At 50.2% G+C, this 114,575-nt stretch overlaps 3 protein-coding genes across 4 annotated transcripts; 1 reads left to right on the forward strand and 2 right to left on the reverse strand.

Annotated features, from left to right (window-relative positions):
• Nucleotides 1-29,314: 29,314 nt before the first annotated feature.
• Nucleotides 29,315-44,132, forward strand: LOC133355984 (2,4-dienoyl-CoA reductase [(3E)-enoyl-CoA-producing], mitochondrial-like). The gene is given in 11 exon segments (XM_061573454.1): nucleotides 29,315-29,455; nucleotides 33,655-33,857; nucleotides 34,815-34,872; nucleotides 35,563-35,649; nucleotides 36,702-36,815; nucleotides 36,817-36,850; nucleotides 37,818-37,917; nucleotides 39,017-39,089; nucleotides 40,098-40,244; nucleotides 42,673-42,735; nucleotides 43,689-44,132. Coding segments are annotated over 11 exon segments (1,017 nt in total). The 5' UTR covers nucleotides 29,315-29,377; the 3' UTR covers nucleotides 43,749-44,132.
• A 12,755-nt stretch (nucleotides 44,133-56,887) lies between these two features.
• On the reverse strand, nucleotides 56,888-77,705 carry LOC133355983 ((Lyso)-N-acylphosphatidylethanolamine lipase-like). Its single transcript, XM_061573453.1, is given in 9 exon segments — nucleotides 56,888-57,064; nucleotides 57,883-58,069; nucleotides 60,891-61,002; nucleotides 61,662-61,816; nucleotides 63,430-63,493; nucleotides 63,496-63,603; nucleotides 65,662-65,880; nucleotides 68,501-68,586; nucleotides 77,650-77,705. Coding segments are annotated over 9 exon segments (1,053 nt in total). The 5' UTR covers nucleotides 77,682-77,705; the 3' UTR covers nucleotides 56,888-56,974.
• Nucleotides 77,706-103,775: 26,070 nt separating this feature from the next.
• On the reverse strand, nucleotides 103,776-109,447 carry LOC133355990 (interleukin-17C-like). Of its 2 annotated transcripts, XM_061573460.1 has the most exons (3): nucleotides 109,329-109,447; nucleotides 107,090-107,404; nucleotides 103,776-106,021 (listed from the first exon to the last, which is right to left on the reverse strand). In XM_061573460.1, exons 1-3 carry the CDS (start codon nucleotides 109,350-109,352, stop codon nucleotides 105,770-105,772), a joined length of 591 nt encoding a protein of 196 aa, XP_061429444.1. In that variant the 5' UTR covers nucleotides 109,353-109,447; the 3' UTR covers nucleotides 103,776-105,769. The 2 variants fall into 2 exon arrangements, 1 of the variants encoding a protein (XP_061429444.1); XR_009756807.1 differs by lacking the exons at nucleotides 103,776-106,021; nucleotides 109,329-109,447 and adding an exon at nucleotides 108,932-109,117 and having other exon boundaries at nucleotides 107,265-107,404.
• Nucleotides 109,448-114,575: the final 5,128 nt, after the last annotated feature.

Consider the following 114,575-nt stretch of genomic DNA (forward strand, 5'->3'; position numbering starts at 1 on the left):
CTGCACACTGATGCAGCTTCACAAACCGGTTCTCATAAAAGTCTAAAATAACAAAAAATATAAATCTGTTTTGTCAGTCTTTAATCGACCCTGTCGCTAAGTTTGAGTCTACTGAGGTAAATATTGATCGGTGGTTTGTTTTGGGTTCGAGGCAGGCAATTTTTTTTATCGATCGTCCTCAGGACTGGGTTGCCGCCAAAACGCAGGCCAAGCGGCAACAAGTCGCCACTGTGTCCAGGGCCTACGGAAAACTTAAAGGGCCTTCGAAAAAAATGTTGGCCGTGCTTTAAGGTGCTGTTTGGATGATTTTTTTTAAGCAAGATACTTTCTTGAATAAATATATATAGCAAGTGTAGTGGGTTCCACGGAGACTGGAGACGCCGTCTTAGATGCAACACGGTTTATTTATAAACTTTAATAACAAGACTCCCCTTAACTCCCACTATCTATGGCTAGCGTGGCCTCACACTGGGTTAACCGGGCCCTGAGCCCTCCGGCTATCTGTGCCCGAACTGACCCGACCCAGCCAAGGTACGGGTCTTGACCACTGGTCTGCGCTCGGCCCCGGCCCTTACAAGGACGTCGGGTCCCAGGGTCCGAGCTAGGCTGGTCTTTCTTCGTCTTCAGAACACTGCCCAGAGCTGTGCTTGAGGTGCCCCTTTTATCCACCTCCCGGGGACTCCCCGCCCCCGGTACCGCCCCCTCTCCGGAACCTTCCAGGGGACTCTGGAAGAACCCCCCAACCCCTCACCTGGGGTCTGGGTGGGGGGGAGAACCCGGCCCCTCAATGGTCTGGCTCTCCCTGACCTTCCCCAGCTCAGGGTGGCACCCCCTATGGGCGTGTGCCCGTAACTGCAGGTAAGTGTATATACGGACGGTATACGATGTGCATTTCCGACGCTATACAAGTGTAATGCGAGCGTAAACGGGCTCGTGAGATGTGACGTAACAGGTGGGAGGAGTTAGGGTTACGTGGGGAGAGGGAGAGCTTTTAAGGACAGGAACCGGAAGGGCTGGAGGAGAGTGTGGGAATAAAGACAGGAGGAGGCCACGCAGGGCAGGAGGAGGAAAGTGGCGTGATCGCCACAGGTCGGGACCGTTGGCCAGCGGTGTCCGGGTACGGAGGAGACGGAGAGCCAGCAGCGGAGCTGCATAGTGAGCAGCCGTGGGGCTGCAGGTCGGAGGCAGAGAGGCTGAGTAAGGAGCCAGCAGCGGGGCTGCATAGTGAGCAGCAACAAGTCTGCAGGAGCGACGGCAGCAGTGGGCCTGCCGAGCGGGAGACGGAGGAGACTCTGAGCGAGACGCCGTGCGGGCAAAGTTGTACGAACCAATAAAGGACAACGGAGACAGACCCAGTGCAAGAGTCCTTTATTACACTGGTGTCAGAAGTGAAACGGCATGTCAAAACAGCTCAGAAGAAACAATATCCCCGCACCATCGTCTGCTACATCTTCCGACGATGACGACCTTCCTCAGGCAGTGGCGCTGCCAACGATGGAGGGAGAAATCGACGCGGGAACGAGTGACGGCCCGGGGGTGCAAGAGATCGCCACTTCGGTGGATCCGCCTGCGCCGGGGGATGCTGACCAGCGATGGAGACAGATGGCGGCCCAGCTGGAGACTTTGAAGACCGTCTTGGCACAACTGTGCGACCTCGTCACGCCGGCGACGGGTTCGGGGAGGCCCGGGGGTGAACAACAGACCAGGGCCTTGCCTGCGCTGCCAGCGCCCTCAGCCATGCGGCACGAGGACGCCATCTTGGGCGTGGCGGGAGAAGAACCGCGGGAAGCCGCCATCTTGCGCCCTCCGTGGCGGGAAGCCGCCATCTTTGACACGTTGCGGTGCGACGCCATCTTGAACATGCCACGCGACGCGCCGTCTGCGGAGGACAGCGGAGCGAGGACCCGCAGCCGTCACTTGACAACAGTTAAAGAATTTTCAATTGGAGGCGACTGGAGTGCGTTCGCCTGCCGATTTTTGGCGGCGGTACTCTCCACCAGATGGACTGACGCAGAGGCCCTGGAAGTTCTGCCAACTCTTCTCGACGATGAGTCGGTCAGATTTTTCCGTTCCATCAAGGCCGAGAAGAAGAAGACACTGAGAGGGGTTTTTGACGAGATGGCGGATGCGTACGAGCCACCGGATGACGCTCACCGACGATTCGTTCAGCGCCAGCGGGCACCCGAAGAGTCGCCGGTGGCATACAGGGGTGCTGTCCTGGAATTGGCCATGGCCGCATACCCTGAGACGGAGCCTGACCTATTGGAACCCCTTATTTTGGGCAAAATGCTTGAGCTGTCGAGAGATTTGGGGATCCCTATGCCGGTGTGCGGCCATGAGAAGTTGACGTCACGGGCTGCTGCGAAGTGTTTGGATGCCCAGTTTAATCTGCGCCGTTGGAAGCAGGTGACAGCGTGGACGGGGGGGCCCATCGTGGAAGGGGGTGCCGTGGGTTGGGATCCCAAGAAGGCGGTGTACGTTCCTGACGGGGGGGGTGCCCGCAGGAATTGACGGCCGCCTCTGCACAGTGGCCTGCCCGCGGAGGGCCGGGGCCGCGATCTGCGCCGCCGACGCGGGAGCGTCGGGATGGGGGGAGTGCTGTGCGTCATAATGACGTCGAGTGTTTTCGCTGCGGTCGCAAAGGCCACTTCGCCAGGGATTGCTGGGCCCGTATCCCGGGGCCGCCTCAGCAGGAGGCCTCGACCACAGACGTGCCGCGGAAGGACCCTCCTGGACAGGCAAGTCAGTGCGCACCAGACACCCGGCAAGGCTTGGCACCTCATTCATCACCGTTGCCGCTCGATCCGGGTGTCATTAACAACGGGAGGCCGCCGGCTGGCCTATGTCGCTCGGTAACACAGTGGCGTAAATTGGCACGGCGGGTTGTTGCGGCCGCTACTGGTTCGTCCACTGTGCCGAGTTCTATACAAGGGGTCGACGTGCGCATTTTAGTGGACTCCGGTGCGTCCGCGACGATTATATCGGATGTCATTTTCCATCTGTTGGGCATCCCGCCGGATGCAGTGCGCCCGGTTTACGATTCCTGTGTAGCAGCGAACGGGGGAAATATGGGCATTGTGGGCCAGGTGGACGCCAATAAATATCAATCGGGGGGGGTGTCGGCCTCGGGAACTGTGTTGATTTCGAGGTCCCTTGCGGTTCCGTGTTTGTTGGGAACTGATTTTCTGGCCAAAATGCCCATTCTAATAAGAGTTAATCAAAATTGCATTGAATTACCGGGGGGTCGAAAAATTTCATTTTTGCCGTCGCCCTGAGGGCGACCCGCTCCGGTCTGCCAGGTGCAGGCGCTGTCCGAAGTATCTGTTGACATTCCACCTGGTTCACAGATGCTTATCCCCTTGCGATATCGGAAACCGGTGCCTGGTCGGGAAGGAGCGCCTAGGGTTTTGTTATCGCCGTCCGCAACCATAACGGGCGGATCGGTGCTGGTCGGGGTGCAAACTATTATCCGGCCGGACCAGCAGCCGTTTTTGCAAGTGCTCAATGGGAGTACGGAGAATGTTTGCATGCCGGCCGGAACGGTCGTGGCCCATGCCACAACAGCGTTCACGGCCCAGGACGATCTGGGCCGCCTTGATGTGGTTGGCGGAGTTTCGGGCCCTACGGGCCAAGATGAGCGCTGGGTCGCCGAATTGTGCGAGGAAAATACATCCCTGACCGGGGAATAGCGATCCGCGCTTCGCGCGCTATTGTTGAGTTATTCCGATGTGTTTAGCTCCGACTATTTGGACTTGGGACGCACCTCCCTGCTTTCCCATCATATTGGCACGGGGGACGCTGCTCCGATTCGCTTGAACTCGCATCGGATGAGCCCGGCGGAGCGAGACCATGTTCGTGGAGCAGTGGATGACATGCTGGCTGCGGACATAATATCTCCATCTAACAGCCCATGGGGCGCACCTGTAGTCTTGGTCAAAAAGTAAGACGGCAAATTGCGATTTTGCGTCGATTTTCGCAAATTAAACAAAGTGTCCGTGGCGGATGCGTACACCCTGCCGCGTATGGATGATTCCCTCGATGCCTTGTCGGGGGCGAAGTTCTTTTTGACGCTGGATCTCTCTTCGGGATTCTGGCAGCTTCCCCTCGATGAGTCCTCGCGGGAAAAGACTGCTTTCAGTACGCCGCAGGGCCTATTTCAATTTAATTGTCTTCAGATGGGGTTGAATGCTGCCCCCGCCACATTTCAGAGGTTGATGGAGCTGGTATTAACGGGGTTGCAGTGGGAGACATGTCTGATATATTTAGACGATATCATCGTCTTTAGCCGCACATTTGACAAACATCTACAGAGACTGGAGGCGGTGTTCGCCAGGATGCGCTCCGCCAATCTGAAATTTAAACCTAAGAAATGTCACCTATTGCAACAGTCCATGCGCTATTTTGGACATATAGTCAGTGCCGACCGGGTTGCCACGGATCCGGAGAAGATGGCGTGCGTCCGCAACTGGCCAACCCCGGCCACGGTGGGAGATGTGCGTCGCTTCTTGGGGTTTGCCTCATATTACCGTAGGTTCGTTCCCAATTTTGCTACGATCGCTAGGCCTCTGCACCTCCTTATGGGTAAAGGACGGAAATTCAGTTGGGGATCGCCAGAGGAGGCGGCATTTAAGGGCCTGCGCGATCGTTTGGCGACGGCGCCAACATTGGACTATCCCGATTTTGATCACCCTTTCATTCTGGACACGGACGCGAGTGACACGGGCATTGGGGCCATTCTGTCGCAGTCCAAAGGCGGTGTGGAACGCGTGGTGGCGTACGGTAGCCGCGTCTTGTCCCCCGCAGAAACCCGCTACTGCGTCACTCGCCGCGAACTTTTGGCCATTGTCTATTTTCTCCGCCAATTTCGGCCGTATCTCTACAGCCGTTCGTTTATTGTGCGCACGGATCATGCGGCTTTACAATATGCTCTGAGGGTAGACCAACCATCTGGCCAGCTGGCACGATGGTTGGACACTCTGCAGGAGTTTTCCTTCCAAATTCAGCATCGGAAGGGGGCACGTCACGCGAATGCGGACGCGCTCTCCAGGTTACCGCAAGGATCCCCTTGTGCTTGCGCGTCGGGTACGCATAGGTGTACGCCGACCCAGCAGCCCCCTCGGCCTATTGCGTTAGCGGTCGAGGTGCCTGAGGCTCCAGTGTGCCCGGACCGGCCGATGGGGTTCTGAACCTTCCACGAGCAGTGTGGATTCGTGAACAAATGCTTGACGACTCGTTGGGGACCCTGCGGAGTCGGGCTGCAAAGGGAGGGGGGGGGACTGGTTTCCGGAGGGACGCCGGGGGCCGCTCTCCGCGACGGACTGCTGATGTGGAGGGAGGGGTTACATGATCGCTGGCGTCTGGTTGTACTGTCGTCGTTACGGTACGAATTGATTAGGACTCTGCATTGCGACACGCTATTACACCTGGGGGTGCAGAAAACCTTGTTGACGTTGCAGCGAGACTACTTCTGGCACAGCATGACGACGGATGTCGTCAGGCACGTTCGCGTGTGTCCCGAGTGTGCCCAGCGGAAGCTGCCTAAACACCCATATGTGCCGCCGATACAGTCTATACAGGTGTCTCGAGTTAACGAGTTGGTGGCGTTGGATATTTTGGGACCCTTCCCGCCATCTGCTAAGGGTAATAAATACTTGCTAGTTGGGGTGGAGTATCTCTCCCGCTGGCCGATGGCCTGGCCCTTGCCCGACCAGTCGGCGGCGTCCATTACGGACGCCTTTGTATTTGGATATGTCATGGACAAAGGGGCGCCGGAGAGGTTGCTCACTGATCAGGGCCAGAATTTTTCTTCTAAATTGTTGGGGGAGGTGTGCGCTGCTCTGGGGACCAAAAAGATCCGGACATCCCCCTACCACCCGCAGACGGATGGCATGGTGGAACGACTAAATCGGACGCTGTCAGCCATGCTGTGTCACACGGTTAATGAGAAGCAAGCTGACTGGGATTTGCACATCCCTGCGGTACTCTCGGCATACCGGATGACGCCTCACGCGTCCACAGGATATTCTCCATTTTTTCTCATGTACGGTCGCGAAAACGTGCCGCCAATGGATGTGCAGTTGGGAACGGGAGTGAGAGGGCCTACTAAGCCTCTCCCCGACTACATTCAGGACGCCGTTCGCCGCGTCGCTGAGGCGCGGGAGGGGGCCCGAGTGGCTACTGCCAAAACCCAGGCCCAAAACGAACGTTGCACTCGACGCTCGAAGGGGAAATGCCCCTGGAAGGTGGGGGACATGGCTTGGCTGCATTGCCCGCAGGTGCGAGCAGGAACCTCCCCTAAATTGCATAAACCATGGCAGGGGCCTGTTAGGCTCATTGAGGTTCCTAACCCGCAGTCCGCGCGCGTTTGGTTCGGTTCTCGGCGCTGGTACGTCCATACGTCTCGGTTGAAACCATACGTGGCCCCTCGGATGGATGCGTCATCTCCTGATGTTGCCTTGCCGGTGTCTGTTGCTGCCGACGCACCCTTGCCTGTGCCTGTTGACCCTGTAAGAGCGCCTGTCGTGCCTTCTACAGACAAACCGGCCGTGACACTGCAGGAGGCAGCGGACTCTGCTCTGGGTGGGCCTACCACGGCTGCGGGGACACCTGAGCCCGCCGCCCCTCCAACCCCACCACAGACATGGTTGCGGGACACCCCGGACTCTGGTCCTTCGGGGGAACGGGACCTTGGCGTTGGCGGGCCTCCAATAGCGACAGGCGACTTTGATCCTGTCGCTCCTAAAACCCCGTCGCGTTCTTGGTCTGCAGGGGGGCCGCCGCTCGTCCGGGACAGGCCGGCGACCCGCACGCGTTCGAAATCTCTTTCTTTTCATTGATTGTTGTTCTCGTTCTTGTTGTTATTGTTATTATCGTTGTATTCTTCGTTGTCCGGTCACGGCTGATGGTTGGTGGTCGCTCGCATTACTTGTTCTGTTTCAGCCGAGGACGCCTGGAATTTTCTCTACGGGGGAGTGTGGTGTAATGCGAGCGTAAACGGGCTCGCGGGATGTGATGTAACAGGTGGGAGGAGTTAGGGTCACGTGGGGAGAGGGAGAGCTTTTAAGGACAGGAACCGGAAGGGCTGGAGGAGAGTGTGGGAATAAAGACACGAGGAGGCCACGCAGGGCAGGAGGAGAAAAGTGGCGTGATCGCCACAGGTCGGGACTCGGCACCGTTGGCCAGCGGTGTCCGGGCACGGAGGAGACGGAGAGCCAGCAGCGGAGCTGCATAGTGAGCAGCCGTGGGGCTGCAGGTCGGAGGCAGAGAGGCTGAGTAACGAGCCAGCAGCGGGGCTGCATAGTGAGCAGCAACAAGTCTGCAGGAGCGACGGCAGCAGTGGGGTTGCCGAGCGGGAGACAGAGGAGACTCTGAGCGAGACGCCGTGCGGGCAAAGTTCTACGAACCAATAAAGGACAACGGAGACAGACCCAGTGCAAGAGTCCTTAATTACACAAGGATAAGCACAGTGTATGTATATACAAAGAGGCAGAGTCATGTCAATGTTTTTTTTGTTCATAAGATGAGCGAAATTAACACCGGAGATGAACTTTTCGAGATTCTTTCATTGAAAAATTATCATTAATATCTTCAAAAAAATTCGCACAATCTCATTCTCAATAGAGAGCGGTGCAAGGGAATGCAAAAGACGTTGTTGTTGTGCCACGCGTGAACCAAGCGAGTGGCATTGACGGTAGTCGTGACATGGGCAGCGGTAGCAGCTGTCGAAAGTTATCACTGAAGGCCTACGAAATAAAAGTGCCCAGGGCCTACAAGAACCTTAATCCGGCCCTGGCTATACGACAACAGACTGTGAAGCTTCGTGTTCAGCCGCTCATAACACATTCCTGCGGATGGAGCTGGTAGGAACGTTGGGTTGCACGGTCAATGGCCAGGGTCAACGGCGACGTGGTGTATTCCGTAAATATGCCCGACTGTGAGGGCGGGCACAAGCCGGCGTGAGTAGATTAAACGTTGAGTTTTATAGGGGCACCACGGGGTGACCAGCCGCTCCCCACCCAGCCCCACCCCTCCCACCCCCCACCCAGCCCCTCCCCACCCTCCACACCCAGCCCTTCCCCACCCTCCCATCCCCACCCAGCCCCACCCTCCCCACCCAGCCCCTCGCCACTGTGATGCCGCCGCCACGAAGCCGTTCGGCAGGCGCCCCATCCCCCTCACCTCACATGAACACACCCGCACGCATTTCCCCCCCCCCTCATAGAGCTCCGAGGGGAAGTCACCTGGCCGACCGGTTTTTATCCAAGAAACCCTTATCGGGATTAACTCTCATGGTTTCCGGCGATCAGGGAATTGGATGACCTCCCCCGTGCTACGTTGCGCCGCGGCGCTGCGACCGGCCTTAATATGGTGTGGTCGCAGGCGTGGCGCATTCGGCCACCGCGGTTGAGGCGCATTTCCCCCCACACACACCCCCACGGGTCAACGGGGCAAGCAGGGGAGGGAGGGGACAGCATGAATAGCGGGACCGCAGGGGCTCTTGCGCATAGTCATGGAGGGTTGGGATCATTACGCTTGAGCGCGCAGGCCCCATTGTTAGGAAGGGTAAGGGATTAATTAGGATTTACGCCGCGCACGCCGCTCACTGATTAGCATATCAAAAGTGCCCGGAACCGCCGTGCGCGTGCTCGAGGTGCGCGAGCCCATTGTTCAGCGCAGCATCCTTTTGAGGTAGGGAGGATAAATAGGGGGCGCAAAGGGGAAATCACTCTCTTCTCTCCAGCGCCAGGCGACAGGACGCTCTCTAGTCCAGCGACCCGAACGTCCGTGAGACGCATCGAGGCACGCTGCAAGTACGGGATCAACGAACCGCCGTGGGCATCTAACAGGGAGTAAGAAGCGCGTGATCCGTGGGAGAGACAACGCAGCGTTTGTAGGTGAACGAGCTATGCCTCTCACACGAGCTCGCGGAGGGACGGACCAGGGAGGGGAGCCATCGGGCGATGAGCCCAGCGACGGCAGCAGCTACTCGCAGAGCAGCGAGGGGTCGGCGCACAGCGGAGCCCCTGCCATACGCCCGGAGCACGGAGGGACTTCGGGGGCCAGCGACCCCGACAATTTGGTGTCAGAAGTCGTACGAACCCTCACATCTTCACGGGAAGGTGGCGCGTTACTCCACGCAAAGGTAAGGCATGTGTTCACCGGCCAGGGGACCCCTACATGGAAAGCGTTTTCCCGCAATATCATATGGGCTAAAGAGATTATTGGCTGGTCGGACGCGCAGGTGGTACGACAGCTTACGTTGAACTTAGATGGGCGGGCAGCCGACTTTGTAGAGGCACTACCCGAAAGCGCGCAAACCCAACTAGAAGAACTAATGTGTAGATTAGACCTGCGTTTCGGCACGCCCAACGCGATATGGGCAAAGACCGCCTTAGAGGCGTGCCGACGCCAACCTGGCGAAGACTTCCGAGACTATGCCGAGGACGTGCGATCACTTACCCGGATCGCCCGTCCAGAGTTCGTGAAGGAGGTCATTGACGCGCTAGCTGCAGACAAGCTACTCAGGTACCTAGCTCGCACCGCGTGGTGGCAGCCCAAAAAGAGTAGTGCAGGCCTCACTTTCGATACCCTAGTCGAGCAAGCACTGGAGTGTGAGGAGCTCTCCAGCGAACGAGCGCAGCTCCGAGGGTCGGGACAGGAGTGCACCGTGGCGAGCCTGATCCCTGACGAGGAGGAGGATGAGGAGGGGCCCGCCAGCCCCATAGGGAGAAGGGCAAGAGAGCCCCAGAGACCCCGCGAGACGACCCCGGGGTGGGTAGCTGGGTTACAGACCGGCATGGGAGATATTGCTGGCCGGGTAGACCGAATGGACGGTAAGGTAACCCAAGTACGCGAGGAAACGAATAAAAATATGACCAAACTGCAATCCTCCGTTGAGACCATCCGATCCAAAATGGGGGATCTACGCGCCACGGTGGGAGGGTTATCTGGAAGGGTAGCCCGACTAGAGGCGGAGGGTGGACAGCGGCGTAATGGGGGGGGAGGGAGTGGGCAGGGGGCCCACTACGGAGCCGCCCCCCCTCCTCGGGCATGTTATATGTGCGATCGCCGAGGGCATTTAGTGAGAGACTGTCCTGAAATCACCCGAGCTAGGCAGATGCGGGGGTTAAACTCCAACGCCCCCTAGAGAGCGGACCAACTAGGGGTGCAATCGACGCGTGGTCCCGATACAAATAGACGATAATGAGAATAATGGCGAGCGAGTGATCTCCACACAGTTTCCAGCAACAACGCCCACAGAAACGGTGACTCCTGGCGACTGGCTACGGGAGCTGGTGGCGGGGATCACGGGGGCCACGTCGCTGGTGGAAGGGGAGGTAAACAGAGTGCGTACCCGAATCCTGCTGGACACGGGGGCGGTGGCCTCGCTCGTGAGCGCAGCGCACTGCAGCGCGATCGGGGTCGACGTGCGTCACCTGCAGGCCCCGGACCGCGCGCTGCACACAGTGAGCAGAGCCGGAATGGGGTTGCTGGGGAGAGCCACCCTAGAGGTCCGCATAAGCAGCCAGGTGTGCACCCAGAAGTTCTACGTGTCGAGTGCGTTGTGTCACGAGTGTATTGCAGGTACCGACCTCTTAGAAAAGCTGGGACTCAACGTGCAACCCCGCCAGCGATGCGCCACCATGGAGAGCAACGGCGAGCGGATACCGTTCCTGGGACGAGAACCGACGCGCCCCCGCTTCACACCTGTGGCCGCTATCCTGGCGACAGCAGTCACCATCGGGCCGCTCACCGAGATGCTGGTGCCGGTGGCAACATCCCCCACCGACCCCGCGCTCCGACCATCAGGGGAGGTAATGCTAACTCCTCACCCGGAGTTGGCAAAACGGTATGGGATCGTGGGATCCGCCACGTTGGTAAACGCAGATGGGGACCGATTGTTTATGCGGATGTTTAACCCCCACAGTACCCCAGCGATACTGCGACGGCGCACCCCGATAGCCACCGTACACCCCCTGCACGCACGCCACTCTAACGACTCGGTGTTCGCACTCTGGGCTGAGGACACCGGTCGTCCTGAGGGTGACCAGGACCTGGCCTGGCGAGTCGGCCCGACTCCCCGAGCCGAGGTCGCTCCCCTGCTCGACGCGTTACATGTACCATGGGCGGATTTACCTAGGGGAGAGGCCGATCGGCTGCGCGAGTTACTGCGGGAGTATGCCGACGTGTTCAGCGAACACGACTCGGACGTGGGTCGGACCGACCTTGTTAAGCACCAAATTGACACCGGTGCAGCCCGACCCATCAAACTCCCTGCGTACCGAGTGGGCGCACCCGAACGCACCCAGATCAAAGAGGCGGTTGGGGACATGCTTCGCGATAACATAATTCAGCCCTCGGCGAGCCCCTGGTCAGCCCCGGTGGTACTAGTAATGAAAAAGGATGGGTCAACCCGGTTCTGCGTCGATTACCGTAAATTGAACGCAGTCACGCTCGGCGACGCCTTCCCCATACCCCGCATCGACGACACTTTTGACAGCCTCGCCGGAGCGCGATATTTTTCCACCCTCGATCTCGCGTCCGGGTACTGGCAGGTGGAGATGGCTGAGGAGGATCGGCCGAAAACCGCATTCACCACCCCGATGGGGCTATTCGAGTTTCGAGTACTCCCGTTCGGACTCACCAATGCGCCCGCGACGTTCCAGCGGCTGATGGAGTTGGTGATGCGGGGCTTGCAATGGGAACAGTGCCTGATTTACCTGGATGACGTGATAGTGTTCAGCAGATCTTTGTCTGAGCATTGGTCCAGGCTTCGAGAGGTGTTCCAGCGACTGCGAGCGGCTCATCTCAAGCTCAAGCCACGTAAGTGTTACATCGCACAGCGCGAGGTGGGGTACCTCGGGCATCGCGTCAGCGAGGCAGGCGTGCGCACCGATCCGGAGAAGGTACGCGCCGTAGTGGAGTGGCCATGGCCAAGGAATCTGACGGAGATCAGATCATTTTTGGGGCTCGCCACCTATTATCGTCGATTTGTACAGGAATTCAGCGAGATTGCACGCCCTCTCACCCAACTCACCTCCCCTAAGCACCCCTACCAGTGGACGGGGGCCTGCCAGACGGCCTTCACCACTCTCAAAGATCACCTCACCCACGCCCCCACCCTCGCTTTCCCCGATTTTACCACCGATTTTATTTTGGACACCGACGCCTGCAGCAGCGGGCTGGGCGCGGTGTTGTCACAGGTACAGGATGGGATGGAACGAGTCATCGCGTACGCCATCCGGACCTTGAGTGGGGCCGAGCTGAACTATTGCGTGACCCGCCAAGAGTTGTACGCCGTGATTTTCGCATGCAAACAGTTCAGGCCGTATTTGTACGGCAGGAGATGTCGCGTACACACTGATCATTATGCTCTGCAGTTCCTTCTTACATTCAAGGAGCCGCGGGGGCAGATGGCCCGGTGGTTGGCGCAGTTGCAGGAGTACAACCTGCAAATCGAGTATCGGGCTGGCCGGACGCATGCAAACGCGGACGCCTTGTCGAGGCGGCCCACGGTGTACGCCGAGACAAGGGCGGAGGAGGCCTGCCCGTGTTTCACGAGGGGACGCTGCCGGCAGGCAACGGACCTCCGAGCGGCCGCGGCCACTGACCCCCCCCCCAGCGAGAGAGAGTGCAGTGTGCGCCACAGAGACCCTCACAGGTGGCACCGGGGATCCCGTCGACCGCCCGGCAAGCCCGGGACCCGCGGCTCGGGACCCGATCGGACGGATCCAGGAGGACGTCGGCTGCGCCTTCCCGGGCCTGAACGACGAGCAGCTGAGACAGACCCAGCAGCGAGATCCCGATCTGGCGGCAGTGGAGGCGGCACTGCGGGAGGAAAAGAGCGCTCTACCAGGACCCTGGAGCGGTTTGTATGCCCGGTTGTGTGTGCAGAACGGAGTGGTACGGGAGTTAACCGAGGCCGGCCAGCCGGGGTGCATCTGTGTTCCTGCCCAGGTGCGACCCCAGCTGCTACGGCTGGTGCATGACCACCCACTCGGGGGCCACGATGGGGAACGACGCACGCGAGAGACCCTGCGTCGCCAGTATCTCTGGCCCAAATTGGCACAAGACGTGGCGGCCTGGGTACAGGGTTGCCGCGCCTGTCAGCAGTGCGGGCCGAAACCGGCACGATACCAGGTACCCCTAAGGCCGTTCCGCGTCAGCCGCACAAATCAGCTGGTCGGGATCGATCTACAGGGGCCATTCCCACGATCCCATCGAGGCAACCGGTATATTCTAGTCGCAGTAGAGTATTTCACCCGCTACCCCGTGGCAGTGGCCATCCCTGATAAAACGGCCTTGGTGGTGGCCCGGGCATTCGTGGAACATTACGTACTCAAGCACGGGATCCCAGAACGAGTCCTCACCGACCAGGGTAGCGAGTTCGAGGCCGAGCTGTTCCAGGCACTGTGCCGAGAATTCGGAATCCAGAAGGACCGAACCACAGCGTACCACCCCCAGGCGAATGGTATGGTAGAACGCATGAATCAGACCCTAGCAGGGAAACTCAAACGTATGGCGGCTGCAAATCAACGGGATTGGGACGAACACCTCCCCTACGCCCTTTTCGCCTACGCCACCACCGTACACACGTCGACGGGACAAACCCCGTTTTTAATGATGTTCTGCCGTGAGTCTCGTTTACCCGCAGATCTGCTATTCGGCGTCCCTTCCCCCCAGCCGGAGGAGGGAAGCCGCCCCGTGGAACACCTGTTGGAGACCCTGCGAGAAGCCCGAGGCCGACAATACCCGCAAGGGGAAGCCGCGCATCGGCGACAGGAACAGGGCACCCGACCCCGCATGGAACCCCCCTTATTCCTGACAGGCGCTAAGGTGTGGCTACACACTCCTCGCGTCGGGGCCGGGCAGGTGGGGAAACTGACGACCTACTGGCGGGGACCCTGGACCGTGGTGCGGCAGATATCCCCCTGGACGGTGGTCAATGTCCGCCGCTTAAAACCGTGGAAAGCGGCCCCGGCGAGAGAGAACCCCGTCACCCGAAGGCCCTGAAATCCCGGAGTACCCGCACCCCTCGTGTTGGGGGGCCTCGCACACTACATGGGCCCCGCCGGGCCGCCGAGATGCCCCGATCCAGTCCGGAGACGGCGCGGACGACGGGCCCTAGACCCTTCCGCTGCTGAGTTTGTGCCCCAGCCCACAGGTGCCGGAGGACGGGGAGAGCCGCTGGAGTGGAGGAGGAGGCCGCCGCAGGAGCTGCAGAGGACGGAACCACCCGCCCCGAGGCCAGCCACCAGGTCCGGACGGATCCCCCGGACCCCACAGCGTTTCCTCGTGGGCGCGGCCCAAGCGAGGTGCTCCAGTCAACCCGGGACGGGGACTGGCACCTCGGGGGGCTATGTGATGCCGCCGCCACGAAGCCGTTCGGCAGGCGCCCCATCCCCGACCTCGCCACCACCAAGCAACGGAGCCAACCCCTTGTCCCCCTCACCTCACCTCACATGAACACGCCCGCACGCATTTCCCCCCCCCCATAGAGCTCCGAGGGGAAGTCACCTGGCCGACCGGTTTTTATCCGAGAAACCCTTATCGGGATTAACTCTCATGGTTTCCGGCGATCAGGGAATTGGATGACCTCCCCCGTGCTACGTTGCGCCGCGGCGCTGCAACCGGCCTTAATATGGTGTGGTCGCGGCGTGGGGCATTCGGCCACCGCGGTTGAGGCGCATTTCCCCCCACACACACCCCCACGGGTCGACGGGGCAAGCAGGGGAGGGAGGGGACAGCATGAATAGTGGGACCGCAGGGGCTCTTGCGCATAGTCATGGAGGGTTGGGATCATTACGCTTGAGCGCGCAGGCCCCATTGTTAGGAAGGGTAAGGGATTAATTAGGATTTACGCCGCGCACGCCGCTCACTGATTAGCATATCAAAAGCGCCCGGAACCGCCGTGCGCGTGCTCGAGGTGCGCGAGCCCATTGTTCAGCGCAGCATCCTTTTGAGGTAGGGAGGATAAATAGGGGGCGCAAAGGGGAAATCACTCTCTTCTCTCCAGCGCCAGGCGACAGGACGCTCTCCAGTCCAGCGACCCGAACGTCCGTGAGACGCATCGAGGCATGCTGCGAGTACGGGATCAACGAACCGCCGTGGGCATCTAACAGGGAGTAAGAAGCGCGTGATCCGTGGGAGAAACAACGCAGCGTTTGTAGGTGAACGAGCTATGCCTCTCACACGAGCTCGCGGAGGGACGGACCAGGGAGGGGAGCCGTCGGGCGATGAGCCCTGCGACGGCAGCAGCTACTCGCAGAGCAGCGAGGGGTCGGCGCACAGCGGAGCCCCTGCCATACGCCCGGAGCACGAAGGGACTTCGGGGGCCAGCGACCCCGACACCACCGTCCCCTCCGCACCCAGCCCCTCCCTCCCCACCCAGCCCCTCCCTGCACGACGGACAGACGGACACAATAATCCCCTGTGGGCTGGTGTAACCAGGAGGTTCTTACCAGTATAAACGTTCGTCTTCCAACTGCTTTAACATCACGAGAACTGATTTTGAAGCACCACCACCTCCACTCCGCAAGTTTCAGACCGCGGTTGCAAATCGCAAGAAACTAAATAATTTCGGAAATTTTGTTTGTACCGGTGTACTGCTGCTAATACTTTCACGTGCTGCACACAGACGCACGTGCTGGCTCACAGACAGAAGCAAACCACGGAGCAAGGGGCCGTCCATAAATGACGTCACGCACCTGGGGGGGGTGGTGTCAGACATTTGTGACGATGTGTGACGAGGGGGGGTGAGAAATGTGACGTCACATCAAAATGCGCAACTTTAAAACTTTGAATAAATATAGACAGCAAGTTCTACTTAATTAAATAGACTTCTTGATAAATGTTTTCTACTACAACATCAGAGTGCAGCGCCACATTAAATACGCACTACAATGACAATAGTTTTAAGCGATTTGAAGCATGTATTATTTAGGGGGGGGCAGAGCTTTGTGACGTCATATTTGAGGGGGGGTCTGACTTTTTGTGACGCCGTGTGACGAGGGGGGGGGGGGGTAAAAAAATCGCCCAAAATCGCGTGACGTCATTTATGGACGTCCCCTAAAACGTTTCACAAAAATGTCAAACAATCATTAATGCACACGAATAACACACCTTGAGATAATGACCCACAAAGATCCCCCGTAAAGCCCAAAACAGACTACAAGCACCTACTTACAAACACATCACTACCACACAACCACCATTCGCTTCACAGACGCGCGCACACACATAAAACCATGATCCCCCCATATACCCTTAACAGATTGTAGCTGAAAGTGCTTTTAGCGAGCACCAATATAGGCCAGCACGGCACACAAGGGGGTGGGTAGCCAACACCATGCCTGGCCGCCTTTGTCTTCCCAGTGGTGATGTTTGCACACCGCACTTGGTACTCATTTGAGGCTGAGTCGAACTAGGGGAGGCCCAGGAACGGTTCGGATAAGCGTCACCGGTGATGGTCGTGAGCAGGAATCGAACTCGGGTGGCCACTTTCGTAGCACAGCTTAGAGCTAACCGCTACACTTCCACACCTCGCTCTTAACAACAACCGCCATTCGCCACTAAGTGGCGGTGACATCACCACGGCGCTTGTGCCAGGCTATGTGCACGTTAAGGCCACGTGAAGTGTCGAATGCCCGTCAGCAGGAGGTCACGGTGCCCCCTACTGTGCCAACTCGCTTTGTTTTAGCTGCCAGGCGCTCTGCTCGTAGTTGTCGCTCCTCTGCCCTCTGGTGTTGCTGGCGGGCGACTTCCTCCAACTGACCAGTCGTGTCCTTCACGAGCCTCCTCCACAGCCCGGTTTTAACACAGCTGGTACCAGTAATTGGCAAGTCCACTCAGCTCAACGTCCTCCTGTACCACATCACTCCATCTCTGCTCTAGCCCGTGCTGCACCCATTTCGCCCCCTCTATCCGGTCAAACAAAAGCTCAATTCTAGACACCCATCCATCAGATTCACCATGGAAGTGGAGAAAGACGGTAAACTACCATTCTTGGATATTCTGTTTGAGAGGAGGCCTGACGGATCCTTGGGACATTCTGTCTACAGGAAAGCCACCCACACAGATTCCTACTTGAAACCGGATTGCCACCACCACCCATCTCAAAAGAATTCTCTCATCAAAACGCTATACCACAGAGCCCATGGCATTTCTGACCAACACCACCTGACCGGTGAATTAAGACATGTACATCGGGCCCTCAGGATGAACGGATACTCTGACCGTACTATCCGCCAAGCTGTCTCTCCCACCACACAGAAACAGCCACATGAAACTCCGACCAAAACTATCACGTTACCATACATAGCAGGCGTGACCAAAAAGATCTCCAAAATTCTAAACAAACATACGATCCAAGTCCGATTCAGTACAGTGCATAAAATCCGTGATCTGATTCCATCTGTGAAGGATGTCGTTCCTGACTTACAGTATCCTGGAATCTACAAATTGAGTTGCATTTGTGGCGATTGCTACATTGGAGAAACGAAACGTCATGTTTCTGATCGTGTCCACGAGCACAAGTCAGATCTGAAACACGACAGAACTGATTCTTCGGCCGTTGCCGATCATTGCTACAACTCGGTGGGCTCTCATGAAATTGTCTTTTCCGAGACCAAGGTTCTCTGCAAACCTCCTGGCTACCATCAAAGGTTTGTACACGAAGCCATACAAATATACAAACACAGACATAATTTCAACCGTGATGATGGGTACAAACTTAGTAATCATTGGAAAGATGTTATCAACCACGCAAAAAAGACTTAATTACACTTTTTTGGACCATCTTATCTGACAGGCACTATTGTACTTCACTTTACCGAGTGTTAACATCCCCAGTGTTTAACAGTACTCTCTTCATTGTTCAGCCAGCATTGGTATAAACATGGACATTTTCGTTCTTTTTCTATCATGTGTATCAGGCCCCCCCTCCCCCTCTCTGTCCAATGCGTTGGCGTGTACAGCAGCAACCGCGTCCAAGCCGTCGTCCATCCTTTTGGCCCCGCCCCCCTCCTCCTCCCGATGCGTTGTACGTGGCACTCCGTACCGTCTTTGAGCCCCGCCCCCCTCCCTCCCGATACGTTCCATTCATTGGCTACCACATTCTGATGAACTCCCCCCCCCTCTCCTCCCCCCTCAACTTGCTTTTAAGGGATTACATCTTGAATCATTGCCTCACTTGATGCAGCTAATCCGGCTGTGATGGTCCCACCTGATGACGGAGACTTGTGTTGCCTCCGAAACGTCGTGATTTTTATTTTATGTTATTTTCATTAATTTTGATGCTTTACCTACGTGACTTTACCGAAAAAACCTAAGAATATGAATCCTTGCAGTCACGAAAGCTTCAAATCTAGAACAAACAAAAGCTGTTTAGGCATGCTGTGGCTGGGTATGCGGGCTACATGACCCAACCAACGTAGCCTTGTCTGCCGGAGGAGTTCACCGATGGGACTTTGTCCATATCTTTCAATGATTTGTGAGCTCACACAATCCAACCTGGTTAAACCCAGGATGGATCGTTGGCAGGCGAGCTTAAATTATTCTAACCGGTGAAATGTTCCATTATTGGGGTCCGCGTTTCGCAAGCGTAGAGAAGGGAGGGCATGACCGTGTCCCAGAAGACCCGAAGCTTCGTGTGGAGCGACAAACCAGGTAGCTTCCACACAGCGTTACACAGCTGATTAAAGGATAATGCCACTTGACTGATTCGGAGTGACACCTCAGCTGTCAAACCGGCCAGTCATGAGCACACTACCCAGGTATGGGAAACTCTCCACTCTCTCCACAACTGCCCCATCACCGATTGGCAGTTGTGGTGGTAGACTGTCTGATGGTACAACATACCCAGGAAGGTGCTTAGTTTTTGAGGGGCTAAGGCCCGACCTCTTAGTGGCGCACTCCAGGTACAGCAGCAGCACCTCCAACTCCTCCTCTGAATGAGCAGCAATCACGAAACATCAGCATAAATAACATGGTTGACCAATAGGGAGCCATCCCTTGACCGCACCCGGGCATTGATCATCCTCCCATTGTATCTGTACCAGATGGAAATTCCTCTAGTACAGCCATCGAAGGCTTCACAAACTACGTGGTCGAATAGATATTAAATAATATAGGAGCCAGAGGACATCCCTGTCGCACCCCAAGGTGAACCAGGGAATGGCTCCGACTCCTGGCCACGTAGTTTAACCCGGGCCTGCTCACCATCATGAAGGGCCTTAATGATTGTGAGCAGAGAGTGAAAGACTCCGAAAGCACGAAGAACAACCCAAAGCCAAGGCCTACTGATGGTATCATAGGCCTTGACCAGGTCAATAAAACACAGATGTAGGTCTTGTTGGAATTCCCTATACCTCTGCTGTAGCAGACAGACAGAAAATATGGCATATGTGCAGGACCGCCCTTTCTTGAAACCACATTGGGGCTCTGCAAGCGTCTCCTCAGCGTGCCTGGAAAGCCGATGTTGAATAATCTTTGCCAGGACCTTTACCGGCACACTGAGGAGGGAGATGCCCCTGTAGTTGTTACAGTCTGTGTGGTCCCCCTTCCACTCCTGTGGAACCCGTCCAGTGGTCCAGACTGTTATTATGATGTCATGTAGGACAGTCTGTGCACAAACGCCACCCTCCCTCAACATTTCGCTTGGGAAATAATTTTTGCCCACTGTTTTTCCTGTTCTCAGATTCTGGATCGACTTCAGTACTTCCTCAACAGATGGCAGCTCAGCCAGCCACTCACAGGGGGTGCATACTTCTTCGAATATGAGGCACCGCAGCCTCAGCAGGGTCATCCCCACTTTTCCCCATGATGTTGTCCATGCTGAGAAATTTCCCCTCCCCCAAGACCTCACAGAAATTCTCAGAAAATCTGCAAACTTGTTCCTGAGGGTCGGAGATTGGATCACCATTCTTTCCCGTAATGATGGTGATAGGTGTGGCCTGCAATTTACTTTCTTGATGGAGTTAAAGAGTGATTTGTGATAGTGGGCCACTGAGGCAGATTCCATCTCCTCAGCAACCCGCGACTGCCATCCATCCTTCTAGCGCCTCATGGCTCTCCGAACTTCCAAGCGAAGGCTGCGGTAAGCCTCATTCTCTGACGTGGGATGCTGTAGATGGTGAGAGTGGGCCTGTCGCTTTTTCTCAGCCAGCCTGAACACCTCCTCTGTCAGCCAGGGGGAGGTTTGGACCGTGTACCCAAAGCAGCCATTGCAGCTGCATGAGCCACAGTCCTAAACCTCACCCATTTCTCTTCGGCATCAGGAGGAGTGGGGGATGATGCCAATCCCAGCTGCAAGCGATGATGAAATTCTCGCTTACAACTTTCATCAGCTAGCTGAGACCAGGCCACTGTGGGTTTAAATGGGTCCTGGGTGTACATCCACCACCGGAGTGAAAGAATGGCAGGCGCATCTTACAGATGACAAGTCCATGGTCAGTGAGCAGATCTCCACGGTAGGTCCTGGTGTCAAGGACATGGGCCCGCATCCGCTGTTCCGTCACTATATAGTCCAGTAGATGTTCTTGCTTGGACCTGGCATGCATCCATGATGTTATGTGCATGGATGCGCCGATGCCGAAACAGCATGTTGGTAATTACAAGGCCATGGGCTGCACAAGAGTCTAGCAGCCTCCTACCGTTGTTATTGAGCTGACTTCCAATCACTCCAGACCAGGTGCCAGCATCATGACTAACTCAGGTATTAAAGTCACCCAAAAGGATGACTCTATCCCAAGGGGCCACTTTAGCTAACACCTGTGACATGAGGTCATAGAAAGCATCTGACTCATCGGCCTTGTCTGCATCCCTCCACTGACGTTCATCTTTGGTGGGGGCATAAGTAACCCCGGCTAACACTCCTCACCTCTGGTTGATGGGAAGGTGAGCCCAAATTAGCCAGTTTCCCACACCTCAGCCCTCATTCTTTTGTTCAGAAGAAGAGCCACTCCCTGTTGTTTGTCAGTCTCCTGCCCGAGTCGAGGACTGTCCACCCCTCATGGTGGCAGGAGCCAGAGCCAGTACCAGTCCAGCTCCCAACAGAGGAGTGCAGCCTCTCCTCTGCAGTAAGCGTTCGAACATTTCAGGTGGCCACCCGCAGTGGCTTTTTGCTGTTTCTGGAGGAATCCCGAGGGTAGGGATTTAATCTCCTGGCTCCGCTAAATGGGGTTTGATCAGGAAACGTCATGGATGCCTGTCCTCCCGGGGCCTCCAGCACAAGCTAAGGTGGATAGGTAGAGGGGTTACCAGCCCCTCCCACCTGTTCAGAGCCCCCTTTGGCCACTGTGGTGGTTACAAACGCCATGAGGGGAATGGCCAATCGAAATTGGCCCTCCCCCCATGGCACTGCTTACGACAGAGTTATCGTCCGGTACCAGCGAGGATGTAGGGGGTTGTTTTGCCCGCTCTCACTCACTTTAACACACACACACTCCCAGCGCGAGACTGATTCATTACATCTCGCAGAGGATCGCACCGCTGAACAAAATAGTTCCACGGTTTAGTTTGAAAGTGCGAGTTTGCATTTTAAGTCAATGTAAAAAATGTAAGCTGGTTCGTAAGTCGGCGACTCCCTGTATACAAATATTAACGCATACCTGTCAACCCACACGGTTTAGCCGTATTGTTTCACTACGGCCAAAACATTGTGTTTTTCCCTTGTGATGGGACTTTGTAGGATGAACGTTGAGATTGATAAGGGCACGGGGTGACCAATAAGGTCTGAATTGGGCTGTAATAAGGTAGGCAGGACTGATAAGGGGCCGTCCATAAATGACGTCACACACCTGGGGGGGGGGGGGGTCAGACATTTGTGATGATGTGTGACGGGGGGAAGATTTCAGAAATGTGACGTCACGTAAAAATGTGCAACTTTAAATCAATATGGACAACACGTTCTACTTAATTAAATAGACTTCTTGATGTTTTCTCCTACAACATCAGAGTGCAGCGCCACTTTAAATACGCACTACAATGACAATAGTTTAAAGCAATTTGAAGCATGTTTTATTCTGGGGGGGGGGGGGCAGAGCTTTGTGACGTCATATTTGAGGGGGGTCTGACTTTTTGTGACGCCGTGTGACGAGGGGGGGGGGTCAAAAATCGTCCAAAATCGCGTGACGTCATTTATGGACGGCCCCTCAGGGGTTGACAGCTATGATACACTATAACAAAAACAAACGCATCGCTGTCGGGGGGGGATACATAAGAAACGACGTTTCGGGCAATGGCCCTTCTTCACAGCGCGTGTCCATAACAACGCCGTCGTCTGGCTCACGACCCCCCGCCCACGCACGAGGCGATCGCGCCCATTGGGTGGCCACGCGCGTGGGCGGAGTCTCCGTGCAGGTCGCGGCGCCGCGTTAAATAAAAGCCCCTGTGACAGCAATAGCAGCAATATCATCATCAGCAGTAGCAGCAACATCAGCAGTAGCAACATTCAGCAGTAGCAGCAGCAACATCAGCAGTAGCAACATTCAGCAGCAACATCAGCAGTAGCAGCAGCAACATCAGTGTAACGGGTTCCGGAGACACTTGTAGAGGTAACTTCTTTATTACAATACAACACTCCAACAGTACTCCAACAGTCCAACACTCCAACTCTCCAACACTCCTGATACTCTGTTACAGCCTAGGTACACAGCCTAGGTACACAGCCTAGATACTCTACTCTGGCTACGCTCTGGAACTCGCCCTCACAAGGTCGTAGAGTCGGGAGTTCCAGAGTCCCACCACTGGCTCTCACAGCGTCCCAGGGTCCTCCGATGGCTGGTCTTGGGTCTTGGGTCTTGAGCTACGACTGGCCCTGATCGTCCAGGGAGCTCCACTTTTATGCCCAGTCCCCAAAGAGGGGTGGGGCCGTGTGCGCCCCCAGATATCCCACAGAGCACACACAGCCCCCCCCTTTGGTGGCGCCAAGGGGATTAAGCGCCTGGGAACTCAACGCCTGACGCCAAGAGGCTTAAGCGTCTGGCCCACCCAGGGTCCCAGAGCCCCCAGCAGCCCCTCCCTTCTTATGTCACTACATTACCCCCCTCTATGTAGCCTCCAGCCAACCCGGCTGTCAGAAAAAATATAATTGTCCAATAAATTATTTGTTAACCATCAGAATGAGTGTGTGACAAATCAAGAAAAAAAATTAGAAGAAAGCGCCTCTCCCCCTCCTGTGGTCACGCGTATATAAAAAAAAAACTCCAGGCCACCGATGCAGAACAACACTGTATAAACACATATATGCAGGATGAACGCACGCCCCAATTGCCTACTATACATGATGGCAAGGTGAGTGGCGTCGCGTTGGGATGAGAGTTCGTGGGCGGGGGTCATGAAAATCGTTTGAGTTTTGAGCGAGTCCGAGTGGCAGGTCCATCGGTCGCGACGGAGGCGGGAGGGGACCGACGACCCGCTATTGCGCTTGTGTCCTGGGTCGCTGATCCCGCGGGCAAGCTTGTTCCCGCTGGGTCGGCCGTGGCGGGTTTCATTCCCAAGGCACCTGAGGGCGGGACAGCGGGACCTGCCCAAGAGTTAGAAGCAGCATCATCGCGGCGCGGCTCGTCAGACATGTCGCGCTCTCGGCCCAGGAGAAGTGAAGGAGGTGTGTAGGGTTGAATGTAAGGTTTTAGACGTGACGGGTGCACGAACCAACGTCGCTTGCCATGCTGGATCCTGACACACTGCGGGCGGAGAACGCGAATAATAACAACCGGGCCTCTCCAAGGCTTAAGCAGTTTTGAGGAAGTAGCCAATGGTACCTGCGGGCAGTGGAGCCAGGCGCGGTCCCCTTCTACCCAAACGTGGCGGGATGTGCGGAGATTCCGCAACCGCTCGTTGGCCAGCTGATGGGCTTCTGAGTTATTTTGAGCAGCCTCCCGGGCATCCACGAGACGACGCACATTAGCACGGATGTGGTCGGCAATCTTAGCCTTATGTGCGGGCTGTTTAATGTGCAATTGTACGTCGATTGGGGGGCAAACCTCCCTACCATACATAAGATAGAATGGCGAGTACCCCGTGGCAGCATGGGGCGCCATTCTATAGGCGGCCAAGACACCAGGTATGTGGAGATCCCAATCAGTCTGTGACTCAGACACCTGGTGGCTTAGCATGGAGGTAAGTGTCCTATGTAATCGCTCGACCATACCGTCAGTCTGGGGGTGATATGGCGAGGTGCGAATTTTGTGTGTCCCTAGCAGGTTGCACACATCCCGCAACAGGGTGGAAGAGAAATTTTTCCCTTGGTCGGTCAGCAGGCGTTCAAGAGCACCTTTATCCAGGACGTAGCCCTGGAAAAAGGCCTCCGTAATGGCTGCTGCAGACTGGTTGGGGAGTGGCCAGGCCATGGCCCATCGGGTAAAATATTCGACCCCAACCAAAAGGTACTTACTACCCCGAGGAGTAGCGGGAAACGGACCCAAAATATCCAATGCGACGATCTCATTGACCCGGAAAACCTTAATGGATTGGAGCGGCGGGCAGGAAGGCCTAGCAGGTGGTTTCCACCGTGCACATTCTGTGCAACCTTGCACAAGGTCAGCCACATCATTTGCCATGCCCGGCCAGAAAAATTCCACTTGGATTTTAGCTAGTGTTTTCTGAACACCCAAATGCAAGAGGCGACTGTGGATTTCCCACACAAGTCGCCCACGTAGGGAGGTGGGCACCACCAACGTGTGGGATTGGGACCCCCCATCCCAATGCATGAGGACGCCTTCCCGGATGACATATGATACGGGGCCCCCCTGCCCCCTGTGACCCTCGGCATCCCTAGCGCGGCGTCTCAATTTGAGGAGGGAGACGTCTTCCATCTGAAGACATCCCCAGTCGTCCAACCCGAGGCCCAGCAATGCGTCCTGCAGAACTTGTGTGGAGGGAGCCCCGTGGTCCCCGACCCCATCCCCGGCCGCGGCCACAAGGGATGGGGGCGGTACCCCGTCAGGCTGCCTACAATGCCCCGCACCCAAAAAACAAGCACAGCGCCCATTGTTCGGCAGTCATGACAACCCGTCGGCGTTCCCGTGTTGAATCCCCTTGCGGTAAATGACAGTGAACGCAAAGTCCTGCAGGATCTCGAGCCAACGCGAGAGCTGTCCAGATGGTTGGTCCACTCGCAAGGCGTATTGTAGCGCCGCGTGGTCGGAGCGTACTGTGAAATGCCTGCCATACACGTATGGTCTGTATTGCTTTATGAAAAAAACGATAGCAAGCAATTCGCGGCGCGTCGCGCAGTAACGTTGCTCCGCGGGCGACAGCACCCTGCTGCCATAGGCGACGACGCGCTCCACTCCATTGACAATTTGCGACAGCACCCCTCCAATTCCGGTGTTGCTGGCGTCTGTATCCAGAATGAATGGAGTGGTAAAATCTGGATAAGACAGGGTAGGAGCATCGACCAGTGCTTTTCGGACGGCATTGAACGATGCCTGTTCTAACTCTCCCCAACGGAATTTTACCCCTTTGGCCGTTAATGCGTGGAGGGGCTTCGCGATGGATGCGAATCCCGCAACAAATCGTCGATAATATGAGGCGAAGCCGATAAAACTCCGCACCTCCCCAACAGAGGTAGGAGTTGGCCATGAGCGCACGCAATTTGTCTTTTCGGGGTCCGTGGCAATTCCCGAGCGGCTGACAATATGGCCCAAGTAACGAACCGAATCCCTCATGAGGTGGCACTTTTGCGGTTAGAATTTGAGGTTAGCCGCTCGCATTTTAAGGAAAACTGCCTTCAATCGCGTGAGGTGTTCATCAAAAGTTTTGCTGAACACGATTACATCGTCGAGGTAGATTAGGCAAGAATCCTACTGGAGCCCAGCGAGGACCAGCTCCATCAGGCGCTGGAACGTCGCCGGGGCCGAGTGAAGACCCATGGGAAGTCTGTTGAATTGGAACAATCCCTGCGGCGTGCGAAAGGCCGTCTTTGGTTTGGATGCGTCATCAAGGGGTAGCTGCCAAAACCCCGAGAGGAGATCCAAGGTGGAGAAGTAGTGCGCACCTGCTAAGGCATCGAGCGACTCGTCCATCCTGGGAAGCGGGTAGGCGTCGGCCACAGAAATCTTATTAAGTTTCCTGAAGTCAACACAAAAGCGGAGGCTTCCGTTGTGCTTCTTAACAAGAACGATCGGTGCCCCCCATGGGCTATTTGATGGCGCAATGACATCGGCCGCCAACATATCGTTGACGGCCACCCGTACATGTTCCTTTTCGGCCGGGCTCAACCGGAATGGGTTTTGACGAATTGGAGCGGCATCACCCGTGTCGATGTGGTGGCTTAGCAATTTAGTGCAGCCAATGTCGAATTTGCTTTGACTGAAAACGTCGGCGAAATCGCTCAGCAGCGTGCGTAATTTAGCATGCTGTAATGGTGACAAATCGGCAGAAGTGGAGCAATGCGGGTCGAGCCATCCTGCGTCAGAACCTGGCTTGGCAATGGAAGAGGACTCGCCCCCTACGTGACCCACGATCACATCTTCTGACGGGGCTGGCGTCGCGTGAGCAAGCACCATTCCCTGACAGATAACGGCTGTTTCCAATCCCGCGTTAAGGACCTGGATAAAGGGGTCATGGTCGCTTCGCACGAGCGTTTGTGCACACACGAGGTCCGACACCCGCTCAGCTGAACGCGAAGGCCCGATCACAGCACCCCCCATGAACGCGTCGTAGTCAAGGGGTTTACGAAACCGGAGGGGAACTAACATCTGAGAGCTGGGAGGAATGTGAATTGTGCAGGCCGCCAATGCCTGCACCGTCGTAGATGCGGAGTGCAACCGAGTGGGTGTAGGCAGGAAGGCCATGCGTCGGCCGGAGGGGAGCTCAATACTCCCTTTGTTAATGAGAATTTTAATGGGCATCTTCCCCAAGAAATCTGTTCCGAGGAGGCACGGAACGGCGAGGGTTGATGAGACCAAAATGGGGCCAACTAATTGGACGTCAGCAATGCGGATCTGAGCATTGATCCGTCCGGTGATGCCCAATGAACCCCCATTTGCGGCATAGCATGGCACATCAACTGGCTGCAAGGGACGGCATGTATCGGGCAGAATGTTATAAATTATGTCTGAAATGATGGTCGCCGACGCACCCGTATCAATCAACATACGAACATCAACGCCCTCGATGGAACCCACTACGGCAGAGGACCCTGCTGCCGCGGCAACGACCCTATGGGCCAACTCGGACCATTGACCTGGTCCGAGCGCCCGGTTGTTCAATGATGGGCCTGAATCCCCCTCCTCCGAAGCATGACCCCCCTGTGTGGTGTGAGGGTGCGTGCTTGTTGTAAGTGGGGGCCGAGAGTGCGAGGTGTCGTGACTCGCCTGGGTATGCCGAGGATACGGTGGTGGGCGAGGCGCCGGAGGTCCTGAAATCCGGCGTCGGGGGACCCGGCAGCCGGACGCCACATGGCCCCGAAGGCCACAGTTGTGGCAGATGATGGACGCCCCATTCTGTCGCGAGGTTGGCCGGTCCCGCTGGTGGTGATCTCGCTGGGATCACCAGTTGGACGAACCGCGACTTTCTGTTGCTGCGAAGGCCTGATGAGGCCCCGAATGCACGTCATAGGCTTGTGCATCAGGTGGGCCTGCACAGGCGGCGATGGTCGTGTCCTCATCGCAATGTAGGTGTGCTTGGATGCACCTGGCAGCACGTAGCGACGTGAAGTCGTCGTCGGCTGTCGGCATGGCAACTCGAAGCTGGTGGGCCAAGCTCATGAGCTTCTGCAGCACGAGTGACTCCACAGCATCTTCATCCATGCGAGGGTAGGCAACCCGCTCCATGGCCAGCAGCGCGCTGCGGTACCCCATCGCCGACTCGGAGGCGTGCTTCGGATGGGGGTCCATAAATCAGCCGCATCTGATGAAGGGCATCCGTGAGCGTGGCACGTTTCGCTCGTGGCACCGCAAGAAGTGCTGCGAGGGCGTCGTCGTCGAGCATGGCCGGGAGGCCCTGGAGCGCTTCATACTCCGACCAGCCGGACGTCTCTATAAGAGAGACGAACCGGCGTTCGAACGCTGCCCACTCACCCCCCTCTGAAGAAAATGCCTTGAGTTCCGGCAGGCATTGCTGGACGTGAGCCCAGCGCTCGTTGCCTGGCAACCCGGCTGAAGCTGGCTTCGCGTTCGCAGCGCTGTCACTCGGCGGTGAGGGACGCAGCGCTGATGACGTGGCGTTGCTAGGTTGCAGACAGCTGTCACCCGGAGGTGAGGGACGCAGCGCTGATGATGCGGCGTTGCTAGGTTGCAGACAGCTGTCACCCGGTGGTGAGGGACGCAGCGCTGATGACGCGGCATCGTTTGCTTGGCCGACGCTGGGCCCGGAAGTGACGTCGCTCCCAGCGGTCATTGCTCCCCCGGCAGAAGTGACGACACACCCGGATGTATTTGCGGCGGGAACGGCTACCATCTTTGTGTTGGAGCCGGCGGAATGGCGCGGCCGCTGCGCCGCCTCTCTCCCTCCTGTCTCCGCCTGTGAGCGACGCATGTCGTCCAGGATGGAGACGGTGGCGTGGAGCAGTTCGGTGAGGCGAAGCAGCGTTTCCTCCATTGCTGCTCCCGACGCTGGAGGAAGATTGGCAGGTGTGGTGGACGACTGCTCAGCCGGCGGTGCGGCGTCGTTGTCGGCCCGAGTTGGCTGCCCCGTCGCCGCTTGCTCCTCAACATTGCCGTCAGGACTGAAGGTATGTGGCTTACTTCTTGTCTCCATTTCCACTTCTGACGCCAAATGTAACGGGTTCCGGAGACACTTGTAGAGGTAACTTCTTTATTACAATACAACACTCCAACAGTACTCCAACAGTCCAACACTCCAACTCTCCAACACTCCTGATACTCTGTTACAGCCTAGGTACACAGCCTAGGTACACAGCCTAGATACTCTACTCTGGCTACGCTCTGGAACTCGCCCTCACAAGGTCGTAGAGTCGGGAGTTCCAGAGTCCCACCACTGGCTCTCACAGCGTCCCAGGGTCCTCCGATGGCTGGTCTTGGGTCTTGGGTCTTGAGTTACGACTGGCCCTGATCGTCCAGGGAGCTCTGCTTTTATGCCCAGTCCCCAAAGAGGGGTGGGGCCGTGTGCGCCCCCAGATATCTCACAGAGCACACACAGCCCCCCCCCCCCCTTTGGCGGCGCCAAAGGGATTAAGCGCCTGGGAACTCAACGCCTGACGCCAAGAGGCTTAAGCGTCTGGCCCACCCAGGGTCCCAGAGCCCCCAGCAGCCCCTCCCTTCTTATGTCACTACATCAGCAACAACAGCGGCAACATCATCAGTAGCAGCAGCAACAACAACATCAGCAGCAGCAACAACAACAACATCAGCAGCAGCAACAACAACAACATCAGCGGCAGCAAGGAGTCCGCTCGTCGCCCTCGCCCGCCATGGCTTCTTCCCCCCTCCTGCTGCTGCTGCGGGCCTCGCTCGCCAGGCGAGGCGCGCCTCTGTTGTCAAGGCAACAGGTACAAGGCCCAACCCGACGTCTCCCGCCGTCGCTCGCAACTCTGAGCCTCCGGCAGCAACTCTCGACACTCGACACTTTGAACAAACGGCGACGTGTCCCACCACCACCATCACCACTCCCAAGCGTTCAGGCGGTACGGTGAGTGGTCGAGTCGTGGCCGCGGGCTTCGTGTCTCCGCCGTCGTGACCTCTTACCCACTTTACCCTCCCCCCACGTGTTTGTGCCACGGCGGCGGTGGTGGCATAAATGGAAGCGTCAATTTTGTGCAAATGTGTGGCGTGGGTTTTATACAATTTTATTCTAGGGCCGCGGTGTTGCAGGCGAAAATTTTTATATTGATTTAAAGCTTTCGTGACTGCAGGGATTCATATTCTTGGTTCTTTCGGTAAAGTCACGTAGAAGGGAAATAATAAAATAATAGTGTTTTATTTTATTATTTTATCATTTCCCTTCTACATGACTTTACCGAAAGAACCAAGATTAGGTGAAACGTTGTTGCTGTTTGTTTGACCCGAAGCGAGGGCCCCCCCGGTAAGAGGGCTGACCCACTGCTCACAAACTCTATAGAGCAGTGTTTGTTAACCTTCACTGCCTGCAGCCTTGCACCCCTTGGGTTGTCAATCGGTAAAGCATGTATCATGTTAATGCGTACATGGGGTTTGATGAAACAAAGTAGTTGTACTTACGTTCCTCATTTGTGTTTTAGATTATTTACCTTCTAAAAAAAAATCTGCCCAAGGGCATCTCGCACTCCCAAAGGGGTGCGTGCTACCCCAGGTAAACAACCACAGTCCTAGAGGATCAGCAAGGGTGGACCGATCCCTGCCACGGGAATGCGGAATATCCACCCCTGAATGAGGGCTGCCAGTGGAGATGAACACCTTCCCAAGTTTGAGCCGAGACATTGCGATTTCATTTGCCCCAATGTTTTTGTTTGAGAAATTGTAAAGTGAACGTTCATTTTTTTCGATTTAAAGCTTTCGTGACTGCAGGGATTCATCTTGGTTTTTTCGGTAAAGTCACGTAGAAGGGAAGTAATAAAATAATAAAAATAAAACATAATAAAATAATTGTCACGACGTTTCGGCTACAACGCAAGCAGTCGTCTTCAGGTGAAGAATGAGACACTGCCAAGCTAGGAGCTTATATATAAGCTGAGTTGGAGGTGGAAGAAGAGCGCCTTAACAAAAGAATGTGCATATCAAGAGGAATTTAGCATATTCATGGGCAATGCGTAGGAGGTGGGCGGGGGGGGTTTCAAAGTCATATTATGCCCATGCATTATGCAGGATCAGCAGCACCAAAGGGAGGGGGCAGGGGGTAGCATTAACAAAGGGAGGGAATGTTAATAGTATGTAGAAGCAATGAAACATGTGAATGGGAGAACGGTGGCAGGAGACCCGCAGCGGAGCAAATAATGCATTCCCTGTGGAGAACACAAGATACACAGTTAATGCCAGTGAGTGGACTGCGGTCTGAAAGTCACCGTTAACGTGAACAACAATCAGTTAAGATCCGAAATGGTTTATTACGTCCTTCCAATGATTGCTAAGCCAGAATCCATCTTCTCGGTTGAAATTGTCTCTGTGTTTGTATATGTGGATTGCCTCATGAACGAATCTCTCATGGTAGCCAGATGGCTTGCAGAGAACCTCTGTCTTGGAGAAGTCAATGTCATGTGAGCCCACTGAATTGTAACAGTGATCTGCCACGGCTGAGGTGTTTGTCCTACCGTGTTTCAGGTCTGCTTTATGTTCACGGATGCGGTCCGAGACATGTCGTTTGGTTTCTCCAATGTAACTGCTACCACAGAGGCAACTTAGTTTGTAGACGCCAGGGTACTGTATGTCTGGAACCACGTCTTTTACAGACACATGACATTGACTTCTCCAAGACAGAGGTTCTCTGAAAGCCATCTGGCTACCATGAGAGATTCGTTCATGAGGCGATCCACATATACAAACACAGAGACAATTTCAACCGAGAAGATAGATTCTGGCTCAGCAATCATTGGAAGGACGTAAAAAACCATTTCGGATCTTAACTGATTGTTGTTCACGTTTACAGTGACTTTCAGACCGCAGTCCACTCACTGGCATTAACTGTGTATCTTGTGTTCTCCACAGGGAATGCATTATTTGCTCCGCTGCGGGTCTCCTGCCACCGTTCTCCCATTCACATGTTTCATTGCTTCTACATACTATTAACATTCCCTCCCTTTGTTAATGCTACCCCCTGCCCCCTCCCTGATGAACGTTCATTGTTGTGTCCCCAACAACATCCGTTCGTTGCAATGAGAACAAATTCACTTTATGGCGGGACCCTGGGGTTCCGAATAAACGGAAGTCTAAATCGTAATTAATTTATTTTTAGCGACTCCGTCCCTCCGCGCACATAAACGCCTCGACCCGCCTGGCGCGGATCATTCTGTTGTCATGTCGTGTCCAAGCGCAGCAGCGAGGATGAATGCGCAGAAGAGCTGAACAAGCGAATGCACTCCATGCTCGGGTACGGGCAGGATAATAAGTCTTGTTCAAAGCTGCTCAAACTGCCTACATGAGTTGAAAGGGTAAAAACCTATTACTATATTTTGCCATTGGTAAAGGAGGTCTCATAGTGTAAATGCTTACCCCGACCTCTCAATACTGACAGTGCACTGTCTTTGATTTATACGCCCTTTGGCGTCATCTGGTTCAACACCAATGGAAACTAGGCTCGAAGAAAAGCTGTCTCGGGTGTGGACCAATCAACTTCAAGGACAGTGCATATCATGATCATCATCAGAGTTGTTTCTTTTTGTTTGCATTTTGACTGCTTTTGTTGTGGTTATTGCAAACATGATGCCTTGTATAAAGGTGTCAGTTTTTGTACCGATTGAAAGGGTAAAAACCTATTACTACTGCCTACATGACTTGAGTCCTTTATTTGTCACCACGGTATGCATAATACGGTAAAACTGCTCTCTTATCTTCATTATTATTTGTAACCTACCAATGTCTGCAGCCAGGATCAATCGATGACGATCCTATTACCTGCAGAACAGATGAGATGCGTTGCACCGTTAATTCCACCTGTTTGATAATACTTCTCTTGTCCGTATACATCTGTGCAGATTTATTTTGCGGTTAAGCCATAGTCCCCACATACCGCTGGTATCAATGTGGATAAGAGGAGCGGTGACCCACTACTCTGTAGAGTAACATTAGTATAAACGCTTGTTACAATATGAACAGCGCATTGAAAACGCGTACTATTGTATGTATTGTTTACAAAGTGTGTTCACGAATCCACACTTGAGAAACACGATGATTGACAGAGGGGTGTATAAAAAATTTCGATAGTGTATTTAAATAGAGGTACTGCAGGTAAGTAGTTTCAGTTTTAAAGGCATAGTTTAACAATCCAACACTTCTCACCATCCTTCAAACCCATTGGTGAAAAAGAGCAAAGTTTTTGTGTACATTATAATATAATGTTTATACGAGAGCCGGGGGCTTATGGGACCCCGGGTTCCTGCCATAATGTTCAAATGGTGAGTTGATACATTGACATTTCACCGACTTTGAAACGGAGGCTTGTTCACGCTGACCTTGATACCTAACAACCTGTTATAGGAAGAAAAAAAACAGTTACCACGATTGCAGGTATAAATGATGCCCTTCAAGTGGGTTTTGTCTTATAATGTTTGGACTTTTGAGAGGAAACAGGGTACAAGGGGCAGCTGCTCCCCCCACCCTCCTCCAAAACAAATCTTTGAGAGTCATTTGCAATTTGCTGAGCCAAGTGGAACCAGAAGCATCTTTTATTTTATTTTAAACCTACGTGACTTTACCGAAATAACCAAAGAGTGGATTCCTGCAGTCACGAAAGCTTCAAATCAAGACAGAACCGTACCATAAAACAACTCTGGCCTCACAAGGCATCTGACTCTGGGCCTAGCAGGGCCAAGAGCAGGGTCAATCATGTTTGCCAAACCAGTACACTTACGTGTGACATCAGGGGCGGCATGTGTTCCGAAATATATAACGAGTAATCTGATGCCTCCATGAGCCACGCATGGCAAAGCCGGCTCGGCACAGCCCCGGCTCGTCTCGCTTGTACAGCGAAAAAGGACATATGAGCGACCGCGCGCGGGCCGTTGCTGCCATCACGCGGCTTGTTGGCAAAGCCTCAGCGATCCCCCCATTGTGTCCTTAGGGCTTGGGCGAGCAGCGGAGACGCGCGAGCGATGACAAGTCGAGGCCTCACGCCTCTCACTTCCCGGCACAGGCAGCGCCCATGCTGCCCCCTGGAACCTTCGCCGGCAAAGTAGCGTTTGTGACGGGTGGTGGCACGGGGCTGGGCCGGGGCATGGTGTCCATGCTGTCTGCCCTTGGAGCTCAGTGCGTCATCGCCAGCAGGTGGCCGCCTTCACCACCGTCCGTCTGTCCTTGAATACGCATCTGACTAACGCTGCCCTTTCTTGCGGAAATTTGAGTCGTAGTCTTGAGTGAAAGTGGCTCACTGCTCACATGAGCATTGAGCAACAATCATCTTCTTCGTAGCTCTTGAACCGGTGGTGGAATGTCTGCATGGCTAGAGCCATCCTCTCCGTCGGGTGACTGTTGACTTCCCATTCGATCGTTCTTATTTTATCTACTCTAAATGGATGGTGAGCCAAGTCAGAATCAGAATATTTATTTCGACTAGAAGAATCCAATGAGCTATCAAGCTCTCTTCCACAGATATCCAGTCGGGGCGAGTCAGAAAGTAACAACAACAAACAATACAAAAACAGATGGCAGTGCAAAGTATAGGAAAGCTAAGCAAGTCACAAAGTTTATAAGTACAATTTAAAGCTTTCGTGACTGCAGGGATTCATCTTCTTGGTTCTTTCGGTAAAGTCACGTAGAAGGGAAATAATAAAGTAATAAAAATAACACATTATCAAATAATACAATTCTCACGACGTTTCGCCCACAACGCAAGCAGCCGTCCTCGGGTGAAGAACAGGTCTTTCCGACAGACAGTCTTTCCGACAGACCTGTTCTTCACCTGAGGACGGCTGCTTGCGTTATGGCCGAAACGTCGTGAGAATTGTATTATTTTATTGTGTTTTATTATTTTATTATCTCCCTTCTACGTGACTTTACCGAAAGAACCAATAAGATGTATAAGTACAATTGCATAAGTACATACATTCCTGCCGATGTTTCAACACCAAATGCAATCTTGCAAACCTTGACTAGGATTTGAACTCACGTCTCTTCCATTTTTTACTTAAACACTCTTGACTGCAGCGTCGCTCGGATGTGATGGATAACCTACTTGCTGTACTATACGGCCCCCTAGAGTGCTGCTTTGTTTATTGTACCCAGGAAACTGGACGTTCTGCAGCAGACAGCAGCAGAGATCACGGCCGAGACGGGAAACAAGGTGCTCGACAAATGAGTCCTCTATACACCACAGGATGCCTCTTTGCTTTACAATGACATGTGATGGGTGATCAGCCATCCTTGAGAATGAGATGTGTGTGTCTACCGGACTTGTGATATTAGTGCTATTGTAATATATTACAATAATGTACATTCTGTAATGACAGTTTTATTTTAAAATGCATTTAGAGTAGACATTTCCACATAATAAGCCACTTTGTTAAGCTATAATTTGTGGCCAGGTTGCTTCTGAAAAAACATCTTTATAGCTCAGTGAGACTTAGTAAAATAAAAAGTTTATTTTATTATCACCACTTTGCTGAATGTCTCCAACTATGCGTTTTTTGGTCTGTTATTATTGCGTTTGTGGTGGTTACAATTCAAGATTGTGGTGCTCATCGTTGTGCGCTGGTGGTCGCGCTATCTGTGCTTGTGGGGGTGCTGGTGCTGATCGTACTCGTGATTATGGTAATGTGGTGGTGCTGCAAGTGGTAGTGCTAGTCGTGCTGGTTCTGGTGATGGCGCTGGTACTCGGTGTGGTTCTAACAGTGGTAGTGATGGTTCTAAAGATGCTACCGGCGCTTGTGCTGTATATCAGTGTTACTTCATGGTCATGGTATTCGTGGGAGTGATAGTACTCCTGCTAATTAGTACCGGTGGTGATGTTGGTGTGCGCCCTGTGCCTGACTAGGTGCACGCCGTGCAGTGCGACGTGCGGGACCCAGCGTCAGTGAAGGCGGCCGTGGATTCCGCCGTGGAGGTTGCGGGGCTGCCCCAGGTCGGAGGTCGCTCCTTCACTTTGCGCTCACTGCACACCGCTCATCTGTGTTTGGGTGCCACGGTGGTGAGATGTTAACTACCTCGCCTGGTATACAGGAGGTTGTTGATTCGATCCCGACCCTGACGCTTGCTCTATATTTGGAGTTTGAGGTGTTTCTCTCTCCTTGGTCATGTGGATTTTTCTCCGGTTCCTCCGGTTTTTCCCTCCACATTTAGAATCAACGTCACACGTTCAGAGTATTTGGCTGCTCTACATATCCACGTGACAATGAGCCACTTCGTTGAGCCATCATTTGTGGCCAGGTCGCTTCTGAAAAGAGCTATATGGTTCAGTGGGCCTTACCTGTAAAATACAAAATCGTTTAGTTTAGTTTTTGACTTGTAATCCAGAGGTCGCTGATTTGATCTACCGGCGTGGCAATTGAAACAACGGGAAAGTTTCTTAATTCCCTCCACCGTTGTCCACGCGGGTATATAAATGGCTACACTACATTTAGGTTGCGTACATATAAATATTTACGTGACAGGCCGTGGCGGGTTTAATGACACATTTATATCATGAGACCTCCTTTACCAGTACCAAAATAGAAGAATAGGTATTCCCCCTTTTTTCTGGCAACAAAACTGAAACCTTTTTAAGAGGAATCATGTCTGCATTAACCATAATACTTGTGGTCACAATGCAAAAAAAAAACACTGACAATATATGCATTGTCCTTGAAGCTGATTACTGCAGACATGATTCCTTGTAAAAAGGTTTCAGTTTTGTTACCAGAAAAAAAGGGGAAAAACCTATTCTGACATATTTATATTTACACAATCTAGCCCAAAAAAACCTTTATTATCGGGGCTCTAGAGCTTGAGAGCTCCCTCAAGAGGCCTCTCTATAGCTCCCTCTAGAGGAGGCCCTTCCGCTGCAGTGGCATAAGCGAGCAATTGCAGGGCTGCGCCTTTACCCCTCTTGCCTTCACATGAATTACTTGTACGTACGTACGTTGAATTTCTTTCGCACCATGCGTAGCCAGCTGTGCTAATGGGAGGCGCTTGCAGGTGATCATCAACAACGCGGCGGGAAACTTTGTGTCCCCGAGCGAGCGTCTCTCCCCCAACGCGTGGCGCGCCATCACAGACATCGTGCTCAACGGCTCGGCCTTCGTCACGCTGGCACCTGGGCAAGCGGCTCATCCAGGCCGGCAAAGGTGACCGCTGCTTTTGTGCCATCGTGGCCGCCGACGACGACAAATGATCATGATGGTCACGACGATGAAGTTGACGTTGAACGTGCGGTGTGCTTTGCTACAATAGGCCATTGTGTGCTGGTATCTTCTACCAAACCAAACATTTTAGAAAATTAACCCCAAGTACAGGTATCTCTCGATTTACGAACGTTTGGTTTACGACATTTCGTGTAAACACAATTGACAAATTAAGGACACTTTTCGATGAACGAAATCTAATTTTCGCGTGAATGAAATCTCACTACGGCCACGTGCCGTGAGATCGTCACAGAAGAGCCACCTGGGAGGCTGCGGCATCGATCGGCCACAGAGTCTCACGGTGTCCCCACGGTGCAACAGCAACACACCTCCACAGCACCTTTACAGTCAGATCTTTTTCCATGAAAGCTAAATTTTTCCTTTTAAATTATTATTCAGTCGTTTTAATCTTCATGTTTTTTATTATTATTATTATTGTATTGTGGAAAATGATATAGGTGTATATATTTAGGTTAGCAGTTGAGTTGTATTAAATGAATCGGAAAAGCCGTTCAGATTTACAATATTTTATTGTACTCGTGTTTTTTAAAGAACGCCTTCCTTTCGTAAATCGAGGGATACCTGCATTAGAGATTAGAGTGCTCAAATTTAATTCAGAAGACCGTAAGTTAAAATCGTGGTCAGGGGTCAATTGGGCCATCCATTTCCCCAGGGTGGCTACACTGTGTACCACTGTGTGGAAAGTTTGCAATGGTTGCTCAAAGGGGAGTGGCCCCTGTCACAGCAATGTGGAATGTTCACTTTAGGCCCAGAGATGCGTCCGTGTTCAGCTCTCTTCCACAGCACTTACCTGGCTGAGCCAGGAATAATTTTAGTTTTTTTTTGCATGGAAAAAGTTCATGAGACAGATGTCAGCTGAAATAAAAATAATTCTCGCTCATGTGAACAGGTGCTGCGTTCCTGGCAATCACCACCATTTATGCCGAGAGTGGCTCGGGGTTTGTTGTGCCAAGTGCAGCGGCTAAGGCTGGAGTGGAGGCCATGTACAAGTGAGTGTGGGAATGTTGACCTGGTGAGAGGTGTTCTCACATTCTTGTAAGAGGTCATTATCTGGTGTGATACGTATATTGAACTTCTTTTGCACCATACATAACCAACCGTGCTAATCGGAGGTGCGGGGAAAGGACAACAAACAAACCACAAAGCAGTTCTGAAGAAATTAATTTTCAATATAGATTTAAAAGTGTTAAGCTCCAGTAGCTTCCTAACATTGGAAGAGCGTTCCAGACGGCCGCAGCAGCGCATCTGAAAGCGCGTGATGCCGTGACCGTTTTTATTCAATGGATAGCCAAAAGCTGCTGCAAGGATGACCGAAGTTTGCGTGATGGTTTATGCTCATTGATGAGATCAGCAAGGTATCGTGGTTCATTCGTGGCAAGCACTTTGTGCGTGTAATGAGTGCGACCTTATAATGTATTCGTTCGGCAACTGGAAGCCAATGCAGCTTAGCGAGCACTGGACAGACATGATTGGATCTTACAGTCAGAGGTGGGACAAAGTCATTGTTATGCAAGTCCAAGTCGAGTCTGAAGTCATCAAATTCATGACTCGAGTCTGACTCGAGTCCAAGTCACATGACTCGAGTCCACACCTCAGAGGTGGGACAAAGTCATTGTTATGCAAGTCCAAGTCGAGTCTGAAGTCATCAAATTCATGACTCGAGTCTGACTCGAGTCCAAGTCACATGACTCGAGTCCACACCTCTGCTTACAGTACCCGTGATAGGTCATATCCCTGTGAAATATATCACAATCTGGTAAGAAGATACATTGCAATTTTTAAGGTGATGTCCTTGTGGCAGAAGTTTTGTCTAAAACCTAATCATATTTTGTATTGTACCTATCACAAATCATATCTGAAATCTATTCATTAAGATGATTTGGATTTAAAAAAGTGTCTAAATGCAATTGTTTTTTATAACATCGTACAACATGGATGCGACGTTAGGTTGAGGGGTAATGATGGGGAAAGAAGGGACAGGAATGCTATCGTGAGGCTGTAAATACGGTGTGAGTTGGTATATTTCAGAGCGGGTCACGAGGAATTGTAATTTGCGAATGGGTTGTAATGCCGTCCCTTTTTTTCCAGGTCTCTAGCTGCAGAATGGGGTAGGTATGGCATGCGGTTCAATGTCATTCAGCCCGGACCAATCAGAACCAAGGTGAGGTGTGTGGGTTTCTGGGGATGAGTCCGGTGGCTCAGAGAGAACATAGGCAACACGGTATAATGAGTGATGTGCGACTTAACACAGCTATGCATGCCAATCCTGCATCTCCCAACTCAACCGAGCAATTGGGTGAAACTTATTGCTTTTGATGGTTGTGAGCCACTGGTGGTAAATCCACGTTCCCATGGCGAGGGCCAGTTTTTCCGTAGGATGACCACTTTTTTCCCTCGACATGAATTGCCCCCGCCCTTACCCCCCGGATTTAGAGTCAAGCACTTTTCAACTGCAGTGCCACTTTGTCAAGCATCAGAGCATACGTGTATGGTGCTGACAATAATAAAAAGATTGTAATGCTAGTGATGCAGATTATAAATCGTAAGCCGATAACGATATTGATGATGATGGTTTTGGTGCTCATGACATCAGTGATGCTGGTAATAAAACCGACGATGCCCATGAAGTACGAAAATATAGCAGTGTTGGCATTGATGGTATTGACTTACTGCTGATGATGACAGCTACAAATATAACACCCCAACTGACATTGATGACCAAAGGTTGGCTTTGGAGCTGCTGACGACCCCGATGATATTAATGACGATGGTTTTTATGAAGCTGCTGCTACAGCTGCTGCTGGTGGTGATGTGTATGTTTGTGTATGTCGTATGTTGCTTGTGTGTGTACATGTGTGTGGGGAGTGGTGGCGCTACGAACCCGGCAACCTAAGTTCGATTCCCGCTCGTGTCCAAAACCCCCAGACGATTGTATCAACTGGTCCTTGGCCTTCCCGAGGTCGACTCGGCCTCAAATGAGTACCTGGTGCGGTGTGTGAACATCACCACTGGGGAGACAAAGGCGGTCGGGCATGGTGTTGGCCACCCACCCCCCTCGTGTGCCGTCACGGCCTTCATAGGTGCTACTCGCTAACAGCACTTGCTCCAACAGTCTGTAAAGGCTACACGGGGGATCTTTGTCTTTGGTGGTGGTGATGCCGCCGTGTAGGGCGCGTTCAGCCGGCTCGACCCCTCGGGCATGTTCGAGGAGGTCATGCTGGATCGGATCCCCGTGGGCCGCCTCGGCACCATGCCGGAGATCGCCAACCTCGCCACCTTCCTGTGCAGCGACTACGCCAGCTGGGCCAGCGGCGCCGTGAGTGCCACTACATCCACCACCACCATCACTATCACCAACAACTGGAGCTGTGCACTTTTAAAGATTTAAAACTCATTTGTTTAGAAATGCTTTTTGTGTTGAGTTTGCTGTCCTTTCCCCGCACCTCCAACTGCCCAGTAGCGTTTCTTCATGATCCTTGTCCACAGAGGCTGATCTTGACACCGTTGGTACCAGTCATTGGCAAATCCACTCAGCTCCACATCCTCTTGTACCACATCACTCCATCTCTTCTCTAGCCCGTGCCTGCGCCCATTTAGCCCCCTTTATCCGACCGAACAAAAGCTGTTTAGGCATGCGGTGACTGGGCATGCGGGCTACATGACCCAGCCAACGCAGCCTTGCCTGCTGGAGCTCACCGATGGGACTTTGTCTAGGTCTTTCAAGGATCTCTCTGTGATCAGGGCTAGGCTGGCCCTGAACAAGATCCGTTTAGCATTAGGAGAAGTGTCAGCAGCAGATGTGAGTGTAAAGGCGATCGGTATGACCTTAGTGTCGCGGCATCTCTTCAGAAATGTGCGCGACTCGATCAGATGAGCCTTCTTGTCTCAAAGTTTGTTGAAAGATCTAATAGTTGTGTGGGAACCCTCCCCGTAGAGGCGGTTAAAAACACAAGATCCAGGTACGATTCAACACCATACATAAAATTCGTGATTCGATCCCATCTGTGAAGGATGTGATCCCTGACATGCAATACCCCGGTGTCTACAAACTAAGCTATGTATGCGGCAGCAGTTACATTGGGGAAACTAAGCGACATGTCTCGGACCGGGTTCGTGAACATAAGGCACATCTGAAACACGGTAGGACCAATACCTCAGCCGTGGCTGATCATTATTTATAACACTGTGGGCACACACGAAATTTATTTTGCCAAGACGAAGGTACTCTGCAAACCCACTGGCTATCAGCAAAGATTCGTTTATGAAGCCATCCAAATATATAAACAGACACAATTTCAACCGAGATAATGGGTACAAACTGAGCAATCATTGGAAGGACGTTATTAACCAGTTTAGGTCATAACTGGCTGTGTTGTTCCCTTCCTACCTGCTTATGTTAGCAGTTATTTTCTACTCTTTGAGTTACATTCACTAACACAGCCACAGTTAACTGTGTTAGTAAATGGCGGCTTGCCATCCTTTTCCACCTCCATGTGGCGATGGCTCTTTCCGAGCTCTCTCCAAGCTTACATTTACAAGTAAACTTCTTACATTGACATGCTAATCTCTCACAATACAATGGCCACCCCCACAGCTTCATTTGTCAAGATTTCTACGATCTTACATTTACATGCAAATTTCATCTCTAGCCCCGCCCACTGACCCTTGGGCTACACCCATCTCAAACCTTAGCAGCGCTCCCGCCATATATTTTTTCCTGCCTCAGCAGCTCTCCTGCTATATTTTTCACCCGACGACGATTGCTTGTGTTGCGATCGAAACGTCGTGATATTATTATTTTTATATCTACGTGGCTTTACCGAAAGACCCAAATATTACCAGATCATTGGCATACATAACATGGTTGACCAATAGGGAGCCATTCCTTGACCGCACCTGGGCATCGATAAACCTCCCATTGTATCTGTACCAGATGAAAATTGCTCTGGTACAGCCATCGAAGGCTTCATGAACTACGTGATCGAAATAGATATTAAATAATATAGGAGCCAGAGGACATCCCTGTTGCACCCCAAGGTGAGCAGGGAATAGCTCCAACTCCCGGCCACGTAGTATTACCCGGGCCCGCTCACCATCATGAAGGTCCTTAATGAAGAACAACCCAGAGCCCAGGCCTACTGATGATATCATAGGCCTTGACCAGGTCAATAAAGCAGAGATGTAGGTCTTGTTGGAATTCCCTACACCTCTGTTGTAGCAAACGGACAGAAAATATGGCATCTGTGCAGGACCGCCCTTTTCTGAAACCAGATTGGGGCTCCGCAAGCCTATCCTCAGCGTGTCTGGCAAAAGTGATGTTGAATAATCCTACCACTACCACCACCAACAATAGCCGCCATTCGCCACTAAGTGGCGGTGACATCACCACAGGACTTGTGTAAGGCTTGGTGCACTTTGAGGCCACGTGAAGTGTCTAAGGTTTGCTGACAACAGGTCACGGGACAGACCCATGTGTAATGGGTTAACTGCCTGAGATGACCGACAGATGCACCACCCGCACCACTACCACTAACGCCACTACAATGTGGGCCACCACGCACGTGGCAGTGGAGCAGAGAGGGGCCAGAGTTGCGGCCAACCGACCACTGTTCCATCTCGAACTCCTGTGGCGAACGATTGCCTCTGCGGCGGTTCACACGTGCACATTTACGTCACTAATTCCAGCAAGAGAAAGTTGGACTTGCTACCGTGCGCCACCTTCAAATGCCACTTTTCTCTTGCAGGTGGTGAGGCTGGATGGAGGAGAGTACGTGTCGATGGCTGGGGAGTTTAACGGTCTCAAACAGGTACGGCTGGATTAGATCGAGTAGGTCGCGTCGCACCAGCCCTGTAGCCGTTACGTTTGGGTCTCTACTGACCAGTGACTATTTGCTTAATCAGAATCTGTATTTATCCTGGAGAAATCCGATGAGCTATGAAGCTCTTTTTCACATGTCCAGTAGGGGTGGGTCAGAAAGTTACAACAAACAAAACAAAAACACGATTTTTGAAGAATAGGATAGGTAAACAAATCACTTAAATACATAAAATATATTAAGTATATAAGTTAAAAGGCCATGAGTAAATCAATTCCCAAGGTTGGAAAAGGCAACAAAACAACAGCAAGAACAGTCCCAGACCACACAAAGACAACACAATCCCTCAATAAAACTGAAAATTAACTATCGATACACGGGTAACGAAAGTTACAAATCATATTCGCAAATGCGGTTGTATCCAGCACTAATGTTCTGCTTCAGGATATGTTTTAAAGGAAGGTTTACGATGTTAAGGAAGGAACAAGGTTGTTCCAAAACGTTCAGAATATCAGAGTGTTTATATTGAAGGAATCCGATAAGCTATAAAGCTCTTTTTCACAGATGTACAGTAGGTGCGGGTAAGAACATTACAACAACAGTCGCAATACAACACGCTGGTACTCAACAGCAAAGGTTTTGTTACCCATTCCAATTCTTGTTCTTGGGATAGTTAAAAGGCAATTAGATGTCCGTCTTAGGTTTCTTGAGTTTGACAATGGGGTTAATGAATTAGCCAAGTGGAGCGACACCCTTAGTGAAGATCTCGCTTTAACAGACACTCACGTGCTTTGGTATTAATGCAACGGTGACGCGATGCCCCCAGATTCACGCTGCCAGAAGCCAGTAATGCATGTTGAAATTCTTTTGCACCGTTCGTAGCCACCAACCGTGCTAATCCGAACACCGAAGATGGTGACTGACGATGTCGATGTTGTTTTCAGGTCTCAAAGGAGCAGTGGGACATGATGGAGACAATGATTCGTAAGACAAAGGGCTCGTAAACCCAACACGTCCAGCGCGGAAATCAAAAGTCACAGCAAAGTCGTGAAACAAATTAACCAGGCACTGCCTCTGCAAACGGAGTAAGCGCTTATCGATAACTAGTTAAGTTGCACTTGCTGCAAAACTGTGGAATTTCCACCGCCTAGCATGGCTCATTTGAGCATGGTGACACTTCAGCCTTTGACTTTTTTCCATAAAACTCTTAAGTGCCTTAAAATGTTTCTGTTTATAAGAAAAATGTGAATTTCAAAATTGTATGCAATATATGGATATAAGCCAACAGTAGGCTCTCATTAATCAGCCTGAACACAATCATGCCTGTGAAATTACGCCAAGGAAATGTGGGTCCAGGTTGTCCGGTATTAAAGGAGAAACCCACAATGCCTTGTTGGTGAACTTCCTTTTCCATCGGACTTAAAATGCGCTGCTGTCGTTATATAACAATCGCAATAAAACTGACCAAGTTGTCCGTTGTGCCGTTTGGGAATATATGGATATGGACCTTAATCTTGCCCATCCTTATTTGATAGTGTGACTTGACTTGCAATATAATTTCAATTAATGGGGAGTCCTATTTTCTGGCATATCATGTTATATGCATGTCTGCCCACTGTGGCTTGCACAACAATGCCTGCGTTCAATTCCCGCACATGGAAGTTATTCTTGTGTTTTAGTTCCAGCGATGTAGTACATGTGTAATGCGGGCGTGGACGACCTTCCGGAGGTGACGTCATGGGGGGAGGAGTTACGTCACGTGGGGGAGAGGGTTGAGGTCTATAAGGGGGGAAACCGGAAGCAGTAGGGGAGTGATCGGAGACTGGGAAAGTGTGAGGCCACAGAGGGCGGAGTGGGGAAGAGAGAGAGTGGCGAGATCGCCACACACACACACCCCGAGGATCGGCACCGTCGGCCAACGGCGACCGACCCCGGGGCTGGAGGAGCAGCGAGGAGACTGCAGAGGGAGCAGCGGGTCTGCGAGGGTGGAGTTGGGCAGCGGGGGTCTGCACTACGAGACAGCAGCGGGTCTGCAAGGAGGGAAGTGGGCTACGTGAGCGACAGCAGCCTGGGGCTGCAGAGCGAAGAGTATATAGGGGAGTGCTGTGAAGTGGGCTACGTGAGCGATAGCAGCCTGGGGCTGCAGAGCAAAGAGTAAGGGGGAGTGCCGTGAGGGAAAAGAGACCGAACCCAAATAAAGGACACAGGACAGAGAGAAGCGTCCGAGTCTTTTATTACACTGGTGTTGGAAGTGTAACGGCATGGCAAAACAACTGAGAAAAAAGAATATTCCGTCTCCGGCATCGGCTTCTTCTTCCGACGACGAAGACCTTTCTCCTACGGTGGACCTGACTCCGGCAGAGGAGGAGATCCGTGCTGGGACGAGTGCTGGTCCGGGGGTCCAAGAGGTCGTCGCGTCGGCGGACCCGTCTGCACCAAAGGACGTGGATTTAAGATGGAGTCAGATGGCGGAGCAACTTGAAACTCTCAAGAACATACTTGCACAGTTGTGTGAGCTCGTCACGCCGAGAACGGCGTCTGGAGGAGATGTTGGTGGTCCGCAGGAGCCCGGGTTGTCTTCGCTGTCGACGCCATCAGCCACGCGGCGTGAGGACGCCATCTTGGGCGTGGCGCACGAGGAAAGGCGGGAAGCCGCCATTTTGGCCCCTTCGCGGCGTAAGGCCGCCATCTTGTCGACACCACGTTGCGACGCCATGTTGAATCTGCCACCCGATGAGTCAGCGGCTGGAGGGAGCGCGCCAAGAGGTCGCAGTCGTCACTTAACGACTGTAAAAGAATTCTCCATCGGGGGCGATTGGAGTGCGTTCGCCTGCAGATTTTTAGCAGCGGTACGCACGGCGAGGTGGACTGACGCCGAGGCATTAGAAGTTCTTCCGACTCTTCTCGATGACGAGTCTGTTAGATTCTTTCGCTCGATAAAAGCCGCGAAGAAGAAAACGTTGCGAGGTGTATTCGACGAAATGGCTGACGCTTACGAGCCACCGGACGATGCTCATCGCCGGTTTGTGCAATGACAGCGCGCACCCGAGGAGTCTCCGGTGGCGTATAGGGGCACGGTGCTGGAACTGGCTATGGCTGCATACCCGGAGACGGAGCCTGACCTGCTGGAACCTCTCATCCTGGGGAAGATGCTGGAGCTGTCCCGGGATCTCGGCATTCCTATGCCGGTGTGTGGTCATGAGAAGCTCACCTCCCGGGCTGCGGCCAAATGTCTTGATGCCCAGTTCAACCTGCGCCGGTGGAAGCAGGTTACGGCGTGGACGGGGGGGCCTATCGTCGAAGGGGGAGCCTTGGGTTGGGACCCCAAAAAGGCAGTTTATGTGCCAGACGACAGGGGCCCGCAGGAGCTGTCGGCTGCCGCGGCTCCGTGGACGGGCCGAGGGGGGCCGGGGCCACGGGCTGCGCCGCCGACATGGCCACGTCGGGACGGGGCATCCGCAGCGCGCCGTAACGACATCGACTGTTTCCGCTGCGGGCGTAAGGGCCATTACGCTCGGGACTGCTGGGCCCGCGTTCCGGGTCCGCCCCAGCAGGAGGCCTCGACTGCGGCCGCTCCAAGAAAGGATTCGCCAGCACAGGCAAGTCGGTGCGCACCAGACACCCGGCAAGGCTTGACACCTCACTCATCACCGTTGTCATGCGATCCGGGTGTTGTTAATAACGGGAGGCCATCGACTGCGCCTTGTCGCTCGGTAACGCAGTGGCGTAAGTTGGCTCGGCGGGTTGTCGCGGCCGCTACCGGTTCGTCCACCATACCTGGGTCGATACAAGGGGTGGACGTACGGATTTTGGTAGATTCTGGAGCGTCCGCGACCATTATTTCTGATGTAATATTTCATCTCTTGAACATCCCACCAGAGGCCGTGAGTCCCGCATACGCTTCCTGCGTCGCCGCGAACGGGGGTAGCATGGGCATTGTGGGCCAGGTGAACGCTAACATCGCTATCGGGGGAGTGTCGGCCTCGGGAATTGTGTTAATTTCGAGGTCTCTTGCGGTTCCTTGTTTGTTAGGGACCGATTTTCTGGCCAAAATGCCCATTCTGATTCGAATTAATGAGAACTGCATTGAACTACCGGAAGGCCGAAAGATTGCGTTTTTGCCGTCGCCCTGGGGGCGACCTGATCCTGTTGCCCAGGTGCAGGCGTTGTCCGAGGTGTCTGTCGATATTCCACCTGGCTCACAGATACTCATTCCCTTGCATTATCGGAAGCCTGTACCTGGTCGTCAAGGAGCGATTGGTGTTTTGTTGTCGCCGTCCGCCGCTATTACGGGTGGATCAGCGCTGGTTGGGGCACAAACTATTGTCCGGCCAGACCAACAGCCGTTTTTGCAAGTGCTTAACGCGGGTACCGAAAGTGTGTGTGTGCCGGCGGGTACTGTTGTGGCACATGCCACTACTGCGTTTACAGCTCATGATAATCTGTCCAGCCGGGGGGTTGTCGGATGTGTTTCGGGGGCCGGAGCTGCAGATGATCGCTGGATCGCTGAATTGTGTGCGGAGAATTCGGTTCTTTCCGGGGAACAACGTTGTGCGATTCGTAAATTATTATTGAGCTATTCTGATGTGTTTAGCTCTGACGATTTGGACTTGGGACGCACCTCGTTGCTTTACCATCATATTGACACAGGGGACGCTGCCCCTATTCGGTTAAACTCGCACCGGATGAGTCCGGCGGAGCGCGAGCATGTTCGAGGGGCAGTGGATGACATGTTGGCTGCGGACATAATATCTCCATCTAACAGCCCATGGGGCGCGCCTGTTGTTTTGGTCAAAAAGAAAGATGGCAAATTGCGATTTTGTGTAGATTTTCGTAAATTAAATAAAGTGTCGGTGGCGGATGCGTATCCCCTGCCGCGTATGGACGACTCTCTCGATGCCTTGTCGGGGGCGAAGTTCTTCTCAACGCTAGATCTCTCTTCGGGCTTCTGGCAGCTTCCCCTTGACGAGTCCTCGCGAGAAAAAACTGCTTTCCGTACGCCGCAGGGGTTATTCCAATTTAACTGCCTTCCGATGGGGCTGAATGCGGCCCCTGCCACTTTTCAGAGGTTAATGGAGTTGGTATTAACGGGGTTGCAGTGGGAGACGTGTCTTATATATTTAGACGATGTTATCGTCTTCAGCCGCACATTTGACGAGCATTTATCGCGGTTGGAGGCTGTGTTCACCAGGATGCGTTCTGCTAATTTGAAATTTAAGCCTAAGAAATGTCACCTACTGCAACACTCCGTGTGTTATCTGGGGCACATCGTTAGTGCGGATGGGGTGGCCACGGATCCGGACAAGACTGCGTGCGTCCGTGACTGGCCAACCCCTGCCACGGTGGGGGATGTGCGTCGGTTTTTGGGGTTCGCCTCATATTATCGGAGGTTTGTTCCAAATTTTGCCACGATCGCGAGGCCTTTGCATCTCCTTACGGGAAAAGGACATAAATTTGCTTGGGGACCACCAGAGGAGGCAGCGTTTCGAAGCCTACGCGATCTATTGGCTACGGCGCCGACGTTGGATTATCCGGATTTTGAACATCCCTTTATTCTGGATACGGACGCGAGTGACACGGGTATTGGGGCGGTGTTGTCTCAGTCCAAGGGTGGTGTGGAACGCGTGGTGGCGTATGGTAGCCGGGTTTTGTCTCCCGCTGAGACCCGCTACTGCGTCACACGCAGGGAACTTTTGGCTATTGTTTTTTTTCTCCGCCAATTTCGACCGTACCTGTACGGCCGTTCGTTTATTGTTCGCACGGATCATGCGGCCTTGCAGTATGTTCTTAAAATGGACCAACCATCCGGCCAGCTGGCGCGGTGGTTGGACACGCTGCAAGAATTTTCCTTCCAAATTCACCATCGGAAGGGAGTGCGTCACGCTAATGCGGACGCACTTTCCAGGCTGCCGCAGCGATCCCCTTGCGCGTGTGCGTCGGGGACGCATAGGTGTGGCCCGATTCAGCACCCCCCTCAGCCTGTCGCGTTGGCAGTCGAGGTGCCTGAAGCTCCGCTTGAGCCGGGGCCGGCTGATGGGGGACCGGCTGATGGCATTTTACATCTTCCGAGGTCCGTGTGGATCCGAGAACAAATGTTGGATGATTCTTTGGTGACATTACGTAAGCGGCCAGTGAAGGGAGAAAGGGATCTCTGTGCGGGGGGTGTGCCGGAAACTGCTCTCCGTGATGGCTTGTTGATGTGGAGGGATGGAATACAGGAACGCTGGCGTCTTGTTGTACCGGCATCATTGCGGTACGAATTGATTAGGACTCTGCATTGTGACACGCTTTTACATCTGGGGGTGCAAAAGACCCTATTGACGCTGCAGCGAGATTACTATTGGCACGGCATGACGACGGATGTCGTCGGACACGTTCGTGCGTGTCCCGATTGTGCCCACCGTAAGCCACCTAAACATCCATATGTGCCGCCTATACAATCTATTCAAGTGTCTAGAGTTAATGAGTTGGTGGCGTTAGATATTTTGGGACCCTTTCCGCCATCCGCTAGGGGAAATAAATATTTGCTGGTAGGGGTGGAGTACCTCTCCCGCTGGCCGATGGCCTGGCCCTTGCCTGACCAGTCAGCGGCGTCTATCACAGACGCCTTTCTATTTGGGTATGTTATGGACAAGGGGGCGCCGGAGAGGCTCCTTACGGACCAAGGCCGGTATTTTTCGTCTAAATTGTTGGGGGAGGTGTGTGCGGCTCTTGGAACAAAGAAAATTCGGACATCTCCCTACCACCCGCAAACGGATGGTATGGTGGAACGGCTAAATCGGACTCTGTCCGCCATGTTGTGCCATACGGTTAGTGAAAAACAATCGGATTGGGATTTGCATATCCCTGGGGTGCTTTCTGCGTACCGGATGACGCCGCACGCGGCTACAGGATATTCGCCGTTTTTTCTTATGTACGGTCGTGAAAACGTACCGCCGATTAATGAACAGTTGGGAACCGGAGCGAGGGGACCTGCTAAGCCTCTTCCTGACTATATTCAGGACACCGTTCGCCAAGTCACTGTGGCGCGTGAAGGGGCCCGCATGGCTACGGCCAAAGCCCAGGCTCGGAATGAGAGGTGTGCACAACGTTCAAAAGGGGAATGCCCCTGGAAACCGGGGGACCTGGCCTGGCTTCATTATCCACAGGTGTGGCCAGGTATCTCTCCTAAGTTACACAAACCATGGCAGGGGCCGGTTCGCCTCATTGAGGTTCCCAACCCACAGTCGGCGCGTGTTCGGTTTGGATCTCGGCGTTGGTTCGTCCACACATCTCGGTTGAAACCATACGTGGCCCCTCGACCTGATGCGTCATCTCCTGAGATTGCCTTGCCGGGGTCTGTTGCTGCCGACGCGCCTTTGCCTGTGCCTGCTGACCTTGCAAGAGCGCCTGTTGTGCCTTTTACAGACGAGCCGGCCGTAACGTGGCAGGGGAAAGACGACTCAGCTCGGGGTGCGCCTAACACGGCTGCGGAACCTTTGAGACCCGCAGCCCTTCCAACCCCGCCGCGGACGCGATTGCGGGACGCCCCTGATGCTGCGCCGGCAAGATTGGGGGACCGGGACGTTGCCAGGCTTCCAATAACGACAGACGAACTTCAACCTGTCGCTCTTAAAACCCTGCCACGTTCTCGTTCGGCGGGAGGGCCGCCGGACCGTCCGGGACGGTCCGGCGACCCGCACCCGCTCAAAATCCCTCACATTTCGTTAATTATTGTGTTGTGTTCTTGTCCTTCGATATAATATTGTGTGTTCTGTGTCCTTTTTCGTATTTGGTCGTGTTCGCTCGCATTGTTGTTGGAGTTGTGTTCAGCCGAGGTCGGCTGGATTTTCTCTACGGGGGAGAGTGGTGTAATGCGGGTGTGGACGACCTTCCGGAGGTGACGTCATGGGGGGAGGAGTTACGTCACGTGGGGGAGAGGGTTGAGGTCTATAAGGGGGGAAACCGGAAGCAGTAGGGGAGTGATCGGAGACTGGGAAAGTGTGAGGCCACAGAGGGCGGAGTGGGGAAGAGAGAGAGTGGCGAGATCGCCACACACACACCCCGAGGATCGGCACCGTCGGCCAACGGCGACCGACCCCGGGGACACTTCCTGGAGTCGTGGAGTTCTGCCAGTACTAGTACATTTCATAAAAGCATGTTTGAAATAAAGTATTTTTTAAATATTACTTATTAAATGGAGGCCACGGACTGCGCCACGGAGCTTTTAGCGGTAAACCTTTACCCTACCTGGTAATTCTTCCGAGCTACCTTTACCCTACCCTTTACCTTACCCCTTGGCATGTCGACACCTTTACCCTTTTACCCGGTAAAAAGGGTAAACTACCTTATCTTGCCGAGGCCTACTGAAAGCGGTGGAAGCTCAGTGGGCCTTACCTGATAAAATATCAGGTCAGCCAATCGGTGAACTTATTCTTTATATCCATATATAGTAAAGCCAATTACCTTATTTTGGTCTTCCACATCCACCCAAGTGAACTGCAGTTTCTAATCATGACATTTGCGTTGCCGTGCTCGAGGATTTCCGTCCACTCGTAGACATCTCGTTATATTTGCAGCTATTTTGCCCATTTCAGCTACTGTTTTTTGCTGTAGTTGTCCCACCTGATGACGGACGCTTGTGTTGCGCCCGAAACATCATGATTTAATATATTTTATACCTACGTGACTTTACCGAAAGAACCAAAGAGTATGGATCCTTGCAGTCATGAAAACGTCAAATTCAGAATGAAGATAACCGTCAATAATTTCATCACCAAAATCAACTGGTGGGAAGTCAACAGTGGATGTCCTTGCAGACCGGTGCCCACAACAGCAATGTGGAATGAGACAACTTGCTGCTCCAGTGTTGGCGAGCGTACGGCAGCACCTGCACACGGGACCGCTCAAGACTGTGATATCGGACAAATGTCTCGCGGCGTCTCAAAATTTTCTCAAAACATGTTTATTAACAAATTTAAACATTCAACTTTTACAAATCACTTTTTTAGAAAGAGGCTAAAACCAAAACGAGATAAATAATACAACTGCACGTATCTTGCCCGTCAAGGCGAGGGTGTCGTTCGCTTACCGAACACTTGCGTACGCGTCGTCGTTTTACACCGAACCACAACCACCTCTCGCAAGCCTCCCCCTGCCCCACCACTGAACGCTAACGCTACATTTGTGCAAACACGGGATTTAGCGATACAGTATATAGTATAATCAAAATCGTATCACCAACTACTTTTAAACTGGCACCCCCCCCCCCACCCGGTACAAATCGAACGTGTTGTGCGCGCACAGTATTATTGGCAGACGCGTATGCAGCCACACACACGCTGGAGAGTTTCGGCTACTCAGCGCCACGTCACGTTCGCAACGCGACACGTAAAAAAGCGTTGCCGCGACTGCGTCATCGCCTCTCCACACCATCGATGACACACCAGGTGATTTGCGACGAGAAAAAAAAGACACGTACGCTATTGGGAAGAAAAAAAGTTACGCCAATAATCCTGTAAACTGACAAGAAATTCTCGGACAGAATTTGGTACGTTTAGCAGCCTTTCCATCCTTGAATGATCCATCAACCCCAAGAAGCATTAAAATATCCGATAACAGAGAGGTAACGATTAAATTGTGCGTGGCATAATTACTGCTCCCGAATGCAACTTGTGATCAAAAACAAAAGGATTCAAAAACACTTAATGAATTACATCTTGTGCATATAGTGCATATATATTGCAAATAAACTGTTGATTGGAGAAGTCGTATCTGTAGCACCCGTTGTATACCAACACATGTTTGCAGCTCACTCGGGCTGGTGAAACAAACGTTAAAAATCGCTTGCGCACCCCCCTCCCCACCCCAAAAATAGGCTCCCGACGAGTCGCATTTTCCGATTGCCGCCGCAGCCGCCGCAGCCACCGCCGCACCACGAATCGGCAAACGAACGCCTGTGGATTTTAACCAAAAGCGCCGGAACGCTTGAGTGGCGCTGTGGCATCCCACGAGTACTTCGATAGGGCACCACGGTGGCGAGATGTTAATTACCTTGCCTGGTAAACACAGGTCGTGGTTTCGATCCAGACCCCGAGTTTGCATGTTCTCCCACTGGTCGTGCGCATTTTTCTCTGGGCCCTTCTGGTTTTACCCCTCCACATTTAGAATCAATGTGTATTTTAGCATTTGGCTGCGAGAAATTTCTGGGTCACTTCTAAATAAGAGCTACATAGCTCAATGGGCCTTATCTGGAAAATTAAAAATTGTTTAGTTTAATAGTTTATACTATTAGTTAACTATCAACTTGCCTGCTGCTACATGCAAAGTGGATTGCCTGTAGTAGCAGGTCAAACGGAGCACCGCGCTTAGGGGGGGACGCTGCGGCGCCCACGCATGTTACAAGATCACCGTGGAATTATCACCGTTTGCTGTTAGACATCTCAAACATCTTGAACGTGGTAACGAATTACTCCACGACACCTGAACTGCATTTTGTCTGTCCGGCTTAAACCTTGTTTGCCCTAAATTTCAGGGCAGGCGAAGTATCACGATTTAATCTCTGGGCGATCTCCACGAAGCCAGTCACGTGGCAAGCTTTAGCTCTTCTCTTTGCAGGACACGGAGTAACGGGGGGGGGGGTGTGGGGGGGGTGTTCGAGAAATAAAGTGACATTTTTAAAACGCTCACAAAACAACACACCTTGGGCTGTCTTGCCAAACGTTTATAAATGGAACCTTTGGGCAATAAATGTAAAGAAGAAATACATCAACAGCTGTAGATTGTCCAATAACCAAAAAAAGTAAACTTAATTCACATTTGCCGAAAATAATGGTAACAGTCGCAGGGAGGAGAATTTTTTTTTTAAAAGAAATTTACGCGGCTGTAAAACACGTCTTGAGGTCTTAATTGGCAGATTTAAAAAAACGTAAACCTCTGTAGGCAGTTGGCAACATTAACAACAATTACGCAAAATGCCACTAACACCCTAATTAAGGACGTCCTAAAAAAACCCACCCTAACGTATATTAATCTGGCATTTCCCTGACATAAAAATCTAAAATGCTATTACAAAACCCAGTGTTTACCGAAGGCTCAACGCGACACCAACAACAGTGCACGTGCATAAAACATCAGTGGCTGCTGTGAACTCGGCAGCAACTCTTCAGCAGCCCCACGCGGGTTTAACAAGACGTCGACAAAGCTCTCTCGTGGCTCCCTTTAGTGGAGGGCACTTCTGCGAGCAGTGGCATTTAGCAAGGAATTCCTTGGACTTGTGTGTTTATACACAAACAGATGACGGAAGACACTAGCGGGGACTGCGACGTCGCTGCATTTCGGGAAAAAACGCAAGCTCGTCACACGAGGGATGCCACGTCGACCAGCTCGTGACCGAGGGCTCCGGGGAGAGTGTGTGCCCGGGCTGCTTTCACCACGAGGTGAGCGTGAAGCAGAGTAGAAGGTGAGGGGAGAAGGCAATCGCTCCGTGATTCACGTAAAGTCCCGACAAACCAAGTGGCCCCGCGGCAAATGCCGATCCCCACGAGTCGCGTAGCCAATCGCTGATTCACCGATTCACTTTCTTAGGCTGCCACATTTTCTACAGACCAAGGCCGGGCATATTTCTCTGTCAGCCTAGGCCAGGGGTGAGCAACCTGCAGCTCTTTATGGACTGCTTCGTAACGTAACTTATGTATGTGTGCATGTATGTGTGCATGTATTCACATACATTGGTGGCTCTTGAAACATTAAGTTTTGTACTCAATTCGAAAAAAAAATGTTTCTTGTTATATTTGTTATCAACCCCTGGCCTAGACCAATCAAAACTTTGCAGTGTACTGAAATAAAGCTCACTACAATACCAGTACCAGATCTCGGTACAGGATTGATCCTTGCCACTCAACCACAGATGCCAACTCCCGGAGATGGCTGGCAACTCAACGAGCCCACGCTGCCCATAGAGTACCTTTAAGTCCTTTTCGTAACTTCTCCATTCCTTGCAAACAAAGTAACTTGAGTGGCACCCCAATCCAAGCACGCATTGCTGCTGTGAAGCTATTCGAAGTGCAATTGGCACCTTGAGATTCGAGTACAATTTGAAGGGTTGACGGTTCTCACAATCGGCGCGCTGGTGTCGCAAGCAAGACGACGAGTGGCCACGATGCTGCTAGCTTTCGTCTCGAGACTTCTCTCGAACCTCCAGGACAAGGTCTAGATGAAGCCGGGGGCACATCGTACCGCAAGAACCAACGTTCACTCGAGCAGAGTCTGCAGGGCGACACCTACCGACTGTCACCACGAGCGTTGCTCGGTGAAGGCGTCACCCCGCTACTCTGAACAACAGTGCAGTCATGGCAACTACGATATCGCACCCTGACCTGATTCCAACTCACCAGGCCTCACTATCCATAGATTTGAGTAAAGTCGAGAGGACGTGACTATTTTGGTACGTGAAAAGGAATGACATCTTGCCTGGTAGAATAGTAAGTTTTGCCCTGACGGACGTATTGTACTATTAACAATACTGTGACTGACAAGACGTATGTATTACTGACAATGCCGTTACACGATTACAACGTTACAATTCTATTACTGTTCTTACACTAATTTTACAATAGTATTGCATATATTATAACATTATTATATTATATAATCATATATTATTTTTTACTCGACACTTCGTTCTATCTCCAGTCCAATCAGTTACCTGCACAGGAAGTGCCTCATCCAGTGTTGTTTCTTTTTAGATTTCTGATGCATTTTCTCCATCAAGAAGCAACATCATGGGATTTTACACACGGCGCTCGGTTGAAAGGATATCACAGGAGGTGACATCACGGCGCTCCGTTGCCAACTGACGACACCTTTTTAGATGGCTATTACAGCGAGTCCCGGGACCGACTCGGTGGCATGTTGGGTATGGAACAATTTGTGCTACTCTGCCTGCTCTATCAAAGTGTGGACCGGGCTACGATGATGATGAGCAGAATATCCGCAGCCACAAGTCACACTCCTCGTGCTCTGCACACTCAACCCAATCACACGTGCCTCTATAGAATGTTAAACGGGTCCCAATGCGTTGCACACTGCACTCTGGGGTGTTGTGCTTTCTGCATGTTGCTCAGATTGCATTTACAGCATGTCAAATTAATACACCAGAATTAGTTATTTCGCTTGCTAAGAATTTAAAATCCCAAGCTAGCTTTCAGTTAAACATGTGTATATGTCTTTTACAAGTAGCCATTATTAAAACGCTCTCTCCAAACGCCTACCCTGACTTTTCAATGATTGACTGCGTCCGAGCAGCCTGTAGCTATTAAACGTGGCAGAGTGTGGATGGCAAAGCTGAGTTGGAAGCAACGTTTAAGCACCTCTCCATCGTCAACTTAAACTGGCAAAGCCTAATTTGGGAATTACAAAAATACACTCACGTTTAACAACATTTTCTCCCCTCCATGAAAAAGGAGCGGTTGAATGCGCCCTCATCTGGAAAGGCCGAGTAAAAAATTTACCCGGCGGTGAAATTTGGCAGCTTAACTTGAGCGCGAGAACGGCTCTCTTAGAGGAACTGCCTCCCCCCATCAACCGCCGCTGTCCCCGCAGCAGCAGCAATGACGAGGCGATTGACACAGCGATGGTCGCTGGTTTAACGGCTGGTGTATTAACGAGAGGTTCCCTTCAAACCCTGCGCTGGCAAATGCAGGCACCCAACCGACCGAACCCATGGCGCGCGACCCATTGACGGGCTCGCGGACTCCGAGTGACTCTGGGTGAACTCACCGGACGAGTGGAACGCGACGATGGTGGACTCGCGCCCACCGGAACTTTGTCCACCAGACATACCGCTCACGCGGTAAGCTCACGCGGTGAGCTCACGCGGTAAGCTCACGCGGCAAAGCGCACGCAGTAAGCGCACGCGGTAAGCTCACGCGGTAAGCTCTCGTGGCCAGAAGCGGTGGGTGCCCGGCATCCGGTGCATTTACCACATGTTGCCATTGCATTGCAATCATCACTCAGGCCAAATGCACGTGGATTGAACTGAAGCCACGAGATGCCACTGGAGAGCAGCCAAACCTTACGAGGTCACTGCCTCCCCTCTGTCCACCCCCGCTGCCCCCTCCGCCCCCAATGCCCCACCCCCTCCCACTACCCCCACCCCACCTGTCCCCCTTTACTTCAGCATTTGTATTGTCCCGGTGTTGTTGGCCTCGATTGCCCTGGGCCACCCCCACCCCCTGGACTTGCGCCGCATTTAGTCGATGCTGTCGCAAATCTGCTCCACCATCTTGTTGAAGTCCTCCGGCTGGTCCGCGTACACGTGGTGCCCAGCTCCGCGTATTTGCTGGGGCGAGACGGAGGCAGTCGGTGAACGCACGCGCAGGGGTGCAAGCAGGATTGGGGGGGGGGGGGAGCCAAAGTTAATGGTGGACTAAAGTCGTGTAAAACGACTTTTGTAGCCCCTGTGACCGAATCACTGGGAATACATCGTGTCTCATCAAAAACGCACCCTACCCAGGCCACTGACAAATGAGACTCATCCTGATCGCTTTGAGTTCACACAAGCTGGTTAAACAAAACAAACTTAAAATCGCAGAAGCTAAGCAGGTTCGAGGACAGAGCGGGCTGCCATGAGTAACCACCGCGCATGTTGTAGGCTGCTGTCGTACCGTACCCCCCACAACCGCACATCTACACTCTCCACCGTAACCAACCACCATGCAACTAACTCCACCGCACACGTGCTGTGGTTGTTACTCATGCATGCTGTTCGGTGGGACAGAGGCAGTCAGGGGGAGATTAAAAAAACTGGAAGGTGTCGCGAGGTCACCATCTCCTGGCAACAGAGCAAGTGGATTAATTTATATCTGGATGCGGATTCGTGTTACCCCGCATCCCCCTAACGAGTGTGTGTGTGTGCGCATTTTCTCCGGGTACTCAGATCTTCTTCCACATGTATAACAATACATTAATTAATGGAGTTGGCCAACAGTCCCAACATAGGACCACAGAGCTTGTGGTTTCCAATGTCTCCAAATCATTCATTCATTCTCTCTCACTCGGTCTCTCTGTGCGTTGTTCCAAGTTTAACATTATCATTATTGAGTTTGGGGGTGATGGACAGAGAATGAAATGGGGTGGGGTGGGGGGAACGGCGCTCACCACGAGGCGCGTGCGTGAGCCGGGCCGCGCCTCCACCACCTTGCCGCCCGAGCTGCTGTCGATCCACGAGCGGGCGCCGTAGATGATGGCGATGGGGATGGCCGGGTCCAGGTCGCCGATGCGGTGCAGCATGGGCCGCTTGGCCCAGCCGTACGGGATCGTCATGGCCTTGAAGGCAGTCTCACCACTGCAGGTCGTACCATGCATACGCACACGCACACATGAACACATACAGATACAAGCACATACACAGAGACAAAGTTACATAAACAGACAAAGACGGTCATTGCATCTGCTGCCGTCTGGAATGCTCCTTCTGATATTATGCACGTTTAAATCTCGATTGAAAATTCCTTTCTTTAGAACTGCTTTTAGTGTTTAGTTTGTTGTCATTTCCCCACGCCTCCGATTAGCACGGTTGGCTACGTACGGTGCGAAAATTCTAAATACGTACATAAAGACAAATACGTACAATAACAACAACCGCCATTTACCACTAAGTGGCAGTGACATCACCATGGCGCTTGTGCCAGGCTATGTGCATGTTAAGGCCAAGTGAAGTGTTGAACGTCTGCTGGCAGGTCACGGGGAACACCCAAGTGCCATGGGTTGACTGAGATGACTGGCCGATGCACCACCTGTGCCCCCTACTGTGCCAACTTGCTGAGTTTTAGCCGCCCGGCGCTCCGCTCATTATTGAGGGTCGCTCCTCTGCCCTCCGTTCTTGCTGGAGGGCGACTGCCTCCAACTGTCCAGTAGTGTTTCTTAACGAGCCTTGTCCACGGAGGCTGATCTTGACACCGCTGGTACCAGTCATCGGCAAGTCCACTTAGATCCACATCCTCTTATACAACATCACTCCATCTCTTCTCTAGCCTGTGACGTACCTGTTTAGCCCCCTCTATCCAGCCAAACAAAAACTGCTTAGACATGCGGTGGCTGGGCATGCAGGCTACATGACCCAGCTAACACAGCCTTGCCTGCCAGAGAAGCTCACCGATGGGACTTAGCCCAGATCTTTCAAGGATTTGTGAGCTCCTCACACAATCCAGCTTGGTTAAACCCAGGATGGATCGTAGGCAGGCCAGCCTAAATGTTTCTAACCGGCAAAGTTGTTCCATTAGGGGGGTCCACGTCTCTCAAGCGTAGAGAAGGTAGGGCATGACCGTGACCGAGAAGACCTAAAGCTTTGTATGGAGCGACAAAGCAGGTAGTATCCACACAGCGTTACGCAGCCGATGAAAAGATAATGCCGCTCGACTGATTCGGAGTAACACCTCTGCTGTCAAAACGGAGCCGGTCATAAGCACAATGCCCAAGTATGGGAAACTCTCCACTCTCTCTTCGAGGTGTAGGGGTCATGTTTAAGGGAAGGTGTCACTCAACACCAAACTGAGACATCAACTGCCCCACTAAAATGTTCTTAGCAAGACTGTTGGACTGTCTTCATCACTAATGTTACACTTCTAACAACAGCCAAGGTCATTGCTCCAAATTCAAGGATAGCTAAATCTCAATTCCAAAAGACTCACTTTCACATCCCATGTTCATCACGCACCTAGAGCTAGCTTCTGGTCAGTCTGTTCAATAGACTAAAACTAAACTATTTTTATTTTACCAGGTGAGGCACACTGATCTATGTAGCTCTTTATCAGAAGTGACCTGACCACAAATAATAGCTCAACGAAGTGGCTTATCGTGTGTAAATAAATGCATGTTTCTAAATGTGGAGAGAAAAACTGAAGGACCCGCAGAAAATTCCACGTGACCACAGGGAGAGACACGCAAACTCTAAATACACAGGCGTCAGGATTGGAATCGAACTCAGGACCTCCTGTATACCAGGCAAGATCGTGAAACATTTAACTACCATGGCTGCAGCCGGTGCCCGGCGCTCTGAGTGACATGCGAGTGGCCTCGGCAGGCCACTACCAGAGGCTTCTTATGAATGAATGTATGTTGAAATTCTTTCGCACCGTAAATAGCCATCCGTGCTAATCAGAGGTGCTTCACAAGTAACATATGGCCCACGGACACCAGTTGAAGAACACTCGTACATACCATAAACAAGCATGGAGACGCATTTGTGGGATTACAATGACAGGCAGAAAGAGGAACGACACGTGTTAAGAGAAAGCGTGCACATTTATGACATCATCCAAAGTATTAGAAAACAATAAGTATTGCCTGGGCAGGATCTGTTGTGGGAAGAGATCAATGGAAGATGGTCAAGTGTGACAATGGAGAGGCGGTCGAGGAATGGAGAGCACCTGATAGTACGTCTACGAAGGAGATGGAGCCATGATGAATACAGTTTGTGTGCGGATGCCGGATGGATTGCTGCATCGCAGGACTGTGAGGGGCGGCAGCGGCTTGGGGAGGCCTTCATCCAGCAGTGGATTGGCTACAGCTGATTGATGATCATTTAGATCAGTTGGGTGCTTTACATTTCGACATGAGAAGTCACTTCGTAGAGATATCATTTGTGGCCAGGTCGTTTCTAATAGCTCAGTGGGCTTTACTTGGTAAAATTAAATATTTTAGTTTTCAAACTTGATTTGAAGTTTTCGTGACTGCAGGAATCCATACTCTTTGGTTCTTTCGGTAAAGTCACGTAGGCAGAAAAATATAAAATAAATCACGACGTTTCAACAACGATTGCTTGTGTTGCAATCGAAACGTCGTGATTTATTATTTATTATTTCTACCTACGTGACTTTACCGAAAGAACCAAAAAATATTTTAGTTTTCGCTTTATTTAGTGATTAGCTTACCTTTCCTATACTTTACACTCGTGCTTTTGTATCGATTGTTGTTGTAACTTTCTCACCCCGTGCCCCTACACTGGACACCTGTGAAAAAGAGCTTCATAGCTCATCAGAGTTCTCCAGTGTATATAAATTTAAAGATTAAGATTCTCATGACGATGATAACGACGACGATGAAATGTACGGTGAGGCACAGGCAGTAGCGGTGACGCGGGGCGAGAGCTGCGTGCCTGTATGTACCTGGGCGTCTGCGCGTTGCAGTGATAGATGTACTCGCAGATAGTGTCGTCGTCAAAGAGGTTGGAAAACTTGCGCTTGAAGTCCGGCCGGAAGCGCTGCACCATGCCGGGCCCTGCTGGAACCCAACGGGAACGCTCAGCATAAGGTTTCGCGCTCGAGCGGGGCGGTGACGTACAACTGCCGCTAACGTGGTCTCTTTGTCAAGGGGCGCCTGGGGTAAGTGGATCGCTTGTGAGAGATTAAAATTTACCTTGCCTGGTATAAAGGAGGTCGTGAGTTCGGACCCCATTCCTCACACCTGTTGTATATTTTGAATTTGTGTCTCTCTTCCCGTGGTCGCATGGATTTTTTCTCTGGGTCCTCCACATTTAGAATCAACATGCGTTTAAGAGTATTTGGCTGCTATAAATGATAATGTGATGATAAGTCACTTCGTTGAGCTATCATTTATGGCAGCCAGATCGCTTCTGAAAAAGAGCTACATAGCTCAGTGGGCCTTACCTAAGATAAAAAAAAATAGTTTTAGTTTATTTTTATGCTAGATTTGAAGCTTTCGTGACTGCAAGGATTCATACTCTTAGGTTTTTTCGGTAAAGTCACGTAGGTAAAAAGAAATAATAAAAATAGAAAAATAATAATAGAAATAAAATTATAAATCATGACGTTTTGGAGGCAACACAAGTCTCCGTCATCAGGTGGGACCGTCACAGCTAAATTATTTAGTTTTTTTTGCCCATCCCCGCCTCGCGGGACCCGCCGAGTGAGACTGACCCCATGGCCCGGCGGCGCGTAGGCCGGCCAGCGGGTTGAAGGGGCTCAGCACAAAGCCGATGGCCTTGACCCACATGGGCACGGGCCGCTCCTGGTCCGGGTTAAGGGGCCGCTCGGGGAAGCCCCACGGGTCCACCAGGATCAGCTGCTTCACCCTGCAATGCACGCGCACACACAGGTAACAGCTTTAAACATTTCAAAAAAATATTTCACCAGGTGAGCTATGTAGCTCTTTTTCAGAAGCAACCTGGCCACAAACGACAATTTAACTTAGTGGCTTATCATGTGGAAATTTATAGCAGCCAAACACTTTTAACCGCATGTTTCTTAAATGTGGAGGGAAAAGCCTGAGAAACCGGTGAAAAATCCACACAACTACAAGAAGAACATGCAAACTCCAAATAAACAGGTGCCAGTGATGGGATCGAACCCACGACCTTGTGTACAACAGGCGAGGTAGTCAACATCTCGCCACCGTGGCCGCAGCCATTGCCCGATGATCCAAACAATGACCTTTGACCCAATCGGTGCACTTCTGCCGCACGCCGTGTGACTACACGAAGCCATACAGGCTGGAGTACGGCGGTTGTCAGCCGGCAGAGCGGGGGGGGGGGGGATGCGTAGGCTGTGGCATGGGTACTGTGCAGCAGGTGAATATATGATTGTGCACGTGGAACATCAACACCACATTCCGGCAAAAAAACCCACACTAATACACGTGAAGCGAATGCCAAACACAAAAACACTGATACAAAATGTGAAACAATGCATTCTTATCTCACGAATACACAAAGTAAAACAGATGGCTTTATGACACCACATTCACTAGAGGCATGGACATGTGATCTGTATTGTGGCCTTCGTAGCATGGGTGGGTGGGAGGGTGGGGGTAGATGGTTTGACCAACAATCGGATTGTTACAAGTTGCGGGTCAACTCAGCACATCATCATCATCTCTCCGGGTTTATAAAATATGTACCATTTTGTGGGAAGTCAACAGCGATGATCTTGATCCCTATCTAAGGCATGGGGAATTTCTACCACTGGTTGGCTCGCGTGGTTGGAGTTGGAGGTAGGCTATAGTGTCCCGGTTGGCTTGTGGGATTAGGGTTGGCGCTCATGCTAGGGACTGGCGGTTTGGTTAGGCTTATACGTGTAGTGACTTATACGGTGTCACTATGGCGCTTAGCGCCACCTACTGTCGCAGGAGTGGAAACGCATGTCGGGTTGATGTGCAAGCGGGCCATAGGGGCCTCGAGGGACATGTGACGAGGAGCTTCTGGCATGATCCAGAAGGGGGCGTGGCCCAAGGCGGGGCGAGGCCGGGGGGATAAAAGGGAAGCCCCGACAGGGATCGGGGCTAGTCTCTGGAATCAACCCTTGGTGCTGCGTCTCGTCGTCTTCGGTCTTTGTTCGGCATCGTGGGTAAGACAGCGTGTAGGCTGACTGACCCGTTCGTGCAGTTAACCTGTTACTCACATAGTTAACTGTGTAGCGATCACTTAGCAGTTGAACCAGTGTACGTTTAGTTAAGTTACCCTGTTGGGGAGTTAATAAACGTGTTGCCTCCAAATCCAGTGTGTGCCTCCGTACAACACACTACGTTGAACTTCTTTCGTACCATACATAGCCAACCGTGCTAATCGGAGGTGCGGGGATAAGACAAAATAAACACAAAAAGCAGCTTAAAATTCGTTTCAGGCTTAGTGCTACTGGACTACCGACTCCCCGCGCCTCTCCACGGGGCCACCTCATCTCCCCGTCTCACCGCTGCGGGTGTTGCAGGGCGTACGCCGCCGACAGGTACGCGCCCAGGCTGTGACCGAGCAGCTGAAGCTCCGAAGCCCCATCTCCTCTCGCCAGCGCTCCATTGCGTCGATGAACAGCGTCTCGGCGCCCGCTGCGTCCATGGGAAACGTCGGGCGCGAGCTGCGACCAAAGCCTGACGGGGTGGGGGGGGTGGGAGACCGGACGGCACGGCAGAGGTGAGCGAGGTGAGCGGCGGTGCCGAGCAGGTTAAACAAAAAAGCACCAAAGTGGGCTTTGCCTGGTAGTATGGGGATGGTTTAGTTTTATTTGTATATACATGTTTTAGTGGTTTGTTTACGTTTCCTATACTTTATACTCCTATTGTGTTTTTGTATTGTTTGTTGTTGCAACGTTCTTATCCGCCCCCACTGGACATCTGTGAAAAGAGCTTTGTAACTCATCAGATTCCTCCTGCAGTCTAAATAATAAGAATTTGACAATCTAGCAAGTCACTGTCAATCAATGATGCCCCATAATCCAGCAGAAATGCTACATTTCCACGCTGGTGGCCAGTATATGAAAAAGAACAATGGGTGTTTTGTTTCCCAAAAGGGCCCCCTTTCTCTCTCCATAGCAATGCAGATTACGCAAATGGCTCGCAGCCAGTGCCGCTGCCGCATATACACAGAGTGCCGCTGCCGCATATACACACACTGAGCAAGGTTGGGACTATGAATAGTCAAAGATAACAAAGTGAGGACAACACAAAGGCGTGTTACTTAACAAGACGTTTTGACAACAGTGCCTAGATCACAAGCGATCACGAGTCTACAAAGTTTGAAATATCCGCAAAGTTACAATTGGACGTAAAGTACGCAGCTCGACTGATAATTCGATCCCGGGGACTGGAACATTCCAGGCGTTGGCCCGTGGGGATTCACGTGCTAATTCGCGGTTAAAAATCGCAAGTCTGGAGAGGGCACCATCTTATTCTTCTTGCGTCCTGCCACAACAGTCACATGTTTATCCAGTATCTGGCACTTGGTGATATACGGCCGGGGTCTGTAGCCCTGGTGAGGTGCTCCATAGTTCACGGCTCCACCAGGGCGCCACGTGGGTGAAGATTGAGAGCCATTGTTATTAGGCAGGGGCAGGGTGTACTGCGTCCTGCACATCACCTTCTATACAAGGGGTGGGGGGCCCGCCTATTAATAAATGAAAATTAAATGGGAAGTAAAAATTTGCAGATCACACATTTCCTAAAGTTCACAATGTAAGAGCGCGGTGTGTGAAACAATGGTGACTTGTAGTTATAGCTGCAAATCTACTCTGCACAGACACGTCACGCGCCAGGCGGTCCCCGGTTCACTCCTGCGCCGTAAAGTAACTGCTGTGGCACTGGATGGTACGGTGATTTTCCATAGTTGCAGGGGAGGGGTAAGTTTTACCTCGTCTATTGCCGTAATATGACAAAGCAACATGGACAACATTACGCGTTATAAATGGGCTACATTTGGCCTTCCTGAAAATAGTGGGGCTTTGGAAAGAAATGGACAATTCGGGGGTGGCACCCACCACTCAATTAGCGCAGCACTGAGCACTTCTTGTGAGCTTATTTGGTGCCGTACGGAGCCAACCGTGCTAATTGGAGGACATCAGCTGCAGTGGCGACTGCTTAAAACGGGGCTCTCGTGGGTGATGGAGAGGAACGCAGCGCAGGGAGACGTGAACCGGAGGGGATCGGTGGGTGAATGAAGCCGTGGGAGTTGCCAGAAAACGTACAGCAATGTACAAAAGTTCTTGGCCTTGTCCAGAACACCAGCCCACAAAGAACTGAATGTGTTGCTGTTTTGGCTTTTTTATAACCACCTAACTCAAAGAGTTGCAATGCCGTGGCCATCCCATGTGTATCGTTAAATCTACTTTGTTCCAGCCCACGTCAATCCTTGTGGTGATTTTACATCTTTGAATAAAATGCAGCATCGGAGGGACTTCATTCAGACCCAGTGTCATCGCTACGGAGCAGACGAGGCGGGACCTCAGAATCAGAATATTAATTTATCCTGGAGAAATCCGATGAGCTATGAAGCTCTTTTTTCACAGGTTGCCCAGCAGGGGCCGGATCAGGAAGTTGCAACAAAAAAAGGAGTGCAAAGCAAATCACAAAAAATAACTACACCTGAAGGAGGAGTGATTGGTTGGTTAAGGGGGCTGGCGGCTATGGGGGCCAAAGGGGGGCGCAACTACTGACCCAGGAGGTCAAATGCGTGCACGCGGCGACGCCGGGCCATCGAGTCCAAGTTGAGGGCCCAGAGGCCGACGCCGCCGCCAAAGCCGTGCACCAGCACGAGCGGGGTGCTGGTGTCGGCCATGCCGCTTTGCTCCAGCTCTGGATTGGTCACCGTGATGCTCCAGAGGCGGTCCTCGTCCAGCACGTCCACGTAGCGGCCCACCCACTTGCTCTTTAAGCCTGCGCCGGCAACGGGAGTGGAGTGAGAGTGGGTGAGGGGGGGCCCAGAGGAAGCACGCGGCACGAGGTTGTTTACACTGGTCAACAAAAAAAAATTCTGGCCTGGACTTTTGCAGCTGTTTTAGACTAATTTCAGGGTGCTGATTCCAAATCTGATCTCAGATTTGCTCTATCACATCTCATTTTATGCTATCGGCATACCCCATTTTCATTGATTTTACACGAAATTAACTGTCACTTATGATTGCAAGTTGTTGCGAGTCAATGACTGCTTTAGTGTTAAAATATGGTGCTGTATTTTTAGGATAGTGTGTTTATAATATCATTTTATGTAGATATCCACATTTATTTAATATTTTTCTTCTGATATGCCAGATTTGGAATCAGCACCCCAAAATTACCTTAAAACCGTTAAAATACCTTATGCCAGAAAAAGTGTGTTGACCAGTGTTATCGAATGACATGACTGGGAAATGGGTTTACTTGCTGGAAAGCAAGGGACTTGTAAGGTTACTTTAAAATGCTGGTAGGATCCTGACTCCATAAACTAAACAAAATTTGTATTTTAACATGTAAGGCCCAGTGAGCGATATAGCTCTATATAGCTCTATTTCATAAGTGACCTGGCCACAAACGATAGCTCAACAAAAGTGTCTTGTCATCACGTGAAAATTTCAAGCAGCCAAATACTCTAAACGCACGTCGATTCTAAATGAGGGGAAAAACCGGACGACCCAGAGAAAAATCCATGCGACCACGGGAAGAACATGCAAACTCCAAATTTACAGCAGCAGGTATCATCAGGGTCAAGATCGAACCCACAACCTCCTTCATACCAGGCGAGGGAGTTAACAACTCGCCACTGCAGCACCCCATCACCGTAATTTATGACTTGATATCGCGCCTCACACAAGTACAAAACAGGTCCCGAAGCACAAATGGACTTAATAAGCACAACTGAACGACTGGCTGGCAGAAAATGTGAACTTTGAATCACATTCCATCTCTCCGAGTTGCCTAAACAAGTGCCACCGTGTGGAAAGTTAACAGTGGTGATATCATGGGAGCATGGCCTCTGCCATGGAAATGTGGAATTTCCACCATGGTTTCACCACTACAAATGAACACATTCACTACCTTACTGCTCACGCGAGCACGGTAGGCAGTCACTTCATATTCATCCATTTTTCCCACTTAATACTTGTTTTTTTAAACCACTACATTTCCTATTCATTTTTATTTTTTCCCACATTTTCTCACACGCTGCATCTGCCCAAGTCCCATCTTTAATAACACGCTCGCTTACGTTTATTCAGTGTGTGCGACGAGCCAAATTAGTGATGATAAAAATTCACATTCAACCAAGTTACCACCCCTATGAGGGCCTGACCTCAACACCTTCTGATTGCGCAACCAAAACCCTCCACACCTTCATTCGTTGTTGCAGTAAATCACAAGGGTAAAATAGGGAATCACTTATCACAAGTTGAGAACATAATTATCACCTATTTCCAATATTTATCTTTCAGTAAAATAATATAAGCACAACCCATCAGCCACAAAACCTTCTGGCAGTGAATCTTACATACCTGTCAACCCATACGGTTTACCCGTATTATTGTACAGGGAAAGTGAGTTTTCAGGTCCATATGGCGTACAGCCGTTTCAATACGGGCCATTTTTTTAGTTTTTGGTCTATTTGTTTGTGTTTCTCCCCTGTGATGGGACTTTGTAGGTACGGTGTGACCAATAAGGTCTCAATTGGTCTGTAATAAGGTAGGCACTGATAAGGGGTTGACAGGTATTATCTTATCAGCAGGTTTGGTTTAATTCAAGCAACCTCGAGATCGGTTTCGAAATCCTTATCAGTCAGAATTGCTTAAATCAACTCAGGTAAACTCTCCGGTCTTTATAGGCAAGGCCACTCTCTGCGAGATGTCGGTCCAAGTTTTACGCAAAACTACATACAGCAATACACAACACAAACAAATAATTATTGAGAAGTTGCTGTTCTGCCCTGTGCCATGATACTGCACATTGACTGTGGAAACAGCTGCACTTAATAAAATCATAACCTGCATTATGTGTGTATTTTTCAGGGAGGCAGGCTGACAGCAGAGCCAACGAAACGTAATTTGTTCAGTACTTGTTTACAACGAAGAGCAACAGGGCTAAGTATGTTTCATAGTTTAATACTTAACAGCCCTTTGGCGACCTGCTGATATGTAAAGAGCCTCCCCATGCTGTGCTGGTCACGGCCATTGCTCGACCATCCTTTACCACGCGAGCGAGTCCGGGTTGGGGAAAGGGGTGGCACAGGACCAGTTCAGATTCCAATCACCACTCGCATTAGCCATGCCTAGAAATACATTTCAGGTGGCAGGGTGCACAGAACAAATTGGTGTTACCCACTGCACCACCGCTCTTCCCCATGAAGCTAAGCATTGGTCGAAATCTCCCACCACATCAGCCATCCCCGGTCTTACGGTCAGCTGCGCAAACAAGATTGTTCCATCTCACAGGGAGGATAGGACAATGTCAAAATATCCGACGGGGTGGCGGTCAAGGTCACCGTGGGAATTGCTCGCGTGCCACAAGCCGGGCCAGGGTGCGCACTTACATTGGAGGACCTTTTCCTCGGCCACCTTGAGCAGCCCGTTGGAGGTTGGGCTCCACGAGGGCAGCCACCCCGACAGCCAGCCAGACCTGCGACCCACAGCAAAATATAAACAATGTTGCTTGCAACAAATGAACCACGACACTCTGCTGATCTCGTCAAGGAGCATAATCCATCACGTGTACTCCGGGCATCCTCACAGCAGGGGTTTTGGCTGGCCATCGAACAAAGATGGTCACTCCATCGCGCGCTTTCAGATGCGCTTTTGCTGCCGTTTGGAATGCTCTTCCTTCCGATATGAGGAAGCCGCTGGAGCTATGCACTTTTAAATCATCAAAAATGAAAACTAATTTCTTTAGAACTGCTTTTTGCATTTAGTTTGTTGTCCCCCCCCCCCCGATCCTCCGATGAGCATGGTTGGCTACGTGCGGTGCGAAAGACGTTCAACATACATACAAACTAGGCATGCTCGTTTGATTCAAAATTATTATATCATCTGGTGAGGCCCATTCAGCCAAGCAGCTGTTTTAAACAACAAAAATGACCCCCAAGACAGGCAGCAGTGGCGGCAGTTATACAGGGATACACAAATCTGCCGATTGACAAGAAATTGCATTGATGCGATGATTATGACTGGCTCTCTACATTCTTCGCATTACAATGATCAGCAGCAAATCCAGTTTTCCGTTCCAACCACGACGTAGACGGTTCCCTGTTCAAGTTGCATTTGCAATCACACCATCAACAAAGCGCAAGGACAGTCACTTCATCATTTGGGATTGTATTTGCCACAGCCAGTTTTTGCTCGTGGACAATGACACGTGGCATTGTCAAGAGTTACGTCAGCATCAAATGCCACCGTATTGATTGAAGACCCATTTTGTTTAGAAGAGAATGGAGTGTATACGAAAAATGTTGTATAACAAACAAGTCTTTAGGCAGTGATTAAACATGTCGTTTCATTTTTTAAATTATTAGATTCAATAAAATAATTTCGGTATACTTTTACACGTAGATCAACAACGCCCATCGCATAAATATTCACGCATGAACAACCTCATCCCTTGGGTCCGGGTAAAGGGCCATCCCAGCTAGTAAAAAAAAATAGTGACATTTACGTGCAAAAAAAAGTGTCAATGTCTGAAACTTAACATATTATAGTTTTTTATTTAACAGCCAGTCTTATTGGCGTATGTGTTGAGTTTATATATACACACAACATGCAGCCTTCCTACTACGAAACCTTATGCAGTGGCAAGCCAACTTTCTATGTACATTGGAAGACAAGCGAACCAAGTCCAGTGAACAAAAGTAAAAAAAACTACTGCCGACTCCCGCTGGCAAGTGACTCAGCACATTTTGCTTATGGGTAAGGTGAACACAAGTTGTCCTATGAGCTGATGCAACCATACACCACGGCAAGGAGACACGCGAGTGATGTCACGGGGTCATTTAACGTCCACTCCCGAGTCAAGACGGTGCTCTCTTTGTACGGTTATTAAAAAGCCACGGTAATAACGAGGGTGGCCTGCTAGACTCGAACCCGCGAACCACTGCCACAAGCGGCAAACGCAGCGCTACCCCCCCCCCCCCCGCTCGGTTGGGTCGCCGCGTCAGCCGCCCCGTCACCCGCGCCCCCCCTATGGCATTGGAGATAACCTCTTCACGTCAGTGCCCATCACTTTGGGTGTCGTACATTCCGGAACGAGCATGTTTATTATCCCGGCGCGTTCAAAACGTTCCTCAACATTCTGTTATGCAATCAGAGGCTCAAGTGAATACGCAGAAAAGTGTTCCAACGCTGCCGTCCCCCTTAACTTGAAAAAACCGAGCCGCCCGAAGCGCAGCAGGAATCCGTTTGATTACGTAAATCCAGCGGCACTGGCGACACTGACCGGCCTTGTTGACCACTGTGGTGCAAAGCGTACAACTTGTGACAGGACTTGGGGGGCGTGCAGGGGCAATGTTATCGCGTTACTCGACCATGCTGCCCGCCCCCGACTGACGACTGCCATTCGTCACTCGGTTTAATAAAACCAACATTGCAGGCAGCAATGCAAATGCATACCACAAACAAGCGACTTTCTAAACAACTTCTTTGTAAAGGACTTCTTCAAGTAAAGCCAACAAGGCTGCACTCATTGCACACACAAAGCGCTCGCCACAAATGAACCACAACACCGCCACGCGGTCTCGTCAAGGAACGTAAACCATCTCCACCCCAATTTCGGTGATCCTCGCAGCAGCAGCAGTAGCGCCTTTTGGCTAATCAATGAACACAGACTGTCACCAAATCACGTGCTTTCAGATGCGCATCTGCGGCCGTCTGGATCGCTCTTAATTTCGATGTTAGAAAATCACTGGGAGCCATTCACTTTTAAATCGAGATTGAAAACGAATTTCTTCAGAACTGCGTTTTGTATTTAGTTTGTCCTTCCCCCGCACCTCCACAACACGGTTGGCGACGATTGTGCAAAAGAAGCACAACACACATATAACATGTTTGACCACACCATGTACACACCTATGTCAATCCACAGCTGGATGAGTGCCTCCCCGTGTGGTGTGGGTTACGGAGGGGGGTGTTATTTGACCATACTTGACCATGCCGGTCAGGTGAAAGGTCTAAAATGCTCGTCGTTAGTTTTAATACTCTCGGTAGCGAGCAACTCCCAACAGTTTGAAAGTCTGCAACGCAAAATTGAGATTTCCCAGCATGGAAAAAGCAACAACATTAAACAATAACTCAGCGACGCTTAATCACACATTGATTTCAAGACGCTGGTTAAAAATCTTAGAAAGTGTAGGAAACACAGCATTTGGCAGACGCAACACCAATGACTCGATTAATCCGATAAGCAACCCTGCTGGAACGTCACACGCAGGAGCAGGCACCTCTCACTTCTCTGCCACTGATAGAGGCTAAAGTTTATTGCGGCAAAGTTGTACAACTGTGGAACGCGTGGCAAGTCTCCAAGCGAGAGCAGCGCATGACGCTGCTTCTGTTCGTCATCCGCAGTGTTGCCTTACTGCCCATAAAAAAGTATATTCATTTGTTTATTACAGCCAATTGCTCAAAAGTCACATGAGCAATTGGGTGGTAATCATCTTACTTGGCTCCCCCAAAGCTGGAGGTGGAAACTACATGTTCCCATGATAAAGGTCAGCATCTGTAGGATGACCACTGTTGACTCACCGCGAAGTTACGCTAATTTTCATCAGGCGGCAGAAAGACAACGAGCTGAAATGACCCCTCGGCCGAAATCTTGAATTTGCGAGCAAAGTGCTTGATCCACCGCGCCAGCGGGACGTACTCACGAAAACACGACTGAAATGCCAGGCGTGAACACAGAGCCAAGCCGGGGCGATACGAAGCAACGCGGATGGAAGTTGAACTTCACGAGCGCGTTATCTGTGCTTGGGAAATAAAGCGTTATCAAACCCGGCACCGCACTCGCCTGACCATGGCATCATCGACTATGACCGACCTCGCAGTTATCTGCGGACCACCGTGTGGGTGGAGTTTCTCCTCCACGTGAGAGTCACTCCACCGGACACGTTCCAAATGAAAGGTGCGGGCAGAGAGACTCGGCGCCGTGACGTCGCCGGCCAAGCTACCACTCACATTCGAACCTATTAACATCGTACACCGTGGCAATGATCGCCACGCAGCTTGAAACACTGTGGTTACAACCGTATTTTTATTTTATTTTACCTGGTAAGGCCCCACTGAGCTGCTATGTAGCTCTTATTAGAAGCGACCTGGCTATCACAAATGTGGCTTATCGCGTGGAACTTTATAGCAGCCAAATTCTCTTCACCGTGTGACGTTGATTCTAAATCTGGAGGGGAAAATCGGAGGACTCTGAGAAAAATATATGCAACCACGGGGAGAACATACCTCGTCAGGGTCGGGATCGAACCCATGACCGCCTGCATACTAGGCAAGGGAGATAACATATTGCCACTGCAGCGCCGAATGGTGATCGTGATAAAATTTTCCTGGAAAAACCTGAAAACAAGTCAGTGTCCCCCTTGTTACTTTAGGTGCTGGTCAGTGCTAAACTCCATCATTGGTTCTCATGTTACTTTTTTAGCATCATCAATAAGTCAAATAAAATCCAATAACAAGGAAGTCCAGCCTCGTGTGTTTGTGAAACTATGTTTCAATGAACCACAGCCAGTGCCTTGAGGAGCCTTGCTGCCAGTCCTTGATTGGGGCTTACGGGGAACGCGTCGTGTGCTGTTTGAATGTTTGTGCATGTGCGATCGTTGCGAAGATTCAACTGGATTCAATTATTGACTCCATTACTTTTGGAAGAGATGATTCATTAATAACCAGAGTTCCAACCCAGTTTTGTTTGTCCGACATACATTGGTCATACCCGTCTCTACCAATAGAGCAACGGTCTGACTTTCTTCCATCGTGTTCACTTCGCCTGCGCACATCTCCTATTGGACCATTCACTGCCTAATCCTTGTTTCTCGTGGAATATGCCTGTTTTTCAATGGTTTTACTTAACTTGATTCCTGTGTCGTGGTCAAATCTTGTACTAAAAATTTCGTCTACTTCCTGTAGTCCAATCAATTCCACATTGTGCACACATACTCAGATCCGGCGAGCATGCATGTCTGTATTAAAATCTGCATCAATTAATCAATTAATTCGCTACTTTAAAGCAATTTACATTTTGCATGGACGCCTTATTATTTATATATATGTGTAGGTAAAAAACGCCACGGTCCCGAAACTCTCGAATCGCCTCGCCCAAAAAGCAGGCGCCACGTGTCTCAGGCACGCCTGCTCCGTGTGAACTTATTAGGAGCAGCCTCACTCCACACAAACAAAAGTTGTACATTGAAGATTAATTTATAAAGTTATCAATTAATTCAAGTAAGCGTTGATGTGGGAGCAGGCACCACATCATTGACGTACTTCTCGACCGTGAGTTAAGCGAAGTTGTCAATAAAACGGTTGTTTTTTTAAAAAAATTAAGGAGTTTTTCTTTAAATATGCCTGTTTATTTTGTTCATATTACATTGTTGTGCATTACGTACGTCCGACATTGCCCATTTCTCTGAGAGTATCACTTTCATGTTGTTGTTTTGCTCTGTGATGATTTGCCACAACTAGTTGGGCAACTGCCTAAACGGGATTTTCCATGCCCCTACGGCCAATTTCGTCGGGATGCATCAAACCAGCTGGGCAACGTAGTCGCTCAGCGGTAGAGAAAGCAACACGAAATCGAAAAGGTCGCGAGAGTTCAAATCCTGGTTGGGGGTTGAATTAGCCCGTCATCCCTCCGGGGTCACCATGGGTGCTACGGTGATTAGCCACTTCGTTGAGCTATCATTTGTGGGTATATCGCTTCTGGAAAAAAAGTTAAATAGCTCAGTGGGCCTTACCTGGTAAAATAAAAAAGATTAGTTTTAGTCAATAAAATAAATAGCACTTTGTGAAGTCACAACTGTGGTTGTCCCGTTAAGAAACTTTTCCACGGCATAAGGATTTCCACCACGGGCTCAGGACTGTAAACAGGAGATGAGCACTACCCTCAATGCTCATTACAGCAGCCAAATCATTGTGAAATATTTCAACCCTGCAAGAATGATTCTATACGCTTGAACCTGAACTGATTACTATAATAGCATGTTACAGTAGTAGCATCAACAGAAGCCAGTCTCATGAGTTAGCACGGTTGGCTACATACGGTTCAAAAGAAGAACAACATACAGTACATGAGTAATGTATTGATGGCAATTCCCCCCAAACTAATTCATTAAAGACAATCAGATCTGACCTATAAGTCAACACATAGAAGACACAAGCACGTTATGTTTGTTGACCTGAAGTTAAGAACAATGCACTTTTAGTTTGCCATTCGTCCAGTTAAAACAGTCACAACAAACATGAATAACGTTAAAGTGAAAAATGTAATCAATTGTCACTTGAAATTGGAATACTCTGGCTTCTTGAAGTTTAAACACTCATTGGAATGTAACAAGCCAAAGCACACAGTTCCATACACATGTAGCTCAACTAACACCACCCCCTCCCCAAAAACCACAATCGGCGACGCTTAGGCCAATGACCTTCCCCCAAAGCACATCCTGTACACACACACACACATTGAGGTTTGTGTGTGTGTTCATTGTGCTTTCCACACCAATGCCAGCCCAGCAACATCACCAGATGTGTGGGTTTATGATCTCGTCACAGCCCTGTAAAATCGATAGCTCCCAATGGTTGTACGGTACTGTGCAACCGAGCAGCAACCACCAAACACGCACTGAGAAAACGAACATCATTATACACCAGGGGTGGGGAACGTCCGGCCCGCAGGCCGTATGAGGCCCCCGAAATCATTTGGTGTGGCCCTGCCAAGGCAACCGCAGGCGGGACTCGAAATTCAATAAATCTAGGAGCAAACCTGGAAAAGCAGTTGCGAGTAGCAACATCATCAATACCAGCTAACATCACACGCCTCGCCAAAGAGAAGCAGTTCCAGCCATCACATTAGGGGTGAGTTAATTAAATGTTTGACCAAATATAAGTCTAATTTCTAAGTTGATAATTTTGTATGGCCCGCGAATGATGTTATAAATATCCAAATGACCATTTGCAGAAAAAAGGTTCCCCAGCCCTGTTATACACGGTGGGTTTATTGGTTGGGTGGGCGGTGTCAGTGTATTAGCTTGTTATAGGCCAATCGTCTAACACAGTGGGGTCGGACAACCTGTGGATCGGGAGCCGCCTATGAGGCTCTTTCAAGGACTTGCTTCGTGACGTAATATTCACACGCATCGCAGCTCGTGAAATATCGAGGGGGGGGGGGGGGGGGGGGTTTGAACCGAATTGGTGAAAATGTTTTTCCTCTTCTTGTTATTTTGTTTGCCGACCCCAGGTCTAGCAGATAAAAGAGAAAATTCACCAAAATTTTTGACTGTTTGTCTTGTCCGAAGATGACCGCAAGAGCCTAATGCATTAAAAGGTTTAAGTGCGTTCGATCACATCGGAAACAGGGCAGAGTTCACGAACTTTACGGTCGTGAGTCAATGAGGGGAAAATCGGCATTGCCATGGTGGGTTCCAGTCTCCGCCACAAGACAAACACTTTTTGAGCAGCGCAGCGGTGGCGAGGTGTTAACTCCTTCGCCTGGTATACAGGTGGTCGTGGGTTAGATTCCGACCCTGACGACGGCTGCTGCTGCTGTATATTTGGAGTTAGCGGTGTCCATCCCACCCCGCCCTGGTCGCGTGGATTTTTTTTATTCGGATCGTCCGGTTTCCCCTCCACATTTAGAATCAACATCACTCGTTTCGAGTATTTAGTGCTATAGATTTCCACATTATAAGCCACTTCGTTGAACTATCATTTGTGGCAGCCAAGTCGTTTGCCTTGCACGCTAAAGTAAAAAGTTCCCATACAAGTGGTCTCAACCACAGAGCTGATGTAACAACACTGCAATCCGCTCGTTCATTAAAAAAAAACTCTTTCAAAAGTAAAACGAATCTCATGAATGCGTGGTCGAGACAGCGAATTTGCATAATAGCAGCCGCACGCTTACCGTAATTATAATCTAATAAAGCGTTTACAACACAATCGCCGCATCCAAAACACAACCAGAGGCGCGACCAGTCGAACCCCCCACCCACTGCCGCCCTGTGCCTCACAGCAACAAGACACCCGGTTCGATCCCTGTGCGAGGAGGCATCTCCCGCATTCGTTCCATCGACTGCCGTGCCGGGATATCGAACCACACAAAGATCCCCCGTATAGCCCGCACAGACTGCTGGGCCAAGTGCTGTGAGCGAACACCTCTGAAGGCCGCCACGGGACACGAGGGGGTGGGGGTTGGCCAGCAACCACGCCCGTGCGCCTTTGTCTCCCCCCAGTGGCGATGTTTACACACCACCGCACCAGGTACTCATTTGAGGCTGAGTCGACCTAGGTGTGGGACGGGGCGCGGGGTTTGTAGCGCAGCGCGCTAACTGCTACATTACCGGGATGTCGGCATCACACACGACATACACACAAAGACAAAGATCCCCCGTATAGCCTTAACAGACTGTAGGGGCAAGTGCTGTTAGCGATCACCTATGAAGACCATCTCTGGGAGTGGGTGGCCAACACCACGCCCGGCCGCCTTTGTCTCCCCAGTGGCGATGTTTACTCATTTGAGGCGGAGTCGACACATACACAACACATTCAGATACGACATATACACACACACACATACAGACACATACAGACACGACACACACATACAGACACATACAGACACGACACACACATACAGACACGACACACACATAGACACACGACACATACACACACATAGACACATACAGACACGACACACACATACACATACAGACACGACACACACATACACATACAGACACGACACACACATACACACACGACACATACACCCACGACACAAACACACACGACACATACACAACACATACATACACGACAGATACATATATATACACAACACAACACATACAAACACACACGCACAGCACACGGCACCTGTGGGATTGCAATCCCAGTGTACTATTCACCATCACAAAGGTCCCCCCCGTGTGAGGCTTTAACAGACTGCTGGGGGCCAAGTGCTCTTAGCGAGTAACGCGCCTGTTAAGCAGTCCCGGCAGGGGCAGACGCACGAGGAGGTGAATGAGCCGCACCACTCCCGGCCGCCTTTGTCTCTCTCCCCCCCCCCCCCCAATGTTGCTACCAAATGTACAAAGCACCGCACCCGGTAACGCGCCGCGCTTCATCTGAGCCCAAGTCGATCTAGGAGAGGCCCAGGACCGGTTCCAGATTCGCCGCCGCCGCCGCCGCCACGCATCACACCGCCGTGTTGTGCAACAGGCATCGGCCCGCCATCAACAGCACCCACAGCGACCCCCTCTGCGTTAAACAACGCACACGACACAACTTTATACCAACAACACCACCACCACTACCCCCAAGAAAACCGCACAAAGAAAACAGAAACTTCAAACCGCGGACGATAACACACGGGCGCCCATGGGTTTAAGGAAAGGAGCCGGCGTTGAGGTGAATTTAAAAGACGCGACGAGCCCTTGAAGCGACAAAGTTAAAAGATTTAAACATTCACGCGCAAACCCCTCACCGCGCCTCCACCACCTCCTCCTCCTCGGCCATCGCTGTGGGAAATCTGCGCCGTGACATCACGACACCGATATCGCCTAGCGCGGTGACGTCATTACGCCAACTTACGCAAGCGCGGTGACGTCATTACGCCAACTTACGCAGGCGCGGTGGCGTCATTACGCCAACTTACGCAGACGCGATGACGTCATTACGCCGATATATCCAGGCGCGGTGACGCCATTACGCCGATATATCCAAACGCGGTGACGTCACTACGCCGATATATCCAAGCGCGGTGACGTCACTACGCCGATATCTCCATGCGTGAGTGACGTCTGCGCGTCGCAGTTTCAAAAGCCGGGGAAGGTGACGTCACCACGTCGCGGATGGTGGGTGACGCAACAAGTGACTTTACCGAAAGAACCAAGAAGATGAATCCCTGCAGTCACGAAAGCTTTAAATCGAAATTTAAGTGAAAACAAACTTCATCATTAGACCTCCTTTGCCAGTACCGAAATAATAATAATAGGGTTTCCCCCTTTGTTCTGGCAACAAAACTGCTGTACGCCTTTTGGCGTCATCTGGTCTAGCACCAATCGAGACGAGGCTAAAAATAAAGCTGTCTCTGGTGTGGACCAATCAGTTTCAAGGACAATGCATATATTATCAGAGTATGTTTGTTGTTTGCATTTTGACTGCAAGTATTGTGGTTAATGCAGACATGAGTCCTTGTAAAAGGTTTCAGTTTTGTTGCCAGAAAAAAGGGGGAAACCGCTATTAGTAAAACAAACTTGATTTGGAGCTTTCGGTAAAGTCACGTAGAAAGAACAGTAAATTAAATACTAGCATACGACGTTTCGATTGCAACACACGCAATCATCATCAGGTACAAATGAAAGAGTAAACTTAGAAATATAATGCAATACAACCCAACCCAGAGAGTCGGCTAACATAACAGTCAACACCCTACCTGGTTGATTACGTTCTTCCAAAGATTGCTAAATTTGAGAGAGAGACAAAACACAGACACGGAAACACACAGACAGACACATAAGCAGAGAGATATAACACAGAGACACAGAGAGAGACACACACATAGGCACACAGAGAAGCAACGCCTTGAGAGCTTGGTTAGGTGTTCATGGTCGGAGATACATTGAACTCTATGGTGTAGCGTTTTGATAGAGCTCACCATAAAGCTCAATGTATCTCCGACCATGAACACCTGACCAGTGAACTCCAACACGTACACTACACAATCCACAAAGCTATCACCCCAACCGTGAGGACGGAGCCATCTGAGGATCAAATCAAAACCATTACCCTGCCATACATAGCAGGGGTCACCAAAAAGGCTTCCAAAATCATGAACAAACACAAGATCCAAGTCAGATTTAACACAGTGCATAAAATTTGAGATCTGATCCCATCTGTGAAGGACAAGATCCCTGACATGCAATACCCTGGCGTCTACAAACTAAGCTGTGTATGCGGCAGCAGTTACATTGGGGAAACTAAGCGACATGTCTCTGACCGTGTTCATGATCATAAGACAGATCTGAAACACGGTAGGACCAATACTTCTGTCGTGGCTGATCATTGTTTTAATGCAGCTGGCTCACACGAAATATATTTCTCTAAGACGATGGTACTTTGCAAGCCTACTGGCTATCAACAAATATTCGTTCATGAAGCCATCCATATATACAGACACAGAGACAATTTCAACCGAGAATGGTTATAGACTCAGCATCATTGGAAAGATGTCATCAACCACTTTGGGTCATCCCTTGACTTGTGTTTTCTTGTCAATCAACCTCCACCGTCAGCAGTGTCAATGCAGCCCTATGCTGCATTGACATTGCTGCTGCTTTGGTATTGCTGCTGCATTGGCATTGCTGCTGCATTGACATTGCTGCTGCACTGACATTGCTGCTGCTTTGGTATTGCTGCTGCATTGGCATTGCTGCTGCATTGGCATTGTTGCTGCATTGGCATTGCTGCTGCTTTGGCATTGCTGCTACATTGGCATTGCTGCTACATTGGCATTGCTGCTACATTGGCATTGATGCTACATTGGCATTGCTGCTACATTGGCATTGCCGCTGCTTTGGCATTGTTGCTGCATTGGCATTGCTGCTGCATTGGCATTGCTGCTACATTGGCATTGTTGCTACATTGGCATTGCTGCTGCATTGGCATTGCTGCTGCATTGGCATTGCTGCTACATTGGCATTGTTGCTGCATTGGCATTGTTGCTGCATTGGCATTGCTGCTGCATTGGCATTGCTGCTACATTGGCATTGCTGCTGCATTGGCATTGCTGCTGCATTGGCATTGTTGCTGCATTGGCATTGCTGCTGCATTGACATTGCTGCTGCATTGACATTGCTGCTGCATTGGTATTGCTGCTGCATTGGCATTGCTGCTGCATTGACATTGCTGCTGCATTGACATTGCTGCTGCATTGGCATTGTTGTTGCATTGGCATTGCTGCTGCATTGGCATTGTTGCTACATTGGTATTGCTGCTGCATTGGCATTGCTGCTGCATTGACATTGCTGCTGCATTGACATTGCTGCTGCATTGGTATTGCTGCTGCATTGGCATTGTTGCTGCATTGGCATTGCTGCTGCATTGGCATTGTTGCTGCATTGGCATTGCTGCTGCATTGACATTGCTGCTGCATTGACATTGCTGCTGCATTGGTATTGCTGCTGCATTGGCATTGCTGCTGCTTTGGCATTGCTGCTACATTGGCATTGCTGCTACATTGGCATTGCTGCTACATTGGCATTGATGCTACATTGGCATTGCTGCTACATTGGCATTGCTGCTGCTTTGGCATTGTTGCTGCATTGGCATTGCTGCTGCATTGGCATTGCTGCTGCATTGGCATTGCTGCTACATTGGCATTGTTGCTGCATTGGCATTGTTGCTGCATTGGCATTGCTGCTGCATTGGCATTGCTGCTACATTGGCATTGCTGCTGCATTGGCATTGCTGCTGCATTGGCATTGTTGCTGCATTGGCATTGCTGCTGCATTGACATTGCTGCTGCATTGACATTGCTGCTGCATTGGTATTGCTGCTGCATTGGCATTGCTGCTGCATTGACATTGCTGCTGCATTGACATTGCTGCTGCATTGGCATTGTTGTTGCATTGGCATTGCTGCTGCATTGGCATTGTTGCTACATTGGTATTGCTGCTGCATTGGCATTGCTGCTGCATTGACATTGCTGCTGCATTGACATTGCTGCTGCATTGGTATTGCTGCTGCATTGGCATTGTTGCTGCATTGGCATTGCTGCTGCATTGGCATTGCTGCTGCATTGACATTGCTGCTGCATTGACATTGCTGCTGCATTGGCATTGTTGCTGCATTGGCATTGCTGCTGCATTGACATTGCTGCTGCATTGGTATTGCTGCTGCATTGGCATTGCTGCTGCATTGACATTGCTGCTGCATTGACATTGCTGCTGCATTGGCATTGCTGCTGCATTGACATTGCTGCTGCATTGACATTGCTGCTGCATTGGTATTGCTGCTGCATTGGCATTGCTGCTGCATTGACATTGCTGCTGCATTGGCATTGCCGCTGCTTTGGCATTGTTGCTGCATTGGCATTGCTGCTACATTGGCATTGCTGCTGCATTGGCATTGCTGCTACATTGGCATTGCTGCTGCATTGGCATTGCTGCTGCATTGGCATTGCTGCTGCATTGGCATTGTTGCTGCATTGGCATTGCTGCTGCTTTGGCATTGCTGCTGCATTGGCATTGCTGCTGCATTGGCATTGCTGCTGCTTTGGCATTGCCGCTGCATTGGCATTGCTGCTGCATTGGCATTGCTGCTGCTTTGGCATTGCTGCTGCATTGGCATTGCTGCTGCTTTGGCATTGCTGCTACATTGGCATTGCTGCTACATTGGCATTGCTGCTACATTGGCATTGCTGCTGCATTGGCATTGCTGCTACATTGGCATTGCTGCTGCATTGGCATTGCTGCTGCTTTGGCATTGTTGCTGCTGCATTGGCATTGCTGCTACATTGGCATTGCTGCTGCATTGGCATTGCTGCTGCATTGGCATTGCTGCTGCATTGGCATTGCTGCTGCTTTGGCATTGCCGCTGCATTGGCATTGCTGCTGCATTGGCATTGCTGCTACATTGGCATTGTTGCTGCTTTGGCATTGCTGCTACATTGGCATTGCTGCTGCATTGGCATTGCTGCTGCATTGGCATTGTTGCTGCATTGGCATTGCTGCTGCATTGGCATTGCTGCTACATTGGCATTGCTGCTGCATTGGCATTGCTGCTGCATTGGCATTGTTGCTACATTGGCATTGCTGCTGCATTGGCATTGCCGCTGCATTGGCATTGCTGCTGCATTGGCATTGCTGCTACATTGGCATTGTTGCTGCTTTGGCATTGCTGCTACATTGGCATTGCCGCTGCATTGGCATTGTTGCTGCTGCATTGTTGCTGCATTGGCATTGCTGCTGCATTGGCATTGCTGCTACATTGGCATTGCTGCTGCATTGGCATTGCTGCTACATTGGCATTGTTGCTGCTTTGGCATTGCCGCTGCTTTGGCATTGCCGCTGCTTTGGCATTGCTGCTGCTTTGGCATTGCCGCTGCTTTGGCATTGCCGCTGCTTTGGCATTGCCGCTGCTTTGGCATTGCTGCTGCTTTGGCATTGCTGCTGCTTTGACATTGTTGCTGCATTGGCATTGCTGCTGCATTGACATTGTTGCTGCTTTGGCATTGTTGCTGCTTTGGCATTGCTGCTGCATTGACATTGTTGCTGCATTGGCATTGTTGCTGCATTGGCATTGTTGCTGCTTTGGCATTGCTGCTGCATTGACATTGCTGCTGCATTGGCATTGTTGCTGCATTGGCATTGTTGCTGCTTTGGCATTGCTGCTGCATTGACATTGTTGCTGCTTTGACATTGTTGCTGCATTGGCATTGTTGCTGCATTGGCATTGTTGCTGCTTTGACATTGTTGCTGCTTTGACATTGTTGCTGCTTTGGCATTGTTGCTGCTTTGGCATTGTTGCTGCATTGGCATTGTTGCTGCATTGACATTGTTGCTGCATTGACATTGTTGCTGCTTTGACATTGCTGCTGCTTTGGCATTGTTGCTGCTTTGGCATTGTTGCTGCATTGGCATTGTTGCTGCTTTGGCATTGTTGCTGCATTGACATTGTTGCTGCATTGACATTGTTGCTGCTTTGACATTGTTGCTGCTTTGGCATTGTTGCTGCTTTGGCATTGTTGCTGCATTGGCATTGTTGCTGCATTGACATTGTTGCTGCATTGACATTGTTGCTGCTTTGACATTGCTGCTGCATTGACATTGTTGCTGCTTTGACATTGTTGCTGCATTGGCATTGTTGCTGCATTGGCATTGTTGCTGCATTGACATTGCTGCTGCATTGACATTGTTGCTGCTTTGGCATTGTTGCTGCTTTGGCATTGTTGCTGCATTGGCATTGTTGCTGCATTGACATTGTTGCTGCATTGACATTGTTGCTGCTTTGACATTGCTGCTGCATTGACATTGCTGCTGCTTTGGCATTGCTGCTGCATTGGCATTGCTGCTGCATTGGCATTGCTGCTGCATTGGCATTGCTGCTGCATTGACATTGTTGCTGCTTTGACATTGTTGCTGCTTTGACATTGCTGCTGCATTGGCATTGCTGCTGCATTGGCATTGCTGCTGCATTGGCATTGCTGCTGCATTGGCATTGCTGCTGCATTGGCATTGCTGCTGCATTGACATTGTTGCTGCTTTGACATTGTTGCTGCATTGACATTGCTGCTGCTTTGGCATTGCTGCTGCATTGGCATTGCTGCTGCATTGGCATTGCTGCTGCATTGGCATTGCTGCTGCATTGGCATTGCTGCTGCATTGACATTGTTGCTGCTTTGACATTGCTGCTGCTTTGGCATTGTTGCTGCTTTGACATTGTTGCTGCATTGGCATTGCTGCTGCATTGGCATTGCTGCTGCATTGACATTGTTGCTGCATTGGCATTGCTGCTGCATTGACAGTGTTGCTGCATTGGCATTGCTGCTGCATTGGCATTGCTGCTGCATTGGCATTGCTGCTGCATTGACATTGTTGCTGCTTTGACATTGTTGCTGCATTGGCATTGCTGCTGCTTTGGCATTGTTGCTGCATTGACATTGTTGCTGCATTGGCATTGCTGCTGCATTGGCATTGCTGCTGCATTGACATTGTTGCTGCATTGGCATTGCTGCTGCATTGACATTGTTGCTGCATTGGCATTGCTGCTGCATTGGCATTGTTGCTGCATTGGCATTGCCGCTGCTTTGGCATTGTTGCTGCATTGGCATTGCTGCTACATTGGCATTGTTGCTGCATTGGCATTGCTGCTGCATTGGCATTGCTGCTGCTTTGGCATTGCCGCTGCTTTGGCATTGCTGCTGCTTTGGCATTGCTGCTACATTGGCATTGCTGCTGCATTGGCATTGCTGCTGCTTTGGCATTGCTGCTGCATTGGCATTGCTGCTGCTTTGGCATTGCTGCTACATTGGCATTGCTGCTGCATTGGCATTGCTGCTGCTTTGGCATTGCCGCTGCTTTGGCATTGCTGCTGCTTTGGCATTGCTGCTACATTGGCATTGTTGCTGCATTGGCATTGCTGCTGCTTTGGCATTGCTGCTGCATTGGCATTGCTGCTGCTTTGGCATTGCTGCTACATTGGCATTGCTGCTGCATTGGCATTGCTGCTGCTTTGGCATTGCCGCTGCTTTGGCATTGCTGCTGCATTGGCATTGCTGCTGCATTGACATTGCTGCTGCATTGGCATTGCCGCTGCTTTGGCATTGCCGCTGCTTTGGCATTGCTGCTGCATTGGCATTGCTGCTGCTTTGGCATTGCTGCTGCATTGGCATTGCTGCTGCTTTGGCATTGCTGCTGCATTGGCATTGCCGCTGCTTTGGCATTGCCGCTGCTTTGGCATTGCCGCTGCTTTGGCATTGCCGCTGCTTTGGCATTGCCGCTGCTTTGGCATTGCTGCTGCATTGGCATTGCTGCTGCTTTGGCATTGCTGCTGCATTGGCATTGCTGCTGCATTTGCATTGCTGCTACATTGGCATTGCTGCTGCTTTGGCATTGCTGCTGCATTGGCATTGCTGCTGCATTGGCATTGCTGCTACATTGGCATTGCTGCTACATTGGCATTGCTGCTACATTGGCATTGCTGCTGCTTTGGCATTGCTGCTGCATTGGCATTGCTGCTGCATTGGCATTGCTGCTACATTGGCATTGCTGCTACATTGGCATTGCTGCTGCATTGGCATTGCTGCTGCATTGGCATTGCTGCTGCATTGGCATTGCTGCTACATTGGCATTGCTGCTGCATTGGCATTGTTGCTGCATTGGCATTGCTGCTGCATTGGCATTGCTGCTGCATTGGCATTGCTGCTGCATTGGCATTGCTGCTGCATTGGCATTGCTGCTACATTGGCATTGCTGCTACATTGGCATTGCTGCTACATTGGCATTGCTGCTGCTTTGGCATTGCTGCTGCATTGGCATTGCTGCTGCATTGGCATTGCTGCTGCATTGGCATTGCTGCTACATTGGCATTGCTGATACATTGGCATTGCTGCTGCATTGGCATTGCTGCTGCTTTGGCATTGCTGCTGCATTGGCATGGCTGCTACATTGGCATTGCTGCTACATTGGCATTACTGCTGCATTGGCATTGCTGCTACATTGGCATTGTTGCTGCATTGGCATTGCTGCTACATTGGCATTGCTGCTACATTGGCATTGCTGCTGCTTTGGCATTGCTGCTGCATTGGCATTGCTGCTACATTGGCATTGCTGCTACATTGGCATTGCTGCTGCATTGGCATTGCTGCTGCTTTGGCATTGCTGCTGCATTGGCATTGCTGCTGCATTGGCATTGCTGCTACATTGGCATTGCTGCTGCATTGGCATTGCTGCTACATTGGCATTGCTGCTACATTGGCATTGCTGCTACATTGGCATTGCTGCTGCTTTGGCATTGCTGCTGCATTGGCATTGCTGCTGCATTGGCATTGCTGCTACATTGGCATTGCTGCTACATTGGCATTGCTGCTGCATTGGCATTGCTGCTGCTTTGGCATTGCTGCTACATTGGCATTGCTGCTGCATTGGCATTGCTGCTACATTGGCATTGCAGCTGCATTGGCATTGCTGCTGCATTGGCATTGCTGCTGCATTGGCATTGCTGCTGCATTGGCATTGCTGCTACATTGGCATTGCTGCTACATTGGCATTGCTGCTACATTGGCATTGCTGCTGCTTTGGCATTGCTGCTGCATTGGCATTGCTGCTACATTGGCATTGCTGCTGCATTGGCATTGTTGCTGCATTGGCATTGCTGCTGCATTGGCATTGCTGCTGCATTGGCATTGCTGCTGCATTGGCATTGCTGCTGCATTGGCATTGCTGCTACATTGGCATTGCTGCTACATTGGCATTGCTGCTACATTGGCATTGCTGCTGCTTTGGCATTGCTGCTGCATTGGCATTGCTGCTGCATTGGCATTGCTGCTGCATTGGCATTGCTGCTACATTGGCATTGCTGATACATTGGCATTGCTGCTGCATTGGCATTGCTGCTGCTTTGGCATTGCTGCTGCATTGGCATGGCTGCTACATTGGCATTGCTGCTACATTGGCATTACTGCTGCATTGGCATTGCTGCTACATTGGCATTGTTGCTGCATTGGCATTGCTGCTACATTGGCATTGCTGCTACATTGGCATTGCTGCTGCTTTGGCATTGCTGCTGCATTGGCATTGCTGCTACATTGGCATTGCTGCTACATTGGCATTGCTGCTGCATTGGCATTGCTGCTGCTTTGGCATTGCTGCTGCATTGGCATTGCTGCTGCATTGGCATTGCTGCTACATTGGCATTGCTGCTGCATTGGCATTGCTGCTACATTGGCATTGCTGCTACATTGGCATTGCTGCTACATTGGCATTGCTGCTGCTTTGGCATTGCTGCTGCATTGGCATTGCTGCTGCATTGGCATTGCTGCTACATTGGCATTGCTGCTACATTGGCATTGCTGCTGCATTGGCATTGCTGCTGCTTTGGCATTGCTGCTACATTGGCATTGCTGCTGCATTGGCATTGCTGCTACATTGGCATTGCAGCTGCATTGGCATTGCTGCTGCATTGGCATTGCTGCTGCTTTGGCATTGCTGCTGCATTGGCATTGTTGCTGCTGCATTGACATTGCTGCTACATTGGCATTCGCTGCTGCATTGGCATTGCGGCTGCATTGGCATTGTTGCTGCTGCATTGGCATTGTTGCTGCTGCATTGGCATTGCTTCCCCGCCCATGCTGCTGGTGCTGCTGACACACTTGGGCTGCACCCATCTCCAAACCTTTATAAACAGTTTGCCTTTAGAGGCCAACCCCTCTTCCTGATGACGAGCGCTTGTGTCGCGATCGAAACGTCGTGGTATTTTCATTCACTTTATTTTTTTAATTATATTTTCTATCTACGTGACTTTAACGAAATAACAAAATAATATGAATTCCTGCAGTCACGAAAGTTTTAAGTCAAAATTTTAACAAATATTACTGGTAGGAACCTCCTGGTTACACCAGCCCACAGGGGATTATTGTGTCCGTCGTGCAGGGAGGGGCTGGGTGGGGAGGGTGGGGCTGGGAGGGGTGGGGCTGGGTGGGGAGGGGAGGGGAGGGGCTGGTCATCCCGTGGTGCCCTTATAACGCTCAACGTTTAACCTACTCACGCCGGCGCGTGCCCGCCTTCACAGTCGGGCATATTTGCGGAATACACCACGCCGCCGTTGACCCTGGCCTGCTCCCTCCGCTGGAATGTGTTTATGTTAAGTGGAGAGGATACGTCAAGGAGACGCATTATCTGTATTCCGCATCACTCGCCCATTCGTTGTATATCATGCATTAGCACGCGTCAATGCGTGATATGAAACGCAATAGCACGTGCTCGCCAATATGTGGTGTTAAAGTAAAGCAGCAATGCCAATACGTGGTATGACATTTAATACCGGGGTCAATCTATGTTATGAAATACAATAGTAGTGGTCAATGCGTGGAATGAAATACAATAGATTGGTCAATGTGTGGTATGAAATGCAATAGTTAATCAATGCGTGGTATGAAATGTAATCGTACGTCAATGCGTGGTATGAAATACAATAATGGGGTCAATATGTGAGTTGTAATACAATAGTGGGGGGTCAATGCGTGGTATGAAATACAATAGTCGGGTCAATGCGTGGTAAGAAATACAATAGTTATGTCAATGCGTGATATGAAATACAATAGTCCGGTCAATGCGGGGTATGTAATACAATACTGGGGTCAATGTGTGGTATGCAATACAATAGCCGGGCCGATGCGTCAGGGTGGATAATTGAGCGCCGAGTCTTGAGTTTACCTTGAACACAAACTCGGGTTGAGCAGTCGATCGCCGAGCACTGCGATTGAATAAGTTTAAGCTCCTTCGGTTCCAAATAAAAGTTGGAAAACACAAACAAAAATATGTACAGCATATTTAGCTTGTGCTTGCTCCTAAATCGTGTTCTATCCATTGCTGGTTGAAGGCCGAAAATTTGTAAATAGTATATAAAGATATAAAGGTGCAGCCCTTCACCTGCTGGCTCTCAGACCTCGTCCAGAGTGCCCCTCTTAGAGGAGGGTAGTGTGCTTGGCCTACTCTTCCATACCTGGCCAGGCATCATGGACAAAAAAATCGGAGTACCCACACTTCACCTCACCACACGCTCCCTGCTAAACCGGTGACTATGGTCCCAGCTGCCCCCCCAAACTCAACCAAAAAACCCCTCTAAACTCAGCCAAAACCCCCCTAAACTCAGCCAAAACCCCCCTAAACACAGCCAAAACCCCTGTAAACTCAGCCAAAAGCTCCCTTCATATGCGCATCTCTAGTGTCTTCCTCCTCCCACTCCCAGCCCCGCCCACTCCCCCCTCCTCTTCCATCTCTCCTCCCTGGCTCCTCCCCCGTCTCTTACCTATATAGCCCTTCCTTGTTACAGCAGCTCTTTTGCCCACTTCAGCATTTGTTTCGTGCTGTGGTTGTCCCACTTGATGACGGACGCTTGTGTTGCGCCCGAAACGTCGTGATTTATTATTTTATTTCTATTATTATTCCAATCATTTTATAAGTTATTTTATTATTTTAAAAAAATTTCACCTACGTGACTTTACCAAAAAAACCTAAGAGTATGAATCCTTGCAGTCACGAAAGCTTCAAATCTATAATTAAAAATAATTAAAACTATGCTATTACTTTGCACGGTAAAGCTCAACAAAGCGGCTTAGGGGCCGTCCATAAATGACGTCACGCGATTTTGGACGATTTTGGACCCCCCCCCCTCGTCACACGGCGTCACAAAAAGTCCCCCTCAAATATGACGTCACAAAGCTCTGCCCACCCCACACCCAAAATAAAACATGCTTCAAATCGCTTTAAACTATTGTCATTGTAGTGCGTATTTAATGTGGCGCTGCACTCTGATGTTGTAAGAGAAACATTTATATAAAAGTCTATTTAATTAAGTAGAACGTGTCGTCTATATTTATTAAAAGTTGCGCATTTTGATGTGACGTCACATTTCTCAACCTCACACATCGTCCAAATGTCTGACCCCCCCCCCCCCCCTAGGTGCGTCACGTCATTTGCACAACTTTAAATAAATATAGACAACACGTTCTACTTAATTTAATAGACTTTTTAATAAATGTTTCTCCTACAACATCAGAGTGCAGCGCCACATTAAATACGCACTATAATCACAATAGTTTAAAGCGATTTGAAGCATGTTTTATTTGGGGGCGGGCAGAGCTTTGTGACGTCATATTTGAGGGGGGGGGGTCTGACTTTTTGTGACGCCGTGTGACGAAGGGGGGGGGGGGTTAAAAATCGTTCAAAATCGCGTGACATAATTTATGGACGGCCCCTAAGAGACATCACAGCCCAGTGTGGCATATCAGTGGCGATGTACATTAATTGTATCTTCAAATTGCTCAACACGTGGCAATGACACCGTCCCCAGACGAAATAAAAACAAAACTAACTCCTCAATTTCTCCAAAATGAGTGTGAAATATCTTCACGGAAATCAAGCGGTCAATTTCCTTCTAAAAGGGAGAGACAATCTCAGAGGTCAGACGGGGGAGGTCCTCGGGGCAGAGCGTCCAATAAATATTCCGAGGAGCAACGCGCCTCCCCAGCCTGGGCGTGCCACCACGTTGTCGCGTGGTTTGCCGTTGACGTGGCCGACAGAGAGACGCCGCTTCGTGTGGGTCCCCTGGAACTTCTTATTAGCGCACAGCCGGAAGAGGGCTGCTGCAATTCCTCGGTCACAATAGTCGTGGGGCAGATGCAGGCAGCGGGGCGCTTTTGGCAATTTAAACACAGGAATTTTTAATTGTGTTCACAGAGTTCAATAAGTGACCTTTTGCGGGACGTCAACAGTTACCCCCAACCCTTCAGTCGGCTCTTGTAAACAGGAGATAATCACCGACTTAAAATACTAATTTTAGCGAAAAAATACACTTTGATATTTTTATTGACGAGAATAATTAGGCTCTTCATTTATACAGGAGAGCCTCACTGCATGTCAATACTCTTTGGAGAGACGTGCATGGGCAGTGTTATTTATACATCGGCCCATGCAATTTGTTCATGATCCTCTTTGATTCAAGGCCGGGACCCAGGAGGTCACGGCCAAAAGCCACAAAGCCTGTCTGATGGCCTTTTAGGTTGAGGCATTTGACAAGGCCGAATCTTCCAGGTTCGAGGATGAGCTTTCAAAGTGAGCAGAGCTCTTCTTGTTGCAGTTCGGAAACTATCGAACTGCACTGAAACCAAGCTGATCATTAGCATCCACTGTCATTAAGTGACCCAGATAAAAAGATGCCATAACACTGAAGTATCAGAACAGATCGCTCAGGAATACATCTGCTAAACAGTACGGAACGCAACTCAGTGCACCGTTGTCGAGGAGAATTGGTAACAAATACGAGAACGGGTTTGGTTTTCTGAGTGTCAGCATCAATGCGTGACCTGATAAACAAGTTCTGCTGGGTTGACTGACGTTAAAGAAGAGATCCATCCACCAACACCTAGGGTTCCATTCAGTGCAGTGCACAATGATGTTCGTGCTATTTCTGAAGGTGCCGCTTCGGAAAATGCACATTGCAAGATTTCAGTGGGGGAAATCAACGCCCTGATCCGTTTTCCTAGCCTCGGTGGTCCTGGGAGTCCAGGCACCTCAATCTGCCACGTAAATACATAGTTCAGCTACCCCCCCCCCACCCAAATAATATTGTATATTCCCACGTCCTCTCAAGATGTCTATTTCCTCTCTCAGATGAATCAAAACGAGTGTTACGGCAAGAGATTCCCCTCCTGCTGAAGCGTGGCATCTCATTTAATTCAGTTGCGTTGAATTGTAATTCCGATGATAATAGGTTTTTTACACTTTTTTCTGGCAACAAAACACACCTTTTACAAGTAATTACGATATCGAGTCGGGCCCTGAATACCGTACAAGCCGGTTCACGTTTAATTGTGACGACGCCCGTCTGCACGGCTGTTGTGATTTGAATCCAAGGGCCTCGGCGATGCTGGGGATTCTGGCCCTGACACAAGTCGGTACCAAGTTGACTCGAGAAGCTTGGAACTCGAGTTGAAGACCAACTTGAGTCGGTAAAAAAGCAAGTGGTGCTTCCATGATTTCCCAAGGCACCGAAGTTACTATGCTGTGAGTTGAGCAGGCTTTAATTCAGAAATTATTTTCCGAGTGAGGCTTTTCCCAGCAATATTTTGCGAGTGAAATGAAACACTCAACGCCTAACACCTTTTGATTTCCAACGTGTTTGGTGACCTAATTTGGGCTCCAGGCCAAAATGGCAACAACCTACTGGAGTTCACCAACACGAGATGGAAACTTTGCATCGGCATAGGGGGGGCGTGAATGCTCTGGCTTAATTTGAATATATTTTTAATATGCCCGAGTCAACTTATGTAACAGGAATTTTTTTTTTTGCGATTGATTATGTTTGCAGAACTATTTTGGTTACGTCATGCGGATATTTAAGTTCAAATCACTGTTTGTTTTTGCTATTATTTCAATTGTATTTGTATTTGCTTCATTGTCCAGTTATCAGCACCATATTCTCCGAATAAGAAGACAATCCGGAAAGGTTATTTAAAATTTATATTGTGTTTGTGTACCTAAGATAACCTCACTGAGTCTCATGACTGTTGCATATGGCTGTAGTGGTATCCGTCTAGTGCCGGGCTTTCAAGTTTGTATTTGTTTAAGAGGTGACATCATATGCTATACGAGGGATCTATCACTGTGGTTCTTCATGTGTGCTTTGAGTGAATAAAAGAGAGGGAGAGAGAGTAAGTGACCCGGGGTAATCTTGCGGTGTGACTATACAAAGACCGCAGCGGTGTCTTCACAACAACAACAACACCACTCAGTGAGGCTATCCTTGATAAACAAACATAATATGAATAAAAATCTACTTTCCCGGTTAGTCTTCTTATCCGGTGTTGATAAGAACTGGGCAATGAAGCAAATAAAAATAAATTAATTAAAAGCAAAACCAAATATAAATTAGAGCTAAAAAAGCATCGGCATTATGTAACAAAAATAGTTCTACAAACATAATTGTCAATTATAAATACAAATAATTTCCTGTTACACATGTTCGCTCGAGCATATTTTAAAAATATGTATTCAAATTAAGCCACAGCATTCACGTTTCCCCCCTCTCTATCCCAACGCCAAGTTTCTATCTCGTGTTGGTGAACTCCAGTTGATTGTTACCATTTTGGGCGGGAGTCCCAATTTCTCATGGGGCAATTTTGCTTCACGGAGGCACCAGCAGCATTGCCTGTACGTGAGAATGTTGGTGCAATTTGGTTACCAAACACGTTGCAATCAAAAGGTGTTAGGCGGTTGGAGCATTTCATTTGACTCGCAAAATATTGCTAGGAAAATTCTCACTCGGAAGTATTTCTAATTCAAGCCTCTTGCAGTGTGTCGTGTACCGTGTGATCTATTGTGCAGTAGTGCCCTTGGCATCACCGGCAAGTCCTTGGCGTGGTGTTCGTCTACGCCAGTGGGTTTTTACCTTTACTGCTGCCTTGCACCCCCTTGTTTCTCAATTGTGACAACATGTGTAATGTTAATAAATACATCGGGGGTTGATGAACACTGTGGTTGTACTTAGGTGCCCGTGCTTCATTTGTGTTTCGATGATTTACCTTCTAAAAAAGATCTGGCCATGTCTCGCACCCTCAGAAAGGGCATCTCGCATCCCCAGGGGGTTCTGCGTGCACCCCAGGTTAAGAAGAACCACTGCTCTCCACAGAGCGGCAGTCCGTGCCACGTGCTCCAAAGAGCCGAGTTTCATCAGCAGGGTCAGCACGGTAAAGTGCAGCACGGAACCCAGTCCCCGCTCCGTGCGTTTTCAGCACCGCACGCGCCGCCTCGACCATCTTTGGGTGGGCCGACAACCCCAGCTGCTCGGCTGCCTCAGCCACTGCTCTGGGAGTTCGCTCTATGAAGACCCCGTGACGTGGCCATGGCATTCAAGATGGGCTCGTGCTCGAGAGAGGGCCTCCCCTGGATGGTATTTGTGTGCTCCTTTTGGGTTGTCTGGTACCGGTGGAGTGGACTGCTGCTCGTTTCCAACCCAGTAACTCTGCTCTGTGCTTTTACCCAATTGTCACTCAACTCCACAAACTTGCTGTCACTAAACCTAGCACATGATGCATTAGACTTTACAAACTATTACAATATAAATCCATACTTGATATCCTACTAACAAATTCACCCAGGTAGCCGTCTCAGCGACCATATTATCTTTGGCATTCATCATGCAAAAATAACTGAAGCACTCCATGCAATCATTATAAAACGGTCTTTAAAACATTTTGACCTTCAAGCAATTATACATGACACTCTCCAATCTGACTGGAACACGGTGAGCAGAATCCCAGTTTTCGAAAGTGCTTGAATATATTTTAAGAACCAATTCCTAAAAATAAGTTGACAAACATGCCCCTTCAAAAAATACAGAATAAATGGTAATTGTCCACCTTGGTTTCATCCGAACATCTCTGAATTAATGAAACTAGAGATATAGCCTGGAATAATGCAAAAAAAAACATAAAATAACCTTCCTGATTGGATCAATGATATACCTATAAGATATAGATGTGTACTCACCAAGCAATACACGCTACATTTTCTGACTATCAACAAACTATACTAAATTCACAAAATATTTTTCTGGCAAACGTTCAACTCCATTGAAAACAACGGAAAGATAAATACTCTTCCTAAAAAAGGTATTCATGGATGGAAAAGAACTGTTCACGAAACAAGACATTGTCAATGGATTTTCTTCTCACTTTGGATGAGCAGGGTACATCTTTGACAATACACACCAGAGTAAAATATATCCGAATACTCCACCACTTTTTCAGACTCTGTCTCCTCGACAGACCTGTTCTCCACCTGAGGACGGCTACTTGCGTTGTGGCCGAAACGTCGTGAGAATTATTTTATTATGTTTATTTTTATTATTTTATTATTTCCATTCTACGTGACTTTACCGAAAGAACCAAGAAGATACTCCACCACTGTTCACATCACTTCTTACTCTTCACACACCAACCCTAAACATGTTAAAGGCATCGTCCACACTTCTCCTTTAATCCCATATGTGAACTGGATGTATTGCATAAGCTAGCATCAATTAAGGACATCATCATCATCCACGGGAGAAGATGAGTAGCCTACATTTGCACTTGTGGCTATGGCAGATCGCATCTACTAAACCCCGCAAACATTTTGAACCTCTCACTTGCTGAAGGTACATTTCTGCTAGAGTGGAAAACTACTCTTATTTGTCCAGTATATACAATGGCTCGAAAGAAGACCATAACATTATAGACCAATCTCTATTATTTCACCAATTACTAAAGTATTCGAAAAATACCTAAATCACAAATAAACTGCTACCTAAATAGTCACGATCTCAAATTTTGATTTAAAGCTTTCGTGACTGCAGGTATTCATATTCTTGGTTCTTTCGGTAAAGTCACGTAGAAGGAAAATAATAAAATAATATAAATATAAAACAATAAAAATTCTCACGACGTGTCGACTGCAACACAAGCAATCATCATCAGGTGTGAAATCCACAGAAAGATCTCCTTCACAGTAAACAGTCTGGTTCTCGAGAGGATTACTGCACTACATCAATTATGGATGTTTCCAATTTTATCATCATCAAGAACCTGGATAAAAGCCATTATTGTTGTTGCACTATTCCTCGAATAGTCACAAGTCTTTGACACCGTTGATCGTGATATTCTATTCACAAGGCTTGGTCTACTCAACATTTCAAATAGTACAAAATAGTTTAAGAGCTACCCCTCAGACCGTTCTCAAAAGGTTCATAGTGATAACATCTCGTCCACAAATATTACAATAACAAAGGGTGTTCCACAAGGTTGCATGCTGGATCAATTTCTGTTCTCATTATATTTAAACAATCTTGGACTAAAATTAAATCACTCAGAATTAAAGCATCAGGTAAATCTCCAAACGAAGTCAAACATAATTTAAAATACCATTTGGATTTAATTCAACATCAATTGTCATCACTAAAAATTATCCTAAATAAAAAAAACGAAGATCATGCTCTTTAAAAAAAAATCTAGCTTCATTCTCTTAACTTATTACGGATATCAGATGCAGCATCATTGAACAAACGGAGTGCTTCAAATACTGGGGTTTTACTGATTGATTCAAAACTAACAATTCCAACCCAATTGTAATCACATCTCAATTTATTTAAATAAAATTGGGTTTTTATATAGAAACAAACATTGTTTTCCCATTCGATTACACCTGCAAATTGTTGAAGCTATCATTCTACCGATGTTTGACTACTGTGCCGCTGCTTACAGATTAGCTACTAATGAATCACTAAACAGACTAAACCCACTTTTTAACACGTAGGCTAGACCGGGAGCAAGAGGAGAGCCTCACCATTCTGGCAAATCGCCCGATGAAGCTGGATGTAATTACCAGCGAAACGGCTGCTTGCGTTGTGGCCGAAACGTCGTGAGAATTATTTTATTATGTTTTATTTTTATTATTTTATTACTTCCCTTCTACGTGACTTTACCGAAAGAACCAAGAAGATGAATCCCTGCAGTCACGAAAGCTTTAAATCGAAAGACTTTTTACTGTTTGGCCGTGTGGGGTGGTGGATTGTTACGACACATTTATAAATAACGCGATCTAAACCAAAAACCATTATTATGAATAAACCCACTTTGTCATTCTGCTCTTCGATTGGCACTAATCTAATCTCACATAACTTGATGCAAGAAGAAATCTACACTGGGCGCTGTTCATCCATAACATCATTATTGGCAAATCTGTGCTATACTCAGCTAATTCATTAACCCCATTGCCAAATCCAAGAGGCCTAACACAGCCATCTAATAGTTTTTAAACTATCCCAAGAACAAGAACTGGAATGGGTGACATAGCCTTTGACGTTGCAGCACCAACGTTTTTGAACAACCTCGTTTCCCCCCTTAACATCATCAATCTTCCTTCAAAAATATTCTAGAGGAGAAGATTCGTGCTGGATACAACCACATTTTCTCATGTGATTTGTAAATTTCATCCTTACCTATGTATCGATAGTTCAATTTGAATGTACAATTTTATTGGGGGGCTGTGTGTTATCTTGGTGTGGTCTGGAACTAGTTTTGCTGTTGTTTTACTGCATTTCCCAAGCTTGGGAGTTGATGTACTTTATGTAATTTGAGCTTATATACGATATTTATTTGTTTGTTTTAGAGGTACCACGGTGGTGTGATGTTTTATTCCTCACCTGGAATGCAGGAGGTCGGTGGTTCGATCCCTACCCTGACTTCCTGCTGTATATTTGGAGTTTGCATGTCTCTCTCTCTCTCTCCCCGTGGTCACGTGGATATTTTTTCTCTGGTTCCTCCGGGTTTTCCCTCCACATTTAGAAACATTCGTTCAGATTATTTTGATTATTTGGCTGCGATAAATTTCCATATGGCAAGCCACGTCGTTGAGCTATCATTTGTGGCCAAGTTCCTTCTGAGAAAAGCGTATAGCTCAGCGGGCTGTTACTTGGTAAAATATAAGTAAACTTTTATTGGAATATTTTTTCTTTTTCGTGATTTTCTTTCCTTTCCAATGCTCTTGTTTTTGTACCGTTCTGACCCGCCCCTCGTGGACGTCTGTGAAAAAGAGCTGCATAGCTCATCGGATTCCTCCTGCAGTATAAATAAATATTCTGATATTGCCTTGGTCATTTTGGTGACCCAGAATCCCTCTTGCAAATGCGACTCAGTCCCGGCTTACTGAGTTCTCACCCCGGTTGGACAAAAAGTCAACTTAAAGCGGCGCCCGACGTCCGCAGCAACATCAAAACGCACGTGATTCTAGACAGCCAGAGAGCCAGAGACGAGTTCCGAACCGCAACCTCGCAGTGGCTTTGCTGCACCCTCTGGTACAAACAACAGCGACCTCAGGCCTCCCTCCTACCCTCCTCCTCGTGTCAACGCTTGTTTCATCCCAGACTTCCCCCGATGCAAAGCAGCGGCTCCACCCTCATTGTCGCCCTAGAGGCTTCCTGGCCCGTGTTGACCCTGCTGGCAACCACTAAACCCCGACATTTAAAGGTTTCATCAAGCGCGTTTCCTCAGACCCGTCCCCTCGTCTCCTTTTCCCCACAAAATGCGTTGCCTAGCTGCCTGTCATCAACAACACAACGTCGTGCGCAATACGTGCGGCGACATCGTCACCAGTCAAGCGCATGTGCATGGCCCCTTACCGCTAACACGTGAGAAAATAGTGAAGAATACTGAAGGTTTTTTTGGCTTAGATCGCGGTGACGAGATGTTAACTCCTTCGCCTGCTATACAGGTGGTCGTGGGTTCGATCCCGAACTTGACACCTGCTGTATATTTGGAGTTTGCGTGTCTCTCTCTCCCCGTGGCCGCGTGGATTTTTCTCCGGGTCTTCTGTTTTTTTTCCCTAGACATTTAGAATCGAGTTTAACACGTAGGCTTTCGAGATCAATATTATCCATCATATCGGTTTTTTAGGGCCAGATTGTGTAAATATAAATATGTCGTTAAACCCGCCACCACCTGACATAGGCAATTGGTTAGGTTTGCCACGGAAACAAAACGTGCCAATTCGTTACTAGTTCAGTACACCGGTGTGTTAGAGAGTAAACCCACGACATTTACAATTCGAGTACGACGTTTTGCCAGTAATTACAACCAGCCTCATCAGGCGATAGGCAGAATTGTGAAGAAGTCCTCCTGTTTCGGTTTAACGACACAATTATATTTACGTGATCTACACTATGGGGACCTCATTTGCCAGTAAAAATATGATAATTGGTTCTTTACCCTTCTATCTGGCAACAAGGTGTCAGTTTTGTTGCCAGATAGAAGGGTAAAGAACCAATTATCTTACGTGATCTAACTAAAAAAACCCTTCAGTTAATACTTAACAAAGGTGATGTGCATGCATGCCATGTATTGGTGAAAACCCCCATCACAAAAAGGAAAATATTTGAAACCTCAGCGATATCCTGCACTTCAAGTGCGGCAAAACTTTGTAAACATTAAACCGCACCACCTTTTTCATTGAATACGTCCATGGGATATATCTTTTTACAGAATCAATTCACAGCTCTTTGTCAAACCATTCGTGGATAAAGGCCTCCCCCACGCCGTGTCTGCCAGGGTTTTTTATGTATGTACAGTGAGGGAAAAAGTATTTGATCCCCTGCTGATTTTGTACATTTGCCCACTGACAAATAAATGATCAGTCTATAATTTTAATGGTAGGTTTATTTGAACAGTGAGAGACAGAATAACAACAACAAAATCCATAAAAACGCATGTCAAAAATGTTATAAATTGATTAGCATTTTAATGAGGGAAATAAGTATTTGACCCCCTCTCAATCACAAAGATTTCTGGCTCCCAGGTGTCTTTTATATAGGTAACGAGCTGAGATTAGGAGCACACTCTTAAAGGGAGTGCTCCTAATCTCAGCTTGTTACCTATATAAAAGACAACTGTTCACAGAAGCAATCAATCAGATTCCAAACTCTCCACCATGGCCAAGACCAAAGAGCTCTCCAAGGATGTCAGGGACAAAATTGTAGACCTACACAAGGCTGGAATGGGCTACAAGACCATCGCCAAGCAGCTTGGTGACAAGGTGACAACAGTTGGTGCGATTATTCGCAAATGGAAGAAACACAAAAGAACTGTCAATCTCCCTCGGCCTGGGGCTCCATGCAAGATCTCACCTCATGGAGTTGCAATGATCATGAGAACGGTGAGGAATCAGCCCAGAACTACACGGGAGGATCTTGTCAATGATCTCAAGGCAGCTGGGACCAAAGTCACCAAGAAAACAGTTGGTAACACACTACGCCGTGAAGGACTGAAATCCTGTAGTGCCCGCAAGGTCCCCCTGCTCAAGAAAGCACATATACATGCCTGTCTGAAGTTTGCCAATGAACATCTGAATGATTCAGAGGACAACTCAGTGAAAGTGTTGTGGTCAGATGAGACCAAAATGGAGCTCTTTGGCATCAACTCAACTCGCCGTGTTTGGAGGATTAGGAATGCTGCCTATGACTCCAAGAACACCATCCCCACCGTCAAACATGGAGGTGGAAACATGCTTTGGGGGTGTTTTTCTGCTAAGGGGACATGACAACGTCACCGCATCAAAGGGACGATGGACGGGGCCATGTACCGTCAAATCTTGGGTGAGAAATTCCTTCCCTCAGCCAGGGCATTAAAAATGGGTCGTAGATTGGTATTCCAGCATGACAATGACCCAAAGCACACGGCCAAGGCAACAAAGGAGTGGCTCAAGAAGAAGCACATTAAGGTCCTGGAGTGGCCTAGCCAGTCTCCAGACCTTAATGCCATAGAAAATATGTGGAGGGAGCTAAAGGTTCGAGTTGCCAAACGTCAGCCTCAAAACCTTAATGACTTGGAGAAGATCTGCAAAGAGGAGTGGGCCAAAATCCCTCCTGAGATGTGTGCAAACCTGGTGGCCAACTACAAGAAACGTCTGACCTCTGTGATTGCCAACAAGGGTTTTGCCACCAAGTACTAAGTCATGTGTGATGCCGCCGCCACGAAGCCGTTCAGCAGGCGCCCCATCTACGACCTCGCCACCACCAAGCGACGTAGCCGACCCCGCGTCCCCCTCACCTCACCTCACATGAACACACCCGCACGCATTTTCCCTCCACCCATAGAGCTCCGAGGGGAGGTCACCTGACCGACCGGTTTTAATCCGAGAAACCCTTATCGGGATTAACTTTCACGGTTTCCGGCGACCAGGGAATTGGACGTCCTCCCCCGACGCTACTTTGCACCGCGGCGCTGCGACCAGCCTTAAGATGGTGTGGTCGCGGCGTGGGGCATTCGGCCACCGCGGTTGAAACGCATTCCCCCACGCACACCCCCACGGGTCGACGAGACAGGCAGAGGAGGGACGGGGCGGCATAATTCAGCGTGCCAAAGCGGGCTCGAGTGCGTAGGTGCCATTGTTAGGGAAGTTAAAGGATAGGGCTGGAATTGCAAATAATCAGAGAGGCGACTCGGGCGCATAGTGTGCAATTGATAGGGCAGGTGGTGGAGACATGCGGAGGCTCCGCGCTTAACTTCCACAGCAGGCCGTTGTGATGGATGCCGCTGCATAATGTGCATAACTACGACACCACACACACCCCACACACGCCAGGATCGACGGGGCAAGAATAGGAGCCTAGTCGGAGGAAACACCGCCGCATAATGTGCATAGCTACCACAACCACACACACTCCACACACATGGTAGGAGAGGGAGCGAAGGGTACGTGGGAAGGGGGGAGGGGCCTGAGTCCGGGAATTAGGATAAAAGGGAGCGTAGCAAGGTAGAGAGATCGCTCTCCACTTCGCTTCGAGAGGCCCGCGTTCAAGTCAGCTCCCAGCTCTGCCCTCCGGACGTCCGCGTGACGTGTCCAGACGAGCATCGAGGAAAAGCCACAGGACGCCGAATACTTCGAACCGTGAGTAGCAAGGTGAAAGGGTATCGTAAGCCAATAAATAGGGAATAGGTCCCGGGGTAGTAGAATAGGCCAGCCTCGTCGATTCATACCCACTCAACCACCAGTCCCAGGTAGTAAACAATAAATCATTAATAGCGAAGCTGTGGCCTCGTGTGATCTCGTTGAGCAGTGTGAACGCGTGTAATGCTGCGTATACAGCGGCTAGCCTCGTGGGAGCGCTGCGCAGAGCGGCGCGAGAGTGGGTGTCGCGTCTGTGCAGGTGTGTGCGCTCGTAGTGTGGGGGAAGGGGTCGATGCGTCCGCAGGTCCCCGCTCCGTCTATCGCCGCAGGGACTCGCGCAGTGTGAGGGCAGCGTCATTCGCCCTCCGACCCCTGACCCCCGTTTAATAGCGCGTGATGCGTGGAGAGACAACGCAGCATTTACAGGTGGAACGAGAGTGTGCGGCGAGCTATGCCTCTCACACGAGCTCGCGGAGGGACGGACCAGGGAGGGGAGCCGTCAGGCGATGAGCCCAGCGACGGCAGCAGCTGCTCGCAGAGCAGCGAGGGGTCGGCGAACAGCAGAGCCCCTGCCATAGGCACGGAGCAGGGAGGGACTTCGGGGACCAGCGGCCCCAACACATGTTTTGCAGAGGGGTCAAATACGTATTTCCCTCATTAAAATGCAAATCAATTTATAACATTTTTGACATGCGTTTTTATGGATTTTGTTGTTATTCTGTCTCTCACTGTTCAAATAAACCTACCATTAAAATTATAGACTGATCATTTCTTTGTCAGTGGGCAAACGTACAAAATCAGCAGGGGATCAAATACTTTTTTCCCTCATTGTATGTATGTTCAACTTATTTCGCACCGTACGTAGCCAACCACGCTCAACGGATATTCGGGGAAAGGACAACAAACTAAACACAAAAGGCAGTAAAAAAAATAGTTTTCAATCCAGATGATTTAAAAGTGCATACTATAGCTCCTGCAGCTTCCCAATATCGGAAGGAGGAGCGTTCCAGACGGCTGGAGAAGCGCATCTGAAAGTGCGCGACGCGGTGACCATCTTTGTTCGATGGCCCACACTAAAGTCACTTCTGCGCGGATGACCAAAGTTTGCGTGATGGTTTATAGCTGCTTGGCGAGATGAGCAAGGTATCGTGGCTCATTAGTGGAAAGCACTTTGTGTGTAATGAGTGCGACCTACTTTGTGGGGGCAGAAGTCGATGTGTGATATCCGCTTCCGTCCGAACGGATATTTTTGTTGTGACAAATCTGCGTTCAATGGGTGATGGAGTTTTCCGTAGGGGGCCGTCCATAAATGACATCACGCGATTTTGGCCGGTTTTTGACCCCCCCACCCCCCACCTCGTCACACGGCGTCACAAAAAGTCAGACCCCCCTCAAATATGACGTCACAAAGCTCTGCCCCCCTCCCCCAAAACCATATTTCCATTTTGAAAATAAAACATGCTTCAAATCACTTTAAACTATTGTCATTGTAGTGCGTATTTAATGTGGTGCTGCACTCTGATGTTGTAGGAGAAAATACGTATTAAAAAGGAGGCGTTGGAAAGTTGAAAATATTCAACGTCTAACTAAAACTGCAGATGTTCACAATATTATATTGAAATTCTCTTATAATTATAAAATATTAAAAGTAATTATAACTATAAAAAATACTTGAAACGTTGTAGTAAAACGAAGCAAAATGGAGAGTACAATTATAACAATCACATATTCATTCCACAGAATGAAAAGCCCTGGTCGAATCATTAAAATCAAAATGTTTAATAACAATCATTCAACAAATTTTAAAATGTATGCTTCTCCATTATCCCATAGAGAAGTAAAATGCTCCTTCATGGAATACATACAAGGTGACCTTAGTAAATTTAAATAATCAAATAGTTAATAATGGAAATTAATCTAAATAAGTTTTGTTATAACAATTATATTGTTTAAACTTATTTAAAGTTGCGCATTTTGATGTGACGCCACATTTCTCAAACCCCCCTCTCGTCACACATCGTCACAAATGTCTGACCCCCCTCCCCCCCCTTGTGTGTGACGTCATTTATGGACGCCCCCTAGTCAGGCGCCCTCGTTTGTGGAATGTCTTGACCCGGTTCGTTCGGGACGCTCCCGTCAGTCGAGTTTTTTAGGGCTCGTCTGAAAACACATTTACATATCTCTTGCGCATCCGTCTGTGTTAAGGGCTGTTTTCCTCTTCGTGAGGCCTCCTTTGCCAGTACCAAAATATACAGATGACGCCAAAAGGCGCACAAAGTGGCGTCATCTGGTCGAACACCGTATGAGACTAGGCTCTAAGAAAAGCTGTCTCTGGTGTGGACCAATCAGTTTCAAGGACAATACATTTGATTGCAAGAATTGTGGTTAATGTAAACATGATTCCAGTTTTGTTGCCAGAAAAAAGGGGGAAACCCCCTATTAGGCTGTTTTCCTCTTGGTTTTGATGTTAAGGCTGTTTTTTTACTGGGATTGTGTTGTAAAGTTATATGATGCCTTGTGTGAATGTCGCTATATACAACTCAGTTTGACTTCATAAGCTCAGTTGGAATGAAACTGGACGAAACGACTTCTTTTTTTAAATGATAAAGTCGAGAAGCGAATAGCCCTTAGTGGGAAGTCTAGTGTGGCCATGGGACGTCGGCTCCTGCTCAAGCGAGCATTCGAGCAGCACTTGCGTCTGTGAGTGGGGGTGCGGGAATGGGGCTTCTGAGCAAGTTGTGGAAATTCCACATTCCCATGGCAGGGACCAAACTATCCTTTGCATTACCACTGTGTCAGTCACGTGGGAACGGAGCACACGGAACAACAGTTGAGCAGACAAAGCCAAGACACGGAAAGTTTTAAATATTATAATTTATTATTATTCATGCCTCGCCATGCATATCTCGGATATAAGTTAGCTTATTTTGAAATGTTAACGCTTGTGTAAAAGTATTTTTTTAAAGGGAAAGTTCCATAGCACATCAAATTATATATCTTGAACGACATGTAACACATGGTAATATTTGAAATCGCATTGAACAAAGCCTTGACCATTTCTCTTTGCATTATGTATGACAAACAATAAAACGGCAATTTAAATTATAAATATACGTGTGGTAGTTGAATATAACGGGTATAAAACACCTCATTCGTATGACGTTAGTAACAGCCATTGAAAAAGAAATATTTTAAGTTCCAACATAGCTGGTACAACGAACTATATAATGCATTACAAGCATTAGGTAAACGGAGCATTACAATGCAAACGTGTAATGTGTACACATCCGGGTCGCCCGTGCAAAAACACTGGACTCGTGCACCGCTATAACGCGGAACCCGTACCGCTATAACGCGGACAGTTATAATGCGGAACGTGCACCCTTATAATGAAGAACGCGCACTGCTGTAACCCGAAACGTGCACCGCTATAACGCGGAGCGTGCACCGTTATAACGCGGTTTCTGAGCAGTCGACGACGAACTACTTTACTGAGCTGCGCCGCTGGGCGGAGTGATACGATAACCCAGCGGCGACGTACCTTCAGCTATTTGTGCCGCCATCTCACTGCGTGGTGTGCGCAGTAATCGTAGTAAATCTCATCTCGCCAATCCTCATCGTTGCATCATTTAGAGGGGGAATACGTCCTCGCGAAACGAGAACTTGCTGTCGAAACATATTCAGTTGTTGCGTGACATAGCCACTGAGAATCTGGCACTTGGGAAAGTGGCTGCTTGAATTGGCCGTGTCAGAGCACCGAGCCCTGGCCCGGGCCTTCATATCCCTAAAGTCCACCAGAGACTAAAATCCGTTTCCCAAACTTACCAAGGGTTTACATGCCGAGCCCAAGCCACTCACTACAGTAACTGCAAACGGAAGCACGGGAGCAAGTAACGCGGCACATGATTGAGCAAATAACGCAGCCAGCTCTTGAGTAAGTTCGTCTCAGGCGGGTAACAACAATAGAGCTGAAAAAGCGGAACCGTGCAATGTAATAAATTATAAATAATTATAATAAAAATGGTTATGATCGTCGAGGTTGTGGGAAGACAGGTTCCCCTCCAAGCAAGGGGGCTCGTGAAGCGTCCGTGGATGTCGCCTCGGCTGGGGTGCTTCGCCTGACCGCGCGTTGATCGCCACGGGGGCGATTGCCTTTGTCCAACGATCCCAATAGTGCAAATAAATAAATAAATAGCTATTCTGATCCTGATCTGGATAAATAAATTATTAATAATTTAATTCGTGCTCATGTAGCTGCAGATTTAATGGCTTTCATCGGAAAGTGGGATTTTGGGCTGGATGTATCACGACCAGAAGGGACGATGGATGATGATCGATGGACGATGACTGATGGAAGATGATCAATGGACGACGATGACCGATGGAAGATGATCGATGGAAGATGATCGATGGATGATGATGATCGATGGACGATGACCGATGGACGATGATCGATGGATGATGCTGATCGATGGACGATGACCGATGGACGATGATCGACGACCGTAACGGAGCGGCAGGCGAACGCTGCGAGAACGTGCCCGAGAGGACGCGTGCCAGCTTCGGTAGACCTTCATCCAGCAGTGGATAGATCACGACTGATGATGATGACGATGATGACAGAGCTGACGTGCGGTCCGGTACTGTTTATGGGCTGCCATGATTATAGCTGGTTACCTGCTGAGCAGCCTTGTTGTACACACTGAGACACACACACTGACACACTGAGACACACACACACTGACACACTGAGACACACACACACTGACACACTGAGACACACACTAACACACCGTAGACCAGCGCTGTCTGGTCCGGCCGGCGTCACGTAGCGAGCTGACGGACGAACGGAGAGACGGGTGGGTCGACACACGCCCAACACCCACCCCATGCCCACTCCGGCCCCTACTTGGCCACCGCGTACACGGCGCAGGTGCAGCCCACGGCGATCTCCTCCCAGCGCTCCTCGTAGCGCGCGTGGCCCGCCTCGCACGCGCCCCGCTCGCGGTACAGCACGCGCACGTGCGCCGTGACGGGCATGGACACGACGCTGTGCGTCTCGCGGCCCGAGTGCGGCTCCACGCAGCCGGCGCACAGGCAGGCCGCCTCGGGCAGCACCTCGGGCACGCGGTCCGCCTTGTCAACGTCGTCATTGTCCTCGTCGTCATCACCACGATCCATGGGGCAGGTAGCCCGTAGGTGTCCTCTGGGGCCGTCCATAAATGACGTCACGCGATTTTGGACGATTTTTGCCCCCCCCCCCTCCCCCGTCGTCACACGGCGTCATAAAAAGTCAGACCCCCCTCAAATATGACGTCACAAAGCTCTGCCCCCCCCCCAAAAAAAACATGCTTCAAATCACTTTAAACTATTGTAGTGCGTATTTAATGTGGCGCTGCACTCTGATGTTGTAGGTGAAAATACGTATTAAAAAGGAGGCGTTGGAAAGCTGAAACTATTCAACGTCTAACTAAAACTGCAGATGTTCAGAATATTATATTGAAATTCTCTTATAATGATAAAATATTGAAAGTAATTATAACTATAAAAAATATACTTGAAACGTTGTAGTAGAACGAAGCAAAATGTAGAGTACAATTATAATCACAAATTCATTCCACAGAATGAAAAGCCCTCGCATAATCATTAAAATAAAAATGTTTAATAACAATCATTCAAAAAAAATTAAAAATGTATGCTTCTCCATTCTCCCATGGAGAAGTAAAATGCTCCTTCATGGAATAAATTAAAGGTGACCTTAGTAAATTTAAATAATCAAATAGTTAATAATGAAAAAAATATAGTTTTGTTATAACAATTATATTGTTTATATTTATTTAATGTTGCGCATTTTGATGTGACGTTTGGGAAATCGTCGTTACTCGCCATCTTCTTGGTTCTTTCGGTAAAGTCACGTAGAAGGGAAATAATAAAATAATATAAAACAAAAAAAATTCTCACGACGTTTCGACTGCAACTCAAGCAATCATCGTCAGGTGTGAAATCCACAGCAAATTTTATTGCTGTGGATTTCGCACCTGATGATCATTGCTTGTGTTGCAGTCAAAACGTCGTGATAATTTTTAATGTTTTATATTTATATTATTTTATCATTTCCCTTCTACGTGACTTTACTGAAAGAACCAAGAATGTGAATCCCTGCAGTCACGAAAGCTTTAAATCAAAATTTAGCTCATAGTGTCGTTTGTCTGCGTATTTCCACACGCACCGATACGTCCAGGGTGAGATGGAGCGCTCCTGTAGGGGGCTGCCGGGGGGCAGAACCCCCCCGCGGCTGGGGCAGGGCGGCAGGGCGGCGTCCTGCTCGTGCTGCCGCCGCCGGCCCTGCAGAGCGCTCGCGAGCCGCAGCAGCTCCTCAGGGACGTTCATCCGCTTGAGGTGGAAGGCGTCGGGCGCGTCCTGGCGGCAGGGCTCCTCTACGTGGCCACGCGCCTCCGCCACCATCGAGGCCAGCGGCAGCAGCAGCGGCAGCAGCAGCGGCAGCAGCAGCAGCGGCAGCAGTCCCGTCGTGGACGCGCGCTGGTGCAGATGAATGTTTCGGTTACGCAAGGACAAAGATCTCCCCCACCCCACCCCGTGTAGCCGTGATGTGAGTATGTATGTTGGAACATTTGGCAGGATTCAAACTTCCCAGCATGTTCTACCACGAGCGTGTGTGGTCAATGTAGACTCGATGCTTCGTGTTCAAATGTGTCTGTTTGGTGTTCGAGCATCTTAACGCCTCCTGTATGTTGAACCTCGCACCCTACGTAGCCAACCGTTGTGCTAATCGGAGGTGCGGGGAAAGGACAATAAACTATGGGTATCTGTGTGAGTCTGTGGGTCTCTGTGTGAGTCTGTGGGTCTCTGTGTGAGTCTGTTAGTTTCTGTGTGAGTCTATGGGTCTCTGTGTGAGTCTGTGGGTATCTGTGTGAGTCTATGGGTCTCTGTGTGAGTCTATGGTTCTCTGTGGGAGTATATGGGTCTCTGTGTGAGTCTATGGTATGTATGTTGAACTTATTTCGCACCGTACGTAGCCAAACACGCGAATCGAAGGTGCGGGGGGCAGCACAACACACTAAACAAAAAAAGCAGTATCTTGCCTAAAGCCACGTTCGTTGACGTCGTGCAAGCCTGAAGTGAATTAAAAGTCATCTTCAACGTGTTGTCTTCTCATTATCGTCATCGTGGATCGGACAAATTTAGCCGAGACGCCGGTGTACGGCAGCCTCCGCGGAAACGCTGTCGCAAGGGGTCACGCTACGTTCGATGCAACGGTCACTTCGCTGATTACGCGCGTGACAAGTGGACGAATGCATCGTCAGCAGGCCGCTTAGGGCAAGTTGCCGTTAGCGGGCAGCTGCTAAGGCCGTGGAAGGTCGTGTGGCCGGACCCACGACCGGCAGGGATTTCTACCCCCAGCTCCGATGTCCACACACCGCACCGGAAACTTAATTAAGGGGTCGTCCATAAATGACGTCACGCGATTTTGGACGATTTTTGACCCCCCCCCCCCCCTTCGTCACACGGCGTCACAAATGTCTGACCCCCTATCCTCCCCTAGGTGCGTGACGTCATTTATGGACGGCTCCTAAGACCGAACCGACCTCGAGCATGCCCAGCACCGGCACCGATATTCGGCTTAACCGCGAGCAGGAATCGCATTGAGTTGGCTGGGATCGTAACGCCGCACGCTAGATGCAGAACGCTAACCGTTAACCGTTAACCGCTCCCCGCCGCGCTACTGCTGCCCACCCAACCTTCACGATGGTCGCACGCTCAGCCAAACGCCGTCCCGAGATGAGGGCTGCGAAAATCGGCAACCGGAGCATCTGCGCAACAGCCGCACCTCATGACACCACGGGACCCTGAGGCAGCGGTGAATTGGCCACGTTTGTTCGTCACGTGACAACTTAATGAATTGGCGGTGTCGGGTGGAGGAGGCTTGACGACACAATAACGTCACTGACGTCGTTTGACGCAACAACAACAACGAAACAATTACGTATCGTTACACCGGTCGCGAATGACAACCATGCGTTGAACGCAACCATTGCAAGAGCTCACCCCCAGGCCGTACACACACTGGCAGCCTCCTCCTCCTCTACGTTGCTCCCATCGCTAGTGTCAATTCGCAGTCACGATCTCGCACACGCCGCCGTGTGTCTGCGCTTTAGACGACGGATGCGTCGACTCGCTCGCTCGCTCACACGCAACACAGCCGCTGGCGTGAATACGCACGGCACTGAGCGAGAGATGCACGCAGAGACAACCCCCCCCCCCCCCAGCCTTAACAGACTGTTGGGGCACGTGCTGATAGTGAGCAGCACCTACGAAGGCCGGCACTGCACACGAGGGGGTGGGGGTCGGCACCACGCCCGACCGCCTTTGTCTCCCCGGTGGCGATGTTTGCACAAGACGCAGACAGCACAGACACACAAGAGGTGCGTGTGTGCCTCCTTACCATCGTTGGACTTCTGCAGATCATCGTAACTCCACGGGGTCAGGAGCTGTCGGATAGCTTCGAGAGAAGTTGCTCGGATGCGCTCTCTCTCTCTTCCTTTGGGTCGGTCGGTCGGTGCGAAGCGACGCCGGCGTTGTACCTCTGCCACCGGAGAGGCGACGGACTTTATACACTTCACGATGTGATGCAGGCGGCGGTGGAGGCGGTGGAGGAGGTGGTGGGAGGGCGGAGACCCTTCGCGCATTTGCGTTGCCATTTGCCTGGGGCAGAGTGCGGGTAAAATTCCAGCTGTGCGACGCGGAGACACCGGGGCGAGCAACAGTGAAGACAGAGAGAGAGGGGGGGAGTGAATGACGGGGGGGGGGAGGAGTTAAGAATGGGGCCCAACCATTGATTTATGTTTTTTAAACTCTCAAACTTGCTGTGTTCGCGCGGAATTTTACCGAGCCCAAGTTACGTCGAAAAGCCCAATTTGTCCGCTGGAAAACACTGCCGTTTTTCTTGGCACGGAGCAACGAATTGCGAAAATTTGAATAATGGAATTCGTCGAATCGACAGAGAGCGTCCGTGTGCACCCTACTGCTTGCATGGGTTACCCCCATACGTATGTTGTTGAACTTTTTTCGCACCGTACGTCGCCAACTGTGGTAATCGGAGGTGCGGGGGACAACAAATTGTTCTAAAGAGATGAGTTTGTCAATCCAGATGATGACGATTTAAGAGTGCACATCTCCCAGTGGCTTCATAATATCGGAAGGAAAGAGCGTTCCAGACGGCCGCTAGCGCGTGAACACACAGCCACTGCAGGATGTGCTTGGGCCACGTTACGGGAAGCGGGGGACAGTGCGTCGAATTCCATTACATATTGATCTGTATGTGCACGTGTACTTCACCATCCCGATCTAACCGGTGTGGTGAAGTATGGCCAAACAACCCCCCGACGACCCGCATGGCGTGGGAAGCCCCCCCCCCCCCCCCCGTGCCGGATTATCCTCGTAGCACAAGTAGCGACATGTGTAGTAGCTACATAAGTAGTAGCTACATGTGGAGTAGCTACATGTGTATTAGCTACGGGCCCCGCACTTTCAAGGGCCCCGCGCTAAATGCTTCCAAGCTATCAATTCCGGTTCAGTGATTCTGCACTTGCTCTATTACTATAGTACTATACCGCCTTCAACTTTTATGAACGACTGGGTGTTCAAGGTTAGCGATTTGTCGTATTATCTGGCTGTGTAGCAAATGAAAAAATAAAATGACTTTACTATGCAAGTAAAACATTTGTGTTTTAATATTTATGTTTTTTATTTAGGGCCCCTTTATAACTTTTGCGACAGGCTCCGCACCAGCTTCATCCGGCACTGCCCCTCCCCCCCATCCAGCAGTGGATTCACAAAACGGCTACGGCTGTACATGTCACTAAAAAAATGCGATTCCTAATCTCAATGCACTTATCCACCGTCTGTGTTTAAAGTCCTTTCAAGGCGCCATAGGTGATTACGATGCATGATCATGAGAAGATTAATTTTGTTTTGCCCCCTGTTCCGCAAATTGTTGTGTTGCAAAGTGTAACTCCGGAAGAATCGCGGGAGAGTGCATCGCCATCGTGATTGGCAACGGCCCGCGGAAGCAGGCATCGCAGAAGCACTTTTGAAATCCGTTCAAAGCACCCGGGGACGCTGCATCTTGCCCGCGAAAGAAAAACGAACGGCTCGTCAAGGCGAACACTTTAATCCTCAGAACGGGAATTGTGAACCGAATTTAAGTGAAAGAATGCGATGTGGTGAAATGACGTTCACACATATGCGTCCGTGATTTTAATCGTGGAATCAGTTTAAAAGAGGACAGATGGCAGCTATGGAGATGCCAAGAGACGACACCGAGGGGTTTGTCTGTGTGCGGTTCATGGTGAGCAGCTCACAACAATTGAGACGACTATTGAATCACGGATGGCAACCTGAATTTCAACCCAGGATTCTAGCGGTTGACAGCTCACCGCTCTGACCCATGAGTCATCCGATAACCTCTCAATGTCATATGTGTACGCATATGTTGTATGCGTGTACATGTATGTATACGTGGTGTATATGTTGTATGTATATGTGCTGTATATGCCACTTCACGTGGCCTCAAGGTGCACATAGCCTGGCACAAGCGTCGTGGTGACGTCACCGCCACATAGTGGCGAATGGCGGTTGTTGTATTAGTAGGTCGACTCAGCCTTACATGAGTACCTTGTGTGGTGTGTAAACATTGCCACTGGGGAGACAAAGGCGGTCGGGCGTGGTTCTGGCCACAACACCCCCTCGTGAGCCGCTCCGGCCTTCACAGGTGCTACCCGCTAACAACACTTGCCCCAAAAGTCTGCGAAGGCTATACGGGGCAACTTTGTATTTTTTACTTTTGATTGTGCCAGCGAGTGCCACTGGGCAACGAATTTGCAAGAACTCCGGACCGCGTGCAATGCACTGAAGATATATCCCATGCAAATGCGTGGGCAGTGCCACCCTCTACGCGTCTATGGGTATTTTCACTTTGTCGCTTAGATGAGATGAGTGCGGCTTTTACGACGATGAGGCTGGCCCCATAATGTAGGAATGTGGAATTTCCACGTCGATTTCAGCTATTGCCAGCCACTCACTGCCGCACAGGGTTGTTGTTGTTGTCTTTACCAAATGTTACTGTCTACTCAGGTGAACCTTTCACTTCTGCATTTAACCGTCAACTCACTTCCCCTATCATATTGTTTACCCAAAACGAGTGATGGCGATTCCACATTCCCATGACCTGGTCCAGTCTGCCCACAAGACAACCACTGTGGGCGCCACAGTGGCGAGATGTTAACTGCCTCGCCTGGTATACAGGAGGTCATGGGTTCGATCCCGACCATGACGCCTGTGTTCATGGAGTTTGCGTGTCTCTCTCCCCGTGGTCGCGTGACATTTTCCCGGGATCCTCCGGTTTTTTCCTCCGCATTTAGAATCAACATCACGCGTTTCGAGTATTTGACTGCTGCTATGCATTTCCAAACGACGATGAGCCACTTGCGTTGGGCTATCATTCGTGATAGCCAGGTCGCTTCTGAAAATGAGCGACGTAGCTCAGTGGGCCCTTACCTGCTAAAATACAAAGTTTAGTTTCGACTCCCCAAAAGGGTTGCACCCATTGTATCGACCGTGTAGGGATGATGAGCTGAGTCGACCCTCAAACAAATTTGAAATGCTTAATCTGATTGTGCGTCATCGCCACTCTGACCACAGAACCCCTTTGCCGAGATACAACTCAATAAAAATAATAAAACTAACGAAATACCATCCTCACTGATACGTTGGCAACCGTAATGCCTTTCTTTTCAATAACGATATATGTATTCAGCCCTTAGTCGATCCCCTGCTGGATGAAAGTCACCCCACTCTGTGTCAATCACAGGGGGAGGGGGTTGTTTAACCATACTTCACCACGCTGGTGAGTGCGGATTTGTGAAAGCGAGGGGCGCAGGACCGGTTCCGATCAAACTCAGGTCGCTGGGCTCATACAACGTTGTTGTGAGTGTTTGTTTACAAACGTCCCCCAACAGTCTGTTACAAGGCGATATAGGGTATCTTGGTCTTTGTATTAACTGCATAACAGCGGGGAACGGTAGTGGAGCAGTAATGATGAACCCGGCGACGCGAGTTTGATTCCCGCTCACGGCCAACACTCGTAACGATGATCTGAACCGGTCCTGGGCCTTCCCTAGGTCGACTCAGCCTCAAATGAGTACCTGCTGCGGTGTGGAAAACATATTACCACTGGCAAGACAAAGGCGGCCGGGCGTGGTGCTGGCCACCAACCCCTTTGTGTGCCGTGCCGGCCTTCATCGGTGCTAGTCGCTAACAGCATTTGCCCCGACAGTCTGCTAAGGCTGCACGGGGGCGATCTTCGTCGTTGTGATGCCGCAACAACAACAAACCTTGCGGTGTTTATTATCTTCGTGACAATCGTCAATTTAGATGTCAGACAACCATGGGATCAGAAAAGGGATTTTCCATAATTGACCGCATCCATACAATCTTTTACATTTTCCCAACAATATATGCATACGCAATCTACATTTCTCTCCGTTAAGATATTTCAGCGCATGGCTTTGCTAAAAAGACAGGGGAAGTGACGTGGTCGAGGATTTCCCCTTGGACTGGGGCGAGCTGGTGATACAATCTGGAAGCGGTGACATCTCGCCGCCTTTAATTACAACGGAAACTCTTACCCACCCCTCCAGGTGTCATTCCACCCGTCACTGTCCTGTGTTCAAGTCATCCCCACCCTTTCCCTAAGGAACCCGGCTCACAGCGAGTCACCACCCCGACGATAGCGGCCGCCGTGACGTGGGGCGCGCGGACGATCGAAGCACCGCGCAGGGCGCAAGGCGGGGGGGGGGTGGCGACTCCCCCCGGGGTGGCGATCACGCGAACTGCCGTGTAAAAAAAAACTCCCGATGGAAACAACACAGCGGTCGCCTCGCCTCGCACACGTGGTTGGGACCTTGCGAAATGAGCTTCCGTTTCATGTGGAGTCTCTCCTTTCCACGCCCCCGCCGTCCCGTGCCCCCAAATACATGGAGTTTGCATGTCTCTCTCTCTATAGACTCCGTGATTACGTGATTTTTTTTTATCTCCGGGTGCTCCGGGTTTTCCCCTCCACATTTAGAATCAAGGTGCATTGAGATTATTTGATTGTTTTGCTGCTATACATTTTCCAGGTGATAAGCCATTTTTGTTGAGCTATCATTTGTGGCCAGGTCGCTTCTGAAAAATAAGTTAATGCCTGAGTGGTATTTGCCTGGTTAGATAAAACATTGTTTATTTTTACTTGTATATTTTTACGTGATTGTGTTTGCCTTTCCTATACTTTTTACCTCTGTCGTGTTTTTGTACTGTTTGTTGTTGTAACCCTCTGACCCGTCCCGACCGGACATCTGTTAAAAAGAACTTCATAGCTCATCGGATTCCTCCGGTAGAAAATAATATTCTGATTCTAATCTTGAGATTTGCTGTTTTGTATCGCGACCTACGTAACAATGCGTGTGTCCTGTGTATGTATGCTAAACTTCTTTGGCACCGTACGTAGCCCGCCGTGCTAATTGGAGGTGCGGGGGAAGGACAACAAACTAAACATGAAAAGCAGTGCTAAAGACATTAGTCAGTCAAACTAAATGATTCAAAAGTGCGTAGCTCCAGTGGCTTCCTAATATCGGAAGGAAGAGCGTTCCAG

Source organism: Lethenteron reissneri, chromosome 52 (genome assembly GCF_015708825.2).
Source record: "Lethenteron reissneri isolate LAM-NWPU_2019-01 chromosome 52, ASM1570882v1, whole genome shotgun sequence".
Taxonomy (NCBI): Eukaryota; Metazoa; Chordata; class Hyperoartia; order Petromyzontiformes; family Petromyzontidae; genus Lethenteron; species Lethenteron reissneri.

Coding starts and splice junctions, on each gene's coding strand:
- LOC133355990 (XM_061573460.1), bottom strand. CDS start 109,352: ATGATCTGCAGAAGTCCAACGATG. Junction 107,405..109,328: donor TCTGCAGAAGTCCAACGATG/GTAAGGAGGCAC, acceptor CATCTGCACCAG/CGCGCGTCCACGACGGGACT. Junction 106,022..107,089: donor CACCCTGGACGTATCGGTGC/GTGTGGAAATAC, acceptor GATGACGACGAG/GACAATGACGACGTTGACAA.